A 144179-nucleotide genomic window follows, 5' to 3' on the forward strand; every position below is an offset into this window, starting at 1 on the left:
CTCCCTTAGAACCCCAAAAGGGTGAGTAGGTAACGATCTGATGCAAACTCAGGTGACTGAAAGTGGCTTTTCCCTCTTTCCAGGCACAGTCTCAGGCTGTGCCAGGGGAGGTTTAGGTTGGATGTTAGGAAGAAGTTCTACACAGAGACAGTGGTTGCCCATTGGAATGGGCTGCCTGGGGAGGTGGTGGAGTCACCATCACTGGAGGTGTTCAGGAGGAGACTTCATGGGGTGCTTGGTGCCATGGGTTAGTTGTTTGGGTGGTGTTGGATTGGTTGATGGGTTGGACGTGATGATCTTGAAGGTCTCTTCCAACCTGGTTTATTCTATGTATAAAAAGATACAATTGCCCAGCTAGAAGAAGTGGAAAGGCCTCACGAACAGCAATACTGTGGAAGAATTACATCAAAGGGAGAAGACTGACCATGGACCAAGTGCAAGAGCTTTGTAGCCAGCTGAAGAGAAGCAGCAATGTTAGATCAAACATGTTAGACTGGACATTAGGAAAAAAATTTCCCAGCAAGAGTGGTCAGGGATTGGAATGTGATGCCCAGGGAGGTGGTTGAGTCACCAATCCTGGATGTGTTTAAAGGTGGTTTGGATGTGGTGCTTGGGGATATGGTTTAGGGGTGAAGCTTGTAGAGCAGGATTCTGTGTTGGGCTTGGTGATCCTGAGGGTCTTTTCCAACCTGAATGTTTCTGTGATTCTGTGATTCTGTGGTGCTGGAGAAATTAGAAAGAAGTTATTCTGCAATTTTAAGTGTTCCTGAGAGGACAGAGAAAAGCAACCTCCGAAACTGTGCTCCTCCCACTCCTTTGGTAGGCTATTCTTCTAAACAAGCATCGACTGCTGAACCTCAGGAACTGATTGGAACTTTTTTCAAAGTCTCCTTTTTAAAAAAAAAAAAAGGCACTTAGCCTGTAGTAAAAAAAGAAACTATGTTAAGGAACACACTGTGTTAAGACAGTATTAAGGCAATTCTTTTTCAAGATCTAGGCAAAAGACAAGCAAGAAGAGAGATCAGATTTTTCCAAGGAAATACCCTAGGCAGAGTAAACCATGTCTCTCCATGGATGTTCAGCTTTAAATCAAAGTTGCTCCAAAGTGCATCTTTGATGGAAACAACAACAACAACATAATAACAGTATCTGTGCTTGTAATGGGTTAACATCCTGCTTTCCCACAACACAGAAGGGAATGTGACACAAAAATCTCTGGGCTGAGGTGAAGAGCTTTAATGAGAAAAATGAGATAATGCAAGGCACAATTATCTGAGGCTGTTTGCAGGAAAAGTGCCACAAAAGGTGGTTGTAGCCAGGAAGGGGTTGGTCTCTTCTCCCAGGCAACCAGCACCAGAACAAGAGGACACAGTCTCAAGCTGCACCAGGGGAGGTTTAGTCTTGAGGTGAGGAGAAAATTCTTCACCGAGAGAGTCGTTCGTCATTGGAATGTGCTGCCCAGGGAGGTGGTGGAGTCACCGTCCCTGGAGGTGTTCAAGAGGGGATTGGACGTGGCACTTGGTGCCATGGTCTAGTTGTGAGGTCTGTGGTGACAGGTTGGACTTAGTGATCCTCGGGGTCTCTTCCAACCTTGGTGATACTGTGAGACTGTGAAAATGCAGAAGCTGGGGAACTAACCCACCCACCACTCCTGTCCCACTCCAAGCCAGCAGAAGGAAAACCAGCACCCCAAACCCAGAAACAGAAACCAGCAACTGGAACAGGAAGCCTCTCCTGTTACTATCTGAACTTCAAGCCCCACAATACTTTGCTCCAGCCAGCACTTTGATTTTGAAGCTGGCATGACAGCAGCATGGTATTTCAATATCCGCAGCAGAGTCACACAGAATTGTCAGGATTGGAAGGGACATTGAGAATCATCTAGTTCCAACCCCCTTGCCATGGGCAGTCAGCTCAGCTCATGACTGTACTTTGGTTTTGGTTTGTTTTGTTTTTCACACCAAGCTTCTTCTAGTTGTTACAGTTGCCTACCCCACTTGTATGTAAAAACACCGTTTCTGCTCTAAGCACGTGCTTTACTATCTCCTGGATTAGATTTTGCAAGTGTGCTGCATGCTTCAATATGAAATGGTCCAGGAAGGGAGTAAAAGGAGGCTCAAATTCCACAGGCTCCTTAGGGCACAAAGGATGCATTTAAATGGTGCTAGGAGTTACACAAGGTTTCTTTGGCTCCTGAAGCTGTGGCAGGGAGTTGATGACACAGTGGGCATGCCTAACTGCCTGAGTCAATACAGATAATTTGTTTGCAGGTGGTACAATGTTATCTCAGCACCCAAGTACACCAAATAAATGGTTTCCCTGCAGGAAAGCACTGACTTTGCTTTTGAAGTGCAATGCCTGCAGAAACCCCCTCTGTGCCATCCTACCTGGTTTCTCTGAGCCCACAGACACTTGTGAGTCCACGTGTTTGAACTACAGAAGAAAGGTGCTCTTGAAAAACGGCACCATGTGATGTGTGAAAAACCTGAGAGGTCCATTGATGGGGAGGCTGAAAGCAAATAACTGTAATACAGGTTGCTGAGCTATGAAGTACTGTGATTTCTACCCATTTAGAGCTTTGTCTTACTTTAATCTCCTTTGATTTTTATTTTTTTTCATTTGTTTTTTGCAGTCCCAAATGAAGTGTATAGAATCTGAGAACACAAAAGCCCTGCTGGGTTTGAGCACACTGGTGTGGCTACTTACTCAAAAACTTCCAGGAGCTATGGTAGTGCAGCACAGAATCTTTTGTCACGGTATGAGAGGGCAGTGTGTTAGCAGTTTGAACGTAAGGAAAGCATGGAGGGCATTGTCACAGGGATCAACACTCCACTCATTAAAGCTTTTTTCATGTAAGGTACTTGGACAGTTTAGGAATTGGTTTTGGACTGACATTGAGGAAAACCCTAATGCTGTTACGCTCCCTGACTCAAGCAGGGATGCCGTGCTATGTTTTAACTTTAAACAGGCATCCCTTTTCAACACTGCTGGTAGATGACTGATTAGAGACTTATACAGAGAGAGAATGGGTCCTTGCAGTGAGCCTGAAAATGCTTTTGAGTTCTGCATCCAATGCAACTTCTGTTTGTTAAATGTTTGACAGACTTTGACAACTTATTTGTACTGCTGCATGCAAACCAGGCACTGTAGTGTGTAGGCTTACATGGGGAAAAGGAAGCTTATCTTCCACTACCTACTAACTTTGGGGTTTCCTCCTGGGCTTAATTCAAGCACTCAGATCTTACATTCTCACTAGCTTCTGGCATCATGAGGTAAAGCGTTTCTGACACTTTCATTATCTTCTGAGGCATTAAGCCATCATCACATTATTCACCTTAATTTTTTTCTGAAGCAAAACCTTTGGAAGTTCAGCTAGAGAGCAGATATTACAGAGTCATCCGATGGGGCATAAATTGCTAGTACATAGAATGGAATGGAATGGAATGGAATGGAATGGAATGGAATGGAATGGAATGGAATAGAATAGAATAGAATAGAATAGAATAGAATAGAATAGAATAGAATAGAATAGAATGGAATAAAACAGGTTGGAAGAGACCTTCAAGATCATCGTGTCCAACCTATCATCCAACACCACTCAACCAACTAAACCATGCAACCAAGCACCCCATCAAGTCTCCTCCTGAACACCTCCAGTGATGGTGACTCCACCACCTCCCCGGGCAGCCCATTCCAGTGGGCAATCACTCTCTCTGTGTAAAACTTCCTCCTAACCTCCAGCCTAAACCTTCCCTGGTGCAGCCTGAGACTGTGTCCTCTTGTTCTGGTGCTGGTTGCCTGGGAAAAGAGACCAACCTCTGCCTGTCTACAACCTCCCTTCAGGTAGTTGTAGAGAGCAATAAGGTCACCCCTGAGTCTCCTCTTCTCCAGGCTAAGCAACCCCAGCTCCCTCAGCCTCTCCTCACAGGGCTGTGTTCCAAGCCCCTCACCAACTTTTTACCCTCCTCTGGACACGCTCCAGCAAGTCAACCTCCTTCCTAAACTGAGGAGCCCAGAACAATATACTGAGTAATACCCAATAGCACATATATCCAATTCTCCAAACCAGAAATTCAGTCCTATTATCACTTCAGTCCCAAAATGAGTCAATATTTGGGTCTGAAATTAATTGGGAAACATGTGAATTGTTGGAAATCTCCCAGCAGCCGTGTAATGGATAATTTCTCTCAGAGGAATCTCCACAGGGAAACGAATGTAATTAAGGACCAAGGTAATAAACGGCCAAGAAATTTTAACTACCTAGAGAAGCCCTATTTAAACTCTAAGTTCCCTCAGTGAGGTGAATAGGGAGTGTCATCTGTCCCTGAGCTGCTGCAAAAAGAGTTTTAAATACAAAAATGATCATTCTACATAAATATCTATATCTTCTGTTGCTTCTCTGCATATACCCTCCCAACTGCCTGGAGAAGAGGAGGCTCAGGGGAGACCTTATTGCTCTTTACAGCTACCTGAAGGGAGGTTGTAGCCTGGTGGGGGTTGGTCTCTTCTCCCAGGCAACCAGCACCAGATCAAGAGGACACAGTCTCAAGCTGCACCAGGGGAGGTTTAGGCTGGAGGTTAGGAAGAAGTTCTTCATAGAGAGAGTGATTGCCCATTGGAATGGGCTGCCTGGGGAGGTGGTGGAGTCACCATCACTGGAGGTGTTTAAGAAGAGACTTGATGGGGTGCTTGGTGCCATGGTTTAGTTGATTAGATGGTGTTGGATGACAGGTTGGACTTGATCTCAAAGGTCTCTTCCAACCTGGTCTATTCTATTCTATTCTATTCTATTCTATTCTATTCTACTCTACTCTATTCTATTCTACTCTACTCTATTCTACTCTACTCTGCTCTATTCTATTCTATTCTATTCTATTCTATTCTATTCCATCTTACTGAATAGAAAAGAATAGCATTTGTAGAGCTCTCCTGTGTGATTCTGGTTAGCAACCTGTCTATCCTTTTGAAGAAATGCAAATTGTTATAGGTAATGGGGAAAATGTATTCTCCTTTCCCCCTTGCTAAACAGTGTTCTGAATTGCTGCTTTTATTGCTGTAGTGATAATTAAAATTAAGAAACTAGATCAGGTACTCCTGGACCGTCACCAGTCCCAATATACCCTGCAACACTTTGCTAATGAGCAGCTGCACCAGCCTGGAGCTCTTTATGGAAGCAGGTCACTCTTTGAAAGGGTCCCAGTGGCAAAGTGCATGTTGTAATAAAGACTTTCTATGACTTGCAGAGAGCTTCACAGAAAAAAATATAAATATCAGCTTTATCAGGCACACTGTGGAGTTTGAAGCTGTCAAAGGCCTTTTGTGTCTAATGCCTGAGAGTAATAATGAAAACAGGGCACTGGTAAGTATGGCCCAGGACTGTCCAGCTGTCAGGCAGCTGAAGGAACAGTGTTCTCATGGAGCTTACTCTAGGTGTTCCTGCTGTAGCAGGGTGGTTGGACTACATGATCTTCAGAGGTCCTTTCCAACCCCTACCATTCTGTGCTCACAGTGGTGTTTAATAGACTTCTGAAAAAAAGCAATCAATGCATGTTCCTATGTTTATTTGCTGAAATGTATTGCAGGAGACCACAACAGCTTTGAGTTTTAGCAGCTGCAAAGACCTTGCCTGTGCATGGATTGGCAGAAAACAGAGAAATGAGCCTGAATCCAGAACAGAAAAAAAAGGATGTTTGGCTGTCCTGAAGAGCAGCACTTGAAGTGCAGCACTGAAAGAGAAGCTTTTCACCCTAGAGAGCAATGAGACCAATTCAAAATCCCTTGGAGCATGCGACCAGATACAATTGTTCTGGAACCACTGAGACAGCTGAAGGAATTTCACCCCTCTGTTTCCTCTTCTGTCCTTGATTCACTCCTTTCCCTGTTGTGCACATCTCCTTTTATTTTATAACTGTAATATTCACTCTAATGTGTTGTGTCTGTGATTTATTGTCTGGCCTTCTACTGTCTGCACTTTGACAGGCTTTGAAATTGTCTGATTGCATAGTTCTGAGATCCTGGGAAACACACAGCATTTGGAAACATGCAAAAAGGGAAAACCAACAACCCAAACTATTTAATTTCTTGTTCTGATTTTGTATAAAAAGGCTTCCCCAAACAGGCTAGAATACCAGTGCTCCAAAGAGAATGAGATAAACCTTATCTCCAGTTTCAAAAAAAGAAGAGAAAAGTGTATGCCTTTACACTGCTGTCACCAGGAGATGCTTTGCTGCTGCTGGAGTAGCGTCATTAGCATGCAGCATGGCAGAGCTGCCAAACAGAGAGGGACCTGGGGGTGCTGATTGACAGCTGCCTAAACATGAGCCAGCAGTGTGCCCAGGTGGCCAAGAGGGCCAATGGCATCCTGGCCTGCATTAGGAATAGTGTGGCCAGCAGGAGCAGGGAAGTCATTGTGGCCCTGGACTCTGCATTGGTTAGGTCACACCTTGAGTCCTGTGTCCAGTTCTGGGCCCTTCAGTTTAAGAAGGACATTGAGACACTTGAAGGTGTCCAGAGAAGGGCAACAAGGCTGGGGAGAGGCCTTGAGCACAGCCCTGTGAGGAGAGGCTGAGGGAGCTGGGGTTGTTTAGCCTGGAGAAGAGGAGGCTCAGGGGGGACCTCATTGCCCTCCACAACTACCTGAAAGGTGGTTGTAGCCAGGTGGGGGTTGGTCTCTTGTCCCAGGCAACCAGCACCAGAACAAGGGGACACAGTCTCAAGCTGTGCCAGGGGAGGTTTAGACTCGAGGTGAGGAGAAAGTTCTTCACTGAGCGAGTTGTTCCTCATTGGAATGTGCTGCCCAGGGAGGTGGTGGAGTCACCGTCCCTGGTGGTGTTCAAGGAGACTGGATGTGGCACTTGGTGCCATGGTCTAGTCATGAGGTCTGTGGAGACAGGTTGGACTCGATGATCTCTGAGGTCTCTTCCAACCTTAGTGATACTGTGGTGATACTGTGATGCTGCGACAAAAGCTGGTGCTGGAACAGGGCAAGCAAAGCTCCAATTCTGCAAGAGAACCTATAGAAGGAGACAGCTTTATTTGACAATATCGAGTTAAAGAATGCTTGTCAAAGAAATAGAAGGCAGCAAAGAGAAGATGTGTGTGCCTGGAAGCAGTGGGATGAGTGCCAGGTAGATACTAAAGACAATAGCATTGGAGTAAGAATGAACTGAGAAGAGAGGCTGCTAGCTTGGAAACAGGGTATGGGAGACAAGTTTTTTGTGGAGAGAATGCTCTGGAAAGTGCATGTTTGAATGAAGGGAAGATGAACAGCACAGCTCAGAATGTAATGCGCAGAGTCCTTGTGTAAAAATAGATGGGCTAGGGGAACAGAAATAGAATTGATGGTTGGGATGAAAGATGAAGTCAAGCCAAAGTGCACAGCTAAGGAATTCACAGAAGATTTTGCCAACCCAGCAGATTATAAAAACTTTCTACATATTTGAAAGTTGCTTATGTGGCAAGAAAAAGTTTATAGTTGAACTAACCTCGGAAATGCATTCTAGAGTAGGAGTTCCTAAGTCTTCTGTGAGTCCTCTCAGTGATCTGAATCCCTTGCAGGTCATCATCTGAATTGAAAACATACTTTGTCTCTAAATGAAATTATTTCTTAGATCATTTACTATTGCTTCATGGACCAAGAATTGAGAATTAAACCATATTCAGAGACTCCAGAGGGCATGAGACTGAAGGAAGAGGTGGCAGCAGGAACTGGGCAAGTCTGAGATAAGGACAGGTGACTGTGTCCTGTCTTGGTGAAGAAGGAAGATCTAGGATTAGAAACACGGGGAAGAGGAGATGAAGGCAGGATACCAAGCTATTTTGAAGAGACCTTCAAGATCGTGTCCAACCTATCATCCAACACCACCTAATCAACTAACCCATGGCACCAAGCACCCCATCAAGTCTCCTCCTGAACACCTCCAATGATGGTAACTCCACCACCTCCCCGGGCAGCCCATTCCAATGGGCAATCACTCTCTCTGTGTAGAATTTCTTCCTAACATCCAGTCTGAACCTCCCCTGGTGCAACTTGAGACTGTGTCCTCTTGTTCTGGTGCTGGCTACCTGGGAGAAGAGCCCAGCCCCCACCTGGCTACAACCTCCCTTCAGGTAGTTGTAGAGAGCAATAAGGTCACCCCTGAGTCTCCTCTTCTCCAGGCTAAGCAACCCCAGCTCCCTCAGCCTCTCCTCACAGGGCTGTGTTCCAAACCCCTCACCAACTTTGTTGCCCTTCTCTGGACACATTCCAGCAAGTCAACCTCTTTCCTAAACTGAAGGGCCCAGAGCTGGACACAGGACTCAAGGTGTGGCCTAACCAGTGCCAGAGACTGGTAACAACAGCTCAAAATCAGGAGGGTTTCTCCAAAGATCATAGTGGTCTGAATCTCAATATTGATGACAACAAACAAGAAATTGGTTTGAAAATGTCTGTATTTGGTAATGACAGATGGTGAGTCAGTAACTGTACATCTTTGATTAGTCCTTCAGTACTTCCTTTTGGATATTTTACTGAAGTTAATTGTACTATAGCAGGTTTTAAGAAAGTACTCACTGCAAATCTGAAACAGTTCTCCAGAAGTCTCAAAGCATTGGAATCCTTGTGTTAGTGTTATGCTCACACTATGCTGTGAATGATAGCCCTGAGAGGGCACTGGTTGGCAGACAGATTTGCACTTGGCATGTCTTTAGCACAAGTTGATGCTGTGGCTTGTGCTTTGCATCTGTTTTCTCCTTTCCAGACTTGTGTTTTCACTGAAGTTCCCTTTAGAGTGCTTACAGGAAACTCCAAGTCAGAACAACAAAGAAGAGAACACCACAGACAAATAATACATTATATACTACAGAAGCAATTCATTAGGATTTGGCACTGCAAAATAACAAGTCTAGTATTGCCCTGTAGTACAGTTATAAAACAATGAGTATCTTCAAAATTAGCTGTTATTAGATGTATAAATTACTCCAGATCAAGTGGATGTGAAAGGTCACAGCACTGGTAATTTTTCCTTAGCTTAGTGTCCCCATGGTCCTATTGAATTTCTGACTGGTGTACAGGATATGTGATACTGATGAGCACAACACTAACAGTGGCATTCCTGTAGCTGTAATTGTCTACAGATGCTAGAGAGGTAAAGTCTGCAGGGAGCAGTAATAGTGGACATGGATCTGCTGGAGCAGGTCCAGAGGAGGGCCATGAGGATGACCAGAGGTCTGGAGAACCTCCCCTGCAGGGACAGGCTGCCAGAGTTGGTGCTGTTCAGATGGAGAAAAGAAGGCTCTGGGTAGACTTTCTAGCAGCCTTCCAGTACCTGACGGGGGCCTACAGAAGAGCTGGGGAGAGACTTTTTACGAGGGCTTGGAATGACAGAACAAGAGGAAATGGATTGGAGCTTGATGAGGGAAGGTTGAGACTGGATATTAGGAAGAAATTCTTTACAGTAAGGGTGGTGAAATGTTGGAACAGGTTGCCCAAGGAGGTTGTGGATGTCCCCTCCCTTGAGATGTTTAAGGTCAGGTTGGAAGAGGCCTTGAGCAACCTGCTCTAGTGGAAGGTGTCCCTAACCATGGTGGAGGGGTTGGAAATAGATCACAGAATCACAGAATCCCCAAGGTTGGAAGAGACCTCAGAGATCATTGAGTCCAACCTGTCACCACACACCTCATGACCAGACCATGGCACCAAGTGCCACGTCCAACCCCCTCTTGAACACCTCCAGGGATGGTGACTCCACCACCTCCCTGGGCAGCACATTCCAATGACGAACGACTCGCTCAGTGAAGAACTTTCTCCTCACCTCCAGCCTAAACTTCTCCTGGCACAGCTTGAGACTGTGTCCTCTTGTTCTGGTGCTGGTTGCCTGGGAGAAGAGACCAACCCCTTCCTGGCTACAACCACCCTTCAGGAAGTTGTAGAGAGCAGTAAGTTCTTCCCTGAGCCTCCTCTTCTCCAGGCTAAGCAATCCCAGCTGCCTCAGCCTCTCCCTTCCAACCTAAACCATTCTAAGAATCTATGCACTGGCCTATTTCAGGGAAATAAATAAAGAAGTAAGTAAATAACTAAATATTAGTCTAGGCAACATCATAGGCATCCATTTGATTTTTTTGTCTGTCTCTCATGAATGCCAATTTGTGATTTTCAGATAAGACATTAGGAATTGGTGATGCTAAAGTTTGAACTTTTCCTTTCTTGTTGCATTTTGAAGGTATTCATTAAAATGATTCACATACATCAAAAACATTAATTCAGGATAGGCAAACAGAACTTAGTGCACTAAAGGATAAACTCTATGCATGAGGATGAAGAAATAATAATAATAATAATAATAATAATAATAATAATAATAATAATAATAATAATAATAATAATAATAATAATAACCAGGTTGGAAGAGACCTTCAAGATCATCACGTCCAACCCATCAACCAATCCAACACCACCTAAACAACTAACCCATGGCACCAAGCACCCCATCAAGTCTCCTCCTGAACACCTCCAATGATGGTAACTCCACCACCTCCCCAGGCAGCCCATTCCAATTGGCAATCACTCTCTCTGTATAGAACTTCTTCCTAACATCCAGCCTGAACCTCCCCTGGTGCAGCCTGAGACTGTGTCCTCTTGTTCTGGTACTGGCTGCCTGGGAGAAGAGACCAGCCCCCACCTGGCTACAACCTCCCTTCAGGTAGTTGTAGACAGCAATAAGGTCTCCCCTGAGTCTCCTCCTCTCCAGGCTAAGCAACCCCAGCTCCCTCAGTCTCTCCTCACAGGGCTGTGTTCCAAACCCCTCATCAACTTTGTTGCCCTTCTCTGGACTCGTTCCAGCAAGTCAACCTCCTTCCTAAACTGAGAGGCCCAGAACTGGACACAGACCTCAAGGTGTGGCCTAACCAGTGCAGTGTACAGGGGCAGAATGACCTCCCTGCTCCTGCTGGCCACACTGTTCCTGATGTAGGCCAGGATGCCATTGGCCCTCTTGGCCGCCTGAGCACACTGCAGGCTCATGTTCATCCTACCATCAACGAGCACCCACAGGTCCCTCTCTGCCTGGCTGCTCTCCACCCACTCTGACCCCAGCCTGTAGCTCTGCATGGGGTTGCTGTGGCCAATGTGCAGCACCTGGCACTTGGATGTGTTCAATCTCCTGCCCTTGGACTCTGCCCATCTGTCCAGCCTGTCCAGGTCCCTCTGCAGAGCCTCTCCACCCTCCAGCAGATCAACTCCTGCCCCCAGCTTGGTGTCGTCAGCAAATTTACTGCTGATGGACTCAATGCCTTCATCCAGATCATCAATGAAGATGTCATTCTGCCCCTGTACACTGCACTGGTTAGGCCACACCTCGAGTCCTGTGTCCAGTTCTGGGCCCCTCAGTTTAGGAGGGAGGTTGACTTGCTGGAACGAGTCCAGAGAAGAGCAACAAAGCTGGGGAGGGGTTTGGAACATAAGCCCTACGAGGAGAGACTGAGGGAGCTGGGGTTGCTTAGCCTGGAGAGGAGGAGACTCAGGGGTGACCTTATTGCTCTCTACAACTACCTGAAGGGAGGTTGTAGACAGACGGATGTTGGTCTCTTCTCCCAGGCAGCCAGTACCAGAACAAGAGGACACAGTCTCAGGCTGCGCCAGGGGAGGTTCAGGCTGGATGTTAGGAAAAAGTTCTATACAGAGAGAGTGATTGCCCATTGGAATGGGCTGCCTGGGGAGGTGGTGGAGTCGCCATCACTGGAGGTTTTCAGGAGGAGACTTGATGGGGTGCTTGGTGCCGTGGGTTAGTTGCTTGGTTGGTGTTGGACTGGTTGATGGGTTGGACGCGGTGATCTTGAAGGTCTCTTCCAACCTGGTTTATTCTATGTATTCTATGTATTCTATTCTATTAAAGAGGATGGGGCCCAGCACTGATCCCTGGGACAAACCACTGGTGCCTGGATGCCAGCTGGATGTGGCACCATTTACCACCACTCTCTGGGCTCGGTCCTCCAGCCAGTTCCTAACCCAATGCAGTTTCCAGAAGTACAAATGGTTAGAGCCACAATCCTAGAAGTAATATTTAATCAGGACCAACGTGAAGACTGCTGTCACCCGAAGACATAAATTCATGGAAGCATCAGCTTCCTAGAGAGAATATAAATCCTACCAGAACATCCTGGCTAGGAGACATTTGGCCATTTCTTCTGATGGAATGTAAAATTTTCTTTGTTTGTGTGTTTATAAATCAAACTGAAAAGCTAGACTGGTATATTGAGAACATAACTGTGGGTATGAGGAACCTATGCTACTTCTGAAAGGTCAAAACCATAGAGTGAAATCCTGTTTGGATTAAATTAATCAGACTACTCTGGAACAAATAAAAAGGGAAATCCCAGTTTCTTTAGGAAGACAAATGCATGGGTTAAATCTCACTGAGGGAGAAACATGGCTTCATGCAGGAACATTTATTAGCCAAATCCATAGCAAGACCGAGAATTCAGGCTGAAGTTCAACAGTGCATCTGCAGAGCTATGCTGGCTATTCAGTATGTGTGCCAGAAAAGTTCTACTGCCACATAAGTCCACATGGCTTTGGCTGCAAAAGAAAGAGTCAGTGGTTTCAGTGGGATTGTTTCTTTAAATCAGTTTCATTAAATGTGAAGTGCTGGTGAGAGGCCTTGAGCACAGCCCTATGAGGAGAGGCTGAGGGAGCTGGGGTTGCTTAGCCTGAAGAAGAGGAGGCTCAGGGGAGACCTCATTGCTGTCTACAACTACCTGAAGGGAGGTTGTAGCCAGGAGGGGGTTGGTCTCTTCTCTCAAGCAACCAGCACCAGAACAAGAGGACACAGTCTCCAGCTGTGCCAGGGGAAATTTAGGCTGGAGGTGAGGATAAAGTTCTTCACTGAGAGAGTCATTTGTCATTGGAATGTGCTGCCCAGGGAGGTGGTGGAGTCACCATCCCTGGAGGTGTTCAAGAGGGGATTGGATGTGGCCCTTGGTCATGAGGTCTGTGGTGACAGGTTGGCCTTGATGATCTTTGAGGTCTCTTCCAACCTTGGTGATACTGTGATATAGGCACAGTTAAATTAATTTACAACTGGCTTTTATTGGTTTAGCCTGATTCAAAGGGTGGAATTTCGTATGGCAGCTATACACTGATTTAAGTGCATCTGCACAAGATAGCTGTGGTTCAATTTAAATGGACTTAAAAGATTATTTCTTTTAAGCTACTTTTGCCACACTTTTAACAGCAGGTTAGGTCTCACTAAGTAAACACACACAGAGGCAGATGACAGCCACCCTTCAAAGAATGAGGAAACTGAAATCAATATGACTTAAATTTTGTGGAATAGACTTGAGGTTGTCTATTTGTACAGAACTACCTAGAACCAGAGAAGATGCTGACTTGAACACTTTGACCTGTGATCATTGTGTTATAACAATGAGCCCACTTTTAAAAGTATTTAATCTCTCTCATCAACCATTTTCTTCCTCTTTATTTACTTATTCTTTTACACATATGTTTAACATCTTCCCCCTGTTACAATGACTTTTTGTTCATATTTATGGGAAATTTATATCCAGTATTCCAGCAGCACTGATCATCTTAGCCTGTGAAGGACACTTAAAACTCTGCTGTCTACAACTACCTGAAAGGAGGTTGCAGCCAGGAAGGGGTTGGTCTCTTCTTCCAGGCAACCAGCACCAGAACAAGAGGACACAGTCTCAAGCTGTGCCAGGGGAAGTTTAGGCTTGAAGTGAGGAGAAAGTTCTTCATGGAGAGAGTCATTCGCCATTGGAATGTGCTGCCCAGGGAGGTGGTGGAGTCACCGTCCCTGGAGGTGTTCAAGAGGGGACTGGATGTGGACTTGGTGCCATGGTTTAGTAGCCATGAGCTGTAGGGTGACAGGTTGGACTTGATGATCTTTGAGGTCTCTTCCAACCTTATTGATTCTATGAAAAATAATGTAATACAAACATCATAATAAAAAAGGCAGAGAGAGAATCCCCAAGAAAGACAAGTGATGCACAATGCTCACCACCCACCCACCAATGCCTCAGCAGTGATCTGCCCCTCCCTGGCCAAATCCCTTCCACTTTATATTGCACTGGTTAGGCCGCACCTCGAGTCCTGTGTCCAGTTCTGGGCCCCTCAGTTTAGGAAGGAGGTTGACTTGCTGGAATGAGTCCAGAGAAGAACAACAAAGTTGGTGAGGGGTTTGGAACATAAGCCCTACGAGGAGAGGCTGAGGGAGCTGGGGTTGCTTAGACTGGAGAAGAGGAGACTCAGGGGTGACCTTATTACTCTCTATAACTACCTGAAGGGAGGTTGTAGACAGACGGATGTTGGTCTCTTCTCCCAGGCGGCCAGTACCAGAACAAGAGGACACAGTCTCAGGCTGCACCAGGGGAGGTTCAGGCTGGATGTTAGGAAAAACTTCTACACAGAAAGAGTGATTGCCCATTGGAATGGGCTTCCTGGGGAGGTGGTGGAGTCGCCATCACTGGAGGTTTTCAGGAGGAGACTTGATGGGGTGCTTGGTGCCATGGGTTAGATGTTTGGGTGGTGTTGGATTGGTTGATGGGTTGGATGCGATGATCTTGAAGGTCTCTTCCAACCTGGTTTATTCTATGTATTCTATGTATTCTATATACTGAGCATGATGCTTTATGATATGGAACATCCCCTTGGCTAGTTGGGGGCGGCAGCCAGGGGGCTGCGTCCCTTCCCAGCTTCTTGTGCACCTGCTCACTGGAGAGCATGGGAAACTGAAGAATCCTTAGCTATGGTAAGTGCTACTTAGAAACAACTAAAACACCTGCAATGTTATCAGCATTATTCTCACACTAAATCCAAAACACACCACTGTACCAGCTACTCTGAGGAAAATTAGCTCCATCTCAGTTGAAACTGGGACAACAGGGAACTTGGGGGAATGGAATGAAGCTGGAGGTGGGGAGATTCAGGCTGGAGGTGAGGAGGAAGTTCTTCCCCATGAGAGTGGTGAAGCCCTGGAATGGGTTGTCCAGGGAGGTGGTTGGGGCCCTGTCCCTGGAGGTGTTTAAGCCCAGGCTGGATGAGGCTCTGGGCTGCCTGATCTAGTGTGGGGTGTCCCTGCCCATGGCAGGGGAGTTGGAACTAGATGATCCTTGTGGTCCCTTCCAACCCCGACTGATACTATGATACTAAGAGAGAACTTTATATGAAAGTGGATTCCTTGTGGTTACTAAGATTCTAAACTTGTTTAAGGAACAGAAACTTCTTTATTCACACATTTTGTGTAGACAAACTTGACCAAACTTTCTACAAGTTTTGTAAGTACAGTCAGGTCAACAAAGGAGGACAATATGAGCACCTTGGTGAGAGAGAGAATCTGCTGTGTGAGTTTTCCTTTGCTTGACTCCAGACTCCGCACAGAAAGCAAACCTGCTAAATGCCGTTGTTTTCGGTCAGGCTTCAAACTCACTGCAGGACATCAACCCATAAAACTGCAGACCCAGAATGATTTGTTCTGAGAATTGATACAACAATACAAATATCACTGTTTAGGAGTTTTGCTGCTGTCTCCAGGGTATTCAGGGTTTTAACCTCCCACACAGAGGGTAACATGGACTAGTGCTGTGCCTCTATTAAGAGCAGATGATGTAGCCCAGAATTCTTGATCTTTAGTCAGGCTGAGGTGACCAAGCACACAGTCCTGCATTTGTAATGATTTCAATACTTTTTGATTTACCCACAGTTTCCAAGTTCCCTGATAGCCTTGTTTTTGATTGGGATAACAGTCTGAAAAAGATGTGGTAATTTATTGGCAAATCACAGGCTCCATTCTGCAAAGCAGACTTCCTTCAGTGACGGGAGAGATGCTTCTCCCATTTCAGAGCTGCATGATATCAATACTGATTTCACTTATTACAGTAATACTTTAAACCCATAAAAGCCAATCAGCACATCTGAAGTCAGAGTGATAGACTTGAACATTGAAAATGAATGTGTATTAGCTGAACAAATTTGGTTTAGTGTGCAGACAAACTTTATGTGTGGAATAATTTTTAAACAACCAGAGCAAAATTACAAAGTCATTGCTTTCATTAGGTGAGCTTAATGAGACAACAGAACCTGAGGGAGTGAGTTATGTTTGCAGAGGTACCTCAACTGACTGGACAGATGGGCAGAGGCCAACAGGATGGCATTCAACAAGTCCAAGTGCCGGGTGCTGCACTTTGGCCACAGCAACCCCATGCAGAGCTACAGGCTGGGGTCAGAGTGGCTGGAGAGCTGCCAAACAGAGAGGGACCTGGGGTTACTGATTGACAGCTGTCTAAACATGAGCCAGCAGTGTGCCCAGGTGGCCAAGAGGGCCAATGGCATCCTGGCCTGCATTAGGAATAGCGTGGCCAGCAGGAGCAGGGAAGTCATTGTGCCCCTGGACTCTGCATTGGTTAGGCCACACCTGGAGTCCTGTGTCCAGTTCTGGGCCCCTCAGTTTAAGAAGGACATTGAGACACTTGAAGGTGTCCAGAGAAGGGCAACAAGGCTGGGGAGAGGCCTTGAGCACAGCCCTGTGAGGAGAGGCTGAGGGAGCTGGGATTGCTTAGCCTGGAGAAGAGGAGGCTCAGGGGTGACCTCATTGCCCTCTACAACTACCTGTAAGGTGGTTGTAGACAGGAAGGGGTTGGTCTCTTCTCCCAGGCAACCAGCACCAGAACAAGGGGACACAGTCTCAGGCTGTGCCAGGGGAAGTTTAGGCTCGAGGTGAGGAGAAAGTTCTTCACCGAGCGAGTCGTTCGTCATTGGGATGTGCTGCCCAGGGAGGTGGTGGAGTCACCATCCCTGGAGCTGTTCAAGGGGAGATTGGACGTGGCACTTGGTGCCATGGTCTAGTCATGAGGTCTGTCGAGACAGGTTGGACTTGATGATCCTTGGGGTCTCTTCCAACCTTAGTTATACTGTGAGACTGTGAGACTGTGATGTTTTCAGAGCACTTCCCCACTTCACTGTGCAGGGAGGGTGCTGGACCACAGGCATCATGTGACAGCAGAAGTGTCTGCACTGAAGCCGGGGCCCAGCAACGTTGCTTAGCAACTTCCCAGGGCCGACTCTGGCAATTAACTCTTGTGTGTGCTGGATGTGCCCCACTGCTTCATTGGAAAGGGGAAAGGACAGAGCACACAGCCCTCTGGAAGTGAGGCCAGAGTAGCTGTGCGTGCTCTTTTGAAGCTTCAGGGCTTCAGGCAAATTGCTGCTGTGAAAGAAGCCCTTGTGCAGAAGCTGTTTCTTAACTGGCTCCTTTTCTGGATGCCTTTGTTCTTTCCATGCAAACAAAAGATGCTTTTGAAAAGGATTAATCAATATCAAAATGAGACCAACTGTTACAGAATCTGCATAGAGCATTGCTTCAAAAATGACTTTTTCATTTCACTCTCACACTTGAATCTGAAATGATTTTCAAGCATGACTAACCCTCGTTTAACCTGAGCTATAGACTCAGACACAAACCCATTTTGCAGTGCAGACCACATATTATTTTTGCTATTAGTCTGAAACCATACCGAAGTTGTCTTAGTCAAGGCATCCCATGAGAATACTAAGAAAGAATAAGGAAAATGCTTGGTCAGTGTTTTTTTTCTTCAAGATGGTACTGGGTGGCTCCGGAGCTAGGGCCTAATTACAGTCCTTTGCCTGGCTTCCCCCCTCTTGGTTCTCCAGGAAAATTACCTATATTCTACTCTGTGCCCAGCTTAATCTTTATGGTCTCCTCAGCTCTGCAGGGAACTTAGTTCGTGGTCTTTCCTGAAGTTGAGGTCAGCTTTCCCAAAGAGAGGGAATGAAGGAGTTCAAAGTAGTTTTTCACTTCCTTTACATCTTGTTAAAAAAAATAAAAGGCCCCCAAAAAGTAGCAAGTTTTTTGTAAGGAAGGAAAATAGTGTTTGCTGTGCTTGCAGTATGGTTCCCTATGAACACTGAAAGCCAAATAGAATAGAATAGAATAAACCAGGTTGGAAAAGACCTTCAAGATCATTGTGTCCAACCTATCATCCAACACCATCTAATCAACTAACCCACGGCACCAAGCACCCCATCAAGTCTCCTCCTGAATACCTCCAGTGATGGTGACTCCACCACCTCCCCAGGCAGCCCATTCCAATGGGCAATCACTCTCTCTGTGTAAAACTTCCTCCTAACCTCCAGCCTGAACCTCCCCTGGCACAGCCTGAGACTGTGTCCTCTTGTTCTGGTACTGGTTGCCTGGGAGAAGAGACCAACCTCTGCCTGTCTACAACCTCCCTTCAGGTAGTTGTAGAGAGCAAGAAGGTCTCCCCTGAGTCTCCTTCTCTCCAGACTAAGCAACCCCAGCTCCCTCAGCCTCTCCTCACAGGGCTGTGCTCAAGGCCTCTCCCCAGCCTTGTTGCCCTTCTCTGGACACCACCTTCCTAAACTGAGGGGCCCAGAACTGGACACAGGACTTGAGGTGTGGCCTAACCAGTGCTGAGTCCAGGGGCAGAATGACCTCCCTGCTCCTGCTGGCCACACTGTTCCTGATGCAGGCCAGGATGCCATTGGCCCTCCTGGCTGCCTGGGCACACTGCAGGCTCATGTTCAGCCTACCATCGACCAGTACCCCCAGGTCCCTCTCTGCCTGGCTGCTCTCAGCCCCTCTGACCCCAGCCTGTAGCTCTGCATGGGGTTGCTGTGGCCAATGTGCAGAACCTGGCACTTGGATGTGTTCAATCTCATGCCCTTTGACTCTGCCCATCTGCCCAGCCTGTCGAGGTCCCTCTGCAGAGCCTCTCCACCCTCCAGCAGATCAACTCCTGCCCCCAGCTTGGTGTCATCAGCAAATTTACTGATGATGGACTCAATGCCCTCATCCAGATCATCAATAAAGATGTTAAAGAGCATGGGGCCCAGCACTGATCCCTGGGGCACACCACTGGTGCCTGGCTGCCAGCTGGATGTGGCACCATTCACCACCACTCTCTGGGCTCAGCCTCCAGCCAGTTCCTAACCCATCGCAGTGTGCTCCCATTCAAGCCATGGGCTGACAGCTTGGCCAGGAGTTTGCTGTGGGGGATGGTGTCAAAGGCCTTGCTGAGGTCCAGGTAGACTACATCCACAGCCTGCCCCACATCCACCAGGCAGTCACCTGAGCATAGAAGGAGATCAGGTTGGTCAGGCAGGACCTGCCCTTCCTAAACCCATGCTGGCTGGGCCTGATCCCTTGGCCATCCTGTAAGTGCTGTGTGATTGCCCTCAAGATGACCTGTTCCATAATCTTGCCTGGCACTGAGGTACATTGTACATGATATTGCAGTGAAGGAAAACATGGAAGTAAATTTTCATTTCTTGAAGCTTAAAACAACCTCTGAAGGACAGCTTTGCTTTCTTTAGTAATGAAGAGAAGCTACAGGCTGTTGTGAAGAAATGCCTCTAGACATATATTAGCAACAAAAGGAGGACTAAGGAGAATCTCTGTCCTTTGCTGGATTCAGAGGGGAACATAGTGGTCAAGAATGAGGGAAAGGCTGAGGTACTCAGTACCTTCTTTCCCTTGTTCTTTAGAAGTAAGACCAGTTGAGCCCCCTGAGCAGGAAGATACGGTTGGGGAACACAATGAGGCCCCCATATTCCAAGAGGAGATGGTTGGTGCCTATGGAACATATCCAGAGAAGGGCAACAAAGTTGGTGAAGGGTCTGGGGAAAAAGTCTTCTGAGGGAACTGGTGTTGTTCAGACTGGAGAAGAGGAGACTCAGGGGTAACCTTATTGCTCTCTACAGCTACCTGAAGGGAGGTTGTAGACAGATGGATGTTGGTCTCTTCTCCCAGGCAGCCAGTACCAGAACAAGAGGACACAGTCTCAGGCTGTGCCAAGGGAGGTTTAGGCTGGATGTTAGGAAGAAGTTCTACACAGAGAGAGTGATTGCCCATTGGAATGGGCTGCCTGGGGAGGTGGTGGAGTCACCATCACTGGAGGTGTTCAGGAGGAGACTTGATGGGGTGCTTGGTGCCATGGTTTAGTTGTTTAGGTGGTGTTGGATTGGTTGATGGGTTGGACGAGATGATCTTGAAGGTCTCTTCCAACCTGGTTTATTCTATGTACCTGAAACAAGACTGTAGTGAGGTGGGTGTCTGTGGGGGACTGTGTCCCCCGGACTGGGTGATAAAAGATGAGAAACTGCTGGGAGAGATGAGGAAAGAACCACCTGTGGTAGCTTAACAAGTAACTCTAATAAGATAGGAGCCAGCTGCGCTACCCTAATAAGTATTGGCAGCCAGTAAGAAGGCGGAGTTAACCAATTCCCTGGAGCCACACCAAGAGGAGAGCAATGAATGCAAGCTGCATGAAGGCAGTCAGTCTTGTGGGCTTGCTGCCATGGGCAGGAGCTCCTGACCTGGGCGCTCCCTACCCCCCTGCTTGAATTCCATCGCCGTTGCTGTGGGTGCTGTGCCGAACCCCACAGCAACAGGTGTCAGTCTCTTCTCCTTAGTATCAAGTGGTAGAACAATAGGAAATGGCTTGAAAGTGCTCCAAGGGAAGTTTAGATTGGATGTTGGGAAAACAATGTTTAGTGAAGCATTGGCCAGGCATTGGAACAAGCTGCCCAGGAAGGTGGTGGAGTCACCATCCCTGGAGGTGTTAAAAAAATGTGTAGACATGGTACTTTGGGACATGGTTTAATGGTCATGGTGTTAGGTTGATGTTTGGACTCAAAGATCTTCGAGGCCTTTTCCAACCAGAACAGTTCTGTGGTTCCATGATTCTATGATTTTCTTTCAATCAGGTTGCAATAGTTTTAATGTACTTTACATGGGAACTGTGGGAAGAATTTGATAACATCACAGAATCACATTATATATCTGCTTGGAGGAGACCTCAGAGATCAGCCAGTCCAACCTTCAACCTAGTACTGAAGGGTCAACACTAAACCGCATCCCTGTGTACCAGGTCCACACACCACTTGAACACCCCCAGGGATAGTGACTCCACCACTGCCCTGGGCAGACCATTCCAATGTTTGATAAACCTTTCAGTGAAGAAATATATCCTATTATCCAGCCTGAACCTTCCCTGGTGCAGCTTGAAACCATTTCCTCTAATGCTGTCATTTGTCATCAAGGAGAAGAGGCTGTCCCTTCAGAGAGTTGTAGAGAGGGATGAGGTCTCCCCTCAGCCTCCTCTTCTCTGGGCTGAACAACCCCAGCTTCCTCAGACCCTCTTTGTAGGCTATGTGCTCCAGGCCCTTCACCAGCCTCATTGCCCTTCTCTGAACACTCTTCAACACTTCAATGTCCTTCCTGTAGTGAGGGGCCCAGAACTAAACACAACACTCAAGGTGTGCCCTCACCACTGCTGGGTACAGGGGGACGATCACCTGCCTGTCCCTGCTGACCACAGTGTTTCTAATCCAAGCCAGGATACCCTTGGCTTTCTTCACTGCCTGGGCACACTGCTGACTCATATGCAGTCCACTATCAACCAATACCCCCAGGTCCCTCTCAAAGCGTCGGTTTGGGTTTGGAAAGTTGGGGCTCAGGTTTTGTTGTCGGGGCGACTGTGTGAACTCCTGTGGACTGCAGAAGGACACCTGGTGCGTAGCTGATGGCATGGAAGTCCCTCCTGTTGCTTGGGAACAGCGAGGGGTGGTTTTTTTTGTGACTTTCTGCCCAGGGTAGCTTAAGAATGCTCGAGTAGCCTAAGAAGGCAAGACCTGCCTTCTCCTCATTCTCTGCGGAGCGGCGGGGAGCGGAGGAGGGGCAGCGGCAAGCAGAGCGTGGTCGGCCCGCGGCCGCTGCGGGGAGCGGACACCCGCGGCGAGCGGGCAAGCGACTGCTGGAGGTGACTCGGACTCTGCATCGCGGCGACAGAGACGGCGGGGGCCGGGCCGGGCCGCGTTCAAGCGGCGGCGGCGGCACCGCCCGAGCCGGCCTGCGTTCAGGCGGCGGCGGCAGCTGTAAATCTTTCCCTGGTGTTTTCGGACATGTTCCGAAAACGGCGCCGAGCACCTGGCTCCGCCTCCCTGCTTCTTCAGCGGGCTGTGGCGCAGCTCCTCCCTCTGCCGGGGGTGGAGGTTGTGCAGCCGGATGCTGTCCTGCCTCGGTACGCGAGCGCCCAGCCGGGGGGTGCGGAGTGCCTCTGACATGCATCCGTGTAGCTTTGGTCCGCGTGAAAGCGGTTGGCTGCGGCACCCTGGATGGATTGAAAAAGGCAGTCGTGGAGCCGGATTGTTCCGACTGGCCTGCCCCAGGGGTGGAGAATTTGCCGCTGAATAGGAGAGTAAAGGCTTAGCTGAGAAGTTGTGAGGTATTTCCAGGTGACCAGGATGTCCCAAGGAGTCCACAAGGAATTCACGCTGCAGGAGAAGGACTGCGTCGCTGGGAGGTTCCATCACATGAGGAAGAACAACTGGAATGGACTGATGCTTGAGCCTGAATGAGAGACTGTTTGAGTGGACGCCCAGATGAAGACATGGATTCCGCCGGACATGTCATCAGAAGTTTTCTGATCTGATGATGTGTTTGGGTGCAGGGATTATGGTATGAAATAAGGGGTGGCTCCTGTCGTAGTTTGGGCTGGGTGCCCTCTGCTACAGGGGTGTTTCCTGTGTCCAGAAGTCCATCCCAGTGGGTGGACTCAGGAAGTTAGGTATTTCTACCATAATCCCTTGCACCACTATAAATTTTGCGGTGGGGTCTGGCACTTCCTCTTTCCTTCCCTCTCCGAGACTTGGTAACTGGGGGAGAGATCTCCCGGCCATGGGCCTGATTGGGCCCAAGGCCACAGGGGGATGGGCAGTCTCAGGCCTGGCCAGCTGAGACTGGCCCAGCAGAGGGAGGGGGAAGAATGAGCCCTGGGGGTTTTGGATGCACCCTCAGGTGGGGATGGGATCTTTCTGGGTTTACTTTGGTTCCTTTCTTGTCACCATGTTTCCTTTTGTGCACACTCGCTGTTCTCTATTTAAACTCTCCACTACTTTTGCAATCAGTTTGTCTGAGTCGTTATTTCTGCCTGTGGTGGGGAGGGGGGTCTGCCCCCAACCCATTACACAAAGCTACAGCTTTTCAACCACACACCTCCAAGTCTGTAGGTTACCATGCAGTTGTGACTGAGGTGGAGGATCTGGCATTTGGCCTTGTTGAACTTCATACAGTTAGCCTTGGCACATTGGTCTAGCTTGTCCAGATCACAGTATCACAGAATCACAGTATCACCAAGGTTGGAAGAGACCTCAAATACCATCAAGTCCAACCTGTCACCACAGACCTCATGACTAAACCATGGCACCAAGTGCCATGTCCAATCCCCTCTTGAACCCCTCCAGGGACAGTGACTCCACCACCTCCCTGGGCAGCACATTCCAGTGGCAAATGACTCTCTCAGTGAAGAACTTTCTCCTCACCTCCACCTAAACCTCCCCTGGCACAGCTCAAGACTGTGTCCTCTTGTTCTGGTGCTGGTTGCCTGAGAGAAGAGGCCAACTCCCTCCTGGCTACAACCACCCTTCAGGTAGTTGTAGAGAGCAATGAGGTCTCCCCTGAGCCTCCTCTTCTCCAGGCTAAACAATCCTAGCTCCCTCTAGCAGATGGACACAGACTCCCAGCTTGGTGTCAGCTGCAAACTTATGGCAGGTGTACTCAATCCCCTCATCCAGATCATTGATAAAGATATTAAAGAGGACAGGTCCCAGTACTGAACCGTGGGGGACACCACTAGTGACTGGGCACCAGCCAAGTTTAACTCTGTTCACCACCACTCTTTGGGTGCTCCTCCAAACCCCAACCAGCTTGTTTTGTAATGACCATAACAACTACTGGCTTTTCTGCAAGTCAACATTTAGTCATTTAGAACATTACGGAGCTCTTGTTCAGCTCTTGCAACACGAATGATGCCTTATTACCGCAACTACTACTTTTGTCTATTTAGTCAAGTCATCAGGGCAGTAGAAAACCTGCCCTAAAGACAATGAATGTAATTTTGAGAATAGTTCACTGCATAAAGAACAAGGGGACACAGTCTCAAGCTGTGCCAGGGGAAGTTTAGACTCGAGGTGAGGAGAAAGTTCTTCACTGAGCGAGTCATTCGTCACTGGAATGTGCTGCCCAGGGAGGTGGTGGAGTCGCCGTCCCTGGAGGTGTTCAAGAGGGGATTGGATGTGGCACTTGGTGCCATGGTCTAGTCATGAGGTCTGTGGTGACAGGTTGGACTTGATGATCCTCGAGGTCTCTTCCAACCTTAGTTATACTGTGAGACTGTGAGACTGTGATAAAGGATTTTACATAATTCACATTGGCTGATTTTTAACATGTCAGTGATTTATGCTCTACCAACTAAAGAAATGAAGATGTCCTGTGAAGAGCATGCACTTATGTGGCAAGTTTACATCTAATTAGTAGGTGAATAGGCATTACCAAAGCCCTTTTCACAGGCTGAACTCTGTGCAGCTATGTCAAGCATCAGTCATTGTGACCACTACAGACATGCCATATCCGTGCCAGCTGTCTAGGGGTTACATGGCTCTCAGTCCTCTGCCGCTGCCCTGCACCAGCAGGAAGCAAAGTGACCCAGCTCTTCAGGTCATGAACCCTATGATTTGACACAACAGAGGCAAGCACAGTGGCACCACTGCTCCACTTATGCTCACAAATAGTCAGAGAGAGGAGGAAACATACAGTCCTATCTAGGGTTGATTGTTAAATATCAGGAAAGAGCAATTTAACAAAGCCACTGTGAGAGGTAAGGTGCAAGCTGGAAGCACACCTGCCTGGAGCTTTCCATTACCAGTACCAACCTGACAGGATTGCCACAGCTTTGCTTCCTTACTTCTGTACTTTTTATATGCTTAGTAACATATTTGGGTCTTTTCTCACCATCTTTGACAGTGGTGTTTCGTCATCTATCAGCAATAAACTGAGCAAAGCCATGTAATCTCTCTTCTGTAAGTTTCATCTGTTGAGGAAGAGTGAGTGAGTATGGGAGGGTGTCAAAAAGCTAGTCCCTCTGTGGATGCACTCTGAGTATTCACTTCTGGTTTCCAGGCAGTGGCATCAAAGATAGAAATTCCCATAAGCTTTGGGATGCAGGCCTTTGAGCCAAGCTGCACCGAACCAAACTGCTTTTGAAGTTAGTTTTTCAGCTGTTATTAATGTTCTTGTTTTCTAAAATATTAATTCAAGCAGATATGGAAACCTATGCCATTGCCACATTTCCATCTCCCCACCCACACACTGTCTAGCTAGGTATTACGTTATCTGTCTGAAAATTGAATTAGTTCCCAGGGTGAACAAAGATCGTAGAATTTCCAGCAAAACTGGGCTGAAGTTTATAAGCACAAAGCCACGTTACAGCTTGGGGAAGGGATCAGTGTAACCTTCCTTAGTTTCATTGGAATCATGCAGCATTTTGTAAATTCACTTGCATCTGGGTTTGGATTTATTAATGTTCTCAACTTATAAATTTAATCTATAGGGTGGGGAACTTGCCTGAATTCAGTACAAGAACAGTATATTCATGAGCGACTCAGTCCCTCAAAGCCCAAGGAACACTGCTTTACAATTGAGATCTGACTGTGTTTACAAGTAGTAAAGAGCACTCTATCAGCAGGCATTGTTATTTTAAAGAACCTTGTCCCATCCTTCAAAGCACAAACCCTGCCTTTTACTGTGCTGTTATACCTGGAACTACCTAGAGCTCAGCACTGCATTTGGTACAATGCTATCTGGTAAATTGTATTGACCACAAGCCATGCAGTGAACTGGCGTTCTCCTTCAGCTCAGGCTGAAAGGCTGGCTAGCCATGAGACCCCTCAGTGATGAATACAACTTTCTGAGCTCTGCTATTCAGCCAGTTCTCAATCCACCTCACTGTCCACTCATCTAGACCACACCTTCTAAGCTTACTTATGGGGATGTTACGGGAAACAGTGTCAAAAGCCTTGATGAAGCTGAGGTAGACAACACCCACTGATCTCCCCTCATCTACCCAGCTGGTCACACCATCAGAGAAGGCTAACAGATGGGCCAATGTTATTTCCTTTTCATGAATCCATGGTGGCTATTCCTGATAATCTTCTTTTCCTCCACTCTATCTGTTACTGAGTTTATATCCATGTAACTGGATGATTTGTGGCACATTGGAACCCCTTTTGTACATCAGCACTGACAGCACTGGTAGTGCACCACAGTGGCCAGGTGCACCTTGTATAGCTTTTTATTACAGCATAGTTTGCACTCTCAGACTGCTGGTTTCAGTAAAAGTGCTCCAAACATCTTTAAGAGTCCACCTCACTTCTGCTATTCAGATTAGAAGGCATATAATAAAGTATCAGTTCTTACAAAGGCAAGCACTGTGTTCTCAAGTATTGACAGAATACAGGCTAGAAATCTGTTCTTTAAAATTTATTTGGCAGAAGAGTGTAAAAGGATGAGGTTGACAGATTATGTTCCTTATACAGGAGGCTGAGAGATTATCACATGGATACCACAGAAAAGAAATTCAGGCACATGTCTTAAATTCAAACAAAGGATTGTTCTAAGGGAAAGAGCAAACTCATTCTCTAGGCCTCTCAAATAGCAAAATTACTCAGGACTGTATTTAGGATGCATGTGAAATACTTCTATCCCAGCAAATAATGGCCCTTGGGTGAAGACTGCAGCAAGACAAGTTAAAGCTCATACTGTCTGTCTGAGTGAGTGTATGATGTCACTCTCCCATGAATGAGAGGGTTTGGTCTGCACAGCTATCAATTTAGCAGACTCCTCAACAGCACTGTCTGCAGAAGATCTTTTTTACTGCTTTCATTAGCTACCAGCCCCTATTGCAAAATAAACCCAAGAATCAATATAGTCTCTGAAGAAGCTTTCACCTCTGGTTTCGTCCTGCTTTGTGTTAGGGACTCTCAAACTGTGGTATACAAACCATTTCAAAGTGCTGTGTCTGTGCTGTGACAAACCATTTCAAAGTGCTGCGCCTGTAAGTGTGCTGCAGCTGTGGTAGATGGAATTGAATCTCAATTCATTTAACAGCATAGATACAGTGAAAAGCATTAAGTGCTCAGGCAGCTGGGTGAGGCTGAGCATCCCTGCAACAGATGTCCTAGGAAGAGCAAGGTGTTCTGCAGATCAAGGCTGGGCTAGGTCCCAACTCTATGCTATGCCCAAACACACAGCTTAGGACAAAGAGGCTCGGCCAGAGGTTCCCTGTCCTCTGGTCATCGGTACAGCTGGTGCCATTTCTGACAATGGTAGCTGTCACTGTTGGGGATGACAAAATTGGGTCAAAATACTTTTTTGTCAGCATTATTTATGATCAGCAATACAAAATGGAGGCATCAGGGAAAGACAGACAATGAGCAGTGAGTGACGCTGAATTTCCTCAGAGCAGCTTTCATCTCGCACCTCACACATTAATGCAGCATTAAAAAATTTAAGTCAGTAGTAGAAAAATTAAATGATGCATTATTAATAAAATTACTTATAGAGAGGCTAAAGCCTTTCAAGAAGGTGACCAGTCTTCAGAGGCTCTGTTGCAGAAGTTGAGATGATGGTGCTACCTGCAGAGGGAAGTATTTGGGATGCTTTCTAAAACCTCTCAGAAGTGTTTCTGGACTATCAGCTGCAAAGTAGGATAGGCTCTGTCAAAGCTGCTGAAAGAATAAAGCTAGGGATAAAGTTGGCTTTGCTGTGCAGGACTGGCTAGTGATTCCTCCTCAGCCACAGTGCACATTATGTGTAGACATGGCTCATGTGGTACCACTTAGGTGAAAAGGGAGTTCTGTGGGATTCATCGGTCTAAGGACAATTAGCCCTCATAAAAACTAATGGCCACAGAAATCACCTTCCTCTGAAGCAAAGGCATGGAAAACAGATAAATCCCCAGCTGCCAGGAAGACTTATTAGTAGGTTGAAAAAGCTCCAGAAATTGCTGTGCCGGTGTTACAGGTATGCGTGAGCTTAAGCACACCTGCCTGATAGCCAATATGTGTGAGGTTAAAGATCAGACTGGATACTAACCAGTCTGCACTTTCAGAGGCTTAAAGCTCACCAAAAGTGTAAGAAAAACTCCCAAAGAAACAGGATTCACAAAGCTCTAATTGTGAGAAATTGTGTGGAGCATCAGAGTGGGGCTTGGGAGACCTGATCTGCTGCCCAGACTTGCTGCTTCCTCCAGCACCCATCTGCTCACCCCCCACCAAGCTTCCCTGCTCTGGAGCATGGGCAGAGCCACATTCCTCTGCTTTGCAAAGACCTGTAGGGTCTTTTCACCAAGGGACTAGTGATGCTGTAACAATAAAGCTTCTACTCTAAAACAGGTTTTATGAGGAGTGGTTGAGGGAACTGAGGTTGTTTAGTCTGGAGGAAAGGAGGCTGAGGGGAGACTTGCAATTACCTGAAAGGAAGATGAAACGAGGTGGTGGTAACAAGGGAAAGAACAAAAGGAAATGACCTCAAGTTGCACCAGAGGAAGTTTCGGTTTGATATTAGAAGAAACTTCTTCACTGAAAGGGTTCTCAAGCCCTGGAACAGGTTCCCCAGGGAGGTAGCTGAATCTGTATCCCTGGAGGTATTTAAAAGACACAGACTGTTGGTGCTGAGGGACGTGGTTTAGCAGCAGACTTGGTCAAGTTATTCATTGGTCTTGATGACCTTAAAGGTCTTTTCCAACCAAAATGATTCTGATTCTGCCAAAAGCATTACTTCTGCTCCCATTTGAATGGCTTGTCCACGTGTTTACACACATTGCACCTGCTTTCACTACAAAGTGATACATGAAATACAGACTCCCTGAACATATAGATTTCCACCCCCCCCAAGGGTAAAGGGTAAAGGACAAAGTATTGACAAACCCTGAAGGTTAGTGTCAGTATGACTACACCCATATAACTATTACAGTCACAAGGAGCTATAATAGTTACACTAGCACAAAACCTGTGAAGACAAGTGTAAGCCTCTGGCTCTATAGTCCAGAGCAAATAAAATGCTGGGATTTCAATGACTGCACACCAGCCAGGTACCATGGCAATTCCTGGTCTTTTAAGCAAATGAATGTGAGTGCTTAGTTTCTTCAGGCTAATTTCACTGATGAGTTCAGATGGATTAAAAAGATCATGAACATGGTTGCAAGCAGGAATTTGAAGAGCTGTGATAATTTATTAATTGAACATCATAATGCAGCATCCCAGTTTTCTTATCCTGTCAGACCTAGGGTGAAGTGACTTGACTCCAAAAGAAAGGTTGTCTTTGGCTTCCTGGAGTACAGACAGTGTCTTCCAGTGGAGTATACCAAGTTGAAAAAAAAAAAAGTAAGAATCAAACCTCCTCCCTTCCTGCAGTAATAAATAATTACTAAACCAAAACAGATGAGGGCAATTACCAATGATCCTGAGAAAGATTATTTTAATATGGGACAGAGCACTGTTAAAGCAAACATAATTCCTTGCAACCCCCCCCAAACTCAGCAGGGCTTTAATGTCTGCAGATAGGTAAATATATCAACACTGCTGCTATGTTTTCAGTCAGGCACAGCTCATACCTTGGTCCTAATCTGTTCCACGGTGCTGCTTTTTCTGCTGTGCTTTGCTACTCCTTCTTCCCACAGAGCTGTATGTGGTTTAGCAGTGAGAGGAAGTGATCTCTGCCTACCGTAGTGATAGTTTATGCAGCCCTTTTTGTTTGCTGTTACGGAAGTCTCTTCACACCCTGACACACATGAAGGGCAAGTCTGCCTCAAATTCAGGAATGTTTCTTTCTCAAACAGGAATAGAGGTGAGGAAAGAAAGTGTGGGGTAGAGGTCTGGGAGGGAGGGAAGCTTTCCTGCAAATCACAGCATGAGAAATATAAAAATAATTCCAAAGTGGCAAGCCCAGAATCCAATTCCCAACATGAGCCTGGCATCCACGCTAAAAAAAGGCATTGCATAACCTGAATTCAACAGAGTCACAGAAATACAGCTTGCTTCTCTGCAGGCGAGGTCTTAACTGATGTGTTCAGCTTAGAAACACTCGGTATTGAACTGATTTTCCTTTGCTGTTTGAGACATCTTTCCTCTCATCATCACTTCAACATGGGACAAGTTTTGAACATTTTTTTCAGTATGTATTGTGTGAAACTTTCATTCTCCTTCCTCCAAGATACTGAGTATTTGGGTGTGACAGCAAGAAATAATATCCAGAACTGCATGCAGAGTATCTGTTTCAGTTGACTCTTCCTAGCATTCAGGGCTTCCCCAACAGGGAAACCAGAGAGGGTGCTCTCTCCTCTCCTCTCCGAACCTCTCCGAACCTCTCCTCTCCTCTCCTCTCCGAACCTCTCCTCTCCGAACCTCTCCTCTCTGAACCTCTCCTCTCCGAACCTCTCCTCTCTGAACCTCTCCTCTCCTCTCCTCTCCGAACCTCTCCTCTCCGAACCTCTCCTCTCCGAACCTCTCCAAACCTCTCCGAACCTCTCGTCTCCGAACCTCTCCCAACCTCACCCAACCTCTCCTCTCCCAACCTCTCCTCTAACCTTCCCTTCCCTTCCCTTCCCTTCCCTTCCCTTCCCTTCCCTTCCCTTCCCTTCCCTTCCCTTCCCTTCCCTTCCCTTCCCTTCCCTTCCCTTCCCTTCCCTTCCCTTCCCTTCCCTTCCCTTCCCTTCCCTTCCCTTCCCTTCCCTTCCCTTCCCTTCCCTTCCCTTCCCTCCCCTCCCCTCCCCTCCCCTCCCCTCCCATTTCTGGAAGAGGCATCTTGCTGAGGGTTAATTAGTACTCCAACATGGCTAAATTGATGTGCAAAGGAGCACACAAAGTGTCCAGATAATTCCAAAGAGGTGGCAACAGATGTGATTTCCTCTGAGGTTGATTTGCTGCCCATGTTCAGCTCATCCAGATACACAGATACTACAGGTGATTTTTCATTTTGGGCATCTTTCTAACAAAATTTCAACAGCTTCAAAAGGTTGTTGCTGCTTATAATATTACCTTCCAAACCCTGGAACTTTCTTCTCAACTCTCTTTTCTCTTTTTGGAGAATTACACCACTAATGATGGCATTAATATTAAACCATTTCATTATAAATGGGTTGGATGTACTGTTAATATCTTGAATTAGCCTGCATTTGGCAAGCACAGCTCTGCCCTTGCCCTTCTTTCCACAAGAAACTTAGAATGAGAGAACAATGAGAGGTCATAAATATAGTGCCTGCAAGGTTAGTGTGTGAGACAGGACTGAACACCTTTTATATGAAGGGAAACAAAGCATACCTTTCCAAGAGCCACAGAAATTACACAAAGCTAGAGATGATTTTGTTTGCTTGATCTCCCCCCATTCTATTAACTGTAGCAATTATTCCTAGGGAGGAATAACCCCACGTATTGGTAGAACTTGGGAGCTGGTCTGCAGGACAGCAGATCTGTGGAAAAAGACCTGGGAGTCCTGCTGGACAGCAGGATGACCATCAGCCAGTGATGTGCCCTTGTGACATCAGAAAGATTGTGGCAAGAGGGCTGAGGGAGGTTCTCCTTCCCCTCTACTCTGCCCTGGTGTGACCACATCTGGAGTACTGTGTCCAGTTCTGGGCTCCCCGGCTAAAGAAGGAAGAGGGTGGAACAAAGGGATACAAAGATGATTAGAGAACTAGAACATCTCTCTTATGAAGAAAGGCTTTTTTAGCCTGGAGAGTAGAAGACTGAGGGGGGATTGTATCAGTGCTATAGATAATTAGATGGTGGGTGTCAGGAGGATGGGGCCAGTCTGTTTTCAGTGGTGCCCAGTGACTGGACAAGAGGTAATGGACACAAACTTGAATGTAGGAAATTCTATCTAAACACGAGGAGGAACTTTGCACTGAGCATATTGGAACACTGGAACAGGCTGCCCAGAGAAGTGGTGGTGTCTCTGTCTCTGGATTCATTCAAAGCCTACCTGGACGCTATCCTGTGCAACCTGTTCTAGGTGAACCTGATCTGGCAGCAGGGTTGGACTAGATGATGTCCAGAGGTCCCTTCCAACCCATATCATTCTGTAATTCTGTAACAGTTGCTTTAATCCCGAGGGCTTGGCTCATCTTTTTGTCAGTACTGTACAGGCAGTAAAAGTGCAAATACTGATGCATTTCCCTTTGAACTTGTCAAATCTAGTGAGTCTGCTTTTTTGAGTGCCATAGTCTCCTGGCTTATCTTGCCTTGGCTGCTGCTCATGCTGGGACTCCACTAACCATGGTGACATGGCTGAGCATGCTAGCGACATCCTTCCCACAGCCAGCCACCTTTCAAACATCCACTGCACATGTAACACAGACACCTTTCCAACATCCACTGCACATGTAACAGAGCTCAGCCTGAAACAAATTATGTTTTGCTTTCTGTAAAGGGGTTAGGGGATTGGGCAGCACTAAAATGAGCGGAAAAAAAGACTTCCTGAATCGTCTTCCCCTTTAGAACACAGATAGCTAAATGCAGCCTCCAGCACTCTGCTTGGCATAGAGACATCTGCACTTGGATCCGCTTTACATGAAAGAGCAGATGGAAGTGTTGAAGGGATAAGAAGTGCTCCTTCCAGGGATGAAACACCCTCTGAAGGGAGGTCAGGGGCAGGATGGTTTCCATGACTCACCTTTTGATAATGGTACAAAAGTAGTGTCTGGGGAGTCATTATTATCAACCACGTTATTGGCCACATAAATCAACGAGGCTTTCTAGAACAGTTACGGACCTGACCTACCGCAGCAGGTATTACACTGTCTGAGCAGGGGCACAGGAAATAAGGGACATTACTTCAGGCTTCTGCTTACCTTTGAAATAAACTATTGCAGACAAAGGGGAAGAAAGAAAGAAAGAGGTGAAGAAAAGAAAAAAAAGATTGATTTTCTTTGGGCAAATATTTGGCTACAAGGATCTACTCATCTGTCATTTGTCTTGCCTTGAGCATTGGCCTTTGCAGAGTGAAACAAACAAACACTGCTACACTTTATGGCATTTTGTGTTGACATAAAAGCCTTGCTGAAGATACAGACATTTATAGGCCAGTTCATATGACTTTAAAATTATCCCCCTTTGCCTTTGCTTAGCGTGGTTTCATCTAACAGTTTGCATTGGTTGCTTCAAATGTACACAGAGTAGATTTTGTCACTGGTAGTGATGTGAAAAGCCTGCTGCCCGTTGAGAAGGCTTCTCATTTGTGTTCCTGCTCTCATCCTCTCATGAGGACAGGGTTTCATGTGGACAGTTACAGATGTTCCCACTTGTTCCTTAGAGGAGGGAGAGGCTGCACCAGCACAGGTTCCCCAGAAGACTCATATACATTATAATACAATCTTTGACTGCATGGCATGGGTTGGAAATATGAAATATAAACTGCTATGCTTGCTGCAGTGTGCCTAGGCAGCCAAGAGGGCCAATGGCATCCTGGCCTGCATCAGGAACAGTGTGGCCAGCAGGAGCAGGGAGGTCATTATGCCTCTGTACACTGCACTGGTTAGGCCACACCTTGAGTCCTGTGTCCAGTTCTGGGCCCCTCTGTTTAGGAAGGAGGTTGACTTGCTGGAAGGTGTCCAGAGAAGAGCAACAAAGTTGGTGAGGGGTTTGGAACACAGCCCTGTGAGGAGAGGCTGAGGGAGCTGGGGTTGCTTAGCCTGGAGAAGAGGAGGCTCAGGGGTGACCTCATTGCTCTCTACCACTACCTGAAGGGAGGTTGTAGCCAGGAGGGGGTTGGTCTCTTCTCCCAGGCAACCAGCACCAGAACAAGAGGACACAGTCTCAAGCTGTGCCAGGGGAAGTTTAGGCTGGAGGCTAGGAGGAAGTTTTACACAGACAGAGTGATTGCCCATTGGAATGGGCTGCCCGGGGAGGTGGTGGACTCACCATAATTGGAGGTGGTCAGGAGAAGACTTGATAGGGTGTTTGGTGCCATGGGTTAGTTGATGGTAGTAGATGCTGTTGGATGATAGGTTGGACATGATGATCTTGAAGGTCTCTTCCAACCTGGTCTATTCTATTCTATTCTATCCTATCCTATCCTATCCTATCCTATCCTATCCTATCCTATCCTATTCTCTGATTGTGCTCTACTTGCTCCTGTTCCCCTGAGGGTCACTGCCAATTGCCAAAGTTTGGCATAATGCCACCAGCTTCTATAAAGCTGCTTTGTGGACAGGCAAAATTCAGGGACATGGAAGCAGCTCACTCATACTGAATTCTCTGACAGCTCATCCTCCACATTTCCTGCACCCACTCACGCACAACATTCCCTGCTTTGTGAGCCCAGGGATGGTGAGAGTGGGAATTGGGGTTTAATTGTGAGTAGTCTTATCCTGTGGGTACTTTCTGGGAGACAAAAAGTTCACAGACAACTCCTGTGATGCACAGGTAGGATTTGATCATCACAAGGAGAAAGAGAATATCCTATATCTGTTGAATTTATCTACTTCTTTAGGAAGAGTGAATTTAGACCATTAACATCTACATTATGATCTTCACCATTGCCTGCCTTGGTTTGTTTTACTATCACAAAACAAATCCACAGGTAATTTGTCTAGCTGACAACACACAGATGAAAACTCCAGGGACAGGCAGTCATTTATGCCTGAATTCAGGGCTCACATTCATATTTATGTATCTAGATAAGCATTCTATCAAGATTTTTAAAGGCAGCTGATTCAAATAGCTTCTACAGAGATGCAAATCAAGCCCAGCTCTATTCTAGGATACAGGAAGCCTTCAGTAAATAGGTGATGTACAAAGTATACCTTTGTGTAAGCTAAATCTTGGAAGTTTTGCTCGATACTGAAGCCACATGTTTCACTGACAACCAGTGAAAAGCTTAAGGTTCACAAAGCACATTAATATTTGCACACAAATTCTGGGCTTTTTTTTTGGGGGGGGGCTTTTTTTTATTCCCCCCAAGCAGTATTAGCTTTTGAAATTCATTAAAATGCAGTGAGAAGCTGGAAACACCCTGACAATCAAAGCTTTTGTGACCATACTCAGTAATTCTGTTAAAGCTACACCTGGGAGTCATCTGAAGCAGTATCTTCAGGGGTATTAGGGAAGATGAACAGAGACCAGTGAAGCACAGTGAAATAAGCTTTTCAGTTGCCTTGCCATCCCCTAACACCAAGGGAACAAGCTGGTGCTTCAGGGATCTTCATTAGAACGGTGACACGACAGTGCTCTTGTTACATCCAAACCTCTATTTGAGCCTGGCTCTCCTGCAGATGGGGTCACTGTTACACATCCGCTGTGACTCGGGCTAGAAGTGCACATTCAGAGCTCACTTGCTCCTCAGAGGAAGCAGCTGGCAGAGATGCCCCTGACCCCCAAGGTCACAGCTCAACAGCAGCTCCAATCCAAGTTCCACCTGAGATTTGTTGCCACATGTATTTCTGGACAGCACACCACATGTAACCCTGTGAGTCACAGAATCAAAGAACTATTGAGGCTAGAAAAGACCTCTGAGATCATCAAGTCCAGCCTATGACCTAACACCACCACATCAGCTAAACCATGCCACCAAGGGCCACATCCAATCTTGTCTTAAAGACCTCCAGTGATGGCAACTCCACCACCTCCCTGGGCAGTCCATTCCAGAACCTAATCAGCCTTGCTGTGAGGAAGTGCTTCCTAATACCTAACCTAAACCTCCCCTGGTGCAGCTTTGTACCATGCCCTCTTGTCCTGTCATTAGTTGCCTGGGAGAAAAGCCTGACCCACACCTGACTACAACTTCCTTTTAGGTAGTTGTAGAGAGTGATAAGGTCCCCTTTAAGTCTCCTCTTCTCCAGGCTGAACAGTCCCAGCTCCCTCAGCCTTTCCTTTATGACTTTTTCTCCAGCCCCCTCACCAGTCTGGTCACTCTCCTCTGGACCTGGTCCAGTATCTCAATTTCTTTTCTGAAGTGATGGGCCCAGAGCTGTACACAGTACTCAAGGTGAGACATTCTGCTTGAGCCAGGTACCCAGTACCCCTTTAAAGTGAAGTGGGCAGGTGGCCAGCTCGGTGTCAGCAAAGGGTTGCCCATTCCACAAAAGAGTGAGCCAGGGAGTAGGCATGGGGTGAACCACTCAACACTTGTCTAATGTGCTTCAAGGTTTCAAAGAGGTGACTTTGTCTTACATTGTGAGAACAAGCTCAGGCTTATGGTTAGGTTTTAATGTACATCGTACCCGTACGTACTGGCAGATATGTGTGACTTAGCGGTACGCCCGCCCTCAGTGGGGAAGCCAAACTATGACCCAGACACAGTACACTGCAAATGGAAACTACTTTCTGGCTTCAGATGGCCCATTTTGGGAAAGACAGAACAGTTGTTAAATAGTGATAAATATTCTTAACAGAGCATTTCCCAGATTATAGTAGGAAAACACCAGCTCTAACACTACTTGAAGAGCCGTTTAGGGGGGGTTTGCTTAGAATGTGGGGGTAAACCAATATGCTATACCACAGGGCCAAAGGGAAGTTTGTTTTGGTTGATGTTAGTTAGTTAGTTAGTTAGTTAGTTAGTTAGTTAGTTAGTTAGTTAGTTAGTTCTATGAAAACACTAGCACAAGCAGAGGTTTAAAGAAAATAGACAAGCATTTGAGCACAAAAGCTCTTCCTAAATGCAGAGATGGAAGCAACAGCCTTCAAAGCTAAACACAGACGAGTACAAATGCATTAACAGACTTCTGTGTGCTAGACTGGGTGTGTTAATTGTTCAGCCAATCTGAAACAGGAGGTAGTTGGTACCTGTGAAATTACATTAAGGAGGATTGAAATGCTAAGCTGAATAAGGCTGCCGGGACAGGGAAGCATCACAGCTCCACCAACAATGGGGCTGCTAATGACAATTCATCACTTACCTGAGCCAGGCTTCAAGCAGTGGCGCTTCCTTTTCTGTGCTGCGATGCTGCGGATGCCAGCGATTCAAGGATTAGGATATGTGACATTTTCACAGTGTGAGCCTTAAGCCAGCAGGCTTTCAAATCGCCAAGTGTCCAAACAGCTTTCATTGTGCTTTCATTTCAGGAAGATCAGCAGGGACAAAAACTGCCTCCATACATGGAATGAGAATAGCACAGTGCCTGCCGGGTCAGAAACTGTATTCATGAGATATGTAAATGAATTAACAACAGGAGGACTTTGTAACTGGCTCTGCAGCATAAACCCTGCCGCAGCTAATGCAGCTTTCCTAAGATAAATGAGATTCATGAACTAAACCCTGGCCACTACAAGAAGGAACCAGTGTGGGTTGTTCAGAAAGCCTAAAAAATGCAGAATTACCCTCATCTCAGGGAAAACAAAAAAGCTGAAAGCAGCAATTTCAGTGTATCAAGCTGGCCCAAGAGGCTTGCAGATAGCCATCCACAGCAGCCACAAAAAGTGTCCAAATCTACGAAGATGAGCCTTTCTCAGTACCAGCCTTTCCCAGCCAAATGCACATTGCTTCATAGATCCAAGAACATATTTTTACCTAGTGTTAAGTATACTGGAAGGAGACACTGGAGAGGCAGGTGTGCCAAGCAGTGTCTCCACCAGAACCTCCTGGGAGTTCATTCTTCACAGGTGCTGGCAGTAGAAAATGAGACTGCTGCTCTGGGCTGAGGTGCCTAAGCTAGCTTTCAGTCAGAAGCTACAGAGCCAGATACTCCTCTTCAGCCAAGCTAATGAACCTGAGTAAGGCACCACATTAATTCAGCTTCCAGCCCACAAGTTAGATTCATCTCTACCTGACACTTTGTGCTGTGAAGCCAGCACAGAATCACACAGAAGCACAAGTTGGTAGGGACAGGAAGGGAACTGTGAAGATCTAGTCCAAGCCCCCATTCTATGGCCCAAGATTTCAGAGCTGACTCTGAGCAGAAGGCTGGCCAGAGACCTCCTGAAGTCCTTTTCAACTTGAACTACTCTGAAGAGTACACTTCTTCTCACAGGCCCAGGGCACAGTAAAGCATTTTTATCCAGAAGTCAGACATTGTAAAAAAGTTGCATCCCTAGGGAATTAATATATTTTGAGAGGGATTATTGAAGTAAATAAATGCTTACCCAAAAGAATTATGGTTTTGACCATTAGTTTCAAAATTACTTAGAGAAAAGGATCTAGTCATGGATCATATAATTCAGTGACTAGACACAAGCTACAGATCAACAACATTCTAAACAATTTTAACTGCCAGAAGTAATTTCTGGTTCCAATTAACTGTTTTGGTTTTTTCTTTCTCCCTTCTTTTTAAAATGTTATCTGTAGAGGAACTGGTATATTGATAATGAAACTTGTCATTAGTCATTTTCTAAGACATTCTTCAATTAAACTAAATATAGCCATAAAATCATCTCTTAAGTAAGATAATAGAGTGCTGCAGCAATAGCCTGTCAGATGTTAACAAGAGCTGTTAACTCCCAAGGGGAGTCAGAGGGGCTGGGACTGCTGCTACTGAAGAACTGTTAACTCTTCAATGGCAGGAATCATAGAAGCAATAAGATTGGAAGAGACCTCAGAGATCATCAAGTCCAACCTGTCACCACAGACCTCATGACTACTAAACCATGGCACCCAGTGCCATGTCCAATCCCCTCTTGAACACCTCCAGGGATGGTGACTCCACCACCTCCCTGGGCAGCACATTCCAATGGCTATATAGAAGTAGACCCAGTTAAGAGTGGGCCCATAAAAACACGAACATTTACAACTCAATACCTGCAGTCTTCTAGAGGACAATGTAGCTCAGATGTGGTTCTAGAAACCCCCCAGGGTTTAACCAGAATAAAACCAAATCACAGCTCATGTCCTCTGTGATCTAGAAAGTGGAATCCAGTGCACCCTCATCAAGTTTGTAGACAACTGTGGTGGTTTGGCCCTGGCTGGGGGCCAAATGCCCACCAAGCCACTCTATCGCTCCCCTTCTTGGGTGGACAGGGGTGAGGGGGAAATGTCACAAGAGGCCTGGAATAAGACAAAAGCAATTTTAGGCCACATACAGAAACAAAACAAAGATGCTATTTTCTACTTCCAATCAAGCCAGGTGATGTTTTGGTCCCTCCTGGGAAGCAGGGCTTCCATACGTGTAGCAGTTGCTCTGGAGGACAGATGCCATCAACAAATGTCCCCACATTTCCTTCTTCCACTTAGCTTATACACCATATGGCATGGAACAGCCCTTTGGTCAGTTTGGGTCAGCTGGCCTGGCTGTGTCCCCTCCCAAGATTTTGCCCACCTCTCAGTGTACTCTTGGGGAGAGGGAATGTTGGAAAAGCACAGCCTGGGTGCTCATTCAGCAGTAGCCAAAACACTGCTGTGTTATCAACACCCAGCTACAGCGCTGCAAAACACAGCACTACAACGATGCTCTGGGGAGAATTAACTCCAGCTCAGCCAAACTCAACACAATGACGCCAAACTGAATGCTGCAGTTGATATGCCAGAGGGGCAGGATGTCATCCAGAGGTATCTGGACAAGCTGAAGAAGTGGTCCCAGGTGAACCTTGTGAGGTTCAACAAAGACAAATGTAAGCTCCTGCACCTGGGTCGGGACAATCCCCATTATCAATACAGGCTTGGGGATGATGTGACAGAGAGCAGCCCTGCAGAAAAGGATTGGGTGTAATTATGGACAAAAAGCTGGACATGAGCCAACAATGTGCACTTGCAGTCCAGAAAGCAACTCAGATACCAGGCTGCATCAAAAGAAGCACGGCCAGCAGGTCAAGAGAAGTGATTCTGCCACTCTGCTCTGGTGTTACCTCATCTGAGTATTGTGTTCAGCTCTGGGGCCATCAACACCAGAAGGACATGGGCCTGATGGAGAGGGTTCAGAGGAGGGCCACAAAAGTGATCAGAGGGCTGCAGCACATCTTCTACAAAGACAGGCTGGGAAAGTTGAGGTTGTTCAGCCTGGGGAAGAGAAGGCTCCACCTTCCAACCACCTTCCAGTACCTGAACAAGTACAAGAAAGCTGAGGAGGGACTTTTACAAGGCCATGCAGCACTAGGGCAAGGGGCAATGCCTTTAAACTAGACAAGGGTAGATACAGATTGGATGTGAGGAAGAAGTTTTACTGTGAAGGTTGTGGAACACTGGAACACAGGCTGCCCATGAAGGTGGTAGAGGCCCCATTCTTGGAAACAATCAAGATGAGGCTTGATGGGGCACTGAGCAACCTGATCTAATTGGGGATGTCCCTGCTTACTGCAGGATGGTTGGCCTAGATGTCCTTGAAAGGTCCCTTCCAACTCAATGAATTTTATGGTTCTGTGAGATGAGCAACTTGTTTCATTACTGTCTGAACAGTGCTGCAATTATTTTTGGTTATGCTGGTTAATTCCTGATTCATGATTAATTATTTAGATAACATAAGATAAATATCTGAGGGGTGGGTGTCAAGATGAAGGTGATAGTCCTTTTTGGTGGTGCCTAGTGATAGGACAAGGAACAATGGGTACAAGCCAGAGAACAGGAGGTTCTATCTCAACATGGGACACACTTCTTTATGGTGAGGGTGATGGAGCACTGAAACAGGCTGCCCAGAGAGGCTGTGAAGCCTCCTTCTCTCTAGACTTTCACAACCTGCCTGGATGTGTTCCCATGCAGCCTGCTGTAGGTGATCTGGCTTTGGAGAGGGATTGGGCTCGGTGGTTGGTCCCTTCCAACTGCTCACATTGTGTGATTCTGTGGTAAGTTCATTGTTTGCCTTTGGGAAAAGGTGAATGTGACTGCTGAGAGACAACTTCTTCTTTCAGGAAATAGCCCAAACATGGTTGTGGAGGAGAGTAAGTGGGTTAACTCACAGCACTCAGGCTGCTATTATGGCCTTGTCTACACAGCCAATGTTTTCTGCTGTAGCAGTATAATTATACTGCTGTCATATGTAATGATGTGGTGCACACACATAATAGGCTGGACACAGTCTGTTCACACAGTCACAAACATGAACACAGTATGGAAATGACAAAAAGAGAAAGAAAAATAAAAGAGGAAGAGAAAGGAAAAAAAACTAAAAAGAAAAAGGAAAAAAGTGGTAAAGGAAGAGGAAGAGGCATGTAATCTTCCAGTAGAATGAGGGTGCCCATGGAGGGGGGAATACAAAGGGTTATGTTTGCTGAGTATGCTTGTCTGAACACATAAGAACCTAGGCAGCTCTGCATCAGGGGAGGCAGGAATCAGTTCTGTCAGTAGGCTGGCGAGAGGCATGTACTCCCTTCCCCTGTACCACACTTTATTACAGTCATTGTCCATTGGAATGGGCTGCCCAGGGAGGTGGTGGAGTCACCATCACTGGGAGTGTTTAGGAGGAGACTGGATGGGGTGCTTGGTGCCATGGTTTAGTTGATTAGATGGTGTTTGGTAATAGGTTGGATGCAGTGATCTTGAAGGTCCCTTCCAAACTGGTTTATCCTATCCTATCCTAGCCTAGCCTAGCCTAGCCTAGCCTAGCCTAGCCTATCACAGTATCACAGTATAACTAAGGTTGGAAGAGACCCCAAGGATCATCGAGTCCAACCTGTCTCCACAGACCTCATGACTAGACCATGGCACCAAGCACCATGTCCAATCCCCTCTTGAACACCTCCAGGGATGGTGACTCCACCACCTCCCTGGGCAGCACGTTCCAATGGCAAATGACTCTCTCCATGAAGAACTTTCTCCTCACCTCGACTCTAAACCTCCCCTGGCACAGCTTGAGACTGTGTCCCCTTGTTCTGGTGCTGGTTGCTAGAGAGAAGAGACCAATCCTATCCTATACCTCTGTAATTACAGAAGTGTAATGACAACATTTTAATATCCCATTCGAATTTGTCACAGTATAGCTTTACACAGATCATTCATTCTCCTATCATATGATTATCAGATACTGATAAATTTGTTTCACATTGGGCGTCTTTGGGTATGAAACATCTGACCACCCAAGCAGATGTCATGGGTTGAGTTGAATAGTTGCTGCTGTTATTTGAAACCATCCTGCGTCCTGCCAGCTTCCAAATTAAAGTACTGGCTGGAGCAAAGTGTATCACAGTATCGCAGTCTCACAGTATAACTAAGGTTGGAAGAGACCTCGAGGATCATTGAGTCCAACCTGTCACCAAAGACCTCATGACTAAGCCATTGGACCAAGTGCCACATCCAATCCCCTCTTGAACACCTCCAGGGATGGTGACTCCACCACCTCCCTGGGCAGCACATTCCAATGGCGAATGACTCTGTGAAGAACTTTCTCCTCACCTCCAGCCTAAACCTCCCCTGGCACAGCTTGAGACTGTGTCCCCTTGTTCTGGTGCTGGTTGCCTGGGAGAAGAGACCAACCCCTTCCTGGCTACAACCACCTTTCAGGTAGTTGTAGAGAGCAATGAGGTCTCCCCTGAGCCTCCTCTTCTCCAGGCTAAACAACCCCAGCTCCCTCAGCCTCTCCTCACAGGGCTGTGCTCAAGGCCTCTCCCCAGCCTTGTTGCCCTTCTCTGGACACATTCAAGTGTCTCAATGTCCTTCCTAAACTGAGGGGCACTGAAAAAAATCAAACTCTTTAGTGTGCTGTTTCTGAAAAGATGTCAACTGACTGGCACCTGACCCTGTAGAGTTAGACAAGGGTTGGACACAATGATCTTAAAGGTCATTTCCCACTGAATCTATTCTGTGATTCCATTACAATACAGCACTTCTTTCTCCCTGAGGAATTTGACATGGCAGCTAGCATTGTCTTACATTGCACAGATTTTTGAGGCAGGATGGTCAGAATCTTACAGTGCAGATATGCAGGATCATGGGAGAAAGTGGAGACACAGCAGAGGTGAGCAGAGAAGATAGAATGGAATGGAATGGAATGGAATGGAATGGAATGGAATGGAATGGAATAGAATAGAATAGACCAGACCAGGTTGGAAGAGACCTTCAAGATCATCATGTCCAACCTATCAACTAATACAACACCACCTAATCAACTAAACCATGGCACCGAGCACCCTATCAAGTCTCCTCCTGAACACCTCCAATGATGGCGACTCCACCACCTCCCCAGGCAGCCCATTCCAATGGGCAATCACTCTCTCTGTGTAGAACTTCTTCCTAACCTCCAGACTAAGCCTCCCCTGGTGCAGCCTGAGACTGTGGCCTCTTGTTCTGGTACTGGCTGCCTGGGAGAAGAGACAAACCTCTGCCTGTTTACAATCTCCCTTCAGGGAGTTGTAGAGAGCAATAAGGTCTCCCCTGAGTCTCCTCCTCTCCAGGCTAAGCAACCCCAGCTCCCTCAGCCTCTCCTCACAGGGCTGTGCTCAAGGCCTCTCCCCAGCTTTGTTGCCCTTCTCTGGACTCGTTCCAGCAAGTCAACCTCCTTCCTAAACTGAGGGGCCCAGAACTGGACACAGGACTCAAGGTGTGGCCTAACCAGTGCAGTGTACAGGGGCAGAATGACCTCCCTGCTCCTGCTGGATTACACAACCTAAATGCAAAGGACATTTGCCAGCAGATACAATAAATGGATGTGGATGGTGGTAAGAACAGAGAAGGGGTCATGTGCTGCTGATAAACCCATCATTAGGCCAGTTTTTCTTTTGATAAATAGTTTCGCTTATCTGGGCTACCAAACATTGAAATCTACATATAAAGAGGAAGAACAGTAGTAGGAATTGTCTACAGAAGAAGCAATGAAAAGGTGGCAAGTATTGTACCTGTTTATAAATTGGATGAGTCACCATACACCATTTATGTAACCACCCTTCCTTATGCTGATGGATAAAAGGAAGGCTTTAGCCTGCCCACCGTTAGTGCAGCTACTCTTAAGAAGATGCTGCTTGCTGTAATGTGGCCTTTCCTTTGATGAAAGAGGGAAATTCAGCTGTGACCCTCCCTTTTATTTTTGTTTGTGCCTTGAGCACAGCCCTGTGAGGGGAGGCTGAGGGAGCTGGCATTGTTTAGCCTGGAGAAGAGGAGGCTCAGGGGTGACCTTAATGCTGTCTACAACTACCTGAAAGGAGCTTGTAGCCAGGAGGGGGTTGGTCTCTTCTCCCAGGCAAGCAGCACCAGAACAAGAGGACACAGTCTCAAGCTGCACCAGGGGAAGTTTAGACTCAAGGTGAGGAGAAAGTTCTTCACAGAGAATTGTTAGCCATTGGAATGTGCTGGCCAGGGAGGTGGTGGAGTCACAGTTCCTGGAGGTGTTCAAGAGGGGATTGGATGTGGCACTTGGTCCAATGGCTTAGTCATGAGGTCTTTGGTGACGGGTTGGACTTGATGATCTTTGAGGCCTCTTCCAACCTTGGTGATTCTGTGATTCTGTGAAAGGAAGCAGGAGAGTTGGGTATGCAATTAGTGATTTATTTGGTGGCATGTCCCTGTTTGCTGCTCTAAATATATTCTCAGAGGAGACTGGGAGTTTAACAATATGGAACATCTATCCAGAGCACGTGGATATATTGTGCCTGAATTTCAATTCCATTGGGCCAGTGCTTGCATGTCCACTGGATCCCAGTATGACCCTGGGGCTTCTCTATTACAAGGACAGTGTAATTTAAGCACCTGGGCACAAATCAACTCAGTCCTATGGAGGTGTTACCATATGAGTTTCAGGCTGTGTCCAGGTAAGAGGCAAGAGTGCTCTCAACAGATCACATTTCTGAACTGCTTTAAACCTACAGAGAGCTCAAGAAATCTGTGGTGATCTTGTTTCTAGCAAGACCAATGCATAGGAAGAAAAGCCAGAGAAGAATGGGAATGAGGGAAGGAAGAACAAGATGGCTGTGGACTGCCACGGCTTGCTAGTTCAAAACTGGAAAGCCTGAAGCATACTGGCTATTTCTACTTGGAAACCTTAATTTCCCTCTGTCTACATGGTTGGGGAAAGCTCCTTGAAGGAGCATTCAAGTGAGAGCTGTAATGGCATATACAGACACCTTTGCCACAAGCACTCCTAATGGAAAAGGAGGATCAACAGGTCTCAGAGGTAGCAGCACACATATTTGGTTTAGAAATACATTGTCTGCAGGATTGTAACTTCAGAGCTGATGCCAAAATACCCTTTGTGATGACTCACACCCTCTAGGTGCAGCCTGCTGAGTTAATGGTGCAGAAAAAGGCAGCAAAAGGCTTTTCACTGTGCTGCATCCAAGGTTTGGCAGCTATGGGAACAGATGGGAGGGACGTGTAGCATGGCTGGGAGTATTTGCAGTTTGCAAGCCTGCTATGTCAATAATATCTCTAAACAGAGTGCCAGATGCCCTGTGAGTTGGGGCCCAGAGAATGCCCACTCTGTAGACAGCTGAGTGCCTTGCTTTGCACCCCCAGGTGCTGCAGCTTTAACATGGGCAGCCTGCTGCCCCCTTACATCTCACTGCATAGACTCATAGAACGGTTTAGGTTGTAAGGCACCTTGAACATCATCTGGTTCCAACCCCTCCGCCATGGGCAGGAACACCTTCCACTAGACCAGCTATCTCAAGGCCTCTTCCAACCTGGCCCTGAACACCTCCAGGGAGGAGGCATCCACAACATCCTTGGGCAACCTGTTCCAGTGTCTCACCCCCCTCACTGTAAAGAATTTCTTCATAATCTCTAGCCTAAATCTATGCTTGTCAAGCTTTAATCCATTCCCTCTTGTCCTATCACTAGAAGCCCTTGTGAGAAATCCCTTCCTGCTTTCTTATAGTCCTCTTTTATCTACTGGAAGGTTGCTGTAAGGATTTTCTGAAGCCTTCTTTTCTCCAGTCCGTACAGCCCTGATTCTCACACCCTGCCCCTGTAGGGGAGGTGCTCCACTCCTCTGATCATCTCAGTGGCCCTCTTCTGGACCTGCTCCAGCAGCTCCATGTCCACTCTTATACTGAGTGCAATGGAGTACTCCAGGTGGGGGTCTCATGAGAGCAGAGGGGGAGAACACCTCCCTCATCCTGCTGGTCACATTTCTTTTGATGCAGCTTAGGACATGGTTGGCCTTCTGGGCTGCAAACAAACAGTGCTGGCTCATGTTAAGTTTTTCATGAGCTGACACCCCAAATCCTTCTTGACCCTGCTCTCAAGCCCCTCCTTGCCCAGCCTATATTGGTGTTTGGGATTGCTGCAACCCAGGTGTAGGACCTTACACTTGGCCTTGTTGAACTTCAAAAGGTTGGCATGAGACCACTTCTCAAGCCTCTCCAGGTCCCTCTGGATGGCATCTCTTTCCTCCAGCATGTCAACTGGACCAGAAAGCTCGGGGTCATCTGCAAACTTGCCAAGTATGCACTGAATACCATTGTCCATATCACTGACAAAGACGTTAAACAGCAGTGCTCCCACTGTTGAGCCCTGAAGGATGCCACTTGTCACTGGTCTCCATTTGGACATTGTGCCATTGACTGCAACTTTCTGAGTATGGCCATCCAGCCAATTCCTTATCCAGCCAGTGGTCCACTCCTCAAATCCATAATGTTCCAATTTGGTGACCAGGATTTCATGTGGGACAGCGTCAAACGCTTTACACAAGTCCAGGCAGATAACATCAGTTGTTCTTCCCTTACCTACTGATACTAGAACTCCATCATAGAAAACTATCAATTGTCAGGCATGATTTGCCCTTCATTTTCCATATGCCTTAGCAAGGCCTTCAGGATGATTTGCTCCATGATCTTGCCAGGCACAGAAGTGAGGCTTACTGGCCTAGAGTTTCTGGGGTCTTCCTTCATCCCTTTTTGAATATGGGAGTTCTGTTTCCCCTTTCCCAGTCAGCAGGGACTTTGCCAGATTGCCATCACATTTTGAATGCGGTGGACAGTGGTTTGGCAACTTCATCTGCCAATTCCCTCATGACACATGGGTAGGTCTTCTCAGACCCCCTGGACTTGTGTGCCTTCAGGTTCTTCAGATGGTCTCCAATCTGCTCTTCACTTACAGTGGGTGGATCTTCCTTTTCCCACTCCCCACCTGTGCTTTCTGAAACTTGGGTGGTGCACCCAGAGCCCTTGCTGGTGAACACTGAGGCATAGTAGCTGCTGAGTGCTTCAGCCTTCTCCATACCTGTTGTGACTGGGTCTCCTTTTTCCTTCTGGAGAGGCTCCACATCTTCCCCATCCCCCTTTTTGTCCCTGATGTACCAAAAGAAATTCTTCTTATTCCCTTTTTATGTCCCTAGCCAAGTTTAATTCTCTCTGTGCTTTTGCTTTCCTAACCTGATCCCTGGCTACTTGGACAACTTCTTCACAGTCTTCCCCTGTGGCTTGTTCTTGCTTCCATTGCTTATAGACTCTCTGTTCTTTCCCAGATAAATCCAGGAGCACCTTGTTCATCCATGCTGGCCACCTGAAACTTTTGCCTGCATTCATCCTTCTTGGAATGCACTGCTCCTGGGCTTGGAGGAGATGGTTCTTGAATATTGACCAGGTTTCTTGGGCCCTTCTTGCCTCCAGGGCTTTATCCCATGGCACTGTGCCAAGCAGATCTCTGAAGAAAATGAAGTTTCCCTCTCTTGAAATCCAGAGCAGTGAGCTTGCTTCACACCCTCTTTGATGCCTCAAGGATCTTAAGCTCTAGCATTTTATGGCTGATACATCCAAGACTGCCCTTGTGTTTCACATCACTTGCCAGCCTTTTTTTATTGATGAGGACAAGATCCAGAAGAGCATCTTTTCTTGGGGGTTCCTTTACTACCTGGAGGGGAAAGTTATCATCCATGAATTCCAGGAAATTCTCAGATTGCTTGTGCCCTTCTGTGTTGTCCTTCCAATAGATACCAGTGTGACCAGGGTTTGTGTAGCTGCCCCTATCTGTTTAGAGAGGGCCTCATCCACTCGGTCTTCTTGGTCAGGTGACCTGTATCAGACCCCCCCACTATGATGTCACTGTGCCTTGCAGTCCCTTTTACTCTCACCCATAAGCTCTCTCTTACTTCTTCTGTCCCCCGCTGGAGTTCCATGCACTTGGTCTCTGATGTAGAGGGCCACACCTGCTCCCCTCCTTCTCTGCCTGTCTTTCCTGAAGAGTTTGTACCCATTCAGTCTCACACTGCAGTCATGGGAGCCATCCCACCATGACTCAGTAATGACAATGACATCACAGCCCTGCAAACACTGCACGTCTGTAGCTCCTCTTGCTTGCCCCCCATGCTGTGTCTGTCAGTGTAGAGACATTTAAGCTGAGGCTCCACTGAAGCTGGTTTACTGACTGGGGTTCCCTTATCCTGCTCTTTAGGTACTCTCTTCACAGCCCACAGTCCAACTTCAGGCCCAGTGTGCTTATTAGCATCAGTTGCTTTGCTTGTATTGGTCACCCCTTCCCCCAACAACTCTAGTTTAAAGCCCTCCTCACTAGATTGGAAAGCTTGTGTCCAAAGATGTTCTTCCCCTTACCTGAAAGATGGACCACATCAGCCCCCAGAAGACCATATTCCCGAAAGTAAGTTTCATGCCTTAGATAGCCAAAGCCCTGCCCGTGACACCCCTCCCTCAACCATTCATGAATTTTCTCTGTTCTGTCAGCCCCTTTCAAACCCCTTCCCTTTATCCATGAGGATTGATGAGAAGCCCGTCCCTGCTCCTGGATTCTTCACTGCTGTTCCCAGTGCCTTGCAGTCCTTCTTGATGTTCTTTAGGTTGCTCACTGCTGTGTTGTTGCTGCCCCCATAAAATAGCAACAGAGGAGCAGCACAGCTCTGAGGGTGGAAAAGGCAGCTCTGGCTAAGGCTGATGCTCATTCCTGCTCAAAAAGCTTCTTTATAGTTCTTGAAGCCCCAAAATCCAAAACAACCAAAAAGAGGATAAACAGACCTCAAGGGAGCTAGAACCATGTTAGGGATAATCTCACACTAATTGCTCTTCCCAGGCTTTGGACAGGACATGACCCCTGCAGACATCTTACAGCTGGAGAATATTTCTTCCCGTAGCATACACAGCTAACTGAAATTGTCTACTCAGAAGAATAAAAAAGCTGGTTTTGCAGTTATATTCAACAATCACAGTGTCACAGTATCACCAAGGTTGGAGGAGACCTCAACGATCATTGAGTCCAACATGTCACCACAGACCTCATGACTAGACCATGGCACCAAGTGCCACGTCCAATCCCCTCTTGAACACCTCCAGGGACGGTGACTCCACCACCTCCCTGGGCAGCACATTCCAATGACGAATGACTCTCTCCATGAAGAACTTTCTCCTCACCTCCAGCCTAAACTTCCCCTGGTGCAGCTGACTGACTTCATTTAGATGCAGTTTGAAAAAATAGACTTCAACACTTTCCATTCCTGACTTTAAAGAGTCACATCATCACAGTTAAGAATAACAATGCTAACCTATGAAAGCACTGAGCTATGGTGAGACTTGTTTACTGTTTACAAAGCCTGTGAGTTCAATTCTGAAATAACTTGTGAATCCCTGGCAAATAATGTTCAATTCAGCCTCTTGGTATGTGCAATTAGATGCCTCAGCTACTCTGTTACATTGGAATTAATCCTGAACCAAGGCACCTCATTTCATAGAATCATAGAATGATAGAATCAGTAAGGTTGGAAAAGACCTCAGAGATCATCAATTCCAACCTGTCACCACAGACCTCAGAACTACTAAACCATGGCACCAAGTGCCACATCCAGTCCCCTCTTTAACACCTCCAGGGATGGTGACTCCACCACCTCCCTGGGCAGCACATTCCAATGGCAAATGACTCTCTCAGTGAAGAACTTTCTCCTCACCTTGAGTCTAAACTTCCCCTGGTGCAGCTTGAGACTGTGTCCTCTTCTTCTGGTGCTGGTTGCCTGGGAGAAGAGATCAACCCCCTCCAGCTACAAGCTCCTTTCAGGTAGTTGTAGACAGCATTAAGGTCTCCCCTGAGCCTCCTCTTCTCCAGGCTAAACAACCCCAGCTCCCTCAGCCTCTCCTCACAGGGCTGTGCTCAAGGCCTCTCCCCAGCCTTGTTGCCCTTCTCTGGACACATTCAAGTGTCTTGATGTCCTTCTTAAACTGAGGGGACCAGAACTGGACACAGGACTCAAGGTGTGGCCTAACCAATGCAGAGTCCAGGGGCACAATGACTTCCCTACTCCTGCTGGCCACACTATTCCTAATGCAGGCCAGGATGCCATTGGCCTTCTTGGCCACCTGGGCACACTGCTGGATCATGTTTAGGTGGCTGTCAATCAGCACCCCCAGGTCCCTCTCTGTTTGGCAGCTCTCCAGCCACTCTGACCCCAGCCTGTAGCTCTGTATGGGGTTGCTGTGGCCAAAGTGCAGCACCTGGCAATTTGGGTTATTGGTTAGAAATGAGATTGAGAGGCCTGCAGATACAGGGTTTAAGCAATAGATATAAAAAATAAAAGCTGGTAATTGTACTTACTCTCCACAATTGCATTTAATATGTTCAACAGGATGAAGGTTTCACTCTCCAGCTTTGTTTGCATTCAAGAATACCTGAGGGGTTTGGGTTTGGTTTGTGGTGTGGTTTCTTTAATTTGTTTGGTTTAGGATTTTTTGTTTGTTTGGGTGTTGTGGGGTTTTGTTTTGTGTTTTTAATGATCTAGTAGAAGTTGGTGTTTAAATTCAAGACAGATTGAGATACATCTGCCTGGTCGGATTCAGTAATACCAGTTCACTCTGTACAAAGCAGGTTCACATTCAGAACTTGTTTTCAAGGTGGTGCTAAAAGAATGGGAGACTGGTCCCTCTCATTCAGTCTAACACTGAAATTATTCACCTCAGAAGGTTTAATTTACTTGTGCAATGTAAGCTTTCAGTGTCCTTGAAATGCCCTCAGCATCAGATGAGCACAGGTCTCCTACAGGTCCCATATCACATCTGCCATGCCAATGTCCCAGGCATCCCTATAGTATCACAAATGTGTTAGAGGCTTGGGATGACACATTTGATGCTCTCCTTTGGCACCACAGGAGGCAGCTAATTATTCGATAATTAGTTAGTAGATAATTAAGTCAAATAGCTCACACACAGATTAAACCCAGCAGAAGGAATTACTGACCTGCATAAGCTGAACATCTGATCCTGTTCCAATGGAGATGATTGTGTAGAACATCCGAGTTTGAGCACTTTAGGAGAGTTAAATACATTGGAATGTCTGCAGTTAATTACTTTCCAATACCTTCCAAAGCAAGTGTGTTCAGGATGACTGTCTCCCTGCCTCTCCCCTGCCCATTTACACACCCATATACAATCCCTTCACTCACCCATGCTATCAATTTGCCGAGACTCATACTCCAGTTCTAGCAGATACTTGTGGCTATGTCTAGCCACAGCAACGTGAATAACTCTACCCAGTTGAGTGGAAATATCATGTAGTCAGTTTTGACATGTAGATGACTTAGCTCTTCTGTTTGAGGACAAGTGTGAGCTGTTTTTCCCTCTGCTGACTCACATTGCATGAAATCTGCAGGATTTTGACCGCACTGCTTGGAGTGCCTCACAAGTGCCTTCAGCTATGCATGAAGACCTGTCTATAATTAAGAATAATGGGTATGAGGCTCAGAATCTGTGCTGAAACTGTGATTAAAAACTGTACCTTTCTCTCACAGCCTTATTGTTTGCATTAGATTCCATCTGAGCTTTTGTGTCACTTCAGTTATCACAGTTTATAAACTATCCATAGTACACGCACGTGCAAACATTCAGGTATGTAAAGGCACAGGAGGAAAATCAATGAGTTTCTCCTGACACTATTTAGGTATGCTCACCAGTTTTTCTCAGTATAAATGCATCCACATTAGAACATGGACTATATTTCTTGAGCCATATGTGCAGTAAAAAGGATAGATTTAAAGCCATGCAAAAATGACACAGAGCTTCAGTCTAAATGAGGACAGGACTCTGAATGAGTCTGAACAGCAGAACTCTTCAGTCAGACCATGACTTTTCCCAAAGTAATTTCTCTGAGTATTGTTGCACTCATAAGTCCCTATTCAATCCACTTATGCTTCACAGTTGTAAATTGTCTCTGTGCTTTTTCTCTTAGTGTGTAACATTTTGTGGCTTCCTGCTTACATTTCTGCTCGACAGACTGAACTTAAATCACAAGACCTCCCCCCACCCCCCTACAGGAAGCTTAGCAGTGAAGTGTACTTGCTTCTCAAGCTCTGTCACTTACAATAACTGGAAAACAAATCAAGAGAATGTTGGCTAGCCCAAAGCTCCTTTCAAAACTCCTGTTTGCAGTCAAGAGGTAATTAAGGCATTATATTGATTCAGAGTTCCTGGGGAGGTGGCAGGGATGTGTAGGGGGAGTCAGAGTGAGTTATCAGCAAGGCTGTTGATGCAGACTTCTTACTCACCAACACAGCTTGCTAAGTGACACCACATACTATTGGTGAAATGAAAATTGTGTTGCATATAAATTTGAAATAGCTTCATTTGGAGTTGGCCTTATTTCTCAGCACCATTGTTAATATGCAAACAGGAAAGCAGTCTCATGTAAGAGGTAACAAAGATCTACGCATCCTGAGCACACTTTCCAGTAGAAAAAGTGGAATTTGTTATCATGAAAAAATAATGCCCATGAAGGAATGGCAAAGAAACTAGCAGAAAGGGGACATACTGTGCTTGAGATGAGTAAGAATGAAGTTTCTCTAATGACAGTGAAGACTACAGATGTTTTTCAAGAAGACCTCACAGACTCAGTAACTATTACTGTATGAGATCGTCCCACAAATGAGTTTGCAGGGAGGTATACTTGTAAAGGTTTAGCTAAGACAGGTGACCATGCTTGCGTGCAGTGTGCCCTGGACTCCCACTGAATGGCAGGGCTCCCTGGTTCCTGGCACATGCCAGGACCCCATTCTGGAACTTTCTGTGGCAGCTTCAGCTTCTTTTAGAATAGAATAGAATTAACCACGTAGGAAAAGACCTTTGAGATCATCGAGTCCAACCTGTCACCCCACAGCAACTAATCAACTAAACCATGGCACCAAGCACCCCATCCAGACTCTTCCTAAACACCTCCAGTGATGGTGACTCCACCACCTCACCAGGCAGCCCATTCCAATGGCCAATCACTCTTTCTGTGAAGAACTTCTTCCTAACATCCAGCCTGAACCTTCCTTTGTGCAGCTTGAGACTGTATCCTCTTGTTCTGGTGCTGGTTGCCTGGGAGAAGAGACCAACCCCCACCTGGCTACAACCTCCCTTCAGGTAGTTGTAGAGAGCAATAAGGTGTCCCCTGAGCCTCCTCTTCTCCAGGCTAAGCAACCCCAGCTCCCTCAGCCTCTCCTCACAGGGCTGTGCTCCAAAACCCTCCCCAGCTTTGTTGCCCTTCTCTGGACACATTCCAACATCTCAACATCCTTCCTAAACAGAGGGGCCCAGAACTGGACACAGGACTCAAGGTGTGGCCTAACTAGTGCTGTGTACAGGGCAGAATGACCTCCCTGCTCCTGCTGGCCACACTGTTCCTGATACAGGCCAAGATGCCATTGACCCTCCTGGCTGCCTGGGCACACTGCAGGCTCATGTTCAGCCTACCATCAACCAGTACCCCCAGGTCCCTCTCTGCCTGGCTGCTCTCCAGCCACTCTGACCCCAGCCTGTAGCACTGCCTGGGGTTGTTGTGGCCGATGTGCAGAACCTGGCACTTGGATGTGTTCAGTCTCATGCCCTTGGACTCTGCCCATCTGTCCAGCCTGTCAAGGTCCTTCTGCAGAGCTCTCCTACCCTCTAACAAATCAACACCTGTCACTGCAGGGTTCAGGGCAGCACCGCAGCGACGAGGGTGGAATTCAAGCAGAGTATAGAGAGAGCCCAGGTCAAGAGCCCCTGCCCATGGCAGCAAGCCCACAAGACTAATGACTGCCCTCATGCAGCTCTCATTGGTAGCTCTCCTTTTGGTGTGGCTGCAGGGGACTGGTTAATGACCTTCTCTTCTTACTGGCTGGTGATGCTTATTAGGGTAGCGCAGCTGGCTCTTATCTCAGCTATCGGAGTTACTTGTTAAGCCACCGCAGGTGGCTCCCATTTCATCTCTCCTTGCAGTTTCTCATCTTCAATCATTCAGTCCAGGGGACACAATCCCCCACAAACACCTGCCCCCAGCTTGGTGTCATCTGCAGACTTACTGATGATGGACTCAATTCCCACATCCAGATCATCAATAAAGATATTGAACAGGATGGGGCCCAGCACTGATCCCTAGGGCACACCACTGGTGCCTGGCCACAAGCTGGCTGTGGCACCATTCACCACCACTCTCTGGGATCAGCCTCCAGCCAGTTCCTAACCCAGCTCAGAGTGCTCCTGTCAAAGCCAGGGGCTGACAGCTTGGCCAGGAGTTTGCTGTGGGGGACGATGTCAAAGGCCTTGCTGAAGTCCAGGTAGACTACATCCACATCCTGCCTCACATCCACCAGGCAGTCCCCTGATCATGGAAGGAGATCAGGTTGGTCAGGCAGAAATGAAGCCAGCTCAAAATCAGAGAGCCAAGTCTACATTTTGTCAGTATTGGAGTGGTTCATACTGTCTGTACTGGTCACAAGTTTCGAGAACATGATTTTGATCAAAGCCTGACTGAATACTTAGGAAAGTCAAGGCCTGTAAGACCCTTACCAAAAAAGATATAGTACATATTTAGGACTCACTGCAATTATTTTCACTTGGTTTTGTGAGATAATTTTCACAGTCTCACAGTATCACCAAGGCTGGAAGAGACCTCGAGGATCATCGAGTCCAACCTGACACCACAAACCCCATGACTAGACCATGGCACCAAGTGCCACATCCAATCTCCTCTTGAACACCTCCAGGGACTGTGACTCCACCACCTCCCTGGGCAGCAGATTCCAATGATGAACAGCTCTCTCAGTGAAGAACTTTCTCCTCACCTCCAGCCTAAACTTCCTCTGGCACAGCTTGAGACTGTGTCCTCTTGTTATTTTCTTTCATATTAGGCTTGAGGACCTTATCCAGCAGAGGAAAACTGGCATGAAACATTTTAGATGATAGAGACTGAATAAAGCATTTCTTTACTTCCATAAACCCTTTTTTGATAGACACAACTGCTTGTTAAAAAGAAAAAGCCTTGAGAATTACACATATATAGTATGTGAACACCTAGAACTTTGAGGGACAAAACATCTCCCAGAACTGGGTTAACTGTTAAATAGTTCATTTGAGAAAGCTGGTACTGACACCATTACTCCTTTCTGGTAGTAAGACCCTTATTGCTGTCCTGGGATCTTGCAAGTGGCTCAGTGCTTATTTGAGTGTCTCCATTTAATTAAGCACTGTACAATGTTGGTACAAATGAGACTGAGTCTTGGGGCCCTGACTCAGAGCACGTGAACGACAATTCAGACATCTATCAACTCTCATGGCTTTAAGTCAGACAAAGCTGGGGAGGGGTCTGGAGCACAGCCCTGTGAGGAGAGGCTGAGGGAGCTGGGGTTGCTTAGCCTGGAGAAGAGGAGGCTCAGGGGAGACCTTCTTGCTGTCTACAAGTACCTGAAGGGAGGTTGTAGCCAGGTAGGGGTTCTCCCACGCAACCAGCACCAGAACAAGAGGACACAGTCTCAAGCTGTGCCAGGGAAGTTTAGGCTGGAGGTGGGGAGAAAGTTCTTCTCAGAGAGAGTTGATGGCTGTTGGAATGTGCTGCCTGGTGAGGTGGTGGAGTCACCATCCCTGGAGGTATTCAAGAGGGGATTGGATGTGGCACTTGGAGCCATGGTTTAATTAGTCATGAGGTGTTGGCTGACAGGTTGGACTTGATGATCTTTTCCAGCCTTGTTGATTCTATGATTCTATGATTCTATAAATGAGGTGACAAATCATGAAAACACCTTCCTAATCTTGTCAGAGAATTTCAGAGACATGAGAACATGCTTTATTTCCCTGCTCTTTCCAATAGAAAAGTGTCTTTTCTTCGACATTAAATCCATCTTTCTGCTTATGTCTCAAGACTCTCCAATGTCCTTTACTTTGAATAACTACTGAAAAAAATTGAAATATGAAAGAGAAATACGTGGACAAGGAAAGGGAAGCATTTATAAGCTGTCATGCCTCTCAGCAGAATGAAACACATCTACAACATTTAGCAAAGTTTCCTCACCAAAATAACATGTTAAAAAAAAAAAAAGGCAGGGAATGAAATAAACTAAATCAGAATACGACCTTAGCTGCTCACATTTGCATTTTCACTTCCTTCCTATCATCCTCTTGTGTCCCTTTGCCATGTACATGATGTTCTAGACTTTATGTTCTGTTTTCCTAAAGCATTGGTTTTCCTTGCTGTGGTATTCAAGAAACTACTTGATCCGTGCGTCCTCATCACCTCTCCTCTGAGAGCCATCAGTCATGCACAGCCACACCATCAGGAATACATAGAATATATAGAATAAACCAGGTTGGAAGAGACCTTCAAGATCATCGCATCCAACCCATCAACCAATCCAACCCACCTAAACAACTAACTCATGGCACCAAGCACCCCATCAAGTCTCCTCCTGAACACCTCCAATGATGGTGACTCCACCACCTCCCCAGGCAGCCCATTCCAATGGGCAATCACTCTCTCTGTATAGAACTTTTTCCCAACATCCAACCTAAACCTTCCCTGGTGCAGCCTGAGACTGTGTCCTCTTGTTCTGGCACTGGCTGCCTGGGAGAAGAGACCAACCTCCATCTGTCTACAACCTCCCTTCAGGTAGTTGTAAAGCGCAATAAGGCCACCCCTGAGTCTCCTCTTCTCCAGGCTAAAAAGGAAGAGCAATCACCAGGAGAGAAGTGAGAAGAGCAAGTCACAGAGGCAACATCAGATGGGAGAGGGATCCCTGCGGGTAGTGTTGCTGTTCAGAGAGGTTGTAGAGCCTCCTTCTCTGGAGACCTTCAAAATCTGCTTGGACCTACTCTAGGTCATCCTGCTCTGGCAGTGGGGTTGGACTAGATGATCTTTTGAGGTCCCTTCCAATCCCTAAAATTCTCTGATCATTGTGGTGTCATGGAGTTTGCTGCAGCCTAACAAGCCACAGAAAGCTTGTGGTCAGCAAGGAAGAGTGAATGAAAAGACCTGACTTGCAGGATGCAGAAGACAAAAGAGGATATTTAGTTGCAAAACAATTTCTGCCATTGACTTCAGTTTGAGTTTTCTGCTTTTTCTCCTTTTTGTTGTTGTTGTTGTTGTTAAATTCTGTGGTTCATGGTCTCAGAACTTGTCTGGGTCCAGAGAGGGAAAGAGCCTCAGTTCTTTGGAGTATTCCCACGTCATGAAATTAGAGGCACAAACGAGGCCAAAATATCAACAGCTAGACTACTTATTACACAAATAAAGTGGATGGATCAGAAGGAGAGAGAGAGAGAATAGAGAGGAAGAGAGAGAAGAGGGAGAGAGAAGAGGAAAAGAATTATATTACCACACCCCTCATCCCCCAAGACTGTGTGAGTCTGTGGAGGAAAGGTGCTGCAGCTTTGGATGTAGAGGAGATATGGTCCTCTGGGCAGCCTCCTCAGCTCCATGAGCTGCAGCAGGCAGAGCTTAGCACACGGAGAGAGGGTTCCTCTTGGTCTGCTTCTTCCAGGCTCCATGGTGATGTCTCTGTCATTTTTCTCTCCTGGTATTCTCTCTGTTTTTCTTCAGAGCAGCATTGCCCCAGGCTTTTCCTTCTGTGTTTTCCTTCTCAGTGGCATTGTCCTTCTCCTGTGTTTTTCTTCATCTGAGCCAGTAGTTGCTCAGATCAGGGCATTGAGTCCATCATCAGTAAATTTGCTGATGACACCAAGCTGGGGGCAGGAGTTGATCTGCTGGAGGGTAGAGAGGCTCTGCAGAGGGACCTCGACAGGCTGGACAGATGGGCAGAGTCAAAGGGCATGAGATTGAACACATCCAAGTGCCAGGTTCTGCACATTGGCCACAGCAACCCCATGCAGAGCTACAGGCTGGGGTCAGAGTGGCTGGAGAGCAGCCAGGCAGAGAGAGACCTGGGGGTGCTGGTTGATGGTAGGCTGAACATGAGCCTGCAGTGTGCCCAGGCAGCCAGGAGGGCCAATGGCATCCTGGCCTGCATCAGGAACAGTGTGGCCAGCAGGAGCAGGGAGGTCATTCTGCCCCTGTATGCTTCACTGGTTAGGCCACACCTTGAGTTCTGTGTCCAGTTTTGGGCCCCTCAGTTTAGGAAGGAGGTTGACTTGCTGGAGCGTGTCCAGAGAAGGGCAACAAAGTTGGTGAGGGGTTTGGAGCACAGCCCTGTGAGGAGAGGCTGAGGGAGCTGGGGTTGCTTAGCTTGGAGAAGAGGAGGCTCAGGGGTGACCTTATTGCTCTCTACAACTACCTGAAGGGAGGTTGTAGACAGGTGGGGGTTGGTCTCTTCTCCCAGACAGCCAGTACCAGAACAAGAGGACACAGTCTCAGGCTGCGCCAGGGGAGGTTTAGGCTGGAGGTGAGGAGGAAGTTCTACACAGATAGAGTGACTGCCCATTGGAATGGGCTGCCTGGGGAGGTGGTGGAGTCACCATCGCTGGAGGTGTTCAGGAGGAGACTTGATGGGGTGCTTGGTGCCATGGGTTAGTTGTTTGGTGTTGGATTGGTTGATGGGTTGGACGCGATCATCTTGAAGGTCTCTTCCAACCTGGTTTATTCTATGTATCTTTTGTACAGCTTTTAGGTCTGTTGGCCTCTGCCCATTTCCAGGACAGCTGCAGTCTGAGCAATCCTTATCTATGCACCTTCCCAAGAGTCGTTCCAGAGGCTCTGCCCCATACACATCAGCTATGGTCTGGGCAAGCAGCAAAGGTGATTTTACCTTTGTTGAGTCTCATCAGGAGAGACAAACTTTAGTCTCTCACAGAACATTATCAAGTTTGAGATGTATAATTTTTCTATGATTTTTTTTATTGACTATACAAAAAATGAATGCTTGACTGCATGCTTTTGACAAGAATAGTAAAGTAAGACTGTACGTTTGTTCCTTTCTCCCTCCTTTCCCTTCATCTTGTAGATTTCATAAATGTACAAAATAAGAGAAGCAGGAAGAAAAGAAAAAAAAAATTTAAAAAAAGAAAGAAAAAAAAAATATTGAAACCCAGAAAGGGAAAGTTATTTTTGTCACTTGTGTAAGGAAATGAAAAATGGTCCAAAACTTCCCATCAAATGGCATTGAACACTTCAGTTAAATTGCAATTATCATTTGTCAAGAGCTCTAGATGGGGAGTGGCTTTTTTGATTTATGAACTGCAAAGTTACTCATTGAAATTCTGTGCAAATTTCTAAGCTCTGAAAACGGAACAAAATGAGTGAAAATGTGTAACTCAGCTCACAGGTTCCTTGAGTGTTAATTAGTTACAACACTAGTAGCTCACTTGATTCTAGGCGGTGACCCCTCATGTCATGCTCTTCTTGATTCTCTGGTGATAAGAGACTTGAGCTGCTGAGCTCGAAGAAAACATGATCTCCAGGGTCTGGCGACACTGCAGCTATTGCTTCCAGTTATCCCACTGGGCTGATACAATGCAGTGTGTCCAAATTACTTCACTGTGCTGAACTGGTCAGAGAGGGGACTGTTACAAACTGCTGTTCCTCTGCAAAGACAACAGTTGATTTACGGGGATAAGTAACAAGTCTTCCTCTGCTGACAGCAACCGACTCAAGGAATGCATGCAGGGAGAGAAAGCATTAATCATGATGACAACAAGGTGAAGCAGTTTGTAGATCTTGTGTACACCAAGCCAGAGGTAATTTTCTAGGTATTGATTGGAACAAATCGTCTTAATTCTTGGCTTCCCATCTGTTTTAACTGGGGTTCATGGTAAAATGAAGGAATGCCAAGTTCAGCCACTCTTTCAGGAAGTTATGTGCCATCCAATCTTTTCAACTCACTGGTACAGTGGGCATAAATGAGATACAAATCCATCATGCAAAAGCTCCTGAGCAGTACTGCCTTGCTGATGGCCATTTCACAGGTTTTGACCTCTCCAACTCTGTTCAGTTTTACAAGGCATAAGCAGGAGACTTCTCTGGCTTTCCTTTAGGGTATTATTCAAAGACAATGAAAAATGTTCATTACATATGTGAAGCTGCTCATGGGGAATTATCTCCCAGTCCCTCAACAAAATCATTGTGATTGCAAATATAAAGTAGTGAAACAGAAAAAAAATGTGGAAAGCTGGGGGGGTAATGAATATTATTAATGTAAATAGGGTTGTTATTGCACCAAAATGATCATATACATTATCTAATAGACAGCAAGGTCTGGGACATGTAAGTGTAGCCTACTGTCCCTGCAGCATTATCTTGGAACACTTTGCACAGGAGGAACGTATAAATGTCTCCATTTTATGGACAGAAAAATGGGCACCTGGTGAGAGGAAGCTGTTTATCAAGCTGTTCAGCAGACAGACTCAGCCCCAGGAAGCAGAGCTCATGCTTCTTGAGCCAAGTTTGATTTTCTATCCACATGCTACTTTATTCTCTATTTATGTATATTCCCTTGCAAAGCATCCATTGTACAGAAAAATCCATATTAGGTCAGAAAAAGGAATTAAGGGAAAGTAGTGTTAAAGGGATATTGGTTATTCTGTCACTAATATACTGGAACTGCAGAAGGCTTGCAAGGCACAGACTTCTCTTGGTACTTACAAACACTAATGGCACTCATTAACCATAGTCACTGAGAGGGAGAGTCACAGCCAGTTGTACTGAATGGAAAAGGTAACCCCTGCTTGTCATAAGTTTTGTGTTCAGTTCTGGGTGAGATATGTATGGTAAAGTTTCTTTTCTCTTGTGGCTGATGCACAGAGTTAGCTGAGGGGAACTGTCAACATTGCAAAACCCAGGACCCAGGCTAGCCAGCAGGGCCTAGAAGTTTTCTTTTACAAGTATGAACCTTGTTTCACTTGCCTGCAAAATAAGATCTTTTTTAAATTGGAAGAAGTAGCAAAAAGCAGGTGTAGCTCATGACAAATCAGATCCAAAGTTCACACATCTGATCTCATGAACTTTGCTTCAGGGATTTGAAAACGCCTAGATCTTACTGCTGCCTTGGTTAAAAGCTACTGTCCAAGTTGTGTCCTGTTGTGTCAGGTTATTTTGCTGCAAGGTAAATGGTTCAATGTAAAGATGTTCTGCACAGGACTCCTTACCTCAGCATGGAGCAAATGATGTCCTCAGCAGTTTAGTATTCATAGCTCATGAGTGCATCAGGAAAAGTCAAGGGCAGAGGAAAACCTGAGATGCTAGATCAGGTGCCACTGACACAAACCATCAGTTTGCTGAACCAATTTCCATTTCATAAGAAACTGGGATTTATTATTTTTTTCCTTTTGAGGGTTAACAGGTGACTGTTTTTCAAATGACCACTTTGTCTCAGTACTTGTCAATGACACCACTTACTCCTTAAGGGTTCAGACGCTGGAACTGGAAGACAGGGATAGGGAGCAGAAACCAGCCCCAGAGTTCAGGAGGAAATGATCAGTGACCTCTTGTGCCACTTAGATATGCACAAGCCAATGGGACTGGATGGGATCAATCCAAGGGCACTTAAGGATCTGGCAGAACAGAACAGAACAGAACTAACCAGGTTGGAAAAAACCTTCGAGATCATTGAGTCCAACCTATCATCCAACACCATCTAATCAACTAAACCATGCAACCAAGTGCCCCATCCAGTCTCTTTTTGAACACCTCCAGTGATGGTGACTCCACCACCTCCCCAGGCAGCCCATTCCAATGGGCAATCACTCTTTCTGTGAAAAACTTCTTCCTAACATCCAGCCTAAACCTCCCCTGATGCAGCTTGAGACTGTGTCCTCTTGTTCTGGTGCTGGTTGCCCGGGAGAAGAGCCCAACCCCCACCTGGCTACAATCCCCCTTCAGGTAACTGTAGACAGTAATAAGTTTTCCCCTGAGTCTCCTCTTCTCCAGGCTAAGCAACCCCAGCTCCCTCAGCCTCTCCTCACAGGGCTGTGCTCCAAACCCCTTCCCAGCTTTGTTGCCCTTCTCTGGACACCTTCCAGCATCTCAACCTCCTTCCTAAACTGAGGGCCCCAGAACCGGACACAGGACTCAAGGTGTGGCCTAACCAGTGCAGTGTACAGGGGCAGAATGACCTCCCTGCTCCTGCTGGCCACACTGTTCCTGATGCAGGCCAGGATCTCACCAAGCCACTCAACCATTATTTGTTAACGGTCTAGGCTAACTGGGGAGGTCCCAGTTGACAGCAGGACAGTAAATGTGATGCCAGTCTCCAGGAAGGGCTGAAAGGATGATCCAGGGAACTGCAGGCCTGTCAGTCTGACCTTGGTGCCCGGGAAGGCTGTGGAAGCTGGTCATCCTGAGTGCCATCATGCAGCACATACATGACAACGAGGCAATCAGGCCCAGTCAGCATGGGTTCATAAAAGGCACATCCTGTCTGGTCTGCTTCTACAATAAGGTGATCTGCCCAGTGGATGAGAAATGGGCAGTGGACATTGTGTACCTGGACTTTAGTAAAGCCTCTGGCACTGTCTTCTGCAGCATTCTCCTTCAGAAACTCCTGGCACATGGCTTGGATAAGTGTGCTGGGTAAAAAACTGCCTGTCTGGCCGGGCCCAAAGAGTAGTGGTGAATGGAGCTAAACCTGGCTGGCGCCCATCTGCTAATGGGGTCTTGCAGGGTTCAGTACTGGGCCTGTCAACAATATCAACAAGGCCAAGTGCCAGGTCATGCACCTAGGTCACAACAACCTCATGGTGGCTGGAAAGCTGCAACTTGGACAGGGACCTGGGGGTATTGGTTGATAGTTGACTGAATATAAGCCATCAGTGTCCAGGTGGCCAGGAAAGCCAATGGCATCCTGGCTTGGATTAGAAACACTGTGGCCAGCAGGGACAAGGAGGTGATCATCCCCCTGTACTCAGAAATGGTGAGGCCACATCTCAAGTGATGTGTTCAATTCTGGGCCACTCACAGGAAGAATATTGAGGTGCTGGAGTGTGTCCAGTGAAGGGCAATGAGGCTCATGAGGGGCCTGGAGCACATGGTCTACAAGAAGCATTTGAAGGAACTGGAGTTGTTCAGTTTGGAGAAGTGGAGGCCAAGGGGAGACCTCACAGCCTCTTCTTGGTATCAAGCAACAGGACCAGAGGAAATGGTTTCAAGCTGCACCAAGGGAGGTTCAGGCTGGATGCTAGGATATGTTTCTTCACAGCGAGGGTTCTCGAACATTGGCATTGTCTGCCCAGGGCAGTGGTGGAGTCACTGCGTTTGGACCTGGTGCATAGGGAGATGGTTTAGTGTTGACCCTTCAGTACTGGGTCAGAGGTTGGACTGGGTGATCTTGGAGGCCTTTTCCAAACAGATGCATTCTGTTATTTTGTGTGAAAAATATTTTAAGCCTGGTTACTGCTAAATGTCTTTGAAATAAGTCAAGCAGCTGTCCTAGATGCTGCAGTATGCTGGCACTGTAAAGGACTGTATGGATTTATGAATGAAAGACAAAAGAGAGGCCCTTGCTGCACTGCAGACTGGTGACAGTTCAATGATTTTACATATTACCTCGGTGTGCTATGGATGTGCCAGACAGAACTTAACATGCTGTTCCTATCATGCTAAATATTAATTAAAAACTTGTATTTCATATGGTTCTCTCAGCCTGCAGTACTTTACCAACCCTTTTCAGCCTTTCAATAATAATTTAACACCCTAATGCCAAGCTGTGGAAAATTATCTTGCAGCTGCAGCATCTGCTCCCAAACAAACTCTGTAGTTAGCTGTGTTTATGTTATTAAAGCTGTGCTTTGTTAGGCAGCTGTACACTACCTTTTTTTTTCAGGCAGCTAAAGGATTGTGGAATCTCATTCCTCACCAGTGTTCAAAGGAGAGGTGTGTAGTTAGGATAAATACGTGTTTGCATTGGTTTAATAAGAAAACCCCAACACAACCGCCACAGTGACATTCCTAACTTGTCCTCTTCTAAGGAAATACTGTCTTTAGCTGCTTGGAGGGGAGCAAAAGCATGGGTTCATTTGGTGAGAAAGAAACTCTTGGGAAAAGAAAAGCAATGCCATCTTTTTGCTGGTGTTATGTGTGGCTCTGGGCAACCTGAACTAGTATGAGGTGTCCTTGCCCATGGCAGGAGGGTCTGAACTGAATGATCCCTGAGGTTGTTTCCAACCCTAACAAATCTATGATTCTGTGATATTCTGCTCCTTGCTTTCACTGATGTAAACATTTTATTGTGGGTACTTTCCACAGAATCTGTGGCAATGCCAGCGACGAGCAGTGTGAGCAACCTGGCAGTGCAGGCCTAGAGCCTGACATGGTGCTAGGCCATGCTCAGCATAAGTACAGAGCCAGATAGCAGTGCACCAAACAGTGCTGTGCCTGCAGCATGTAACTAAAACAAGGCACTGGTAGCTATAAACACAGCAAGTTATCTTGGGACAACAGGACATGCACTTGCATCAACAAACCTCGCCTGTCATCAGTAGTTGGACCAATGATCTATAACAGTGTGATGTGTGGTCACTCATAGGGAACCAGTGAGTCCATGCCAACAAGGCACTGCGAGTTCATATAAGTTGTAGAAGTTCCCTTGCTACGCACTTCTGCCTTTCCTATCTCTTCTTCTTCCATGCTTTGCTTTACTGTGCTGTGCTCACACCATGGGCCTGCAGTACTGGAACAATAAAGGATCAATACTCGATCATATTGGTCAGCTGTATTGACTCCAATCTCTGTCCCATTAAGAATCAATCAGGTTGGAAGAGACCTCCACGAACATCAAGTCCAACTGATCATCCCTATCTAATCAACTAGACCACAGCACCAAGTGCCTCATCCAGTCTCTTCTTAAACACCTCAAAGGATGTCGACCCCACCACCTCCCTGGGCAGCCTGTTCCAATGGGCAATCTTTCTGTGAAGAACTTTCTAAGATCCAGCCTAAACTTCCCCCTGCACAGCTCAGTTAGAAAGAGCCCAGAAGACAAGGCCGTATGCTGCCCTTTATATTGCTCTGAAGGCCAGAATATCACTCTTCCACAGCAAGCAATAATGGTTAGTGTCAGCCTACCAGAGTCCTGAAATAAAAAGTATTTTTCCAAGAATAAAATGCTAGACTACATTAAGTAGTGTCTCAGCTTGGCAGAGTTTCTAGTGCTTGTTTTGTAAAAGCAGGTGAAGCAACCCAGAGTAGCCTGCACGTGTGGCTCCCAAGGAGCCCAAAGCATGCATGTGCTGTGCAGAACATCCTCTTATGCTCAGAGAAGTAGTAACATGCTGACAACGTGCTGAGATGTGGCTTCTGGGTGATGAGATTACAGGCCTTTTGTGTCCCTGCTGCACACTCAACCTCACTCTTTCCTTTGCAGATACTATCTTTAATAATTCATTGTTTCTGTTGCTCCCAAGCATAGAAATCTCTTCTGTGAAAGAAAACTTACCTTGATTTTATTCATTTTTTTTGGTGATAATCCCTTAAAATGTTTGCATTTGTGGCTTCCTTACAGAACAATGTTATGTGTTAGGTGATCAATTAGTAATGCACAAGCTGTTCTCATTCTAACAATTAGTTATCCTGAAGAAGAGCAAATCCTGACTCTTCTGCAGAATTTGTTAAAAGAATAATGCATTTTCTTAGCAGGAAAAAAAAATCAGCAATAATGATTTGCTTTTATGCAAGACTGGATTTGGACTTTTTGTAAGCAAGAGGTAGGATGGCCTTTACAACAGGTGCAGTGTCTTTTTCATCATTAAGTAGGTTTTCATTTTCTGGCCTATCTTAAACAAGGGTGGAAAAAACCCAGGAGATTAATGTGATGGGTTAACCCCCATCCTGGAAGCAGGGGGGGAAGGGCTTGTGAGAGCATTGCCCTCCCTGCAGGGGGGTTTCCCCCTGGGAAACTAAATTAGTCTGTTCCACTCCCCCTCCCTGCCCAGCAAGGCTATAAAAAGGAGGATACTGCAGCCATTAGCTCTCTTGGCCCCTGCCTTTTGCCTGGATGTTTCCTCTGCTTCTCTGCCACGAGGGCCTCCCTGCTGCACCCACACCTTTGCAAAGGACTGGGTTTGTATTTCATTTTTCTTTTTCCCCATCCATCCTTGTTCCTTACCCTTGTGAACCCTCCCTGTTATTATTACATATTTATATATATGTGTGTGTGTGTATACACACTGTTTAAAGAAAATTCCTTACCTCTCTACTTCCAACCCAAACCCAAATTACTTCTTGGTGGATTTGCTCCTTTTCTTTCTTTTCCTCTCTATTGGGAAAGAGCAGGTGGGAATGGGGGAGGGATTTCAGCCTGGCCCCCATCTGAGCTCTTAAGTCCCAGTTATGACTCAAACCACCACCATTAAGAACTATTCTTCACAACTTGCTTTCCTTTAAATTCATATACAATGACTCACAGAAGCTCTGGTCCTACAAAAGAGATAATCTTGTAATAAATTACATCCCACCATGTATTTCTGTGCCTATAGTCTATCTATATTAAAACACAACCATAAACAGGTATAGCAAATGAGAGATGGTTAGGCATCATCCACATTTTTCTCTCCTCCTACAGATGTTGTGTGTGAGAGCCTGAATACCCCAGTTTTGGTTTTGGAGAAAATGAACAACTATCCTTACTTAGTTAAAAACAAAGGCCCTGGTGGAAGGTGAGTAGCTAATGAACTGACAACAACATTCCTGGGGATCCTGACATTTGAATACAAGCAGGCTGGATAGATGGGCAGAGTCCAACAGGATGGCATTCAACAAGTCCAAGTGCCAGGTGCTGCACTTTGGCCACAACAACCCCATGCAGAGCTACAGGCTGGGGTCAGAGTGGCTGGAGAGCAGCCAGGCAGAGAGGGACCTGGGGGTACTGTTGACAGCCACCTGAACATGAGCCAGCAGGGAGCCCAGGTGGCCAAGAAGGCCAATGGCATCCTGGCCTGTATCAGGAATGGTGTGGCCAGCAGAGGCAGGGAAGTCATTGTGCCCCTGGACTCTGCATTGGTTAGGCCACACCTTGAGTCCTGTGTCCAGTTCTGGGCCCCTCAATTTAAGAAGGACATTGAGACTCTTGAATGTGTCCAGAGAAGGGCAACAAGGCTGGGGAGAGGCCTTGAGCACAAGCCCTATGGGGAGAGGCTGAGGGAGCTGGGGATGTTTAGCTTGGAGAAGAGGAGGCTCAGGGGAGACCTTATTGCTGTCTACAAGTACCTGAAAGGTGGTTGTAGCCAGGAGGCGGTTGGTCTCTTCTCCCAGGCAACCAGCTCCAGAACAAGAGGACACAGTCTCAAGCTGCACCAGGGGAGGTTTAGCCTTGAGGTGAGGAGAAAGTTCTTCACAGAGAGAGTCATTGGCCATTGGAATGTGCTGCCCAGGGAGGTGGTGGAGTCACCATCCCTGGAGGTGTTCAAGAGGGGATTGGACGTGGCACTTGGTGCCATGGTTTAGAAGTCATGAGGTGTTGGGTGACAGGTTGGACTTGATGATCTCTGAGGTCGTTTCCAACCTTACTGATTCTGTGATCTGGCTTTTCTCCCACCAGTTCAGGAGCTTGCATAACTGTTTTTTCAAAACCTTGCATTACTTTGTAAGATATAATTCCAGAATGTTTGAGCCCCTTATATTGCAACAGATCTCTGATGGTTGGCTTAGCTTCTTTATTCAGGACTGCTATTATAGTACTTTTCCTTTTATTAAACAATTAATATTGAAAGGAATTCCCAAAGAAAGCAGATCATAGTAGCTTCAGCCTTCCTAGGAGCTAGTGATGTTTAAAATGTTCTTTACTCCTCCACTTAGATACTCTTAGTAACTGTTCAAATACACTAATGTCATTTGCATGATAGTTTTGTTCCTATTTTATGATCACACACTGAAAACTTATTATTATATTTTATGATCTTATTTTAAGACTGTTCCATTTATCTCTGCTGTTCTACATTACTGCCCTGAATTCACTGCACCTGCAGCCTGTAATTAGTTATTTTACATTGTTCTTCATCTTAAAAAGACAATCTAGAAATTAGTGTCACAAAATAAGTTGCTGCTGCTAACATATCTGGATGTAAGTTTTGTCACCAGGGGAACAGAGGTGATTCTTCCCCTTTGCTCTGCTCTTGTGATACCCCACCTTGAATACCATGCCCAGGTCTAGTGTCCCCATCATAAAGGATATAGAACTTGTTGGAGTGAGTCCAAAGGAGGACCACAAGGATGATCCAAGGGCTGCAGCACCTCTGTTATGGGGCTAGGCAGAGAAAGCTGGGGTTGCTCATCCCAGAGAAAATGCTCTGGGGGGGACCTTATAGCTGCCTTCCAATACCTGAAGGAAGCTTACAGGAAAGCTGGAGAGGGACTTCTTATAAAGGTGTCTAGCAGCACAGCTAGGAATGGTTTTAAGCTGAGGGAGAGGAGATTTTAGCAAGAAATTCTTGAGTATGAGGGTGGTGAGGCTCCAGAATATGTTGCCCCAAGTGGATGAAGGTATCACAGTATCACCAAGGTGTTCAAAGCTAGATTGGATGAGGCCTTGGGAAACCAAATCTAGTTGAAAGGCAACCCTGCCCATGGCAGGGGGGTTTGAGTAGAGGAAATCTGGGGCCCCTTCCAACCTAAGCCATTCTTTGATTTTTAAATAATTGTGAAACTAGAAAGTCAGATGGAGATAGATGCAAGGATGTATCTTTTCATTCCATTTCTCCAAACTTGGTGCTATCCCAGAGATATTCCCAGAAGAATGGGAAAAAGATTCTCCTTGTATGAGACCTTGACAATGAAAGGCTTAAAAACTAATAGCCCCTTGGCACTGGTTAGACGTGGATTTCCCTGCAAATCTCTGCTCTCTGTTAGACCTGCTTTGTCACTCGTGTTCAGTTTTGGGGTATTCAGATGAAGGCAGTAGCAGTTGTGTCAAATCTGCAAGAATGCTTCCTGGCTATACAATTTGCTTGTTCTCAGGAAGCCTACAAAGTTACAGAAGGTATTCCAGACCTGTGAGTCTGGTTTCAAAATACACACTGACACTAGCATTTCAGGGCTTACATACAATTACATCTCAAGTAGACAAGGTGGATGAGGACACTTAGTGATCAGAAGATGCAGTAGTTACAGGACAGCTGTGTTTCTCTTTAGACTATTCAGATGACTTTCCACAGGAGGTGTTGAGAACACCAGGGGCACCTGTGGGTACCACATTCCCTTGCAGGTGCAGTTTGTGTTCAGGGGTTGAGAAAGGGTGCTGTCTGTGACTTGGTCATGGAAAGCAGTAGAGCTGCTGGACAGGTTAGGTACATAACAGCCACATCAAGGAGAAATTACAGTCAAATAGAATCAACCAGGTTGGAAGAGACCTTCGAGATCATTATGTCCATCCCATCATCTAACACCATCTAATCAACTAACCCATGGCACCAAGCACCCCATCAAGTCTCCTCCTGAACACCTCCAGTAATGGTGACTCCACCACCTCCCCAGGCAGCCCATTCCAATGGCCAATCACTCTCTCTGTGTAGAATTTCTTCCTAACCTCCAGCCTAAAAGCCTGGTGCAGCTTGAGACTGTGTCCTCTTGTTCTGGTGCTGGTTGCCCAGGAGAAGAGACCAACCTCTGCCTGTCTACAACCTCCCTTCAGGTAGTTGTAGAGAGCAATAAGGTCACCCCTGAGTCTCCTCTTCTCCAGGCTAAGCAACCCCAGCTCCCTCAGCCTCTCCTCACAGGGCTGTGTTCCAAACCCCTCACCAACTTTGTTGCCCTCCTCTGGACACATTCCAGCAAGTCAACCTCCTTCCTAAACTGAGGGGCCCAGAACTGGACACAGGACTCAAGGTGCAGCCTAACCAGTGCTGTGTACAGGGGCAGGATGACCTCCCTGCTCCTGCTGGCCACACTGTTCATGATATTCCTTGTCCTCCTTTCTTTGCTGCTGGCTATACATTTTCCTTGACAACAGTGTTTCTCATTGCTAATTCTACAGCCTGTGTTACCCTTCACCTTTTTTATTGAAACCTTCCTCCCCTCACAATTGCCCTAAGCAGTAAGTTTTTAAAGGACTCAGCCTGGTATCAGCATGGTTTTAATGCTAAACCTGCTGCCTCTGCATGGTTTAGGATTTTCAAGACAATGTGCTCAAGGGCCCTTAGCCGAGCTGGGCACTTCCATTTTCCTCATGTGCAATATTGTTATAAGAATGATTGCACTTCATCTGATCTTCCTTTTCAGATTCATGATTCTTAAGGTCATTAAGATCATTCAGCTGGTATAAGTTATCACCATGTTACCGGTGGCCAGTTCCACTTCTGACAACCTTCCAGCTAGCCTGTAAAATAGTTCCTTCTGTAAAGTAGCTACGTTTTGTCTAAACAACAGATGTATGATGGAACAGTAGATACTAAAAAGTTTAAAGCACCTATAACCCTGCTCATTTGATATGGAAGTGTAAAGATAGCAGGAATCAATCCAGCACATGTAGCAAATTCAATTGCTCTGAACAGTCCTATGAAAATTCACTTAGGATTTCTTCTTGGAATTGAAATGGATACAAATACTTGAAATGCTAAAGGTGCTGACAGAAGTGCAGTGTTAGCAAGAGTTGAATTGGACTTTCAATTATGTCAGAAAGTTGAATGATAAAATCTTTTCTCAATAGGGCAATTCCAATGCCACAAGAGGGTGGCAAGAAGAAAAGATACATTAAGGCTGTAGAATGAAACTGCCTATAGAATAGTTTCATTTGGAAAAGCCCAACCATTGACCTAACAACACCATGACCATTAAACCATATCCCAAAGTGCCATGTCTACACGTTTTTTGAGCACCTCTAGGGATGATGACTCCACCACCTCCCTGGGCAGCCTGTTCTGAAGCCTATTCACTATTTCAGTGAAGAAATTTTTTCTAAACCTCCCCTGGTGTATTCTAAGGCCATTTCCAGTCATTCAAATTTCTTAACAATGTCCAATGGCTTGACAATATCTTCAGTGTTGTATAGGGTTGGATGTTAACCAACTATATGAAAAGAAGCATCTTTATACAGTGGTAAGAGGTCCTGGCTGGCTGCAGAGGACCCTGAGCTCAGTTCTGCCAGGAAAACAGCACATGGGAGAGCTCCTGCCCCAAAGGGTTTGAACTTAAGTGGATGTAGGGTCTATCCTATCATAAAATCATTAAGGTTGACAAAGCCCTATATGATCATTGAGACCAACTGTAACTCAACTACCACACCCACTGAACTACATCATCAAGCACCACATCCAACCAGGAATCAGTTCTGGGCCTCATCCTCTTCGTATCTTCATTGATGGTCTGGATGAGAGGATTGAGACAGTCATCAGCAAGTTTGCAGATGACACCAAGTTCGGAGCAGATGTTGGTCAGTTAGAGGGTAGAAAGGCTCTGCAGAGGGACCTCGAACAACTGGACAGATGGACAGAGTCCAACGGGATGGCATTCAACAAGTCCAAGTGCCAGGCGCTGCACTTTGGCCACAACAACCCCATGCAGAGCTACAGGCTGGGGTCAGAGTGGCTGGAGAGCTGCCAAACAGAGAGGGACCTGAGGGTGCTGATTGACAGCTGCCTAAACATGAGCCAGCAGTGTGCCCAGGTGGCCAAGAAGGCCAATGGCATCCTGGCCTGCATCAAGAATAGTGTGGCCAGCAGGAGCAGGGAAGTCATTGTGTCCCTGGACTCTGCACTGGTTAGGCCACACCTTGAGTCCTGTGTCCAGTTCTGGGCCTCTCAGTTTAGGAAGGACATCGAGACACTGGAACGTGTCCAGAGAAGGGCAACAAGGCTGGGGAGAGGCCTTGAGCACAGCCCTGTGAGGAGAGGCTGAGGGAGCTGGGGTTGTTTAGCCTGGAGAAGAGGAGGCTCAGGGGAGACCTTGTTGCTGTCTACAACTACCTGTGCCAGGGAAAGTTTAGACTCGAGGTGAGGAGAAAGTTCTTCACCGAGCGAGTCGTTCGTCATTGGAATGTGCTGCCCAGGGAGGTGGTGGAGTCACCATCCCTGGAGGTGTTCAAGAGGGGATTGGATGTGGCACTTGGTGCCATGGTCTAGTCATGAGGTCTGTGGTGACAGGTTGGACTTGATGATCTTTGAGGTCTCTTCCAACCTTGGTGATACTGTGATACCACAACCTCCTTTCTGTTAGATGATAGAGCAGTAAGATCTCCCCTTAGCCTTCTCTTCTCCAGACTAAACAACTCCAGTTCCCGCAGCTGCTCCTCATACAACATGCCCTCCAAAATCCTCATCAGTCTTTCTGCTCTTGTCTGGACACCCTCCAGGACCTCAATGTCTTTCTTATACTGTGGCACCCAAAAGTGAAGACACAATCTTTGATTTCATGAGAAGTGAGGCCCACAGAAAGGAGACACCAAATTTACATTCTGTTAGGAACTGATTTCAGGGCAGCCAAATGCCCACCTAGGTGTGACCTTCCAAGGGAGTCAGTATAAATGACCACAAATAAAGGAGAAATATACAGCAGAGGCCAGGACTGAATGAAACATGCTGGGTCCCAGTCTACTGTACTAAGTGTAATGTCCCAATCACTTAGACATTTTTGTGTGTTTCATCCTTGCTCCCTACAGTGAAGTTGCTTCCTGCCTGTATTTCTCTCTTCTCAGATATTGGTGAGATATGATATCCCTTTCACTCTCTTTTCCCATTTACAGTAAATAAGCATAAGTCTGACAGATTAAACTCACAGGTCACATTGTAAGATCTCATAAATTTGAGTTGGACCTTTCCACTATAAAGCATTCTTTTAAATTCCCTCTCACAAATAAAACTTTTCAGGAGATACACACACAAAGAGATGGTGAATGCTTCTCCTGTTGCTACACTGTCATTATTCTGACAAGTTAATTTAGTTTCCTATAATTTATCTCTTTCTTGACTGCCAGTTCCTAAATGCACAATTCATTTTCTCCAGTTGACATCACTGTGGGAACCATCAGTGCCTTTATCTTGCACTCAGGGCTGCCTTTCAACGCCATGCAGCTGTGCAACCTTGAGGCTCTGTTCCCATTAGCCGTCACCTATCCCCAGCGGGGAAAGCACAGCACTTGGCCACAGCACTAACCTATTAAATCAATAAAGCTCTTTTAATGGGCCCTTTGATTGCCCTCCTCAGGATGAGGGAAAGAATGAGCAGCTAAAATCCATGCAGAAAGGATACCAGGCTCTGAGAGGCTCTCAGGCACTCTGAGGCCCTACACAGTAGATCAGCAGCTGACATTGCCTTCATCAACCATCTCACTCTGTTGGAAGATGCTGTCCCTCTTAAAACTGGGCTAGCTTGATCTGCTCCTCAATAGCACCTTAGCTGAGGCTGTTTTCAGCTTCTGTTATGATAAACTGAAATGAAAATGTCCTGTGGTGGATTTGTACATTGGTGGCTCTTCCTCCTACAGAGCGAGCTGCAGCAGCTGGGAGCCAGGGTGCTGGTGCTTGCTGCTTCCCACAGTTGTTTGGTTTCCTTGCAAGGCAGGGAAGAAACCCAGTAAGATGACAAGCAAGGAGGAGTTTTACCTTATGGGGGCTGACATACCAACTCTACTTTTTAAAGACACTGTTTCAAGTATGTGGGAAGCAACTGGAAAACCGCTGTCAAAGAGTCCCTCTGCAGAATTTATCCCATAATAACCACAGGAAACCTCAACTTCATTTAGGCATTTAACACAAATCACACTCTCTTGTCCATCTCTCTTGAACCAACTCCGTAAATATGTGCTGTTGGTTTAAAAGTAGCCAGGAGTATAACTATGTGATCCACTGGCACTCTTGGCTGACTTGAGTGTTACAGCTTTAGTTTTTAAAATACACAGTCTCACATTATCACCAAGGTTGGAAGAGACCTCGAGGATCATCAAGTCCAACCTAGACCATGGCACCAAGTGCCACATCCAGTCCCCTCTTGAACACCTCCAGGGATGGTGACTCCACCACCTCCCTGGGCAGCACATTCCAATGACGAACAACTTGCTCGGTGAAGAACTTTCTCCTCACCTCAAGCCTAAACCTTCCCTGGTGCAGCTTGAGACTATGTCCTCTTGTTCTGGTGCTGGTTGCTTGGGAGAAGAGACCAACCCCTTCCTGGCTACAACCACCTTTCAGGTACTTGTAGAGGGCAATGAGGTCACCCCTGAGCCTCCTCTTCTCCAGGCTAAACAACCCCAGCTCCCTCAGCCTCTCCTCACAGGGCTGTGCTCAAGGCCTCTCCCCAGCCTTGTTGCCCTTCTCTGGACATGTTCAAGTGTCTCGATGTCCTTCTTAAACTGAGGGGCCCACAACTGGACACAGGACTCAAGGTGTGGCCTATCCAGTGCAGAGTCCAGGGGCACAATGACTTCCCTGCTTCTGCTGGCCACACTACCCCTAATGCAGGCCAGGATGCCATTGGCCCTCTTGGCCACCTGGGCACACTGCTGGATCATGTTTAGGCAGCTGTCAATCAGCACCCCCAGGTCCCTCTCTGTTTGGCAGCTCTCCAACCACTCTGACCCCAGCCTGTAGCTCTGCATGGGGTTGCTGTGGCCAAAGTGCAGCACCTGGCACTTGGACTTGTTGAATGCCGTCCTGTTTGCCCATCTGTCCAGTTGTTCGAGGTCCCTCTGCAGAGGGACCACAAAGGTGGTGTGTGGGGTAAGGTACCATCAAAAGTAGTTCCTAACGAGCCAGGTGATGTTTATCCTGTGCATACACTGTTTTCTAGCTGTTTGTGGCCACCAGAAGAGTCATCCCTACCAATGTTCTGTAAATAGTCAATGCAGATGTTCTTTGCCCTGCTCCTCTGAGGCAGACCTTCTCAATGCAGCAGTCCTCAGCTCCCTGTCTACCCTTGCACCTGCATTACCAGTTTTTCCTCATATATAGGTGGTCTCAGTAAGTCCACGATCTTTTTTTCTGTTTATTAGTCTCTTCAGCTGTTTCTGCCTGTTGTCACAGAGTGCTGCAACTTTGTGATCTGGGGCCAGCTTCCCAAAGGCACTGTCCCAAGGAAGGGTTGTTAGTGCTGTGCATTGTTCACTATTTGAGTCAAACCATTCCAACGCTGTTTCAACAGAGTACAATGTTCTCAGCTCTTAAATGAGTGTTCCTTCGCTGTGCCAATGCGCTTTAAAGCCTTCCCTCCTTGCACAGCAGCTTTAGGGTCATGCCATAAATGAAAAGCAGATACAACATATCAAAACACAAAGAGTTCTTTTAGAAATAGAGAACTCCATAAAAAAGGACTTCAACGCTGAATTCAATATAAATGCTGCAATACTAACTCCATGCTCAAATCAGCTCCTTCAAGAATTAGGGTGATTTTCACTGGCATTCAACAGGACATTTTACAGTCATTTGGAAACACTCTTTATCTCCTCAGTTACCAACTGAGTTCCTCTCAGCTACCTATTAGGCACTTCTTTTAGGATGGAAAAAGGGGACCGCCGAACATTCAGCTTAGCACAGCCCGGACACATTCTGTGCCACTCGGAGCTGCTGAATGGTGGAGTGAAGGTGAAGTACAAAAAGAGATTGTTCATATTTATCTCATATGCTGCTGGATACTAGCTATGAAGCAAAGATATTTCAAAGTCACAAATGACCCTTAGCCTAGATGTATTGCTTCAAGTAAGACCGGTAGCTGAACGCTTCTGAGAAGCAGCAACCTGCAAGAGTGTCTAGAGATGATACTGCATGAGAGCTTTGTAGAAGGTTCCCTCCAGTGCTGGGACTAAACTAGTATGCAAAGCATGGCTTCTGGAAGGGTCTCAAGAGCTGCTTAATAATAACTCTTCCTTCTGCTACATAGCCATTTGCAAGGCTTTTAAAGAAAGCTTGTAGTATATTATTCCCAGGCATGCTATTTATGTAAACAGTTGGCAGATGCAGTCAGTACTGTGTGCAATTGTTAAAAGCTTTTAATAATACATGATGAAAAGGAGGAATAAAGGTCAGGCAAGTTGTTACTAGTACTTAATCCTAGTACTTAAACCTCTTTGTTTTGTGTTGTTCCTTTGCAATAATTTAGGAACAAATTTGATTTCTTGTCTTCTAGACAACATGTTGAAGATGTGCTAAGAGTAGCCATGGAGAGTGGAGAACAAGGAAACCTTGCTCATCTGCCAGCTTGCATCACACAGTTGCTTTGTATTTGTCATCTAGTAAGTCATAGATACATCATAGTGACACCATATACAGAGGCTGTACTTTACCTGTTCAGCATGGACCCCAACAAAAGGAGCACAAGTGTGTTGCAACCAGAAAAGGAATTTTCAGAGGCCAAGGGTGAAGAAGAGTTTAATTTCTCTTTATTTCTTCTTTATTGTTGTGAGGACTTACAGCCCTTTACTTTTACTACTCCCTTAAAAGACCTAATGACATTTAAGAAAATACAGGGTCAAGAGCTCTCTGAATTTGGTTACTGTGGGTTTTTTTCTGTTTTCTCTTGTCACTAGGTAACATCACCAAGTGATGGCAACCATCTTAAGCCATCATAAAATCCTATAACTTCTAAGGTAACAAACATTTCCTCTCCAGTTCTGGGGGAAAAAAATATTAACAGCTGCAATCTGAAGATTTTTACCTTCTTAATTATGTCACATCACAATCTGGGTATTACAGACTTCTGGCATTTTTCAGAAGTGTGAATCTTGGTACTGAGCATGAACAGAAAACTCACTCTGCACCAGGAAAACGGAGTTTTAAAAGGAAGGCGTAGTCTCAAAGGGGTTTTAAACTTGTGACTACGTTGTTTAACCTTATTTCTGGCTGTGTGCATTGAGCCCTGAACTAACAGAGGGTTAGCTATTAAATTTAAACAGATGGTTCAACAAATGGGTTGGAAGAGAAGGAAACCTGCACTAAAGTTACATAACTGTGTTTCTGAAAAGTCTGTCATAAAATCTGCTTTGCAATTACTCTGTCATCAGCATTAAAAATCAAGTGGGTTACTTTGCTTCAACATGCCTATCTTTTTCCATACAGGAACTCTTGACACCTAACTTTATTGACCTCAGCCTAAGAACTGTGCTGTACACAGGTACAGATTTGTTCACTTTAACTTCCCGCCAGGCTTTCCTGATATACTTTATAAGGAACTGGGATTCTGAAGTTACAAATATTAATTTTGTGGAGAGGGAGAGCTTGTACCAAATGTACCATACAGGCCTGACAGCCAATATTGTTCAACTGTGTACCACCCCAAACATCCAAAAATGACTGAAATGACTGAATTTTGGATGAAGCTCTGGAAATTTATTCAGCTATGCTTTTACACTTCAAAAATGTATTCAAATATCATTATGAACATTTACACCAGGATTACAATTACTTCAGCAGGTATTGAAGCATTACAGTGCTGAAGAATGAAGTGTTTCAGGCTAACCACTTCCATAAGCATAGCTGGCCTTTTATGAACAGGTGATGAAATTAATAGCTGAGGGGCAGCAACTAATGTCATTTACTTGGACCTGAGCAAAGCCTTTGACGCTGTCCCGCACCACATCCTGGTCTCCAAGCTGGTGACACATGAGTTTGATGGGTGGACCACTAGATGGATACAGAACTGGCTTGATGGCTGCACCCAAAGATTGGCTGTCTATGGGTCCATGTCCTAGTGGAGGCCAGGGACAAGTGGAGTCCCTCAGGGATCAGTCCTGGGACCAGGCTTGTTCAACATCTCTGTGGGTGCCAGGGACAGTGGCATTGAGAGCACCCTCAGCAAGTTTGCTGATGACACCAAGCTGTGTGGTGCAGGCTGGAGGGAAGGGATCCATCCAGAGGCACCTGGACAGGCTGGAGAGGTGGGCACAAGCCAACCTCAGGAGGTTCAACAAGACCAAGGGCAGGGTCCTGCATCTGGGTCGAGGCAATCCCAGGCACAAATCCAGGCTGGGCAGTGCCTGGCTGGAAAGCAGCCCTGAGGAGAGAGACTTGGGGGTGCTGGTGGAGGAGAAGCTCAACAGGAGCTCTCAGTGTGCACTTGCAGCCCGGAAAGCCAATCAGATCCTGGGCTGCAGCAAGAGAAGTGTGGCCAGCAGGGCAAGGGAGGGGATTCTCCCCCTCTGCTCAGCTCTGCTGAGACCCCACCTGGAGTACTGCCTCCAGTTCTGGAGCCCCTATTACAAGAGGGATATGGAGGTGCTGGAAGGTGTCCAGAGAAGGGCCAGGAGGATGATCAGAGGGCTGGAGCACCTCTCCTGTGAGGACAGACTGAAGGAGTTGGGGCTGTTCAGTCTGGAGAAGAGAAGGCTCCGAGGTGACCTCATTGTGGCCTTCCAGTATCTGAAGGGGGCTCCAAGAAGGCTGGGGAGGGACTTCTCAGGATCTCAGGGAGTGATAGGACTAGGGGGAATGGAATGAAGCTGGAGGTGGGGAGATTCAGGCTGGAGGTGAGGAAGAAGTTCTTCCCCATGAGAGTGGTGAAGCCCTGGAATGGGTTGTCCAGGGAGGTGGTTGAGGCCCCATCCCTGGAGATTTTTAAGCCCAGGCTGGATGAGGCTCTGGGCAGCCTGATCTAGTGTGGGGTGTCCCTGCCCAAGGCAGGGGGGTTGGAACTTGATGATCCTTGTGGTCCCTTCCAACCCTGACTGATGCTATGATACTATGATACTAAGAAATCAGGGTGTCAAAACCTGTTTTGTAACTGACTTGGATATTCAAGTGACTGAGTCTCACTGAAAATCAGAGGGACGCAGTTTCCTTCTCGTACGTCAAAATACACAGCAGTTGTTTCTGGGAAGGATGAAGGAAGAAAGTTATTGCATGCATTTTTGGGAAGAAGTTAGAAACCCAAAGAGTAATTTATTGCAAGCTGTCTTTGTTCAGAGAAACTACAGTCAGACAACAAAAGCAAGTGAATTGAAATGGTTCCAGGTTGTATCTCATGATCCGATAGCAGATAACCTGATGTGTTTGTGTTTGCTGTGTGTGAGATGATTGTGTAAGTGCTGACCCTGCTTTCATGAAGGGAACAAATTCTGCTCCATGTGGAGACCAACTGTCTTTTTCCTTTTTTGACTCAGTTTGAGTGGTTAGCAGAGACCATAGCTGGGAATACATGAACTTTCTTAGCTCAAATGGGTTTCCTGAATTATTGTCAAGTCTGTAAGTAGAACTTAAACTTTCACAAAGCCCTTAAGCTTGGCTTTACATTTCTATCCTTTTTCTTGTCTTTTTTTCCCCCATGGTGTCAAACACTATGGGTGTGTATGAGAAAGACAAAAAGAAGCTGCATGACACACGGCATAGACAGATCAGCTCTGTCACATCTTGCTGTTAGTTGTAGTCCTAGCTGCCTGCCTAGCTCTCTTGGTGGGAATTGCTGCAAGGTAAAGTTAGAAGAAATAAATGAGTTGCTCCTGATAAAAGCCTGCTATCTTAAGACAAAATAGTGAAGTCTGCCCAGAAACTGCATAGCTGAAGGTGCAGGTTACTTTGAAGGCTACACTAGAGGGCTGGTAACCTTCAGCAGTGAGAATGGAGATAAAGCTGGATAGCATTTTAAGCCTCAATGGTGAGATTCCCCAGGGCTCCTCAGTCAAAACCTGCATTCCCATCTTTTTTTTTCTGCACTGAATTGGAGGCCAGAAAAAAGCCGATTGCTAGTTTTATACTAACAAATCCCATTCTTGTCTAATACAGCTGGATTAAATACTGCTGGAGGCTTTATGATCCAGAATTACTCTCCCTGAGCTATGGAATGTATGTCTTGATAATAATTCCACAACTTTATAAGCCTATATCTAGCTGGGTCTTCAACCAGAATGAGAATTATAATGCCATCTGAAAAAGGATAATGACTGCACACCCCTGCCATCACAACAAGGTTGTTCCCTGAGGACTCACAAGACAGGGCTCATAGAAGGCTAATTTCATGAAAGAAGTAAGTCATAGTAAGTCAAAGGAAGAATTACACCAGTTTTTCAGTTGCATACAGGGCTTACTTGAAAACAGCTTCTTCCTTGTTACCAAAAAAGACCCACGGGACAGAGATGGACTGCAAAGTCTTCCCTCATTTTCACGTGGCTCACACCACTCTACTTACTGCTGCAGGCAATATACCAGATCATATACCAGCTCATGGAGGCTCATTATCTCATTCATAGAATCATAGAATCAATAAGGTTAGGAAACACCTCAGAGATCATCAAGTCCAACCTGTCACCCTACAGCTCATGACTACTAAACCATGGCACCAAGTGCCACATCCAATCCCTTTTTGACCACCTCCAGGGACAGTGACTCCACCACCTCCCTGGGCAGCACATTCCAATGCCTAACAGCTCTCTCTGTAAAGAACTTTCTCCTCACCTCCAGCCTAAACTTCCCCTGGCACAGCTTGAGACTGTGTCCTCTTGTTCTGGTGCTGGTTGCTTGGGAGAGGAGACCAACCCCTATCTACAACCTCCTTTCAGGTAGTTGTAGACAGCAACAAGGTCTCCCCTGAGCCTCCTCTTCTCCAGGCTAAACAATCCCAGCTCCCTCAGCCTCTCCTCACAGGGCTGTGCTCAAGGCCTCTCCCCAGCCTTGTTGCCCTTCTCTGGACACGTTCAAGTGTCTCAATGTCCTTCCTAAACTGAGGGGCCCAGAACTGGACACAGGACTCAAGGTGTGGCCTATCCAGTGCAGAGTCCAGGGGCACAATGACTTCCCTGCTCCTGCTGGCCACACTATTCCTAATGCAGGCCAGGATGCCATTGGCCCTCTTGGCCACCTGGGCACACTGCTGGATCATGTTTAGACAGCTGTCAATCAGTACCCCCAGGTCCCTCTCTGTTTGGCAGCTCTCAGCCACTCTGACCCCAGCCTGTAGCTCTGCATGGGGTTGTTGTGGCCAAAGTGCAGTACCTGGCACTTGGACTTGTTGAATGCCATCCTGTTGGACTGTGCCCATCTGTTCAGTCAGTTGAGGTCCCTCTGCAGAGCCCTTCTATCCTCTAGCAGATCAACACCTGCTCCCAACTTGGTGTCATCTGCAAATTTACTGATGATGGACTCAATGCCCTCATCCAGATTATCCATAAAGATATTGAAGAGGATGGGGCCCAGTAGTGATCCCTGGGGCACACCACTAGTGCCTGGCCTCCAGCTGGATGTGGCACCATTCACCACCACTCTCCTGGCTCATCCTTGCAACCAGTTCCCAACCCAGCACAGACTGCTGCTGTCCAAGCCACGAGCTGATGCCCATATGAACTATTTTGTTTGTTTCTTTGGTGAGTTTCTTTTTAAAGTGGAAATAAAGCCCTTTTCTGTGACCATGTTACTATAAGATGCTTATGCATAAGTATCTGGAAAACCATACAAATATTCCTTGGGGGCAAGATAGTCATTGATGATTTTTGTTAGAAAAGTAAATGTTAACCACCTAGAAAAATAAATTTCTCTAATAGAGAGGCAGCATGAGGAAACTAAAATCAGAATTCTGTCATTTGTTGAGCATATCAGAATCAAATCAGGCAGCTTCCTACAAAGGTCAGTGTAAACCAAACCTACCTCTGCTAGAAATGTTGGAAATAGAAGAACAGGAAGACAAATATCCCTTTTTATTTACCAGGTAAAACAAAGCCCACTGATGTATGAGGGTGGGAAAGGACTTCAGTAAGGATCTTAGGACCTTAATAATGAAATTCACAACCATTTAAAAGGAGCTGTGCACAAATTCTAGTCATGCATTAAGACCCTTTAATCATTAAGTAACAAGGAATAGAAACTACAAAATCACAGGTTCTTCAGACAAAAGAACTAATCTGAATCACAGTGTCACAGAATCACCGAGTCCAACCTGTCACCACAGACCTCATGACTAGACCATGGCACCAAGGGCCACGTCCAATCCCCTCTTGAACACCTCCAGGGATGGTGACTCCACCACCTCCCTGGGCAGCACATTCCAATGACGAACAACTCGCTCAGTGAAGAACTTTCTCCTCCAGTGGTGGGGAATAGAATAGAATAAACCAGGTTGGAAGAGACCTTCAAGATCATCGTGTCCAACCTATCATCCAACACCACCTAATCAACTAAACCATGGCACCAAGCATCCTGTCATCCTCGCCCTGGAAAACCCCCAGTGACAGCAACCCCACCACCTCCTCAGGCAGCCCATTCCAATGGCCAATCACTCTTTCTGTGTACAAGTTCCTCCTAACCTCCAGCCTAAACCTCCCCTGGTGCAGCCTGAGACTGGGAGAGAGTCTTTACAGGGGCCTGTGGTGACAGGATGGAGGGCGATGGCTGAAGAGGAGCAGATTTGGGTGGGATGTTGGGAACAGGCTCTTTGCCATGAGGGTGAGGGAAGCACTGGAACAGATTGCCCAGAGAGGTGACTGAGGCCCCATCCCTGGAGATATTCAAGGTGAGGCTCAACAGGGCTCTGGGCAATCTGATCTAGTTGAGGATGTCCCTGCTGGCTGCAGAGAGGGTTGGACTGGATGACTTTTTGAGGTCACTTCCTGACCGCAACAGGTCCAGAGTAATTTGTAGAATCTACATATAACTTATACACTTCTGAGAAGCCACTGGACAACAGTCAAAGCTAATGAGTCACCAGCCTCTGACATTCTCTAAGTGAGATGAGTTGACAAAGAAGGGATTGGAAAGGACTGTCAAAGAAAAGTTGCAGTGGGAATGCTGGAGAGACAAGATGGACAGACAGAACTGTTTCTGAATTGTGAGAAGAACAAATAGGCCTAAGCATTTTAGAGGCTGTTCTGGCTATGCAGTGGATTGCTCTTGACTACTTAAACCCATCCCACAGGTTTCATAAGAGAGGAAATTAAAATGGTAACATGCAAAGAAAACTGCAGACAGATCAAGACATGTAGTATGCTTTTGAGAAAGTAGCAGTAGTGCCCCAAGAGAAATGCCTGCATGGACAGGGACATTCACTTCTTATTAAAGTTTGCCTATGTTCAACCTCTGTGTTTGCTTTGGACCTATGTCCACTCTACAGAAGCTATACTGTACTGCTAGTCATTGCTTCCCATTATCTACATCTTTGCCTGGAATACCACTACATCAGAGTTAAAATAGAAAGGGGGAAACAACATTAATAGCTGAGGGGCGAGCAACTGATGTTGCTTACCTGGACCTGAGCAAAGCCTTCGACACCATCCTGCACCACATCCTGGTCTCCAGGCTGGTGACACATGAGTTTGATGGGTGACCACTAGATGGATACAGAACTGGCTTGATGGCTGCACCCAAAGAGTGGCTGTCAATGGCTCCATGTCCCAGTGGAGGCCAGGGACAAGCAGAGTCCCTCAGGGATCAGTTCTGGGACCAGGCTTGTTCAACACCTTTGTGGGTGCCATGGGCAGTGGCATTGAGAGCACCCTCAGCAAGTTTGCTGATGACACCAAGCTGTGTGGGGCAGCAGACAGCTGGAGGGAAGGCATGCCATCCAGAGGGACCTGGACAGGCTGGAGAGGTGGGCACAAGCCAACCTCAGGAGGTTCAACAAGACCAAGGGCAGGGTCCTGCATCTGGGTGGAGGCAATCCCAGGCACAAATCCAGGCTGGGCAGTGCCTGGCTGCAAAGCAGCCCTGAGGAGAGAGACTTGGGGGTGCTGGTGGAGGAGAAGCTCAACAGGAGCTCTCAGTGTGCACTTGCAGCCCAGAAAGCCAATCAGATCCTGGGCTGCAGCAAGAGAAGTGTGGCCAGCAGGGCAAGGGAGGGGATTCTCCCCCTCTGCTCAGCTCTGGGGAGACCCCACCTGCAGTACTGCCTCCAGTTCTGGAGCCCCTATTACAAGAAGGATCTGGAGGTGCTGGAGGGTGTCCAGAGAAGGGCCAGGAGGATGAGCAGAGGGCTGGAGCACCTCTCCTGTGAGGACAGACTGAGGGAGTTGGGGCTGTTCAGTCTGGAGAAGAGAAGGCTCCAAGGTGACCTCATTGTGGCCTTCCAGTATCTGAAGGGGGCTACAAGAAGGCTGGGGAGGGACTGCTCAGGATCTCAGGGAGTGATAGGACTAGGGGGAATGGAATGAAGCTGGAGGTGGGGAGATTCAGGCTGGAGGTGGGGAGGAAGTTCTTCCCCATGAGAGTGGTGAAGCCCTGGAATGGGTTGTCCAGGGAGGTGGTTGAGGCCCCATCCCTGGAGGTGTTTAAGCTCAGGCTGGATGAGGCTCTGGCCAGGCTGATCTAGTGTGGGGTGTCCCTGCCCATGGCAGGGGGGTTGGAACTAGATGATCCTTGTGGTCCCTTCCAACCCTGCCTGATACTATGACTGTCTAGCCTAAATAATCAGTGCTTATATCCTAATACATGCAGCATCTTTCACAGTGACACCATAAATTCTGGCCATATAAAAGAAGGCCCTCTATGACTTGAAGTTCTAGAAGGCAGGCATTGTCTTATTACCACACTGGATGCACAGGGATAGCTCTTCCCAGTATACACTGTATGCCACACCAGGCAAGGCTTATATTCCTCTGTTACATGTGCATGTATTAGAATTCCCAGAATGGTTATAAATATTCATTCTGTTTCCTATAACTCATGATAATGTTGGTGTTTTTATTACACATGCACTCTGAATCTATTAAGGTCTTCTGTGAGGGTCTTCAGTGGGCTTTAGGGGTCACCCTGGAGTGTCCTTTAATTGAGCTTTCCAGGGGCCATGCACACTATCAGCCTGCTTACATGAACAGTTTTTCTTCTTTATGGTGAATCAGTTTTGACCACTTTTTGACCCCAAAGTTCCTGGTTCCTTGTTTCTTCTGCTTGCTTTTACATCCCAGATGTTTTAAAACTTGTTGATGCAAGAAAAAACAACTACCAAGCAACTATAATAGGCAATAAAAGGGAACTCTTCTGTGGCTTAATGCATAAACAGAAACAGTATGTAAGCTTTTGATCAGTGACTGGCTGCCCAAAGTCTGCAAAGGCTGGTGGTGCTTTCTTCTAGTTTCCCATTGTGGTAGGCTCTGTGTATAAGTATCTGTGTTGTTGTGTGCTTCACCAGCTTTAAAATACTTTGATTGTACAGAGAAGCTATAGGAAGAGAAAGGAAGTATAATTGTGGCAACCAGCTCCAGAACAAAAGGACACAGCCTCAAGCTGTGCCAGGGGAAGTTTAGGCTGGAGGTGAGGAGGAAGTTCTTCATAGAGAGAGTTGTTAGCCATTGGAATGTGCTGCCCAGGGGGGTGGTGGAGTCACCATCCCTGGAGGTGTTCAAGAGGGGATTGGATGTGGCACTTGACGCCATGGTTTAGTCATGAGGTCTGTGGTGACAGGTTGGACTTCATGATCTTTGAGGTCTCTTCCAACCTTGCTGATTCTGTGATTCTTATTTAACTGTGCCATTAGGCCATTGCTGCTCCTAGTGTAGTTAGTGATTCCCATACCAGGGAAGAAGACCAGGGTTGGTCTCTTTTCCCAGGAAGCCAGTACCAGAACAAGAGGACACAGTCTCAGGCTGTGTCAGGGGTGGTTTAGGTTGGATGTTAGGAAGAAGTTCTATACAGAGCGTGATTGCTCATTGGGATGCACTGCCCGGGGAGGTGGTAGAGTCGCCATCATTGGAGGTGTTCAGGAGGAGACTTGATGGGGTGCTTGGTGCCATGGGTTAGTTGTTTAGGTGGTGTTGGATTGGTTGAGGGTTGGACACGCTCTTGAAGGTCTCTTCCAACCTGGTTTTTATTATTATTAATAGGCATTCTTGAAAATATGAATTTAATGAATAAACAGAGCAGGATCAGCCTCAGCCTCAAGAAATAGTGAGTTCAAGCCTGCAGTGGGCAGTAGTGGCCTCCCTACTCTAGTCATGAGGTCTGTGGTGACAGGTTGGACTCGATGATCTTTGAGGTCTCTTCCAACCTTAGTGATACTGAAATAGTGCCTGAAAGAAACTCTCTAACACAAAGAATTGACCCTCGTGGGTGATGCAGCACACTGTTTGCACTAGCATTTTATACTGCCAAGCATTGGTGAAATGAAAAGGCAGCTGGTTCCATGGCATGCAAAAATAAAGTCCTTTTTCACCTTCCCCTATTTCAGTCCTGGAGTCTGGATTCACTTAACTTCATCATCTGTATTTGCTGCCCTAGAGTACTTGTTGTGTTGGATGCCTGGTAGTGGCAGGTGTATGCAACAGGATTCAAAAGCCTTGAAGAGCATGCATTGTGTGAGGTGCTCAAGTAGCACAATGGCAACTTTGAAAGCTTCCCTGTTTCTTTGGAAACAGGCCTGCAGGCTCACACAGGCAGCACCGGGCACTTATTGCTGGGCCCTTCTGTGGGAATTGTCCTTCATGAGTTTCATTAGGTACTGCTTCCTTCGAGTGGGTCTGCTGCAAGTGACAATGAAAGCATTTCAGATGGCTTCTTCACCCAGCCATATGCTCCAAAAATCAGGGAAGCCATACATTAACACACGTTTTATTTTCCAATTGGGAGTATCATTGTAAACCATTTGATCACTCCAGGGAAACACATGAAGCAGGTGACAAGAAGGGAGACAGGGATGACAAGACTCAATATGAGTGATAGAAATCATCCAACTTCAGTGTTCCACACTTCATTATTTATAGTCTTATCTTATGCATAGTTAATTCTATTCTAATTTAGCTCCCAGGCAACCAGCACCAGAACAAGAGGACACAGTCTCAAGCTGCGCCAGGGGAGGTTTAGACTCAAGGTGAGGAGAAAGTTCTTCACTGAGCGAGTCATTCGTCATTGGAATGTGCTGCCCAGGGAAGTGGTGGAGTCACCGTCCCTGGAGGTGTTCAAGAGGGGATTGGACGTGGCACTTGGTGCCATGGTCTAGTCGTGAGGTCTTGTGGAGACAGGTTGGACTTGATGATCCTTGGGGTCTCTTCCAACCTTAGTTATACTGTGATGCATACTATTGGTTTATCTCTAAAAAGTTACATTTGTTTATTTCACAACTCTGTTTTTTCCTACTCAGTCTAGGTCCTCTTCTACCCAGATCTCACTTCTTCCTTATCTTGTTTGTTTCTTCTCAAGGATGGCTTGATCTTGACATACCAGGCGATCAGTACTTTTCCACAACTCCTACTTCATTCTGTCTTCAACAGAAGATCCTTCAAGGCCTAGATTGCACAGATGTTCCTGGGACTCATGCCCTTTTTCCTTAAGCCAATCCTCAACAAGCAGGTGCTAGACAAAGTACATACATGCCAGTGAAGAACAAAGTTTGTATCTGTCAGAGAAGGACAGCATATGTGGCTGAGTAGCATGGCCTTACAAACTGGTCTAAAACAGGTCTCAGGTAAGGCCTCTCCTTGGCATCAGTCACTTTGGTTAGCACAGACAGAAGGTGCCCTCACAGCCTTGGAAAATTAGAATAGAATAGAATAGAATTAACCAGGTTGGAAGAGACCTTCGAGATCATCATGTCCAACCTATCATCCGACACCACCCAATCAACTAAACCATACAACCAAGCATCCTGTCAAGCCTCGCCCTGAACACCCCCAGCGTCGGCGACCCCACCACCTCCTCAGGCAGCCCATTCCAATGGGCAATCACTCTCTCTGTGTAAAACTTCCTCCTAACCTCCAGCCTAAACCTCCCCTGACGCAGCCTGAGACTGTGTCCTCTTGTTCTGGTACTGCTTGCCTGGGAGAAGAGACCAACCTCTGCCTGTCTACAACCCCCCTTCAGGTAGTTGTAGAGAGCAATAAGGTCACCCCTGAGTCTCCTCTTCTCCAGACTAAGCAACCCCAGCTCCCTCAATCTCTCCTCATAGGGCTTGTGCTCCAAACCCCTCACCAACCTTGTTGCCCTTTTCTGGACACGCTCCAGCAAGTCAACCTCCTTCCTAAACTGAGGGGCCCAGAACTGGACACAGTACTCAAGGTGCGGCCTAACCAGTGCAGTGTACAGGGGCAGAATGACCTCCCTGCTATTTGTTTTTTAGGATTTTTTTTTATTTGTTTTTTAGGATTTTTTTTGTTTGTTTTTTAGGATTTTTAGGATGCTATTTGTCCATTGTAAAAAAAAAAAAAAAAAAAAAGTCTGACTCGCCTGCTTTTCCCAGGAATGTTTATGTGGGGGTAGGGTGTTGATGAATGTATGTCCCCCCACTCCCATCAATGGCTCATCTGATGGGTTCTTCCTGTATACAAAGGATGTGATCTTGAACTATAGGATAGTCTCCAAAGTGCTTTTACTTCAAAGAAACAAAGCATTTCAGCATGTGTCTTCCAAGCCCCTGACAACCTTGAGGCTAGGCATGGAAGAGGTGTGGAAATCATTGGTATTGTATCACAATCTTTCAAGTCATATTAGAATCTGACCCAAAAGGGGATCACAGTATCATTAAGGTTGGAAGAGACCTCAAAGATTGAGTCCAACCTGTCACCACAGACCTCATGACTAGACCATGGCACCAAGTGCCACATCTGATCCTCTCTTGAACACCTCCAGGGACGGTGACTCCACCACCTCCCTGGGCAGCACATTCCAATGGTGAACGACTCGCTCGGTGAAGAACTTTCTCCTCACCTTGAGGCTAAACCTACCCTGGCGCAGCCTGAGACTGTGTCCCCTTGTTCTGGTGCTGGTTGCCTGGGAGAAGAGACCAACCCCCTCCTGGCTACAACCACCTTTCAGGTAGTTGTAGAGAGCAATGAGGTCTTGTGGTGGTTTAGGCTGGGTGCTGGCCCAGATGCCACTGCGCAGGCCACACCTGGGAGGTCCCAAGGGGTGGGCCCAGCCCAGGGGGTGGTCACAGGGACCAGGTATTCCATTCCCATAATGCCCTCCTCCCCTATAAAAAGGCCATGCGGGGTCTTCACTTCCTCTTTCGTCCCCTGCTGCTGCCTAGGTAACATGGCGTGAGCTGCCTCCCTTGGGCCTGCTCAGGCCCAAGGCTGGGTTGGCGGAGGGGAGAAAGAGCCCTGGGGGGGGTTTGGGTGTACCCCCAGGTGGGGATGGGATGTTCTTGGGTATGTTCTGGGATCTCTCTCTTTGTCATGGTGCTTGTGGGTCTCTGTAAAACTTTCATTGTTGTTTGTCATTGTTTTCCTATTTAAACTTTCCATCACTTTTTGCAATCCGTTTGCCTGAGTCGTTATTTCTGCCTGTGGTGGGGAGGGGACCTGCCCCAACCCATTACAGGTCTCCCCTGGATGGAGATCATCTCCTGCATGGTGAACACCTGGAGAGTGGCTACATTCTGCCCTACACCAGCTGTCCTGCAGGGGAGAGAGGAGGGTGGAAGGAGCATAAGGTCATGACTAGAAAACACCTGGAAGACTAGAAATAGAGACAAACCTGAATTAAAATCTTGGGTCCCATCAAAGCAAGCCCAGAAAGAGAGCAAGATGCCAACCTCTTGCACAGATTGGACTCACCTTTACTTACTATACTTAGAAGTTTCATTTTTACTACGAAGATTGGAAAGCTCTGCTGGCTGAGCTGACAGCTTCACAGCATGCTACTGCAAAGGGATAACAACAAATCAACAGCAGCGAGGAATAACAGTAAAATTACTTTTCCTTTTCGTCTAGGGAAGAAGAATCATTTGTTAATCTCAAAGGTCTCTTCCAACCTGGTTAATTCTATTCTACATGGAATATCAGGGGGTGTGTGGGAGTGTGATGGGAATGAAGGTGGCAGGAGGGGGAAGAAGAGAAGAAGGATGTATTAATGAACAAAATCAATAAGCTCCATGAATTTTCTAGTGTCTTATTGAAACTGATTATACCCATGACTTGAAGTCATACCTTTTATTCTCATTTGAGCAAATTATCTCTTTCTATGGGATGCCCTAGACTTTTCCAATTTATCTTGATGAAGCAGCAAATATTACTTCAGTATTGAAAGTTTGCACTATACTTAGTGGAGGTAATGCCTAGCAACTAAAGACACATATTATTTCATTGCAGTTAGGGTAGTTGGGAAAGGATATAGGCAATGGCAGTCAGTAACTGTACTGTTTTACATGGTAGTCATTAGCAGTGTTTAAACATAATGGACTGCAAGCAAAATCAATTCTTCATGTCAGAAGCCCATGTCTTTGATTCCAGATTTTGATGTCATCACAGCTTTGAAAAATCTAGCAGTGCTAGATCAATGCTACATTTTGTTATGTCCTAATTAACCCAAAGCATATTCTAATACCTTTTTCAGTGTCTTAGTCACCACACCTTACCATTTTCTTCTGTCTCCTACCATCTAGTTAGGTCTTCAGCCCCTATTGTTATTCTGGGAATCACAGAACAGCTTAGGTTGGAAGGGTCCTTAGAGATTACCTACTCCAACCTCCCTGCTGTGGGCAGGGACACCTCTCAGCTGGACTCACCTGCTCAAGGCCTCATCCAGCCTGGCCTTGAACACCCACAGTGTGGTGGTTCAGGCTGGGTGCTGGCCTGGATGCCACTGCACAGACCGCACCTGGGAGGTCCCAAGGGGTGGGCCCAGCCCAGGGGGGTGGTCACAGGGACCAGGTATTCCATTCCCATAATGCCCTGCTCCCCTATAAAAAGGCCATGCGGGGTCTTCACTTCCTCTTTCGTCCCCTGCTGCTGCCTAGGTACAATGGCTGAGCTGCCTCCCTTGGGCCTGCTCAGGCCCAAGGCTGGGTTGCAGTGGGGAGGAAAGAGCCCTGGGGGGGGGTTGGGTGTACCCCCAGGTGGGGATGGGATGTTCTTGGGTATGTTCTGGGATCTCTCTCTCTTTTGTCACTGTGCTTGTGGTTCTCTGTAAAACTTTCATTGTTGTTTTTTATTGGTTTTGGTTTTTTCTTTCCTTTCTATTTAAACTTCCCATCGCTTTTGCAATCTGTTTGAGTCGTTATTTCTGCCCGTGATGGGGCGGGGGGTCTGCCCCAACCCATTACACCCAGGGAGGAGGCATCTGCAACCTCCCTGGGCAGCCTATTCCAGAGTCTCACCATCTTCATACTGAAGAACTTTTTCCCTAAGATCCAGCCTAAACCCTAAGCTTAAAACCATCCCCTCTCTCCTATTGCTGGACACCCTTATGAAAAGACCCTTTCCAGCCTTCCTGTAGGATACCTTCAGGTATTGGAAGGCAATTGTAAGGTCCCCCTAAAGTCTTCTCCTCTCCAGACAGAACCACCCCAGCTACCTCAGCCTGTTCTTCATAAGTTTGTACTCTTGGAAGGAAAAAGCATATTTCAATTTGAAATGAGTGTCAAAGGAAGGGTAGTAAAAAAGTTGTTGTTGGTAGCTGCCTTTGGAGAATTACCAGTTCTCTTTGAGAGATCTAAATCCAATAAAATCTACTTTGCCACCAGCAAAGGGCTGCAGTCTGGATTTTGCCTGAACGGTAGTAGACTGTTTGCATGCTGGAAAGGGATCACAGAGACATCAGAGAACACCTAGAAATATGACTGCTCAGCAATAATGAAAAGTAAATTGAGTATTTCACATTATTAGGAAAGCAATAGAAAGCAAAATTAAACCACTTTGTATGGGCTCATGATATACTCACACCTTTAGTGATAACTGTAGTTCTGATTTAAAATCACAGTATCAGTCAGGGTTGGAAGGGACCACAAGGATCATCTAGTTCCAACCCCCCTGCCATGGGCAGGGACACCCCACACTACATCAGCCTGGCCAGAGCCTCATCCAGCCTGGGCTTAAACACCTCCAGGGATGGGGCCTCAGCCACCTCCCTGGACAACCCATTCCAGGGCTTCACCACTCTCATGGGGAAGAGCTTCCTCCCCACCTCCAGCTTCATTCCATTCCCCCTAGTCCTAGCACTAACTGAGATCCTGAGAAGTCCCTCCCCAGCCTTCTTGGAGCCCCCTTCAGATACTGGAAGGCCACAATGAGGTCACCTTGGAGCCTTCTCTTCTGCAGACTGAACAGCCCCAACTCCTTCAGTCTGTCCTCACAGGAGAGGTGCTCCAGCCCTCTGCTCATCCTTGTGGCCCTTCTCTGGACACCCTCCAGCACCTCCATATCCCTCTTGTAATAGGGGCTCCAGAACTGGAGGCAGTACTGCAGGTGGGGTCTCCCCAGAGCTGAGCAGAGGGGGAGAATCCCCTCCCTTGCCCTGCTGGCCACACTTCTCTTGCTGCAGCCCAGGATCTGATTGGCTTTCCGGGCTGCAAGTGCACACTGAGAGCTCCTGTTGAGCTTCTCCTCCACCAGCACCCCCAAGTCTCTCTCCTCAGGGCTGTTTTCCAGCCAGACCCTGCCCAGCCTGGATTTGTGCCTGGGATTGCCTCGACCCAGCTGCAGGAGCCTGCACTTGGTCTTGTTGAACCTCCTGAGGCTGGCTTGTGGCCACCTCTCCAGCCTGTCCAGGTCCCTCTGGATGGCATCTCTTCCCTCCAGTGTGTCTGCTGCCCCACACAGCTTGGTGTCATCAGCAAACTTGCTGAGGGTGCACTCAATGCCACTGTCCATGGCACCCACAAAGATGTTGAACAAGCCTGGTCCCACGACTGATTCCTGAGGGACTCCTCTTGTCCCTGGCCTCAACTGGGACGTGGAGGCATGGTCCTTGAGTTCATTTAGGTTCTAGTGCCATATTGCAGATTTGATGGCCAACCTTTTGTATCTAAATTTCAGATTGATGAAGTAGAAAGAGACAATTACAACAGGGAGGATTATAACTACTTCTGCTATTTCCTCTCCCTGTTACTTGCAGCCACATGGTTGGTTTTGATCCTTTTGGCCCATATTTCTGTACTCATACCTGACAAAGCAAATAAACATGCCAAAAGAAGTCCATATGGTAGAAGGCAGTGGTCTGGGGGCCACTGACATAAATGGAAACTGCTTTGTTTGTCCAGAAATGCATCCAAATTTCATTGCACTTTCACTTGCTCAGTAAGCTTGGGGTGAAACTAGATACAGCTTACCTTCATTCAGATGTTTCACTTACACTCCTGAGTCAATTCATACAGTCATTTCAGTCCTAGGAGCAGGATGGAATGCCACAGGTTATCTGGAATTACAATGTTTAAGGTGCTCTGATAGCTTTTCATTTATTTATTTTTTCAAATTGTGGCTTTTATTTCATGTATAAGGAGTGGGTGTGGGGGGAAAAAAGGTCATATTTTTACAAGCAAAATACTCAACATTTGTATTATTTTAATCAAATGTTCAATATTGTTGAGAAGTGATTTTTGGTTTTGCCTTGTGTATTGCCCTATTTCATAGAAAAAGAAATTACAGCATCACCATACCACCAAGGCTGGAAGAGACCTCAAAGATCATCAAGTCCAACCTGTCACCCAACACCTCATGACTAGACCATGGCACCAAGTGCCACATCCAATCCCCTCTTGATCACCTCCAGGGATGGTGACTCCACCACCTCCCTGGCAGCACATTTCAATGGTTAACAACTCTCTCTGTGAAGAACTTTCTCTTCATCTCCAGCCTAAACCTCCCCTGGTGCAGCTTGAGACTGTGTCCTCTTGTTCTCGTGCTGGTTGCCAGGTAGAAGAGACCAACCCCTTCCTGGCTACAACCTCCCTTCAGGTAGTTGTAGAAAGCAGTAATGTCTCCCCTGAGCCTCCTCTTCTCCAGGCTAAGCAACCCCAGCTCCCTCAGCCTCTCCTCAAAGGGCTGTGCTCAAGGTCTCTCCCCAGCCTTGTTGCCCTTCTCTGGACACCTTCAAGTGTCTCGATGTCCTTCTTAAACTGAGGGGCCCAGAACTGGACACAGGACTCAAGGTGTGGCCTAACCAATGCAGAGTCCAGGGGCACAATGACTTCCCTGCTCCTGCTGGCCACACTATTCCTAATACAGGCCAGGATGCCATTGGCCTTCTTGGTCACCTGGGCACACTGCTGGCTCATGTTTAGGTGGCTGTCCATCAGCACCCCCAGGTCCCTCTCTGTTTGGCAGCTCTCAGCCACTCTGACCCCAGCCTGTAGCTCTGCATGGGGTTGCTGTGGCCACAGTGCAGCACCTGGCACTTGGACTTGTTGAATGCCATCCTGTTGGACTCTGCCCATCTGTCCAGTCATTCGAGGTCCCTCTGCAGAGCCCTTCTGCCCTCTAACTGGCCAACTCCCTTAGTACAAGCAAGTCTTGTAAGATATCTTCCAAGAGAAACAATTTTCAGCAGGAAGTATTAGGACACAGATTCTACTTCAACATGAGGAGGAAATTCTTCACTGTGAGGGTCACAGAGCACTGGAACAAACTGCCCAGAGAGGTTGTGGAGTCTCCTTCTCTGGAGACTTTCAAGACCCATCTGGATGCACTCTTGTGTGACCTGTGCTGGATTCTCTGCTCCTGCTCTGGCAGGGGGATTGGACTCGATGATCTCTGGAGGTCTCTTCCAACCCCTGACATCCTGTGATCCTGTATCCACTCATGAATATCAAGGCTTATTTTAGCAAGGAGCAGACCTGAACAAAATAATTTGGAAAAACACAGCTTCTGAAAGTGTTAAAATGCCTTGGTTTTAACATTTTTATCAAGTAAACTCCTAAAATTTTGTTTCACCATTGTGTGTTTTGGTATGTGCTGGAAGAATACACATGTAAAATGATAATTAAGTATTTTAAAGGACTTATATTTGAAATTAAACAGCCAGAGAGCCATAAAAAATACTGGAGCATAAACAGGCCCCTTTGGGGATTTGAGAGAAAAGGCTGCAGAGGATCAGAGAGATGAGAAATCTGGTGCAAATGTTCCCTCATGTTACCTGTGCACAAACAGCCACCATGACTGCCAAGTCACAGCAGGGGAGGTTGTTTGTTTATACACATTAAACACAGGGTACTTTTGTCAAAGTGTGCTGTCCAATATCAAGCTTTAGCTCAAGAGACTGAAGTCAACCCAAAGCCTTCTAATGGGCTCAATTGCTTATGATTTTTGCTAAAGAATTTTTAACAGTTTTCTTTCCTTTTAAAAACAAAAAGCATGTCTCTCTGTTCTAACTACCAGATCTTGTTATGTTTTAATTCACAGAATCACAGGATCACAGAACATTCAGGTTGGAAAAGACCCTTGGGATCATCAAGTCCAACTGATAACCTTCCTCTACATAGTTCACCCCTAAACCATATCCCCCAAGCACCACATCTAAAAGACCTTTAAACACATCCAGTGTTGGTGACTCAATCACAGAATCACCAAGGTTGGAAGAGACCTCAAGGATCATTAAGTCCAACCTGTCTCCACAGTCCTCATGACTAGACCATGGCACCAAGTGCCACATCCAATCCCCTCTTGAACACCTCCAGCGATGGCAACTCCACCACCTCCCTGGGCAGCACATTCCAATGGCTAACAACTCTCTCTCTCAATGAAGGACTTTCTCCTCACCTTGAGCCTAAACTTCCCCTGGCACAGCTTGAGACTGTGTCCTCTTGTTCAAGTGCTGGTTGCCTGGGAGAAGAGACCAACCCCCACCTGGCTACAACCTCCCTTCAGGTATTTGTAGAAAGCCATAAGGTCTCCCCTGAGCCTCCTCTTCTCCAGGCTTAAAAACCCCAGCTCCCTCAGCCTCTCCTCATAGGGTTTGTGCTCGAGGCCTCTCCTCAGCCTCATTGCCCTTCTCTGGACCACCTCCCTGGGCAGACCATTCCAATGCCTGACCACTCTTGATGTGAAAAAAATTCTTCCTAGTGTCCAGTCTAAACCTACCCAGTCACTGCTTGAGGCCATTCCCTCTTGTTCTATCACTACCTGTGAGAAGAGACCAGCACCATCCTCTCCACAAGGTCTTTTCAGGGAGTTGTAGAGAGCCATGAGGTCTCCCCTCAGCCTCCTGTTTTTCATACTAAACAGCCCCAGCTCCTGCAGTCCCTATTTTGAATAAAGTCTGCCTACTCTTTTCAGTCCTGTTAGGCTAAGGAAAAAAGAGAACAAAAGGGGGAGGGAAATGCAACCTTTTCCTAATATTCCACGAGCATCCCATCTGGAGACTCTTAGAAAAATCTGAGAAGCCTGGCTTCACCAGGAACAAGCTAAAAGTAGCAATGACAGCGTCTTTCACACATGCAGGAACTTTTGTGCTACCAACATAAGCCCCTACAACACAGCATGCAGTATTTCCTATTTTTGCCTTGTGTTTTCATCCTGAAGAAAATGATGCCTTTAGAAACTAGGTTGGAGGGCTGCAACCACGGAGTGCTGAATAATAATAATAGGAGAAGTAGGTGAACGCCAACCCTTCTTCTCCTCTCCTGACACAGAGCAGAAGGAAAACCAACTTTGAATGCTAAATGACTATGCAGTATAATTAGGACTTCAGATTTAAATTCCAGCTCACACAATTAACTCCTTAGAACTCTTAGGGGGTGATTCAAGTGCAAAAATAGATGTGCCCTGCGCCATTTTAGATGCCCCAGGATATCTGAGAAGTCTGTAAAGGGCTAGCAGGTACCAGGCAAGAGCTATGGGAGACGTGAGTCTTTCCAGAGCCACAGCCTAGTGCACTTCAAATAGCATTACATAGCTCTAATTGGGCACCTAAACCTCTCTTCTGTTCTCTATTTAGAAAAGCAGACTAATTAACCCACTGAAATAAATTGATTTTTCCAGGTAGCTGAGCAGATTTCTGCTACCTGATGCTGCTTACGCATTAGCAACTAGGTTTGCACCCAGCAACTAGGTTTGCACCCAGACTTCCCACAGCACTTTGAAAAATCACTGCATGGGTGGGGTGCTGGGGCAAAGGAAGAAGCCAAAGCTTTCTGCACATCACACAACTGTGACCACAGTGATAATATGGTAATTATAGCTATTAATTATCACATAATTTTAGTATTAACTATCACATTGCAGTTGAACTGTTCCAGTACAAGTGAATGAAACATCAGTATTTTCAACAGACCTCAGATGTCCTCCTAAAAGAAGCAACACATCTGCACCTCCAGTCCTTTGGATGTGTGTGCCAGTGCAGTCACAGCAGCGAGGCTGCTCTCCTCATCTCTGCAATACCTGTCACTCCTTACTTCACACGTTCCCTAGAATAATGAGGCCCATCATCCCATCATCTTTTCATGAGACTGTGGGAGTTGATATTCCCAAAATACAACATTACACTATCAGATAATCACTACTACTTAATACTGCTCTAGGAAGACTATTTCTGTGAAAGCTACTGGGAATAAAACAGCAGCATGGGAAAGTCAACACAAGAAAGTATCTGTTTCTGCAGGGAATAGAAAATGTAATTAGGGACAAACTCAGACATTAAATACTTCTAAGCCTGCTTTTATAAGACTTTATAAATCTATAGAGCTGTACTGGAGACAGAAGTTGAGACAAAGAATATCCTACCCTGCTGTGTGTGCAACAAAACCACTCACCAAGCAAGGTCCAGCCTTTTTTTTGGTGAGAACTGGTGTCTTGGGACAAACTGGGCATTCCAGCAGTGTTACACAGTATGCTCAGTACAGAAATGGGAGGCACATTGTTTCTGGCAGTGCTTTCAGAAAGGATATGGCTAGCAGCTTATATGGAGAAGATAAAGAGGCTCAAGGATTATCTTTCTTGGATTATCTTCACAATTATTTTTCCAACAACATAAAAACATATTTGACAAGCAGCCACAGAGATCACTGGAAGAAGCAATCAATAAGTAAATAAGTAAACAAACAATCATGAATTCAGGTTCTCCTGGCAAGATTTTATCATTCTTGTTCAGCTTGATGATCTGGACGAGGACATTGAGTCCATCATCAGTAAATTTGCTGACGACACCAAGCTGGGGGCAGGAGTTGATCTGCTGGAGGGTGGAGAGGCTCTGCAGAGGGACCTGGACAGATGGGCAGAGTCCAAGGCCATGAGATTGAACACATCCAAGTGCCAGGTTCTGCACATTGGCCACAGCAACCCCAGGCAGTGCTACAGGCTGGGGTCAGAGTGGCTGGAGAGCAGTCAGGCAGAGAGGGACCTGGGGGTGCTGGTTGACGGTAGACTGAACATGAGCCTGCAGTGTGCCCAGGCAGCTAAGAGGGCCAATGGCATCCTGGCCTGCATCAGGAACAGTGTGGCCAGCAGGAGCAGGGAGGTCATTCTGCCCCTGTACACTGCACTGGTTAGGCCGCACCTCGAGTACTGTGTCCAGTTCTGGGCCCCTCAGTTTAGGAAGGAGGTTGACTTGCTGGAACGAGTCCAGAGAAGAGCAACAAAGTTGGTGAGGGGTTTGGAACATAAGCCCTTCGAGGAGAGGCTGAGGGAGCTGGGGTTGCTTAGCCTGGAGAAGAGGAGACTCAGGGGTGACGTTATTACTCTCTACAACTACCTGAAGGGAGGTTGTAGGCAGACGGATGTTGGTCTCTTCTCCCAGGCGGCCAGTACCAGAACAAGAGGACACAGTCTCAGGCTGCACCAGGGGAGGTTCAGGCTGGATGTTAGGAAAAAGTTCTATACAGAAAGAGTGATTGCACATTGGAATGGGCTGCCTGGGGAGGTGGTGGAGTCGCCATCACTGGAGGTTTTCAGAAGACTTGATGGGGTTCTTGGTGCCGTGGGTTAGTTGTTTGGGTGGTGTTGGATTGGTTGATGGGTTGGATGTGATGATCTTGAAGGTCTCTTCCAACCTGGTTTATTCTATGTATTCTATTCTATGTATTACTGACCTAGGCTGATCTGCAGATGAACAATGACATAAGAAGAGGCAAATGTAGAATCCTCAAACCTTTTACTGGGAGGAGAAGGACTTGGAGCTCACTGTGTTAATGCACTTTGGAAGACAACTAAGCATGTCTAATTGCATTTTTATGAACTGACAAAATTTTATGGTTTGGCCCAATCTTCTGGTAAGAAATCTGGTGTGTTTGGCCTGGGTGTGTTTGCTGGTTTTAGAGAGTAAATTAGTCAAAACAGACCCTCCAGCTGCTGTAAGGTGCCATTCATTGCTAGCCCATGTTGCCTGGGTGAAAGGTTGGTATTTGTGTGGTAGGTTCTATGTCTTTGTGGAAACCTAAGCTGATATTGCATCTGTACATGAAGGGAGTGGAAATAGTTACATGGAAGTAGAGTAGCTAGCTTTAGGTTGAGCAACCTGAAGGAGGAACATCTTCGGCCCACAGGGGAGAAGAAGTTTCAGGTTGATATTTATTACCTCATCGTTTTGTTGTCCTTGCAATTGAACTCAACCAAGGCAGACTTTTACATAGCACGTAGGTTGCACTTGCATTGAAAAATGACATTGGAAGTGTGTGGAGAAGAGCAAGAGCAGCAGTGGATTTTGCTGCAGCTTCCAGCACTGCCATCAGCATGGATATCACCAAAAGAGCTATCAAGGGTCTATTCATTTTAAACACAGATAGCTCTACAGCCTTGTCAGTAGTCACAAGCATGACTGGCAGTTATCACCAGAGATGGACTGTCCAAAATGGGATCTTCCAGGTCAGAGGAGGTTTCCAGGACCTCATTTGGATGGGTGGAGAAAGGAGACTTACTCTTTTCAACAGGATAATTGCTTACGATTTGATGTACACTGTCAGTCACTGAGACACACTCATTTGAATTCAAAATAATACATGAGAGGAGGTCCAGCTATCTCCATTATTACTAAACTCTCTATGTACTGCTGCCCAGAAATTGCTTGACTAGCTTGTCTGACAGCCCCAGCTAGGGCCAGGAGCTGTAGTAAAATCAGCTTTTGCCTCCAAGCAATTATCTTGAAGCACATTTACTGGAGAAGATTCACCTGGGAGATCTCTGTGCAGGACAAGGTGGTAGCCCGTGTCTGACTGCTCCTCTCCAACCCTGCCTTTAGCCTCTAGTTTCCACTAACTGAAGGAGCCCTTGAAAATTTGGAGCCACAACAGATAGCTGAAGAATGGGACAGCTCTTCTACTTGTGACTTGCCACTGAGGAGGTTTGGCATCACCATGCCCTTGACTGGGTCTGGCACTTCAACATCAAACAACAGAGCAGCACAGAACCCCTTGCCTCCCTCCTAGTATTTGTGACCTAACCTCGGGTAGGTATAAAGGGAAGCTTAAAACCAAAGGGTCTTCAAGCCTCCCAGATTCAGATAACCTGCAACAACGAACACTAGAAATCAGGGGAAGGGTCAAAAAAATAACCAACCAACCAGAAATCCCAACAACACAAAAAAAGCAAAAAAAGCCAACAAAGACATTTAAAAAGAAAAGAAATGAAAACAAAATGAAACAAACAAGAAAGGGCCTTGATTGAAGGGGTCACATATATGAAATGAAACATCTCTCTCCCATATCTTTCACAGGACAACAAGAATCAGAGACAGAAATCATTAGCAGGCTTTAAACCTATTAATGTTACAGCAGCAGGGCTATTGACTATCAGCTGGGAGAGAAATGGTACTCAGTTGCCTGTTCTCTGGAGCGTTTGTGTGAGATGGAGACAATGGATTTGTTGAAGTGTGGTAGAAATTCAGTTTAAATGTATGATAAAGGGATGTTTCCTATCTGCATTGCCACAACAAAACACACCCCACTGTGCGTTCTTTTCAGACCATGTCAGAAACCTGCTCAATGTTAACTCTGATAGTGTATCAAACTAAGTCTAATACTGTGATGGGTTGAGGCAGAGCCCTCCCCACCACAGGCAAAAAATGAGACTCAACCAAACGGATTGCAAAAGTGGTGGAAAGTTTAAATGGAAAGCAGTGAATGTTTAGAGAGCCAGAAGCGCAGTGACAAAAGAGATCCCAAAGCACACCCAGAAATATCCCATCCCCATCTGGGGGTACACCCATAACCCCCCCCAGGGCTCTTTCTTTCTTCCCCCCCCCCCACTGCTAGGCTAGTCTCAGCTGGCCAGATCTGAGACTGCCCACCCCCCCATGGCCTTGGGCCTAGCTAGGCTGCTTAATGCCACCCCTTGTGCACCCAGATGCACCTAGCAGCTGGCTCCTCCTCCCTTCTTCTCAGTAGGTTGTGGTGCAGCTGCTCCCTCTTCTGGGGGAGGGTTGTGTAGCCGGATGCTGTCACGCCTCGGTACATGAACGCCCAGTGGGGGAGCTGTGTACCTCTGACATGCATCTGTATAACCTCGGGCCGTGGCTGGAAGCGGTCAGCATTGGGCTTGGGATAGGTCTGTGCAGGGTTGTGAGAGGCTCAGTGAGCTATTTTCCCTGGAGTGGAAAAGCAGTTAGAGCCTGATTGTTCTGACTTGCTTGCCCCAGGGGTGGAAATATGCTGCTGAGTAAATATAGATGGTTCAGAAGTTGTGAGGTTCTTCCAGGTGACCAGGATGTCCAACGGATCCATGAGGAACTTGCACTGCAGAAGAATGAATTCTGCATCGCAGGGAGGTTCCATTAGATGAAAGAAGAAGAACTGGAATGGATTGACACTTGAGCCTGAATGAGACACTGTTTGGGTGGACACCCAGATGAAGATATGGACTTCACTAGAAGTGTCATCAGAAGATTTCTGATTTGATGATATGTTTGGGTGCAGGAATTATGGTATGAAATAAGGGGTGGCATGTAGCAGTTTGGGCTGGGTGCCCTCTGCTGTGTTCATATGAGGGATGCTTCCTGTGTCCAGAAGGAGTTCAGCCCAGTGAGTGGACACAGGAAGCCAAGTGTTTCATCCCATAATACCCTGCTCCCCTATAAGATCTCAGCAGGGGTCCTGGCACTCCCTCTTTTCTTCCCTCACTGTCACCCAGTAACTGGGGGTTGGGGTGGGAGGGAATGTACCCCAGCCTTTTGGGCCTAGCTAGGCCCACAAAATCTGGCCAGCTGAGATTAGCCTAGCAGTGGAGTTGGGGGGGGGGGAGGGAAGAAGGAGCCCTGGGGGTTATGGGTGTACCCCCAGGTGGGGATGGGATATTTCTGGGTGAGCTTTGGGATCTCTTTTGTCACTGCGCTTCTGGCTCTCTGTAAGCATTCACTGCTTTCCATTTAAACTTCCCACCACTTTTGCAATCCATTTGTTTGAGTTTTCATTTCTTGCCCGTGGTGGGGAGGGAGGGCATAAAAATACACATACCCTGAACTTTACAAGCAGTTAAATCCTACCAGAACTGAAGATCAGCCTTGAGAAGACTGTGTTGTCTCATCTATTTGCATGTTTCTGCAAATCCAGAAAGTGTCTGCTAACGTTTTTTAACCTATTGATAAAACTCTAAATCTCTTCTTGACTTTTAATTTTTTTATTAAGATAGTACTTGCATGCAAAAAAAAGGCATAGAACTCTGAACATCTTGGGTTTTCTGAATCTAACACATCTAACAAAGAAATCACTTTATTTTGACATTGAAACCTCGGATTATTTTAAGTCTCAGCAATTATGAGTTCCTTCATAGATCAGTCTATGAATTTTGTCACTGGAGTATTATTTAATGTTTTGGTTTACTTACTTACAATCATAGAATTGTTAGGGTTGGAAGGGACCTCAAGGATCATCTAGTTCCAACCCCCATGCCATGGGCAAGGACACCTCACACTACATCAGGTCTCTCAGAGCCACTTCCAGCCTGGCTTTAAAAACCTCCAGGGATGGGGCTCCTACCACTTCCCCGGGGAACCTGTTCCAGTCTCTCACCACCCTCATGGTGAAGAATTTCTTCCTAACATCCAACCTGAATCTACCCATTTCTGGTTTTGCTCCATTCCCCCCAGTCCTATCACTACCTGACACCCTAAAAAGCCCCTCAACAGCTTTCTTGTAGGCCCCCTTCAGATACTGGAAGGCCACAATAAGGTCTCCTTGGAGCCTTCCCCTCTCCATACTGAATAGCCCCAACTCTCTCAATCTGTCTTCATAGGAGAGGTTTTCCAGCCCTCTGATCCCCCTCGTGGGCCTCCTGTGGACACTTTTCAGCACTTGTTTAGAAAAGAAAAAAATCTGCCATCTGCTTTGCAACTTGAAGCATGGAATATAACATCCTTCTCTTAAAAATAATTTCAACAATTAGCTTTTTTTTCAGTCTTTGTCTAGCAGACTTAATAATGATTTTTTTGTTGTTGTTTCTTCTTATATAACTCAACACTTGAATTGGCCAAGGACATTAGACACAAGTAGTTGAAGATATGTGAAATTTTAAAATGCTAAGCTCCCTAATGGCTAGCTTTTTGTTTCTATCTGAAGAAATAAGTTAGTACAAGATATTTCACTTTCCTTAATACAAGTGCTTATTTTACTGGTTCTAAGCATAGCTCACGGTTTGCTTCTGAAGTAGAGGAAAAGATCACTTTCCAAGTAATTTAATTTCTAATGCTGACTATAATAGGGACATTGCAAGGGCTGCACTGGAAAAAAACATCTTCCGTTAAAAGCCACTGTCATTTACCAAGGATTAATTGCTGCAGGTGAAAGATAAAGAAAATGAGACTTAAGACACAGGTTAGCTCATACAGAACATTCCTTTAAAAATACCTCCACAGCATCTCTGTTGAAATGGGGATGGAAAAGCTGCAGATGTTACCAATTTCATCATGATTAACTATTTAGGAGATGACTTTCCTAAACAAAGCTCACACATCAGTTTAAGGCCACTTAAACCAAGGTTGGGTGTATTCTCTTCCAGGCTACAGACTTTTGCTTTTAGGGAAGCAAGGAAGATGTTCCAGTAATACCTCAAGCAATCAAATGGTGCAGAATATTCTTCAAACCCATCAGAATGATAGGAGCTGAGCCAAGCTCATCTTTCAAGTTAGTTAGTGCTTGTGATGCTGTGCTTACTGTCCCAGAGATCTAGCTCCTCTTAATCCATGTATAAACTATATTATCTTAGATAAGCTAACCAACCAGCTGAAGCTTGAGCATCCCAATAAGATGGCCCACAATGACCACTGGAACCTGCATCTCAAGGGAAAAGGGAGAGTTCAGCTCTCCCTTGAAGCAAATCCTCGAAGCAAATCCTCAAAGCAAATCCTTTGAAGGCCTGACTAGTTGAAACTACTTAGTGCAGGGCTGTTTGCATGGCACTCAATTATGCTTCTGCTAAGAAATATGCTGAATCAGAAGCTCTCATTTGTTTGTGGGCAGGGGGAGGAAGATAACAATGACTTATGAGTAGTGCTTTATTAAAAAAAGATGATGAACAGATGATGAACTGTGAATCAGCTAGAGGAGGAAATGCAGGAGGGAGGAACCGCTCTTTCCAAATAATTAATTGCTGTAATTGCTCTCTCCCCAACACAAATCCTCCCACTTCAGTTTCATTAAAAAGCAACTGCAATTTCAGGCCTTCAGAGCAAAACTTTTCTCCTGGAGAGGCAGAATTCTCCAGCAGAGGCCTATAGGTGAAGGAAGACCAACTAATTATAAACTGTTTTAACCAATATTTGTCACTGCACTGTCAACAGCTCAGAAGGCAGAATGGTGGAATGTGTTCACTGATGAGCTCCAGCTGATTTACCTCTCTCTGGCAATACTCAGACTATAAAACTGCCTGAGCCTGGCTGGTCTCAGTTTACAGCCCCTCTGCATTACCAAGTCTGCACAAAACAAGAGTATTCCCAATATGTTAGCTTTAAAAGCTTAATAAATGAAACATCAGAATGGCAAGGTTGCAAGGCTGATGCAAAGACTTAAGAAGGGGACAAAGACAATATTCATGCTTTGCTTCAAGGTCAACCTTTTAAGCAATAGAAATATCAGAGAGGAGCTTAAATATTCTATGGTAACCTCTTTAAAACCATCAGGAAAGAGTGGGAACCATATGCACGACTACAGGCAAAGCAAGGTGCAGGACATGCTTTTTCCTCCTACTTCTGTCCAATTTTATAAGATAATTTACTTTGAGGACCAAGTTGTCCTGTGCCTTCTTGGCACCTATTTCAAATCAGCCTACAGACATCACAAGCAGGAGGACTTCACAGGTCTGTATCTACATTTCAAAAAAAAACACCACCTTTTAGAAGCATTACTTTTAATCCCTCTGTACTGGATTTGTGGTCAATCCCTGCTGTCTCTGAGGCCACTCTCAGTCTGCTTACCCCAGAGTATCTTGGGGTGCTTTCAATAAACACGGTTTTACAGCAGACGCTATTTGAGCTCAGGCAGGTTTGTAGGATTAGGTAGATGGAAACACTATTAAGCAGAAGGCAACAAGAAATATGGTCTGCTCCTTTTAACTGGCAAAGTGTGCAATAAATAGCAACGTGTATTTGTGAGCAGCAAATCTTGTGGCTGCGCTGCTTTGATACGGAACAGAACTGAGGATGAGCAACGTAAAATGCCAGCCTTTTTTTTAATCTTCTCTATCCACTACAGCTCTGCCCAGATCAATAACCTGTTACCTGCTTTAATAATGTGAAGACATGCACAAAAAAAGAAGCCTTTCTGAGAAATAGTGATGCTAATTTAAATTTCAAAAAGTCTTTCACTTTCTGCGGTGTAAGTTAGAACCTGTGCTGAAACCAGGAGTAGTAAAGGACTAGCCCTCCTAGAGCAAGAACAGTATCACAGTATCACCAAGGTTGGAAGAGACCTCAAAGATCATCAAGTCCAACCTGTCACCACAGACCTCATGACTAGACCATGGCACCAAGTGCCACGTCCAATCCCCTCTTGAACACCCCCAGGGACGGTGACTCCACCACCTCCCTGGGCAGCACATTCCAATGGCTAACAACTCTCTCAGTGAAGAACTTCCTCCTCACTGCCAGCCTATACTTCCCCTGGCACAGCTTGAGACTGTGTCCTCTTGTTCTGGTGCTGGTTGCTTGAGAGAAAAGACCAACCCCCTCCTGGCTACAACCTCCCTTCAGGTAGTTGTAGAGAGCAATAAGGTCTCCCCTGAGCCTCCTCTTCTCCAGGCTAAACAATCCCAGTTCCCTCAGTCTCTCCTCATAGGGCTTGTGCTCAAGGCACATTGCCCTTCTCTGGACACGTTCAAGGAACGAATTATTTCCATTTGAGTGTAAACCAAACAAAACTCCCTGCTTTTTTTTTGGTTTAGATTGCTGGTTGGTTTTGTTTTGTGTTTGGCTTGTTTTTTAAGCTAGATTTCTGAATAAGTAATTGTAGATAGTTTTGTCTGCTAAGGAGAGAAGCTGACAAAATACCTTGTCTTTTGGCTGGAGTTTTTGATGCCGTACACCCAGATGGGATCAATGTGGGAGACTTCTGCATCTCTCGACTCCCTGGCTACACCTGAAACTCTGTTTGCTTAACTAGAAAAAAAAGGGGATAATTTTCTTCTCTGAGATCAGAATCCCAGGCTCAGGAAGGTGCTCAAATCAACTGAGCTGTCAGAGTGCAATATCATTTACAAGTTGTTTGTTTCCAGGCAATTTGCATATCTAGAGTGGTGTAGTGTTGTCAGCGTGCATTGGTGCATCTGGCCCTGAATTTCACCAAAAAAGTTGTTCCTGAAGCCAAAGGTTTTGCAAAGCATAGATCTGCCCAGGATAATAAAACATACCAAAACTACATTGTGGGTGAGTAAGATTCATAATAAAAATATTCAAGATGCAATAATTAGAGCAATGAATGCAGTTTGATTAACTGATTGCTACCTTTCAACCGCCAGTGGCAGAAATAACCTCCTTCCTCCTACAAAATCACAAACTCATTCAGATTAAATTGGGAGCAGATGGGAAGTTGTTTTTTATTGACATTTTGGTTCCTGAATACCCTTCAGAAGCATGCAGTACTGCCACATTGTAGTGTAATTAGAATAAAGCAACAAAAATCAATCTCTTTTCACGCCACAAATACAAAGATTATCATTCAAAAGGTCAGCCTGGCATATGACAAATATTGACAGCACACAGCACATGGCTTTCTAAACGTTCTTTTGCAGCCTTCACACTGTGCATGGCTTTCTAACAGTTCTTTTGCCATGTTCTCAGCACATACAATTGAGAATGGATAGACTTTCAGGAAAAAAATAATACTTATTTTGAAGACACTTACCAGAAATTCAATATGGTGAGACGAAATAGAGTCAGATGCTGTAAGCTCACCCATCCCAAACTAGCTTCGGGGGCCCTTTATGTGTTCTTTACAACAGAATTTAGGCCACAAATAATAATACTGAAAGAACATAAGGCAGATAGAAAAGGAAAAAGAAAAAAAGGTTTATTTTGGTGCAGATTGATCTGAAAAGCTTATTCAGCCTGTTAGAAGTTGCATTTGGATTTTGCACATTTAATTTATATTGACCTGTCATGTTTTCTCTGAAAGGTTTCATAAAACAAAGGGATGCTACTTGCTGTTGTTTTAAGGTGTTTAGTTTCCCCACATACAGAGAAAGAAAATGAACTGGGACCCATCTTGTTCAACATCTTTGTGGGTGCCATGGGCAGTGGCATTGAGTGCACCCTCAGCAAGTTTGCTGATGACACCAAGCTGTGTGGGGCAGCAGACAGCTGGAGGGAAGGGATGCCATCCAGAGGCACCTGGACAGGCTGGAGAGGTGGGCACAAGCCAACCTCAGGAGCTTCAACAAGACCAAGGGCAGGGTCCTGCATCTGGGTCGAGGCAATCCCAGGCACAAATCCAGGCTGGGCAGGGACTGGCTGGAAAGCAGCCCTGAGGAGAGAGACTTGGGGGTGCTGGTGGAGGAGAAGCTCAACAGGAGCTCTCAGTGTGCACTTGCAGCCCGGAAAGCCAATCAGATCCTGGGCTGCAGCAAGAGAAGTGTGGCCAGCAGGGCAAGGGAGGTGATTCTCCACCTCTGCTCAGCTCTGCTGAGACCCCACCTGGAGTTCTGTGTCCAGTGCTGGAGCCCCTATTACAAGAGGGATCTGGAGGTGCTGGAAGGTGTCCAGAGAAGGGCCATGAGGATGATCAGAGGCCTGGAGCACCTCTCCTATGAGGACAGACTGAAGGAGTTGGGGCTGTTCAGTCTGGAGAAGAGAAGGCTCCGAGGTGACCTAATTGTGGCCTTCCAGTATCTGAAGGGGCCTACAAGAAGGCTGGGGAGGGACTTCTCAGGATCTCAGGTAGTGATACGACTAGGGGGAATTGAATGAAGCTGGAGGTGGGGAGATTCAGGCTGCATGTGAGGAGGAAGTTCTTCCCCATGAGAGTGGTGAAGCCCTGGAATGGGTTGTCCAGGGAGGTGGTTGAGGCCCCATCCCTGGAGGTGTTTAAGCCCAGGCTGGATGAGGCTCTGGCCAGCCTGATCCAGTGTGGGGTGTCCCTGCCCATGGCAGGGGGGTTGGAACTAGATGATCCTTGTGGTCCCCTCCAACCCTGACTGATACTATGACACTATGATACTGTGAACCCCTCTTTAGAGGTATTTGTGGTACTTGGAGGACAGTAATTTGTCCACATGTATGTGCAATAGTAGCAAAGAAACTGCAGTACTTCAAGGTTTCAACAGTACGACCTGCCCAGCTGTTTCACAAGTTTCTCATAGCTGATCTGAGTTTCAAGTGGCGTTAAGCATATACCCAGATTTTGACTTGAAGCTCATCTGTTTTAACTAGTCTTCGTTCAAAGTGACTTCAAGCTTTCCCTTTGGATCCAGAGTTCTATCTCTGGAAAGAATGCCTGTCAGGTCAGACATGCCTGCTATACAGATAGCTCTCCTTACATGGCTTCACACAAAGCAGCATCCTGAACCCTGTTTCCACATTCAGGTATGTATAACAGCCCTGTCAAACTTGTAATTCTGTGCATGCTTTTGCATCCTAATAAATCCAGAGAAGCATTTTGCATCGAGCAGACCAACGCTTTATACAAAGGCTTAAAGTTGAAGGCTTTAAACCCACAGAGTTATTTGTTATAGAACCATGCTGTGTGGAAGTTCTGCTCAGTGGCAGGGCAATCTCATTGAAGTCCATGCAATTTCATTGGATGTTAGGAAGAAGTTCTATACAGAGAGAGTGATTGCCCATTGGAATGGGCTGCCTGGGGAGGTGGTGGAGTCACCATCACTGGAGGTGTTCAGGAGGAGACTTGATAGGGTGGTTGGTGCCATGGGTTAGTTGTTTAGGTGGTGTTGGATTGGTTGATGGGTTGGATGTGATGATCTTGAAGGTCTCTTCCAACCTGGTCTATTCTATTCTATTCTATTCTATTCTATTCTATTCTATTCTATTCTATTCTATTCTATTCTATTCGGACTCAGCATGGCCAGTGATTCTAAGTGGGGAGCATAACGACATTGTTAAGGTCTGAAAACAATGGTGCTGGGGAAATCAGACATTAACTTAAGAGCAATGCAGTGCAGAATGGTTTAGCAAAGTTTTAGAAATGCAAGTCAACAATTTCACAAATCCATGTTCAAAATATCTTTTGAATTCATTCTGTTTCTTAAGGCAAAAAAAAGGAAACTGTTATAATGCATGACATTCCAAACAGCTAATGAAGCCCACTGTGACCCCCTCCTCCCCCTCCCCTCTTCTTTACTCATTAATCCAAGAGTTTCTGGCTTTGAGAGTGCTTCCTGAGCCCTATCATATGCTGCTCTAGAATGTTTTCTCCAGTAATGATAACACCATGTTGCAAAAGGTAAATAATGGATCAAAGGATTGGTTTTCTTATCAGCTCTGATAATATTGATTGAATGTATTTTATTTGAGCAGCAACACAGACACTTTTCTAAGTTGTCTTATGTATATAAACTTGCCTTAGTAATACAAACTTCTGCAGCAATTTACTGTGTAAGAAAGAGGTACATTAATCAAACCATGACAAACCCTTTTCAACACTACTGTGCAGCACAGTGCAATACCAAATTTATATGAAAGGTTTGCATTTATCTTGCTCTGCTACCCTGCTGTCAGTACAGGGCTGAAATATATTTATCCAAGTACTGCTTTTTCACTTATTTTTACAGGCTGTGCTGTTGGAGAGGCAAGAAACCCTGACTTGAGGTCACTTTGATCTTGTTTGGAGCAGAAAGGGAATGTGTTCCTGCACAAAGACTTTGTGTCTCTTTGTTCTCTGGGCCTCAAGTATTCATTAGGTGTTTACATGTAGAGGGACAGAGCACTGTTCCCCTCTAGACAGAGAGGAGCTTCAGAGGGACAGCTGATGGTGAGTGGACACACACAGGGCTGCAGGGCAGGCTGCAAGGCCAAATACCCTCAAGGAATCACAGCACTGATTTTGCTATTTTCTCCAGCATTTTTAGAAAGGGCTGAAGAATTAAAACTGGTGCTGCCTCAACATCAGGAGGTGTTTTGCTTATCTAATGACCAGGTGTTCAGAACAGCATAGGACCCAACTTGACATTTCATTTACACACAAAGCTTTCTGCAGACTTTAATAGGCTGAAACTGATACTTGGATCTAAAGGCAGTCTCTGGTCCTCATGCCCAGGCCTATTAAAGGAGGCTTTGCCAGCCAGGAAAAATACCAAACTGAAGTTATCATGAAGGTCTTATACTTGTCCTACCATACAAAAGATTTAGGAATCCAAATATTTACTGTTAATAGCAGTTTCTAGGGAAAGCCTCTGTATGGACTTTTATTAGTTGTTTATAGGCAGATCACTTCTGAGTCTCTGAAGAGGTCATTTGAATAAGCCCACTTCATAGCTTGACCTTTTTGGTTCAGTTGGAGGGATTTAAAAGACATGGAGCTGCAGTGCTGAGGAACATGGTTTGATGGTGATCTGGCAGTTCTGGGTTAATGTTTGGAGCTGATGATCAGAAAATTCTCTTTCATGATTATGGTTGCAATCTAAACTAAGACATGCAGTTTGGTGGGGGGGGGGGGGAAAGAAAGAGAGATTGACTCCATTATTGTGATGTTTCCCTCCTCTGCAGGCTGAAGTGAGCTGCTCCAGTGAAGGAGACCTTGCTTGGTTCTGTAGACGCCTCCTCAGATCCTACTGAGAGGCATCCTACAGGACTCAGCAGGGGCACAGGGACAGGCATTCTGCAGGGGATGTTGAGGAATGAATTTCCCAAAGCTCAGACAGAAGGGGTAAGGGTTCACCAGAGGCAAGGGCTTTGCTCTTTCTGTTCCCTCACAGGGATAAACACAACATTCGCATCCTTGTCCTCTGCCCAGCACCTGTGCACAAGAGTCTGAAAGAGCTTTCTGTAAGTCCTGACCTTGAAGTTTCTTTCCCAGTTCAAGTGCTTCTAGGCCCTTCAGAGTGAAACACAGATAGATTGTGCAGCAAATCATGCATCCCCTCACAGGAGAATGGTACAGAAATCTCCATTACACAGCTTCCATGGGAACCTGGGTCTGGTGCAGAACCTGGTGCCTTGTCCTTGCAAGGTTTTCATGGAACCACTAGGGAAATATATGTGATGCTGTTAGCTCTCTTATGCATCAGAAACACAGGGGATACAAGCACTCTGAAAATGTGGTGTATACCTCAGGTGCATTTGCATATGAAATGAATACTGTAACCATCCAATCCATTTATTAATAACCATGCAGCAAGCTGTAGCCACAAAGTCAGGGACTGCAAATAATGAGAGAGATCTTTCAAAATGGGCTGCCATCTTTTACTGATTTCTGGAAAGGACTACTCTGAAATGAACACAGAATCTTGCCAAGACTGCAAAAAGCAGCATTTTTTTAGGACTTTCACAGCTGAGATACTGCAGGATTTTTTAGACTGAGGTGCTGCAAGCATGAAATACAGCTAGGAGTGAAGAAATAGTGAAAGCGCTGGGTCCCTGTATGACCAGTGCCAAGGAACAGCACACAGCTGAGCTGTGCAAGCCACACAATTTATTAGACTTCATTACTTTGCCACCCTTCCCTTCATAATGCAAGCTTATGTCCAACCTCTGCTACTATAGAATACATTTCTATAAAGGCCAATTTAACTACAGTTTTGTCCTCAGACATAAATTATGGCCCTCTAGAAACAGACAAGTCCCTGAAGTCAGTAAAAATCTTTCTGGTTACTTCTCCATGGATGGCATCAGGTGCAGAGGGAGGAAGATGGAGACTGTGGGATTTACCAGTTTTGAAGGAGCATTCGTTTGTTATATACACATTGCAGATGACATCTCTGTTTTGATGAGATGGGGATTTCTACCACCTTGAGATACAGAAGCCTGCAGAGGTACTGAAACAAGCCACAATAGGCAGAGGTTTCTTATGTCTCTGAATGTAATTTTCTGACCACATAGATGATGTCTTCACTTTCTAGAAGATCTAAGCCTACTCCAACACTTCTGCCACCCACACTGGCCCAGCAAAGAGCAGGGAGCCTTCAGCTACCAGCCAAGCCAAGGAGCTTCACTTCTACGTTCTTAGCCACTCATTGAGATGGGGCACAGATGAATTTAAGCACGAGCTGAGCATTTAAGTACATCATCAGGCACACCAACAAAGAGGACAGAAATCTAGCATCAGGCAAGAAATCTAGCACCCAAACATTAGTGACACAAGCTTTTTCCACTAGTTTGCAGACTAACTAGTACTGTTGGATAGGATTCTAACAGAAAACAGTTGAACAATTTAATTAAAGCTGAAGATTATTTGCTCATTCTGCCAAATCTTATTAACAGGCAGCACTGAAAAGACAATAACAAATGCTAGGGAAATCTTTCCCATACTATATGAACTAATGACACCCGTTCATTTCAATAAGCAATCACTTGAGACCAAGGAGTAGTAGCATTTCCAGTTTTAGATTGGGTGATTTGAAATTTTCCTCATTAAGTGTCAGAATAATTTGTTTTATATAAAGAGAAGATAGACTTCTTTACTCCCTAAATGCTGGGGGTTTTATTTATTTTCTAAACCAACTTGCTTTCTGCGAAGCCATTTACAATTGACTGTTAATTTGCATGCTCAGAGCTATTAACAAAAGCAATGCAATTTCTGCTTCTCCAGTGCCCTAGATGAGTGCCTAATTTGGTGTTTTTAATAAATCTAATGATAGGGTGGTTAATGTGTACAGAGAGTATATGTTCTTATTTCACTCAACCACCATTAAACTGAGTTTCCTACCACTGAATTTAAAATGAATATGACAACAGCCCCAGTTAAATTTTATCCACACATAACTGTGTTGAATGAAATGAATGCCACATTTTATGGGATGTGTTAGTACAGTAGAAGTGCCTGTGAAAAGAGACACTAGTGAAGAGCAAGGATTTCTTCTCTGCCTGAGTGGTCTTGTTTATCAAGTTTAAAGTAATTTTACATGAAAAAGAAATTCAACGTAGTTTCAGCTAAGGTAATTTCACTGAAAAGGTAAGAGTACCTCTTTCAGTTACAAGGCCCCAGAAATGTTTCATGAGTAGCTGCACAGGGGGTGGGTTGGTTTGGTTTTATGCCATCTTGGTTTTCCCCAGTGCTTTAAATAAAACAAACAAAAAAAAAGGGAGTTATTTTTACGTGCAACATAAGGTACAAAAGGAGTAGCAGCATGAATACATAGAATCATAGAATCAATAAGGTTGGAAAAGACCTCAAAGATCATCAAGTCCAACCTGTCACCCAAGACCTCAGGACTGCTAAACCATGGCACCAAGTGACACGTCCAATCCCCTCTTGAACACCTCTCTGGGCAGCCCATTCCAATGGCTAACAACTCTCTCTGCGAAGAACTTTCTCCTCACCTCCAGCCTAAACGTCCTCTGGCACAGCTTGAGACTGTGTCTTCTTGTTCTGGTGCTGGTTGCCTGGGAGAAGAGACCAACCCCCCCCTGTCTACAACCTCCTTTCAGGTAGTTGTAGACAGCAATAAGGTCTCCCCTGAGCCTCCTCTTCTCCAGGCTAAACAACCCCAGCTCCCTCAGCCTCTCCTCACAGGGCTGTGCTCAAGGCCTCTCCCCAGCCTTGTTGCCCTTCTCTGGACACATTCAAGAGTCTCAATGTCCTTCTTAAATTGAGGGGCCCAGAACTGGACAGAGGACTCAAGGTGTGGCCTAACCAGTGCTAAGTACAGGGGCACAATGACTTCCCTGCTTCTTGATACAAGCCAGGATGCCATTGGCCTTCTTGGCCACCTGGGCACACTGCTGGCTCCTGTTTAGGCGGCTGTCAATCAGCACCCCCAGGTCCCTCTCTGTCTGGGAGCTCTCCAGCCACTCTGACCCCAGCCTGTAGCTCTGCACGGGGTTGTTGTGACCAAAGTGCAGCACCTGGCGCTTGGACTTGTTGAATGCCATCCTGTTGGACTCTGCCCATCTGTCCAGCCCATCAAGATCCCTCTGGAGATCCCTTCCACCCTCTAACTGACCAACTCCTGCTCCCAGCTTGGTGTCATCTGCAAATTTAGTGATGATGGACTCAATCCCCTCATCCAGATCATCAACAAAGATGTTGAACAGGATGGGGCCCAGCACTGATCCCTGGGGCACACCACTGGTGACTGGCCACCAGCTGGATGTGGCACCATTCACCACCACTCTCTGAGCATGGCTCTCCAGCCAGTTCCTAACATTGATGCAAGTTCTTTCCAAAGAACTTGATTTCCCTGTTAATGTATGTATTGATGGAGCAGGAAGATTTAAAATCCAAGCTTCACACTAATATATAGGGGAAAGGAAACTTCATTACTTACACTTGTCTTACAGCAGCATAACTGGGACTACAATCTCATGCTGTGTTTGAAAACATGGATGAAACTCTGAATCCCAGTTTATGTTGTATTTTCTTATTTTCACAAGTACTACTGAAGTCCCTTACATAGAAAAAATGCTTTCAGAATGGATGGTCAAATTGCTATTTATTATTTACAGACTAATGCCATCTTTCTAAGAGCTTAGTAGGGAAAGGAAAGATTCCACAGGGGCTGTTAGTTACAGAAACAAGCCCAACTCCAGGATTTGAGAGAGTTTAACACTGCCAGTAAGTATGCACACAGATGTTCAAAACACCCTGGAACATGTCCTCTGATTTCCTCCTAGAAAAGACTTGGATATACCTGTGTTCCAGAGAAGGGCAACGAAGTTGGTGAGGGGTTTGGAACACAGGCCCTATGAGGAGAGGCTGAGGGAGCTGGGGTTGCTTAGCCTGGAGAAGAGGAGACTCAGGGGTGACCTTATTGATCTCTACAATTACCGTAAGGGAGGTTGTAGACAGGTGGGGCTTGGTCTCTTCTCCCAGGCAGCTAGCACCAGAACAAGAGGGCACAGTTTCAGGCTGTGCCAGGGGAGGTTTAGGCTGGATGTTAGGAAGAAGTTCTACACAGAGAGAGTGATTGCCCATTGGAATGGGCTGCCTGGGGAGTCACCATCATTGGAGGTGTTCAGGAGGAGACTTGATGGGGTGCTTGGTGCCATGGTTTAGTTGTTTAGGTGGGTTGGCTTGGTTGATAGGTTGGACACGATGATCTTGAAGGTCTCTTCCAACCTGGTCTATTCTATTCTATTCTATTCTATGAACTATTTTTCTTGCCTTTCCCTTCCTGAAGAGCAAAGTCTTCCCACAGACACCAGCAAGGTGGGATACCAAACTGATATCTATGTTTTTTTATGCCTATAGTTTTAAATAACGATACAGGTAGAGCTAGAGACCAACAGACCACTTTCCCATAGTAGAAGATCAAATTGTGAGCGCCTGTATTCTGATGTAGATGTCTATATTACCTTTAAACAGAAAGTAAAGTGAGCCTGTTCACTCCCATCCCCTGCTTCATAATATTTTTTTCTCAGGAGGAGCGTGCTCATTTAATACCCACACAATCATTCATTTTGGAATTGGCTCATAACCTAAAGCCAACATTTCCATACAGATGAATCCTAGAACAAATGATGTTTGTTCTTGACATTTTTCTCGGTTTTAGCTGCAGTCTTCACAGATGAATAAGAGGTTCACCTTCCCTAAGAGATACTCTGAGCATCCTCCATTAACTACCTGATCTGGTTGTATTTGATTTACATTTTTCAGCCTTTCTGTAAAACCCTTAACAGACAGAGACCTACATAAACAAAAAATGTAGGGAATCATGGGGAACAAAGTGGCTTCAATTTGATGTATGAGTACATAGCATCTACTTCTAAGACTTGCATATATATATATCAGCAAATTTGCAGATGAAACCAAATTGGGAGCAGATGTTGGCCAGTTAGAGGGCAGAAGGGATCTCCAGAGGGACCTTGACCGACTGGACAGATGGGCGGAGTCCAATGGGATGGCATTCAACAAATCCAAGTGCTGGGTGCTGTACTTTGGTAACAACAACCCCATGCAGAGCTACAGGCTGGGGTCAGAGTGGCTGGAGAGCTGCCAAACAGAGAGGGACCTGGGGGTGCTGACTGACAGCTGCCTAAACATGAGCCAGCAGTGTGCCCAGGTGGCCAAGAGGGCCAATGGCATCCTGGCCTGCATTAGGAATGGTGTGGCCAGCAGGAGCAGGGAGGTCATTGTGCCCCTGGACTCTGCACTGGATAGGCCACACCTTGAGTCCTGTGTCCAGTTCTGGGCCCCTCAGTTTAGGAAGGACATCGAGACACTTGAACGTGTCCAGAGAAGGGCAATGAGGCTGGGGAGAGGCCTTGAGCACAGCCCTTAGTGATACTGTGTTGTAACTGTCATTTAAGTTGTTAGGTAGGTAATACTTAACATTATTTCTCAGAAAGTGTTACAGGAGTCTTCTATTCTGAAAAAGCAGACAAGGACTAGCCTCAGCTTGACTGCACAAGGTTGTTTCTTTCAAGAAGTTCTTTGAAATGGCTTATCCTCCTAAGAGGTACTTGGAGTACAACTGGGAGTTGGTGTGCCAAGAAGATCAAAGGAGCAACATAAGGAAAAAAGACAGAGTGCAAACAAAATATGGGTGGTTTGGATCATCCTTCCCCTGAGCTATCTTGTGACACTGGTGAACCTTTGGACAGTGGAGAGAACAAGTCCTCCAATTCTCTTCTCTGAGGTGAGATCACATAATACTCTGTCCTCAAGCAGTGGTGAACAAGTCTCTGTGGGACAATGCCTTTCAGCCCCATGCTAAAATTCACCCAAGCAGCACATAAACCAGCACGTCATGACTGCTGAGGATGGTATATCACATTTCCTGAAGCCTCATATTATTTTAGAATGTCTTTTAGTGCTTTTTACTGCTGTCTTTCAGGGGTCATTTGGTTTATGAATAACCAAACCATTCATTCTGCTCCATCTGTTTTCTGCCATACTATTATATGGCAAACTCCAATCAAACTTGTTTTCTACTATGTGGCCATAAATTGTCTTGTGATGACTCTTGTGCAAGAGTAAAACATAGAAGCAAAGGTGACACATTAAATCACCCCTGATACACTGATGACACTATCTAATTATTTAATAAGGTCAAGTGGTCTGGCAGAGTCCAGTCAATTCACTTGTAACTTCTTCTCCCTCTGCCTCTTTTCTCTACAGTGTACATGTTTAGAATCACATCTGCCATATGTGACCCTGAGTAGGGAACATCTTTGCAAAATGCAGCAGAGTCCTTCTTACTCATTTGGGGACCTCCTGCATCACTGCTGAAAAATGAGAAGTAGTGGGCAGTAAAGTGAATCTGATGGAGGACACTCACCCAAGCCCAGCACGTTTTCTTCTCCCAGAAGTACTTTCTCAAGCTCTGTGCAGAGCAGCACAGATGAGAGGGTTGAAAACAATTACAAGGGTGCCATTTGACAGCAGGCTGACCCTTTGCTCTCTACAACTGACTGACGGGAGGTTGTGGACAGGCAGAGGTTGGTCTCTTCTCCCAGGCAACGAGCACCAGAACAAGGGGACACAGTCTCAAGCTGCGCCAGGGGAAGTTTAGGCTGGGTGTTAGGAAGAAGTTCTTCATAGCAAGAGTGATTGCCCATTGGAATGTGCTGCCCAGGGAGGTGGTGGAGTCACCATTATTGGAGGTGTTTAGGAGGAGACTTGATAGGGTGCTTGGTTGCATGGTTTAGTTGATTAGGTAGTGCTGGATAATAGGTTGGATGCGATGATCTTGAAGGTCTCTTCCAACCTGGTCTATTCTATTCCATTCCATTCTATCCTATCCTATCCTATCCTATCCTATCCTATCCTATCCTATCCTATCCTATCCTATCCTATCCTATCCTATCCTATCCTATCCTATCCTATCCTATCCTATCCTATCCCATTCCATTCCATTCCATTCCATTCCATTCTTCACATACAGAACTGGCTTGGCTCTCCCCTTTCCTACAGAGCCAGTTAGACCCCTGGGGACCCAAGGGCTGGATAACAGAGTTAATGTTTTGACCCAGTGCAATTTTGGGCATAAAGACAGCATGGACCAAAAATCTCACTGCGCAGGGAAGCGTTCCAAAATTGAATTGGCACCTACAGCAGGTAGGAGGAAAACATCTGTTGGTTTGTCTAGAGGAAGAAACCCTTTCAGAGCTTGTCACCATCAGAAACAAATCACAAGTTTGGGCTCTAAACTCACAGTCTGAGCAATTTCATCAAACTAGTAAACCACTGTCAAGCAGGATTCAATTAATCATTATTCTCTGCAGCAGCAGAAAGGAGGGTGTTAAATTAGATTAAATGAATCTGATTGCATTCAACTATTCCTATACCTTGCTTACTTTGACAAAAGTGTTTAAGAATATATAGAATAATTGCTGGCATGTGCAAGCACAAATGATCACGATGACATTCAATTGTGAACTGAGGGAAATGATTTGGCACGAGGGTGGTGGAAGGAGAATGGAGTGAGAAGTCTAATTTTACCACTCTAAAAGTCAAACTGTAATAGTGTTAGCTATTAAAGAGAAATCTCTCAACTTTTAAATGTCATAGAGGTTTGTGAGGGGCAAGGGATTATGAAACATGAGCCCGCAGGAGGTTAAATGATTCTGGAAACAGTGTTTGCTTCTCATGGAAAGGCACTTAAAGCAGAAATAAAACAGACCTGATAATGTAAAGCTGAAAAAACTGTGTGGCAAAGTTCATTTACATAACCTTTTTTACCTAGTAAGCATGCTGCATTCATACTGTAAATCCTTGGTTAGCCATGCAGCACATTTGAAAGAACAAGAACAGTGAAGCACATAAAAAATTGGCCAGTCCCAAAGGCATAGATTTAATCAGTAGATAAGTGGCAGCAGCAAACTAGGTCCCAGGAGCTGGGCTCATGGTTACAGTTGACTGTTCACTGAATAGGATAATAGGATTACTTTTTTCTTCTTTGTGTGTGTGTGTGTAAAGAGTGCAATCCTGAGTCAACTATTTAAGCACTATATTGAATTTGCAGTATGAATCCACAGCCAATGAGACCATCTACTACTATATCTGTGCACCTCTATTACTTACGTGCCTCTCTTCCTGTGCTCAAGCCACCCAGAGATCTCCTGAAAGCAACTTAACCTTGTAAAATACCAGAGCCTCGTTCCATTTCCTTTACCTGCTACTATTTATCTGCAGCCTGCCAAATACAACCCACATTTACAGTCTCACAGTATCACCAAGGTTGGCAGAGACCTCAAAGATCATCGAGTCCAACCTGTCTCCACAGACCTCATGACTAGACCACGGCACCAAGTGCCACATCCAATCCCCTCTTGAACACCTCCAGGGACGGTGACTCCACCACCACCCTGGGCACTCATGACACTCATTTTGCAGCACTCATTTGTCTGACACTCATTTTGCAGCACTGGTGAAATACACCTGTTAGTATCATCCTCACTGCATTATGATAAATCTAGCCAAAGAATTAAGTCAGTTACCTGTAGATGACACTCAAATGACAGTCCCTGCCCAAATTAACATAATTATTCATAACAAATTTTGGCTGTGTAGTCTCTCCTCTTGCAGACTTTTGAGAACTGACTGGAGAAAGCCCCAAGTAGTGCTGACCTTCTTTGGAATAGGAATTTGGAGTAAAGATCTCACAAGGTCTCTTTCACTCCAGTTTTTCCTGTGGATATCAGGTAACAAGATCAGCAAGAGATTTAACTTTAAACAAAGTTGGCCAAGAGGGTCAATGGCATCCTGGCCTGCATTAGGAATAGTGTGGCCAGCAGGAGCAGGGAGGTCATTGTGCCCCTGGACTCTGCATTGGTTAGGCCACACCTTGAGTCCTGTGTCTAGTTCTGGGCCCCTCAGTTTAAGAAGGACATTGAGACACTTGAACGTGGGAAGGGCAACAAGGCTGGGGAGAGGCCTTGAGCACAGCCCTGTGAGGAGAGGCTGAGGGAGCTGGGGTTGTTTAGCCTGGAGAGGAGAAGGATCAGGGATGACCTCATTGCCCTCTACAACTACCTGAAAGGTGGTTGTAGCCAGGAAGGGGTTGGTCTCTTCTCCCAGGCAACCAGCACCAGAACAAGGGGACACAGTCTCCAGCTGTGCCAGGGGAGGTTTAGACTTGAGGTGAGGAGAAAGTTCTTCACTGAGCGAGTCGTTCGTCATTGGAATGTGCTGCCCAGGGAGGTGGTGGAGTCCCCATCCCTGGAGGTGTTCAAGGGGAGATTGGATGTGGCACTTGGTGCCATGGTCTAGTTGTGAGGTCTGTTGAGACAGGTTGGACTTGATGATCTTTGAGGTCTCTTCCAACCTTAGTGATACTGTGATACTGTGATACTGTGATGAGATTTATTGGTTATTAGGGCACTCCACCCCGGGAAACTGAAAATACAAGGGTTTTTTTAAACATCCTGATAGTGATAATGAACACAAGCACTAGGCTATGAAGCAGAGATATGAATGAACACTTCTCTTCCTCCAGCTTTTCAGTGACTATCAACATGGACATCTCACCATGGTATTTTGGAAAGCACAATTAAAAAGCTTGCAACACGCTTCAGGATGATTAAAAAAACCCTATTAATCAGCCTTTAAAACAATGTTATTATTTGCTGGACTTTAGTAAAGCCTTTGACACTCTCCCACAGCATCCTCATTCAGAAACTTATGGCACAAGTCTTGGATGAGTGCCCTCTGCACCTGATAAAATTAATCTGGCTGGCTGACCAAAGTGCAGTGGTGAATGGAATGGATGGTGAGCAGTCACTAGTGGTGTCCCCCAGAGTTCAGTAGTGGGGCCTGTCCTATTTAATATGTTGATTAATCATCTGGATGAGGGGATTGAGTGCACCTTCAGTGAGTTTGCAGATGACACCAAGCTGAGTGGCTGTGCTAATCTGCTAGAGGGTAGGGAAGCTTTACAGCAAGATCTGAACAGGTTAGACCAATAAGCTGAGGCAAATTGTACGAAGATCAACAAGGCCAAGTGCCAGATCTTCCACTTCAGTCACAGCAACCCCATGGTAAGCTACAGACTTGGCAATGTGTGGCTGTAAATTTGAACTTGGAGAGGGACTTAGGGGTACTGATCGACAGTCAGCTGAACATGAGAACTCATCTGCAGTGTGCCCAGGTGGCCAAGAAAGCAAAGGGCATCAAGGCTTGTATTGAAAACATTGTGGCCAGCAGGAACAGGGAGGTGATATCCCCCTGTACTCAGCACTGGGGAGACCACACCTCAAGTACTATGTTCAGTTCTGGGCTACTCACTACAGGAAGGACATTGAGATGCTAGTGCATATACAGAGAAGGGCAGCAAGGCCTGCGAAGTGTCTGGAGCACATGGCCTACAAGGAGTGTCTAAGGGAGCTGGGGTTGTTCAATCCAGAGAAGAGGAGGATGAGGCTCTCTACAACAGGCTCTCTACCTCATGGCTCTCTACAACTCCCAGAAGGAAGGTTGGTGCAAGGAGCGCACAGAATACATATACATAGAATACATAGAATAAACCAGGTTGGAAGAGACCTTCAAGATCATCGCGTCCAACCCATCAACCAATCCAACACCGCCCAAACAACTAACCCATGGCACCAAGCACCCCGTCAAGTCTTCTCCTGAACATCTCCAGTGATGGCGACTCCACCACCTCCCCAGGCAGCCCATTCCAATGGGCAATCACAGCATCTTCTCGATGGCAAGTAACAGGACTAGAGGAAGTAGTTACAAGCTGCACCAGGGGAGATTGAGGCTGGATGTTAGGGAATATTTCTTCACAGAGAGGGTTCTCAAACATTGGAATGGTCTTCCTGGGGCAGTGGTGGAGTCACCATCCCTGGGTGTGTTCAAGCAGAGTGTGGACCTGATGCTTAGGGACATTGTTTAGTGCTAACCCTCCAGTGCTGGGCGCAGAGTTGGACTGGATGATCCTTGAGGTCCCTTCCAACCAGATATGCTCTGTGTGCTAAAACCCTCTGCTTGGTTCTCTCTGACTGAAGCTGGGGTGTACAATTTTCCATTTATTCCCTGCTTAGCTAGAAATACTAGGGAGGAGGCACCACCAAGTTCCTTGAAACCCTGCAGCTCTCTCTGCTTGAGGGACATATTGTACTCCTCATTCCTCCAGCAGGGAAGTCTCCAGCTGAACAAGATTTTTTTTCTTGAGACATACTAGGTTCTTATTTCTGATCTCTGCAGAAAGAAACCTGAATCAATCTGTATTTCCCCGAGTAGGATGTTTGTGCTCACGTTATTTTAGAAGAGCTTATTTAAAGAAAACAGCAAGAGTGTGGGGAAGACATTTAATATACTACTGAATATTATTCAGTTAAATGCTACTTTCCAGTTACACAACCATGCGTGATGGTGAATTCTTAAAGGGCTAGCACAGTCTGCAATGTGTGAAAAGAGAACAAAAGATCAGGAGAACAAATATTTTGTAATTATTCTACAGATGAAACATGACTTCTTACCAAGCTTTTCCTACTGTAACTTTACACTGAACACAAGTGACAGGTCTGGGAAATGAGCTACTCATCATTATTAACAACTTAAATGGGAGTTTAAAGGGCTTATCTGCAATGAATTATTCAAGAGCTTCATGAATTAATGAAAAGCATGAATTTTTCATCCTTTTAAACCACAACATTGCTCCACATTGTGCCTCCCGGTCAGGTAAAACAAGTTAAACATTGCCAGTAAAAAAATAGAGTCAGCTGTTATGGCAAAATAGTGTTTTGAGACTATGAAGGGCCAGCTTTCTGAAAGCACAGTGTTAGGGCCGGGTTGAGAACTGAAATTCCTAGGAACCAAAATGTGAAGCACTTCTCTATGCAAACATACTAAAGCAGCAGGTGGAGGTGCTGTTATTGCACTGGAAATGAGTAGAATAGAATAGAATAGAATAGAACAGACCAGGTTGGAAGAGACCTTCAAGATCATCATGTCCAACCTATCATCCAACACCACCTAATCAAATAAACCATGCAACCAAGCACCCCATCAAGTCTCCTCCTGAACACCTCCAGTGATGGTGACTCCACCACCTCCCCAGGCAGCCCATTCCAATGGGCAATCACTCTCTCTGTGTAGAATTTCTTCCTAACCTCCAGCCTAAACCTCCCCTAGTGCAGCTTGAGACTGTGTCCTCTTGTTCTGGTGCTGGCTGCCTGGGAAAAGAAACCAACCTCTGCCTGTCTACAACCTCCCTTCAGGTAGTTGTAGACAGTAATAAGGTCTCCCCTGAGTCTCCTCTTCTCCAGGCTAAGCAAACCCAGCTCCCTCAGTCTCTCCTCATAGGGCTTGTGTTCCAAACCCCTCACCAACTTTGTTGCCCTTCTCTGGACTTGTTCCAGCAAGTCAACCTCCTTCCTAAACTGAGGGGCCCAGAACTGGACACAGGACTCGAGGTGTGGCCTAACCAGTGCAGTGTACAGGGGCAGAATGACCTCCCTGCTCCTGCTGGCCACACTATTCCTCATGCAGGCCAGGATGCCATTGGCCCTCTTAGCTGCCTGGGCACACTGCAGGCTCATGTTCAGCCTACCATCAACCAGCACCCCCAGGTCCCTCTCTGAGAGACAAAATCCCAAACCTTAAATGCATTACACCACAAAGTTTCTTCCTAGCTGAAAACCCTTCCAGCTTGCTCTCAAAAGCACATATGAAACAGCTACCAGAGAGTCAAATGGGAAGAAGCTTGTCAGTTACTTTTTTTTGTCAGGAAGCAGACTGTAAATAATCCTGGAGGTATTGAAATAACTTTATCAACATTAATGAGTCACAAAATCAAAGTGTAGCAGCAATTTACTGTAGTCAGAGTAATATTATACTTGGGTATTCACTGTTGGTTTTCTTATCTACGAGGAGGCTCAGGGGTGACCTTATTGCTCTCTACAACTCCCTGAAGGGAGGCTGAGCCAGGTGGGGGCTCGTCTCTTCTCCCAGGCAACCAGCACCAGAACAAGAGGACACAGTCTCATGCTGTGCCAGGGGAAATTTAGGCTGGAGGCTAGGAAGAAATTCTACACAGAGAGAGTGATTGCCCATTGGAACGGACAGCCTGGGGAGGTGGTGGAGTCACCATCACTGGAGGTGTTTAGGAGGAGACTGGATGGGGTGTTTGGTTGCATGGTTTAGTTGATTAGGTGGTGTTGGATGATAGGTTGGACATGATGATCTTGAAGGTCTCTTCCAACCTGGTCTATTCTATTCTATTCTATTCTATTCTATTCCATTCCATTCCATTCCATTCCATTCCATTCCATTCCATTCCTGGCAAATATCCACTACTGTAATTTTTAGAGGCTGGATTCCACCTGGGGATGGGCATTTCTAACATGCTGTCAGCTGGAGAACACAGCATTTTGAAAGTGCCTGTATTACCTTGCCTTGTTGCTGATAGCCTTCCCCATGTAGTATCCCATGTCCTCCAGTGGGACACTATGCAGCTGGCACTGCAATACATGCTTTAGATTGTATTTCAGCTTTCTCAAAAACATGCATTTAATTAAAAAATTGTGTTGGCTATGCTTCAGTGGATCTATGTTTTTCTTTATTCTTGGCCCATTCACTGTTTGGTCTGAGGATGGAGAGTATTTACTTCACAGTATCACAGTACCACTTCAGTACATTAATTCTTACTTGAAGTAGAAATCATAGGCATCATTCCTAAAATCTACTGCATATAGCCCCTATGCACTTAAAGTTCTGTGTTTGAGCTTAAGGTGAAAAACCAAGCTCAATTATCATGTAAGCCCAACAGGTACCCTCCTTATGCACAGTACTTTTCCTCATGCATGGTAATTCTTTTACTTATATATATACTAAAAGAGATGCCACACTAATGAGAACAAAAGGAAAAGTTGATGAAAGCCTACCTCTTGTATTTACTGATACAGAAGGGCTTCACATCTCTTATCAACATGCCGGGCATCATTTAAATGGTTTCATTCACAATTTTTTCCCCTCACACTCACTAGAGAAGAAGTTTAGAGTAGTTACATATCATAGTATCATAGTATCAGTCAGGGTTGGAAGGGACCACAAGGATCATCTAGTTCCAACACCCCTGCCATAGGCAGGGACACCTCACACTAGATCAGGCTGGCCAGAGCCTCATCCAGCCTGGGTGATGGCACCCCAACCACCACCCTGGACAACCCATTCCAGGGCTTCAGCACTCATGAGAGTTCTTCACCATGAGGTGAAGAACTTCCTCCTCATGTCCAGTGTGTAATTACATACAGTAATTGTACACTGAAGCAATGACCAGATAACAGAAAATGAGATATTTCCTCCAGTATATTAAACTGGCAAATTTGTAGGTTATGAATCCCCTAAGTCATTTTGCAGGCAAGCCCTTGATGATACAATATACATGTGGGCAGAAATACTGCTGTTTACAAGCCTCTCATACAACACAACTGCTTGTACAAACTGCAGAATGTATTCAGCTCCTGCTTGCCATCAAAGCATTTTATTAGCAGTGATTTACAACCTTAACTCTTCCCTCCATTAAATGCAACACAATCCACTCCTAAAGATTCAGTTACTAGCAGGGCAAGAAAGTCAATCACTTTGTCAAGAGACAATAAGTCATAGAAAAGAAGAGAGAGATGCTTCAGGTAGAGACAAATATGCCAAGCACCGTGTCCAAAAATATTCACGACTGGGTATTTCCTGGAGGAGAGAAGATGCTCCTGGAAATAGATGATGCAAGATGAATTCTGTGCTAAGCATTAATAGAATAGAGTAGAATAAACCAGGTTGGAAGAGACCCTCGAGATCATCACATCCAACCTATCATCCAACACCACCTAAACAACTAACCCATGGCACCAAGCACTCCATCCAGCCTCCTCCTGAACACCTCCAGTGATGGTGACTCCACCACCTCCCCAGGCAGCCCATTCCAATGGGCAATCACTCTCTCTGTGGAGAACTTCTTCCTAACCTCCAGCCTAAACCTCCCCTGGTGCAGCTTGAGACTGTGTCCTCTTGTTCTGGTACTGGTTGCCTGGGAGAAGAGACCAGCCCCTGCCTGTCTCCAACCTCCCTTCAGGTGGAGACAGCAATAAGGTCTCCCTTGAGCCTCCTCTTCTCCAGGCTAAGCAACCCCAGCTCCCTCAGCCTCTCCTCACACACTTCTTATTTGTGTGTGTCTAACATTATCAATTATCATACAGAACCAAATAGCTTCTTAGGACACTATGCCACTGCCACTGCTATCCAGGCTTTAGACTGTATTTCACCTTTCTGAAAAAATACATATTTAATTAAAAATTGACTTTTCCATGTTTCAGTGGAGCTATTTACACTGAGATCTTGTAGAAAATGTATGTATGGCACCACACAGTATTTAATGAACTGTTATAAAAACCTTTACACTTGTGGGCAGGGAAAGGGGATGTTTATTTTACTTTTTAATGGTATTGATTCACTTTCTTGAACTCTGGACTTTGAAATTAAATGGTCCAACTGCTTTGATTTTTAACACATGGACTAAAATGGCTTTCATTATAAAGTTGATTATTGTGCAACAGTCACATAGAAATGGAGAAGAGATGGAACATTATTAACAAAATTAGACTGAAAAAGTTACCAAGTGCCAGGTGCTGCACTTTGGTCACAACACCTCCATGCAGTGCTACAAGCTGGGGTCAGAGTAGCTGGAGAGCGGCCAGGCAGAAAGGGACCTGGCGGTGCTGACTGACAGCTGCCTAAACATGAGCCAGCAGTGTGCCCAGGTGGCCAAGAAGGCCAATGGCATCCTGGCCTGTATTAGGAATAGTGTGGCCAGCAGGAGCAGGGAAGTCATTGTGCCCCTGGACTCTGCATTGGTTAGGCCACACCTTGAGTCCTGTGTCCAGTTCTGGGCCCCTCAGTTTAGGAAGGACATTGAGACACTTGAGCGTGTCCAGAGAAGGGCAACAAGGCTGGGGAGAGGCCTTGAGCACAGCCCTGTGAGGAGAGGCTGAGGGAGCTGGGGTTGTTTAGCCTGGAGAAGAGGAGGCTCAGGGGAGACCTCATTGCCCTCTACAACTACCTGAAGGGAGGTTGTAGCCAGGAGGGGGTTGGTCTCTTCTCTCAAGCAACTAATGCCAGACCAAGAGGACACAGTCTCAAGCTGTGCCAGGGGAGGTTTAGGCTGGAGGTGAGGAGAAAGTTCTTCATGGAGAGAGTTGTTCTTCATTGGAATGTGCTGCCCAGGGAGGTGGTGGAGTCGCCATCCCTGGAGGTGTTCAAGAAGGGATTGGATGTGGCACTTGGTGCCATGGTTTAGTAGTCATGAGGTGTTGGGTGATAGGTTGGACTTAATGATCTTTGAGGTGTTTTCCAACCTTATTGATTCTATGATTCTATGCTTTTAGGTGAGCTCAGGCCATTTGTCTAGAATATCAGCTTTGATCCATATTCAGCAGTATGAGATAAACACTTCAGAGAAATACCCAGTATATAAATACTATAGTTATTTAATTTCTGAAGAATGATGTTGCTTAAGTGAGCCAGTCTATACTGGCAATTTGCATGTATCATGCAACACCAGGACCAAAATATTCTGTTACCATGTGAGAACACAGTATATTTTGGTGTATGTCTTATTACAGTATCACAGTATCACAGTATAACTAAGGTTGGAAGAGACCCCAAGGATCATCGAGTCCAACCTGTCTCATATTCCAACACACAAATCACATTCCTTATAACAGATACACATGTCCTCAAATATCCATTAAAAGCCTCATTTGCTTTATAAAAGAGTGATTTTAATAGACATAACTAGAAGATAAGCAGCAAAAAGCTGAGTGTCACCTTAGTATCACAGCTTCAGATACAACCTGCCTGGTATAAGGTGTCTGTTACATAACATAAGAATTTGCTTCCTATATTAATGCCTAAGGTTTTTTTTCCCCCTGAATTGGTAACATGGCATTTGATATCTGACTTAATCTTTTAGAGGTAAAGTCTACACACAGGAAGGAAAAGGAAAAACAAAATTAGTCCCTGGAAAAGGTCAGCTGAGAGCAACATACTCTAAAGACCGTAACAAGACTCTTAGTAATTTTTTCCCTCCTCACCCCAGTAGAATTTGAGTCAAAGTGCAAGTTTCATTTGTCTTGAGTAAACATAATAAATGGCAAAATAACCCAGTGGCAAACCACATTTCAGAGTTAAATGAATACAGTTATCAAAAGGTTATACTCCTTTGGAAAAGAATCTTTGTGGAAGATAATAAATAGAAGTCCTGGCATCACAAAAGGTTTTTACCATGAAAGCTCCTGTGATTTTTGATTAGAAATGCCCTACTTGGAGCAGAGAATGCTATGTTGATTTTTTTCTCAAAGCTGAACTTGTTAACTTGTAAGCAGAGCTGGCTTCAGTAACTCAATCATCACAGAAAAGTAATTCCTCATGACTTGCAGAACTCCCCAAACGAAGTTCTCTGCGGAGAGCAAGGATACCGCAAATGACAAGGTTACAAGGAGCAGCATTATTAAAGACACCTGAGCAATAGTATCATTTGCCATAGCAATGGGTTTGTGAAACATTGCCCAGGCTAAATATAAGCCAGTCTAAGTAACAGGAAAAGTAGTTTCTGCAGTAGCAGAAATGAAAGATTTGAAGAGACACAACTGGCTGTGTGATTTCTGTTCTCATGCGGAGAGGAGAGGAGATTTGAGGAGAGGAGATTCGAGGAGATTCGAGGAGATTCAAGGAGAGGAGAGGAGAGGAGCGGTTCAGAGAGGGAAGGGAAGGGAAGGGAAGGGAAGGGAAGGGAAGGGAAGGGAAGGGAAGGGAAGGGAAGGGAAGGGAAGGGAAGGGAAGGGAAGGGAAGGGAAGGGAAGGGAAGGGAAGGGAAGGGAAGGGAAGGGAAGGGAAGGGAAGGGAAGGGAAGGGAGAAAAGACCAGGTTGGAAGAGACCTTCAAGATCATGGACCTTCGTGTCCAACCTATTATCCAACCCACCTAAGCATCTAAACCATGCAACCAAGCACCCTATCAAGTCTCCTCCTAAAAACCTCCAGTGATGGTGACTCCACCACCTCCCCAGGCAGCCCATTCCAATGGGCAATCTCTCTCTCTGTAGAATTTCTTCCTAACATCCAGCCTAAACCTCCCCTGGCGCAGCCTGAGACTGTGTCCTCTTGTTCTGGTGCTGGTTGCCTGGGAGAAGAGACCAACCTCTACCTGTCCACAACCTCCCTTCAGGTAGTTGTAGAGAGCAATAAGGTCACCCCTGAGTCTCCTCTTCTCCAGGCTAAGCAACCCCAGCTCCCTCAGCCTCTCCTCACAGGGCTGTGTTCCAAGCCCCTCACCAACTTTGTTGCCCTTCTCTGGACACCTTCCAGCAAGTCAACCTCCTTCCTAAACTGAGGGGCCCAGAACTGGACACAGGACTCGAGGTGCAGCCTAACCAGTGCAGTGTACAGGGGCAGAATGACCTCCCTGCTCCTGCTGGCCACACTGTTCTTGATGCAGGCCAGGATGCCATTGGCCCTCCTGGCTGCCTGGGCACACTGCAGGCTCATGTTCAGCCTACCATTGACCAGTAACCCCAAAAGCTTTTGTCCCTGACCATACCTCTGCAGGACAGATTAATTTAAGGTCCACTTAAATTAAGTGAAAGGAGCTTCATTTGCCTCATAACCTGAAGAGTGAAGTAGACCAGTCCTTTCTCTTTAACAGGAATTTGCATGCTGAAATTATAGTGGGTTTATGATTTAATTGGTTTAAGAAATCTTAGAAGAACAGCAGTGTCTGAAAGGCTATAAACTGGAAATGCTGAAGTGAGAAGCAGCCATCTGAAATACAAATCACTTCAGAATTGTTGCTCATTCTGTCTTAAAAACAAAACAAAACAACTCCAAAACCTGCAGGAAATTAAAATCTAAGTGTACAGTAAAATTTCTAAGGAACCTTAGAAGACCTAGCACTAGGTCTAGAAAGATAGTTCTTGCAACAATAAAGCATTTTTACATTAGCATTAATCCCAACATATTTTAGCAGGTGTTGCCTAATAATCCACCCTAGTGTTTGGATATTTCAGCTAGCTTCAAGCACTTGAGTAGTGTCACATGCTAACAACTGAACTATGCTTGTGTTTTCTGTGTTACTTTTGGGGGGGTTTAAGCGTCTTCATAGGCATCGAAAGAAATCCTTTACCCTTCCCTTACTACAGAGTTGGTCCAGTGAAGTTAAATATAGTGACCAGAAAGCATCTTCCATTAACAAGCAGGGAGATTCAAGGCTTTTCCTGACTTCTAGTCCTAGTAGCTAAACAAAAACACAGGGGAGATCAGATAAGTTGGAAATGACAAATCTCTTTGAGGCACTCTAGCAGCTTCATACAGTTGAAGTTGCCATTCCAGCTTAATTAAGGGCATTTTTTGGGCCAGGGAAAGTGAAAGAAATTTCAGACATACTAATACCTCTCCACTGCACACCTTATTGCTAACTCAATGTTAATAATCAAAAGTGTGGTGCACAGACTTCAACCCCATTTGAAGCCCATAGAGCCCATGAGGATGATCACCTTTGTCTCCTTCACACCCAGGAAGGAGGTGCAACTGGGAGAAGAGCCTGTCAGGGCTGGCAACCCAGGAAATCCTCATGTGAGCAGCCAGAGGGACAAGGGTGCAAAGCAGTTTGAACTATGTGCCGTGTCTCACTTTCGCTGAGCGAGTCATTCGCCATTGGAATGTGCTGCCCAAGGAGGTGGTGGAGTCACCATCCCTGGAGGTGTTCAAGAGGAGATTGGAAGTGGCACTTGGTGCCATGGTCTAGTTATGAGGTCTGTGGAGACAGGTTGGACTCGATGATCCTTGGGGCCTTTTCCAACCTTAGTTATACTGTGATACTGTGTGATACTGTGTCTAATTCTGACATTTGCTTTTATTGGCATCACTTGGTCTCTGGTAAAAAGCAGCATTATATTAGAACAGACACTATCGGCACCATCATATTCCTGCTATTTCTCTTATAAGTTGTGGTAGGTTGAGAGAGGGCTTAGCTCTCCCTCCTCCACAGAGTAAGAAACCACAACTAGCCCAGTCGAAAGAGCAAGCTATATATTTACAAGCATATATGGAAAGCAGGTTATATATAACACAATATATATACAGGTATTTACAATATATACTCAGAAATACACAGCAAAGAGAAATAACACAACAAAAATCCCTCCCCGAGGGAGGGATCCCCTCCTTGGAACCCCCTCTCTCCCCCCCTACCTCCCCTTTTCCCCAAAAAGGGGTTAGAGAGAGAGAGAAAGGCAAGTTACTAAGGAAAAGAGTTGTTAGCAAGCTTCAAAAGCCCATGCAGGATTAGTGTTTGCTTATCTGAAGGCCAACTCCAGCAGTTCGCAGAAGAAGCAGGCAGGGAGAACAGGCTGAAACCCACACTCCCCCAACTCCCAAACTAAACTGAACTGAGGAAAAAAAAATTCCAACTGCTTCACAATCTAAAGCTGCATTTTTGTTTATCAACCAATGAAATTCGTTTAGAATATCAGAATGTTTTGGTTCTAGTACCGAAAACATTTAGCCAGTGTCTCAGCACTGTTTGTCCTTAAAGGCGCAGTGTCAAACGACCACATAAGTGATTGCAGTATGGGACAACATCAAGCAAGAATTTTCAGAGTTCAATTCCAACTGAAAGAATGATGAAATCTACATCTTACTACCTGGGAAAGGAGAGGCTGGTAAACACACAACCTGGGAGGCTTCCAAGTAGAAAAGGAAGCAAGACTAGGAAAAGAGTGTCTTATATATTGTTAAGGTCATAAGCTTTAGACAGCTTCATTTGCAGTCACTGCACTTTCACAGGCTCTGATAGGTGAAGATAAACACAATGAAGTAGCTTTCTTTTAAAAGGAAGACTTTCTCCATGCAGTCCCATTCAGTTACTTTGATGTAACATTTGTTTAGAAGAAAACCAGAAATACAAAGCTAGCTATAAGTACCTCTTAGAGATGAAGAAAATCTTAGTGATTCACTTCATTATTTTGTTTTTGATCTGGTTTACAACTTCATCAAAGACAACCTTTTGCTTTATCAGAATATACTTCTAGTGTATTTAACCTTGGCCAGGTTAAACCCAAATATGGGTGAGGTTAATAAAAACCAGGTAGTAGAACTGCTCTTGATTTAGTGGATTCATTGATGCCAACTCCCATCTTCTTCCCCAATGGCAGCATCTTGCCAAACAGAGAGGGACCTAGGGGTGCTGATTGACAGCTGCCTAAACATGAGCCAGCAGTGTGCCCAGGCGGCCAAGAGGGCCAATGGCATCCTGGCCTGCATCAAGAATAGTGTGGCCAGCAGGAGCAGGGAAGTCATTGTGTCCCTGGACTCTGCGCTGTTTAGGCCACACCTTGAGTCCTGTGTCCAGTTCTGGTCCCCTCAGTTTAAGAAGGACATCAAGACACTTGAAGGTGTCCAGAGAAGAGCAACAAGGCTGGGGAGAGGCCTTGAGCACAGCCCTGTGAGGAGAGGCTGAGGGAGCTGGGATTGTTTAGCCTGGAGAAGAGGAGGCTCAGGGGAGACTTCATTGCTCTCTACAACTACCTGAATGGAGGTTGTAGCCAGGTGGGGGTTGGTCTGTTCTTCCAGGCAACCAGCACCAGAACAAGAGGACACAGTCTCAAGCTGTGCCAGGGGAAGTTTAGGCTGGAGCTGAGGAGAAAGTTCTTCACTGAGCGAGTCGTTCGTCATTGGAATGTGCTGCCCAGGGAGGTGGTGGAGTCACCGTCCCTGGAGGTGTTCAAGAGGGGATTGGATGTGGCACTTGGTGCCATGGTCTAGTCATGAGGTCTGTGGTGACAGGTTGGACTTGATGATCTTTGAGGTCTCTTCCAAACTCGGTGATACTGTGATACTGTGATGCTGTGAAAATGTCAATAAAGCTGAGATTAATTATGAGATCTGATACACGAATGGGCCATGTGCTGTAGAGAAATCTTTTCTGACAGGAACGCCAGCTGTGCAATTTTCTTTCTAGTAAAACATAATATTGTTTGGACTCCTGAAAAATTGCTTTCCTGGACCATATTTTATGAAGGCCCATTTACAGTATTATGACACAATAGAAAAATATCTAAATCATGCTGTAAACCAATTTTCCTTTCCACCCATTCTTCAGTGCTTGGCTAGCATCAATCAGTTCCTGTAGATAGGATTGACATCCACTAAATTCCAAGCACCACAAAGACTTCTGAATTCCTTTTAAGCAATGGGATCATAACCCTCCATCATACTCTTTCACTGGACACATTTAATCATTAATACTACTAATTAATACCAAATTTAATTAGTGCTCCAAGATGTATGACCACCACTTAACTTGTATGCTGAGCATATCAAAGTGCCTTACACATAATAGTTCTCAAGGCAAATTGTCAAGTAAATTTTAACAAGCTCCTCTGAGGCTTTGATTTTATGCTGAACGACCACACTTCCAACTGGTCACATAGTATACTTTTTGAGATTTCAAAGTTATTTGGAATTCAAATGAGCTCAAGTTGTCTGACAGTCCTCATTCATAGCTGGTAGATTCCTTTCCTTGCTGAACACACCTAGAAAACTATTTTTGTTGTAATGACTTTGGTGATGACGGAGATTGGAGTCAATATAGCTGACCAATATGATCAAGTATTGATCCTTTATTGTTCCAGTATTGCAGGCCTATGGTGCAGGCCTATGGTGTGAGTATAGCACAGTAAAGTAAAGCATATAAGAAGGGATAGGAAAGGCAGAAGTGCCTAGCAAGGGAACTTGTACAACTTATATAAACTCGGAGTGCCTTGTTGGCATGGACTCATTGGTTCCCTGTGAGTGACCACACATCACACTGTTATAGATTATTGGCCCAACTACTGATGACACGTGAGGTTTGTTGACGCAGGTGCATGTCCTGTTGTCCCAAGATAACTTGCTGTGTTTATAGCTACCAGTGTCCTGCTTTAGTTACATGCTGCAGGCACAGCACTGTTTGGTGCACTGCTAGCTGGCTCTGCACTTATGCTGAGCATGGCCTAGCACCATGTCAGGCTCTAGGCCTGCACTGCCAGATTGCTCACACTGCTCGTCGCTGGCATTGCCACAATTGACTATGGGATCTTTAGGAAAACAGTTGCAGTTTTGCTTAGAGCTAACCAAAATGGTTTTGATGGTTACCTCCAAGGAAAGGAGAGTTTAAAGCAACAATATAGGGTTTGTTGGAAAGAGCAGGTTTGATGAGGGTTAATGGCTGTTTAGTCAAAGCTGCTGACCATGAAACCATATGTATGCAACATTTGGTGTTGGTGTGTGAATTCTGCAATAACACGTGGATTAAACTGTAATGTTCTCATTAGTCCATCACAAAACTGTGGCAGTTTAGGCTGGGTGCCTCCTGCTGCTACCACACAAGATACTCCTCTGGTGCCCCAGGTGTCCAGCATAGTGGGTGGGCACAGGAAGCTGCATATTTCATATCCATAATATCCTGCTCCCTATAAATCTATCAGCAAGGTCTCTCACTTCCTCTTTCTTGCCTTGCTGCTCCTGTGGGAGACGCTCCCTATCTGGTAATGGAAGGGGAGTTATCTCAAGGCCTCTTAGGTCTGGCTAGGCCTAATGCCAAGAGGAGAAGGGGGAAGGGCAATCTCAGATCTTGCCAGCTGAGATTAGCCTAACAGTGGAAGGGGGGAAGAAAGAGCCCTGAGGGTTTTGGGTATCACAGTATCACTAAGGTTGGAAGAGACCCCAAGGATCAAGTGCAACCTGTCACCACAGACCTCATGACTAGACCATGGCACCAAGTGCCACATCCAATCTCCCCTTGAACACCTCCAGGGACGGTGACTCCACCACCTCCCTAGGCAGCACATTCCAATGACGAACGACTCGCTCAGTGAAGAACTTTCTCCTCAGCTCCAGCCTAAACTTCCCCTGGCACAGCTTGAGACTGTGTCCTCTTATTCTAGTGCTGGTTGCCTGGGAGAGGAGATCAACCCCTTCCCGGCTACAACCACCCTTCAGGTAGTTGTAGAGGGCAATGAGGTCACCCCTGAGCCTCCTCTTCTCCAGGCTAAACAACCCCAGCTCCCTCAGCCTCAGGTGTACCCTCAGGTGGGGAGAAGGGGAGTTCTGGGAGGTTTCTGGGTGTGCTTTAGGATCTCTTTTGTCCCTGTGCTTGTAGCTTCTGTAAACCACTCACTGCTTTTCCATTTAAACTTTCCAACACTTCTGCAATCCGTTTGTCCGAGCCTCATTTTTCTGCCCCGGTGGGAGGCAAGGGAGGATCTGCCTTCCAACCCACCACAAAAGCCTATTGAGAGAAGCCCCAGACTGTAGCAGGACATCATGATTTTCTATTTAATTTAGAATCATTTTATTTCACTGTGTACACCTCACAGCAAAATTCAGGTTGAAAGATAGCACTGCTTACCAGTTGAATAAACAGGTTATCCTGGAATCATACAGAAAGCCCCCCTGGAAACAAAGCAAGCCCATTCCCAACCAGCGTTTTTTTTAAGCTTCACTGTGGAATTAGGTGCAATTGAAATCATTGTTATTATGCTGTTCTAACCAGTTTAACCAACCTTACATATTAGGAACACAAAAAATAATTTATCATAGACTAGATTTAGTGAAATTAGGCAGTTTTGTTGCTGTAAAAATGCATTAAAAGTTTCTGCGACTTCAAAATTAAAGCCTAAACTTTAGAGGACCTCTGAATGTTAGTACATCTTCAAATCACTTTACAGTCAATCCTCTTCAGCACCACTCCAAGAGTGGAAATAATTACCTTTGTGTAATGGAGAAACAAGCTGCAGCACAAAGGCACAGTACCTCACCTGCCACTTGTGTGCCTAGATACTGTGGGGATGAGCAGAGAACAATGCCCAGAGCAGATCACATCATCTGCAGCCAGTATACAGTACATTAATCTCGTTTCTATATTTAATCTTCACATACTTGTCCTGTTCATCATTTTCCATGCCTGTGCTACAATCTTAATCATTCACTTTCCATAAACATGCATCTTCTATCTGCTTCTCTCCTATACATGGCACTTAGCTTCCCTGGTATCCAGCAAACCTTTTCAGCTCCCTGTATCGCTCTGAGCTTCGTTCCTCAGGGGATCCAGACAGCCAGGCTCCATTTTATTTCCAGTAGCTCTTACAAAGTCACAATGCAAGAGGGCTAGACACTGAAAATGGGCTTTGCTCTCTCTGTTCCTGAAGGACAAAGCTAAGCATATAAGGGCACAAATCTAAAACAGAGCTCTGTTCTTCATCAGCTTGTATAGGTTTATTAAAGGTTTAATATATGTTAGCAATCTTCAAAATAGTTTCCTCTGTCTAGTCAGGAAGTCAACATTTTCTAAGTACTCCTGCTAAACATACTGATGATTTCACACAGCATTTTCCCTTAGTCACTAAAAATTTAGAACAGTTACATTCATAGCTCAGATCTGGTACTCAAATACCTAAAAGGTGGCCTCTGTTTAATGGTACAGAGTGACACTGAACACAAAAGACAGTGAGACCTTCACACATAAACACTGCAAACAGCAGCCATCAGTATTTATGTTTGTTCCCAACTATGTATTTCAGAGGCTAAATTTAGGTGCTCTGGGAGACAGGACAAAGAAGTCAGTTTGCAGAACTTACACCAAATCCCCTGTGTTTCATAGCACCCTACCCAAACAAATCTTGTTAAACAGATACTAATGGCTTGCTCCTCTGTCCATTATCTTCCCAGATGCTGTAACTATAGTTCAAGCAGCTCTTGACTTGGAGAGGGCGAGGGGCCTCTCTCCTCTCATGCCCAGTTCATGGTCTGGAGCTTTCCCTTGGCTCAGAGAGGGCTAGAGGGGCCTCTCTGCCTCTCTTGCACATGCTCTATCACCAGGCTAAAGGCTCTTCTGGGATTCAGTTCTCCTGGAGCTTTCCCTTTCTGCCTTGGTCCAGGTACTTGGTTTCAGTACTAGATAGAAGAAGAATCGAAACAGCATTGCTTGCCTTTGTTTTGGTCTAACACAAGGCTGTCATTATTGCTGCTTTTCTTTTTAAGAAGGCACCAACACCTGAAAGGATCTAGATGTTGCTTGATGACAAGGTTGAAGTAGCTACAAGGGGACCTATTCTACTAAACTTGTTGCAGGCAGCCTATCTTAACTAGAGGAGGGTTAATTCCTTAACAAAACCAAAGAATGTTAAGATTTTCCAGATAAATATGCAAAGTGTTCTAGGTGGTTTTCACTGAGTATACACAGAGAAGTTGGAGGTTCAATTTGTTTATTTTTTTCCATCTCACACCACAGAATTCAAGATGGTCAGGAAGAATAAAGTGGGGGTAAATACAATTTTTATGGAGGACACAGTCCAAAAGCCATTTAAAAAGTAATAATAATGAGTTTCAGAATGAGTCTTCACAGCTTTTAATAAGGAACAACTGCTCTTACCTGAAATTCAGCTGCACACTATTCCTCTTCAGAGAAAAAGTAGAGGAAATTCGCTACTTTAAGCTTCCCCTTTTATTCAGTCTTACAAGGAATTAACTTCCATTCATGTTTAGAACTGAGCGAACCAGCCAGGAAACCACTTCTCTTCCTACTCAAACCAACTTTCAAAACATCCTCAGTCTGAGACCCTGAAGGGACCATTAAATCCATACTTCCACATCCAAAGAGGCTTGTCATTTTATACTGACTTGAGAACACCTGGTGCAAATAATGTAGGGCATTGTTTCTCCTGGAAATACACTGTATAAACTTGCAGGACATATACCTTAAATGGCTGCTAATAATAATGGCTTGATAAAGGCGGTGTACTGGGACTAGGGCAAGCAAAGTTAATTTTCTCATTCTTTACAGGCTCCTACCTAAAGTGAGCAAATTTTCTTTCTGCCACAGACATATAAAATCCACCCTTCACCTGCTCTCTTGTTTTGTCTATGTGACCTTCCAGGACTCTGCTTAAAGTTTTGTGATGCTGCCATAATAAAAGCAAATAGCAAAGTGTGGGAGAGCTGGCCTTTATTGTCTAAAGCAAATATAGCAATAGGCTATGAAGCTTCCATTCATTTAAAAGGAATACTTCCAAGTTTATTTTTGGCTTTGTATGCTCAGAAGGGCAGCTGGGTCTATGTGCAGGCTTAAGATTCGTACTTTGATTCCCTTTGAGGAGAACTATGCACAAAATAAAATGTAGACCAAAACAATCTTTCAACCACAGCTTCAGAGTTTTCTTTCATGGTAAGCAGTAGGAAAGGAAAACCACAAGTATTTCCTCCATGCAGTGTCCTTTTTGATGCTTCCATTAGAAGTTACAACTGTAAAACTGAAAGTCTCGCTTGTTGTATGTAAACAACCAGCATTTCTTCCAGGAGAATTAAGTACACTGCCCCAGCTGTCATTTCTAGGTGTTTAATCAGAAAGACATTTCCTAGGAACATAAAGCAGGCGATTAAGTTAAATTAAATCCTGTATTTACAAGCGTCTCCTTAAGCAAGCAGCTATTCTGTAGCACATACACATTCCTAAGGGTCGTTCAGTCATGGTTTCTGAATAGATGAGAATGCTGATAGATTAAGTGCACAGTATTCACCCCACTCCTACACACCCTGCTCCCTCTTTAGCAACACAAGTGTTAAAAGTTCATCAGCGGTGTAACTAAAGTGCCCAGGGGCAGCTGAGCAAGCACTGGGGCTTGGGGTTTTTCTCTTTCCTTTTATTCTTTTCTATCCAATTCTAGATACAAAACAAACACAGTTTCAAACACAGCTTGAGGCTGCAGAGGTGGCAGCTCCTTCCTGCATCTACCAGCCATGTTCTTAGGATACTCACTCACTGCCTCTTAGAAGGAAGGAGAAGCAAAGTGTGTTGCCTCTGGAAGAAGAGGGTGTGTGTGTGTGTCTCTCTTTTCTTAATGAAGTAGTTCCACCAAAGATTAACAGGAGCAGAACCTAAGATCTACAGGTACTGAGCCTCATCATCGTTCATTTACTGTCTCTCAATAAGTCTGAGTTAAAAATGCTTTTGCTTTCCACAGTGAACTAGTCCATTGAAGACTCCAAAGCAAAGGAATATCTTCATATAATTTCAATATCTGACTTATTTTTTTGTAGAAATATTGTCAAAAAGAGAACAAAACTCCACAGTCTTATTTTCACTTCTGCTCTTTCCCACCAAAACTATCCTCTAACTCGTGAATCATACTTAGAGTATTCTGTTGATATTGGGGGAAAAACCAACCAAAACAAAACAATAGACTCTGTTTAACAGCGGATGCTTCCAAAAATCATTTTCAGATTCTTTTATATTCTACATACATTAATGAATATACATGAACATCAGTCATATGGAAATTCTTCCTAAATAAATATGGAAACTTCATAAAGCTGTGGAAAAGTAACAGGCTTAACTGGATGGCATGAAATCCTGAACTCTCAGGGCAGCTGAGAGAACACCATTCACCATCTGCAGGCAAAGGTATCACAGTATCACTAAGGCAGTCCATCTATAATGTATCATCTGGAAATCTCAAGATGTAGAAGGGAGTAGCAAAGCAGAAAGAGTTCACACACAGGTCTAGTTCCCATGTTAATGGTGAAGCAATGAAAACAACCCTACTGTGTAATGTGGAGGTCCATATCGTATTGCTACTGCTGGGGAGGATGCTAAGATGCCTTTCCTGACAACCCATGTTGACTTGCTGGAACGAGTTCAGAGAAGCGCAACGAAGTTGGTGAGGGGTTTGGAACACAAGCCCTATGAGGAGAGGCTGAGGGAGCTGGGGTTGCTTAGCCTGGAGAGAAGGAGACTCAGGGGTGACCTTATCACTCTACAACTACCTGAAGGGAGGTTGTAGTCAGGCAGATGTTGGTCTCTTCTCCCAGGCAGCCAGTACCAGAACAAGAGGACACAGTCTTAGGCTGCACCAGGGGAGGTTTAAGTTGGATGTGAGGAAGAAGTTCTATACAGAAAGAGTGATTGCCCATTGGAATGGGCTGCTCGGGGAGGTGGTGGAGTCACCATCCTTGGAGGTGTTCAGGAGGAGACTTGATGGGGTGCTTGGTGCCATGAGTTAGTTGTTTAGGTGGGTTGGATTAGTTTATGGGTTGGACGCAATGATCTTGAAGGTCTCTTCCAACCTGGTCTATTCTAGTCTAGTCTAGTCTAGTCTATTCCTCAGGAAGTGCCATCTGGCTCCATGCCACTGTTCTTCCAGAGGTCTCACAGGTTCCTCTACTTTTTCTTATTTTATGGTCTTATGTAAATAAAGCTATTCAAAAGGTTTGTTTTCCTGACATTAAATGGTATGTGGTATTGGGACATTTGAGTGAGGAGAGCCGCTGTTTTCAGAGGAGGTGGGCTGCTGTCAAATTGGCAAGTCCAGGGAGAGCTATTCAATATTTACAATCATTTTTGTAGTACTACAAATTACTTCCTAGAGCCCAAATCTTGGGTTTGTCTGTTGTATCTACTAGCTGGAGGACAGGTGTGAGGGGAGCTGGGTCTGATACCCCCTGAGATTCCTCACTCGTATGGAAATACACATTGCTGCAGGTAAGACCTGTGCTGGCAGCACAGCAGTGTAGAATCATAGAATGGTCTGAATTGGAAGGGACTCCTAAAAGCTACCCAGCCCAGTCCCCCTTCAGTGAGCAGGAACCACTTTAACTAGCCCCAGCCCAACCTTGAATGTTTCCAGGGATGGGGCTTCTACCACATCCCTGGGCAGGTGTTCAAGTGTTTCATCACCTTCATTGTAAAAAAAAATTCTTCCTTATGTCTAGTCTAAATCTACCTTCTCCCCAGTGAGTGGGGAGGAAAGCTTTGTGCTGTCATTGCAGTAAGCAAAGCCACTTGTTTGGGGTGTGCTCCCATGGACCCTGCCAAACGTCAAAGTGGCAAGAAAATGAACAGCTTAGCAGGCCTTAGAAGAAGAGAAGGAAACAGACAAGCAGTATGAAAAATAAAACAGCACCTAAAATAGTCCAAAAGAAACAGTGATCAACAGCAAGAATGAGGTGCTCTGCTTAAAAAAATGAATCCAGAGAATAGGAAGTTACCTATTTTTGTGCTGCAATGAAAAGGGACATCCCAGAACGTGAAACAAAGAGCCCTTTGCTGCATATTAACCCGAGGAGAAAACAACTATTTCTGCTGCCTGGGTAAACAGAAGTGAAGTGTTTCATTGATGATTAAATACTGAAGAGTGGATGTCTGTGTTATCAGAGTGAGGGAGTGTTTTCATAGATGCATGTAGTAAGATTATGCTTGCAGGGACATTATGGCACATAGTGGCTGCCTGAGAAGACCTGGCCAACTTCTGGCCCAGGAACAGGCAACAAAAGAAGGAGTATACCTGTGCCTCAGTTTTGACCTAGGCATAGTTGCAGCATTTAAGTGTGTGGTGGTTCAGACTGGGTGCCTCCTACACCTGCAGTGTCTCAAGGGTCCAGCCCAGTGGGTGGACGCAGAAGCTGAGTATTTCATCCCATAATGCCCTGCTCCCTGCAGAACCACCAGCAAGGTTCTACACTTCCTCTTTCTTCCCTCACCGCTCCTATGGAGATGGTCCCTATCTGGGCCTTTTGGGGCCTAGCCAGGCCTAATGCCTGGAGGAGAAGGGGGAAGGGCAGTCTCAGATCTGGCCAGCTGAGATTAGCCTAAGAGTGGGGGGGTGGGGGGAGGGGCGGGGAAGAAAGAGCCCTGGGTGTTTTGGGTGTATCCTCAGGTGGGGAGAGGGAAGTGTTGGGATGTTTCTGGGTATGCTTTGGGATCTCCTTTTGTCACTGTGCTTGTGGTTCTCTGTAAAACATTCACTGCTTTTCCATTTAAACTTTATACCACTTCTGCAATCCCTTTGTCTGAGTCTCATCTTTTCTGCCCTGGTAGGAGGCAAGGAAGGGTCGGCCCTTCAACCCACCACGAAGGGTTCCAAACCACACCAAGAATGGTGTAGATGAAATCTGGCACTATGTGATTTTGCTTCTACATAGGCAGATAGACAACTACTTACAATAAAATCAGCCCACCATGTCCTCTGCGTTAGCAGTGTGACTGAGACAGCTACAGATGCTGTCTCCATGTGAAGCTTTCCCTTGCTGATCATGAACATCCATCCTTGTTCCCTTCAGAGCGTATTAATCTGAGTGTAGCTGCACACACAGATTCAGGCACCTCATTACAATTCATCAGGGAACACAAAGATGACAATCTACTTCTAGAAAGATAGGGTATAGTTTAGAAAATGAAGTAGCTGTGATCTTTGCATCAGACAGCTCTCATATTGCTTAACCACTGTTCTTCCCCTCCAACTCTCAGTAGTTTGGTCCAATCATTTTGGAGACTTCACCTTCTCAAGAAATAGCCAGCCCAGTGTCAGAAGTTACCGTGCTGTGGGGAAAATTAAGTCCTGACAAATTTACCTGCATGCCAGCTGTAAATTGTAGCAGTTCAGCAGCTGTGCCTGCAAATGGGGCAGGATTCATTTTTTTTAAGGATGGGAGAAGAGCAGTTTATCTCAAATGGGTACACCTGGTGTTATGAATAGGCCACAAGAGTCAGGAGAAACTGGATTAGGCAGAAATTCCCTTTTATTCCCCTAAAGTAAATTCTGTGAGCATAATGATGCAATTATGAGGCATTATTACTCAAATACACGAGAAAATTGCTCAGGAATTAAATGTTATAAGTCACTTTGAGTCTTGTATCCTAAAACTGACAAAACAGAAAATCAGATTGTTGGTGAGAGCTGGTAATTATTCCACATAAGATGGAGATCCAAGCCCCAGATGGCTCTCTAGATTCATGTGAAACTGAAGGCTGTTTTTAATTCAAGAAAGAGCTTTCAGTGGCAATGATTACTGAAGTTATTCCCACTCCATGCATCTTGTGCTCCTCTGCACAACACAGCACCTGCCTTAGCTTGAGCAGCCACATTGTGAACAAGGTCAAGGAAGTGATCTAGAAAAACTAACAGGCAAATGGCAAAACATTGTTGTTGATACCAACTTTGTCAAGTGCAAACACTGCACCCCCTGCAGTTCTGGAGTAATCAGGCTGTAAACTGTGATAGCCAAGCCTACCAACATAGAATACAAATACTTTACAAAAGGATAGTCCTTAAATGTGCTTTTACTTGAAGAAGTTAAATTCTAGCCTAATCCATATCAGTGGGAAATATCCTCTGACTTCAGAACCGAGAGTTCACTCTCACAGTTAAGGGAACCATTTTGGTACACCAAAAATAGATCCATGTGGATTCCCTCTCCAGTTTTCAGTTTTGAGGGAAACTTGGAAGCATCTAGAATCCCAGAGGAGAATAAAACAAAATGCAAAGTTATGAACGTTTATTTCAACATTTTGTCATAATTCTGTTAATGTGCATTGGTGTAGTTTTGTTCAGCTTCTTGCTCTCCCAAAGGGACATGTTTCCCAAAAGGACAACTGTCACAATCACACAGGTTCACATTCAGACAGAACACAAAAAGCTTGCAAGAAGATTCTTTAGTGAGAAGACAATAACTTCAGAAAAATATTCTGATTATCACAGAATATTATCACAGAACAAGATAAATGCTTTTGACACTTCCTATAATTTACTTACTATAATTTACTGTGTCCAGTTCTGGGCCCCTCAGTTTAGGAGGGAGGTTGACTTGCTGGAGCGTGTCCAGAAAAGGGCAACAAAGTTGGTGAGGGGCTTGGAGCACAGCCCTGTGAGGAGAGATTGAGGGAGCTGGGGTTGCTTAGACTGGAGAGGAGGAGACTCAGGGGTGACCTTATTGCTCTCTACAACTACCTGAAGGGGGGTTGTAGACAGGCAGAGGTTGGTCTCTTCTCCCAGGCAACCAGTACCAGAACAAGAGAGCACAGTCTCAGGCTGCGTCAGGGGAGGTTTAGGCTGGAGGTTAGGAGGAAGTTTTACACAGAGAGAGTGATTGCCCATTGGAATGGGCTGCCCAAGGAGGTGGTGGGGTCGCCGTCGCTGGGGGTGTTCAGGGCGAGGCTTGACAGGATGCTTGGTTCCATGGTTTAGTTGATTAGGTGGTGCTGGATGATAGGTTGGACATGATGATCTCGAAGGTCTCTTCCAACCTGGTCTATTCTATTCTATTCTATTCTATTCTATTCTATTCTATTCTAATTAAGCTTTCTTGGACACCATGCTTTAAAGAATCTTATGTCATTTTCTAGGAAAAACTAATATTGAGTTTCTCCAGTTTGGACATGCATTGTGAAGTTGTTGGGTAAATAGTATTTTGAAAAGTTATGATGTGCTGTGCACTACCAGCTGGAACAAGTGGACCTAGACATTAAAATCACTTTCCTTTTAGCCAAGAGTCAAATTAACAGTAATTTTTACATTTTGGTTCAATTCATACACTCCAGTAGGTGCTTTAATATGGAGTCAAGAAATGTTGATTTTGCTGAAATTAAAACCACTGAAATACAGGCTTACTAATCCAGCAAAGAGTCAAAGAAATCTGACAAACAGAAAACCTGAAGCAAAATACACCAAAAGACCTAGTTCACTGCTTC

Source organism: Dryobates pubescens, chromosome 27, assembly GCF_014839835.1.
Source record: "Dryobates pubescens isolate bDryPub1 chromosome 27, bDryPub1.pri, whole genome shotgun sequence".
In the NCBI taxonomy this organism is placed as follows: Eukaryota; Metazoa; Chordata; class Aves; order Piciformes; family Picidae; genus Dryobates; species Dryobates pubescens.